General features: G+C 34.2%; 3 protein-coding genes across 6 annotated transcripts in view; 2 read left to right on the plus strand and 1 right to left on the minus strand.

Moving 5' to 3' along the window:
• The window catches only part of LOC124357673 (ER membrane protein complex subunit 10-like), a 14,884-nt gene extending 4,803 nt beyond the window's left edge, over nucleotides 1-10,081 (plus strand). For all 3 annotated transcript variants that reach the window (XM_046809656.1, XM_046809655.1, XM_046809657.1), the window contains 4 exons: nucleotides 3,305-3,397; nucleotides 6,043-6,224; nucleotides 8,152-8,248; nucleotides 9,884-10,081. In XM_046809656.1, coding sequence (XP_046665612.1) covers nucleotides 3,305-3,397; nucleotides 6,043-6,224; nucleotides 8,152-8,248; nucleotides 9,884-9,961 — 450 coding nt within the window. In that variant the 3' untranslated portion in view covers nucleotides 9,962-10,081. The remainder of the gene's footprint in view (nucleotides 1-3,304; nucleotides 3,398-6,042; nucleotides 6,225-8,151; nucleotides 8,249-9,883) is intronic.
• An 18,220-nt stretch (nucleotides 10,082-28,301) lies between these two features.
• Nucleotides 28,302-80,766, plus strand: LOC124357674 (N-acetylgalactosaminyltransferase 6-like). 2 transcript variants are annotated; one of them, XM_046809658.1, is made up of 10 exons: nucleotides 28,302-28,945; nucleotides 31,701-31,848; nucleotides 33,772-33,938; nucleotides 42,900-43,088; nucleotides 53,454-53,631; nucleotides 56,283-56,511; nucleotides 57,797-58,018; nucleotides 63,793-63,906; nucleotides 65,566-65,709; nucleotides 76,781-80,766. In XM_046809658.1, exons 1-10 carry the CDS (start codon nucleotides 28,669-28,671, stop codon nucleotides 76,949-76,951), a joined length of 1,839 nt encoding a protein of 612 aa, XP_046665614.1. In that variant the 5' UTR covers nucleotides 28,302-28,668; the 3' UTR covers nucleotides 76,952-80,766. The 2 variants fall into 2 exon arrangements, with proteins under 2 accessions (XP_046665614.1, XP_046665615.1); XM_046809659.1 differs by lacking the exons at nucleotides 65,566-65,709; nucleotides 76,781-80,766 and adding an exon at nucleotides 59,352-59,502.
• A 24,086-nt stretch (nucleotides 80,767-104,852) lies between these two features.
• LOC124358757 lies at nucleotides 104,853-109,586 on the minus strand. Its single transcript, XM_046811054.1, has 4 exons — nucleotides 109,413-109,586; nucleotides 108,564-108,719; nucleotides 106,112-106,273; nucleotides 104,853-105,048 (listed from the first exon to the last, which is right to left on the minus strand). The coding sequence occupies exons 1-4, from the start codon at nucleotides 109,476-109,478 to the stop codon at nucleotides 104,890-104,892; spliced, it is 543 nt and encodes a 180-aa protein (XP_046667010.1). The 5' UTR covers nucleotides 109,479-109,586; the 3' UTR covers nucleotides 104,853-104,889.
• Nucleotides 109,587-112,576: the final 2,990 nt, after the last annotated feature.

Raw genomic sequence — 112,576 nt, forward strand, 5'->3', positions numbered from 1 at the left:
AGCGATTCGTAAAGACGAGTATGGAGTTTTGCAATTTTATGTAAACCACGGGGCTTACAACCGGACTAGGCGTTGTGGTAATAGGAAGTGTGGCAACGAACTCGTTGTTAACGAATTTGAGGACTTCTTTTTTTGGTGTGGAAAGTACTACACGCCTGCACCGAAACGAAAGAAAATTAAGTGCCGGTTTACTGCCAGTGCGAAAAAGGGGACTTTCTTTGCAAACGCCCATTTACCATTGGCGGACATTTTTTATGTTGTTGCGTCAATATTGTGTCTAGTGCCGCCGCGACAAGATTACCTCGAAAAGAACTTTAATATTAGTTCTAAAACAGCTGTTGACTGGTATTTGTTTTGTCGCGAAGTATTTGTTGACCATGTGGCCAATAATGATGTAACTTTAGGTGGAGTTGGCCACATTGTGGAAATTGACGAGGCCAAATTTGGTAAACGGAAATATAATAGAGGAAGACTTATTGAAGGGCTGTGGGTGTTTGGTGGTATAGACCGTACCACACATGAAACATTTTTAGTGCCGTTAGAGAAAAGGGACAAGGAAACTCTCTTAAAGATCATAAAAGAAAAAATTGTACCGGGAAGTACAATTATTAGTGATTGTTGGCGTGCGTACGACTGCTTAGAGGACGAGGGGTTTGTGCATGAGACAGTCAACCACTCAAAGGAGTTTGTGGACCCACGCACTCACGCCCACACAAATACCATCGAGCGGACGTGGAGAAGTGTAAAAAATAAAATTCCGCGTTACGGCAGGAAAAAACTCATTTTGTGGGGTATTTGGGTGAATACCTTTTTAAGGCGAAATACCCAAACCTCAATGAGCGGATCCACCATTTCTGGGTTGCGGCTGCAAAACTGTACCCACCTGAACATTAAGGTAAGTGATAAGTTACTTAAATGATAGTGACTAGTATGTTAATCCTGTCAACGATGCCTGCCCGCTGCGCAGTGCTGCGCACTGCTTGCTCTTTTAGATAAAAAATTAACTCGAGCTTGCAAAAGTCGAATCCCAGATCACGTGATGCCCCTGCTCCTTAACGCAATAATGCCCGAAAGGCATCAATATAATACAATAATATTCTTTCCCCCCAGTTTATATGCACCTGTGATAATAATACTAGGCTATAAATGCCCAACCCATGAAAAAAAAGTCCATTTTCCATGGTCACGGTATTGTAAATAAATACCTCTGATTGTTCTTTAAGACCAAAGAGAACCATAATTGTTTTGTCATTATTTTAAACCGAATCATTCGCAGACAGTTTGAATAAACTTTTGAGTCAATTTAGAATTCTCTAAAGCCATACTGCAGTTGTTTTGCCTGTTGATGATAGTAATGTTGTCAGCATACAGAACAACCTCAGTTGAAACACTTTTTACAATCTCATTTGCCATAATCTAAAAGAGTAGGGATCCCAAAAACGATCCATGCAGTACACATCATATAACTTCCAAACTACTACATTGGCTATTGTTCCATACTGATAAACTGTAACATACTCATATATATATATATATATATATATATATATATATATATATATATATATATATAATTCACTTATAATATATATATACATTTACAAACTTTGAAATTCTGACAAGACAACACCTCAAATCTTATAGAATTTGAGTTTCTCACAAACATTTATTGCAGCTAAGTCCTTGCCCTTGTACCAGTGTAGAATCTCCTCAACTAGCAAATCAAAGTTTGAATTATTGAGAGTCCTTTTCAAAAGCCATACTGAGAACTTGTTATTAAATGTTGGATTAAAGAAAACATTAATATTTACCTAAGAATTGCTAGTATGCTCTTTGTAGCTTGTTTGGTGTTTCGTCTTGGTGACCAATAGAGAGGCCAAGTAGACAGAAGGATCATTGTTTTGTGCTAATTGATATTTTGGTGGCTTCACAAAGGAGTTTTAGGCAGTGGTCTTCCACCACTGACCATTAAAACTCAGAATCAAACACAGCAAGTCACCTCCAACAAAACCTATCCCTCCAAATTGAATTTCTCTTAAATCTATATATATAAAAATGAATGTTTGTATGTTTGTCCTTTATGGAATCGTGAACTATTGGACCGATCATGATGAAAATTTGTACGTATATGTATTTTTCCACGGAGAAGGTTTATAAGCTATGCCCATCCCCTTTCCCGATTCAGGATTCCGCCCCACTGGTTACAGAAATACCCATAAGAAATGCATTGCAGCAAACATATGTTAACGTCTTTTCAAATTTTTAATCAGCTGTTCTTTGTAAACATATATTACACTTATAGTTTTAAAGCATAGAGTAAGCTTAAGAGAAACGACAAATTTTGTTTAAACTGTTTTTGCAATCACTGTTAAACATAGACTTTACTATCCAGATAATACAATTCAAATTTGACGTAAAAATTCACCTTTAACTGCAATATTTATTTAATATAAACCATGCTCATGCTTGATCAGAAAGAGTAATGCAGATATCATAATTACTATCTTACGTTGGCTACAAATATAAAGCATGTTATAAAATCAACCTTAGTTGTTTTTTTTTGACAGAAGTATGGTTCTCAAAACTCCGTGTGTACATATTCTCTCGATCGAGACAACAAAGCAAGCTCAATCGTGGCATCGGAGATATAACTAATTTAATCTAAAATTTATTATAGTAAAAAAAAAATTTACTAAGTAATATAAGGACTTCGGTTCTTAAGATTTGCGTGCGAAGCCGTGGGTAACAGCTAGATAGATGCAGGAATATGGTACATACCTTCATAATACGCCCAAGAGGCTCACGATGGAACGACTATCAATTATCTCAGCAATGTTTAGAATGTGATAGAAAAAGAATAAGTGAATATAGTGTACTGTTTTCAACGGGAAATTGCGTGCGAAGCCGCGGGCAACTTTTGCAAAAAATTATTGAAATGCGCAGCAAAGCGCGCCGGGCCCGCTAGTAATCAATAAAAATAATAAATAATAATAAACAACATGTTAGAACACACCAAATCTATAAATATGTACAGAACCATGTATACACTAGGTTGCAACACTTAACAAATAATATAAGCACTTTGTAGATATTGCAAGTGTGTCAGTTTCTGTTATAAACTATTGTATTGTAATCATTAAAAAGTGAATAATCTCACGCTGTTTAGAGGCCCTCCTATTTAGAGTTTGTTGTAATGTAGAGTTTTAAGATCTGAAATGTTTTTCATCACAATAATTGTTTACCATGTCAATTCAGTAAACATATTTGGTTACAATAGTTTATAATTAAAAAAATTGCTTTTCAGTCGCTTTCGAAGAAGGATGGGATCTACAGAATAAAATCTGTTGTAAGAACTAAAACTGGGAAAGAGATATCATTTCTCTCGTTTGTTAAAGCTGTAAGTATTATTTTTAGTAAGAATTTCTTATAATTATTACTAGTATTGTAAAGTGAAGTTATAATTTAGTGGTTTGGAAGTGGTAATGCATAAGTGCATGACTATAACAAATTAATCAATATTTTACTTAGTTTGTAAAACAGTACACACTGTATAAGTATAAAAAAAAAAACAAATATACATACTTCCTTAACCCTTTGGATACCACCCAAAAATAAAACTTACTAGCTCAAATAACCAGGCTTGTTTTAGGCATTTTGCATAGTTTTCACTACTATGATTGTAAACCTGTAATGCTTATAGCTAGAATGATAATTTTGTTGTTGATTTATTGCTCATGATATCCTCTTTCATGCCATTTAAGTACATAATTGTTGTAAACTTTTATACAATTTTGATTTTAACTGTAGGATATAAAACTAAAATGTATACAAAATAAATATTTTTAGTTGACTATGAGAAAACATGTTTTTAATTATTTAACATCATATGTGATTTTGTTATTTGCCTATATTATTTTCAAAATTGGGTGCAAAATCTGAATTTTTGGAGGATATATATGTAAATATGTAATATATGTTAAGGAAAAAAGAAGAAACTTTTTATACTTACTTTGTATGTTTTTATATAAAACTACAATATTTGAAAATTATAAAAATTACCTACTTACCAACATTAATACTTCTTTTTAATTTTTACCTGTTAGTATGTAAGCTTTAAATTTTGTTTTCATAAAAAGGTTGTGTTTCTATTATTGTTTGCTACAGAATAATTAGGCTTATGTAGAAAAACGTTTCAGGCTTTCATTCAAATTTTGCACACAATAGACAATAGACAATAGACAATATACTTTAATGACATATTCTTTGAGAACAGTACATCGAGTCAGTGGTCATTAGATTCATAAAAATAAACATGTTTAAATTGTCACAAAATTCCTTTTCTGTATAGTAGGGGTTGTCTTGTAGCCATAGATTTAGCTTTCTCTTGAGTGTCTTGACTGGTTCTTCTTTGAGATGGTCTGGTAGGCGGTTGAAATATGCTGCTCCCTTGTATGAGGGTTTCCTTCCAAACAGGCTGAGATGGTGAGTTGGTAGTGTGAAGTCTGCAGCATGACGAGTATTGTGCTGGTGCATGTCTCTATGCCTGAGCTGTGCTGTATTAACAGCATGTAGAATCACTTCTTGAATGTGAAGTGATACTACTGTGAGGATCTTTAGCTCTTTAAAAGCGTCTCGACAGCTTTCTCGTGGGGCGATATTTGCAAGGCATCTGATTGCTCTTTTTTGTTGTACCAGAATCCTCTCTAGATTGGTGTTACTTGTGCCTCCCCAGGTTGCAATACCATACCTCATATGTGATTCAAATAAGGCAAAGTATGCTGTTTTTGCTGCTTCCAAGCCACTTATTTGTTTTAGTCTCCTAATGACATAAGTGCATGATGAGAGCTTTTTGCAGAGGCCGCCTATGTGCGCTGTCCAGGACAGGGAAGAATCTATTGTTATTCCAAGGTACTTTGTGCTGTTTTTTGACTCTATATCTGGTAGTGTTATGTTAGTGTTGTTTTTGTTTCTGGTAGTAAAGGTTAGCTAGACTGTTTTCTTTTCATTAAGAACCAGTTCGTTTGTTGTGCAGTACTGTTTGGTAATGTTGAGGGCGGTGTTGGTGTTTTCTGGTGAGTGTTTCAAGTGATCTATGTGCCAGTGTGATGGCTGTATCGTCGGCGTACATTACTGTATGGCAGGAGTCTTGTAGCCAGCTTGGGAGGTCATTTGTCAATAGAAGGTACAGTATGGGGCCCAGGACAGAGCCTTGCGGAACTCCTCTATGTTACACTGATGAGTTCTGATTTCATCTTCTGTTTGATGTTGTTATTTGTGTACTGTATCTCGACAAGCTGCCTCCTGTCATGTAAGTAGCTGTGAAACCATTTTTCCGTTGTCCCTGTCACACCTAGAGCTCTTAATTTGGAAAGTAGTCTGTTATGATTGAGACAGTCAAAAGCCTTGCTAAAGTCTAGGAATAGGCTTGTTACTTTGTTTCCCTCTTCTAGTTCGTCAATTATATGTTCTGTGAATTGTATCAGGGCAGTGGTTGTTGACCTTCCTTTTAGGAATGCACACATCATAAAATACACAATTGTATCACCACTTGAACATAACCGAACAAACAAACATGTTACTAGACATAAACAAGTGTCATGATTAACTAGAACAGATCAAGTAATGGGTAATTACAGAACAGAAACGGAACAAGTTACATGCAGTCAAAACGTTGTCAGAAATATGATAAGTTAGGTTATTTATACCTTCTTTTCGTACTGAGCATATATTAGTTAAAGAGATTGTTATATTTAGGTACAATGTTTAATAAGTAACAAAAATGTACTATATTGTATTAAAAAATATTTTATTGGTTTTATCCATCGGTCAGTACTGATACTACCATTAATAGAAACTGGTGTCTGTTGTCCTGTTGACTGATTTTATTTACTGTTCAATGAGATGTTTGTGTATCAATAATCATGTTTTGATTTGCTTGTTTACTCTACAACCTCAGTTAAATAAATAAAAACAATAAAATAACATAAAATATTTTATGTATGATATTATTTTTGCACTCTCTACATCTGTTTACATGACCAGTGCCTCCTAGTGGAATCGTATTTGTCAGACTCTGTGACGGTGAGTGTAGACTACGCAGGCACAGTGATAGCTGTTACTCTCTCCCCAACCATCTCAGTCTGTGAGGGCCATCCAGTCAACACTGCTGACCTACGCAACTTCAACACAGTCCTTCAGTTCCGACACATGGAGCAGGGACCGATGTCAGTACACAACTTTTAATCACTTATAATTTTCTTAAGGCATTTGTATAGTTATTGTACTTCAAAAAGTATCTTCTCAATGTTGCCATAATATCATCAATAGGAATTTAGATCAATACCAGATCTCATTAGAGTGTAGAATACCACTATTACAGTATTTTACAAGATTTCAAAATGTATTGTATGCTACGTTAACATAAGTATAACAGACAAAATTCAATTTTTTTGTAGTAAAATTTCTAAACTGATATTCCAGTTTAAATTTAATTTGATATTATTAAGTGGTAATCCATTCCAACTAAACCAATGGATTTAATGCTGGTATTGTTTCCAGAATATTTATTATCTTCTAAAAGTTGGTATACATTTCTGATAATTATTGATTGTAATCTACATACCAGTACATGATTTATTGAAAGAAATTTAAAACAAAATCGGACCCAAACTGAATTTATGGGTACTTCTTTTTCATTTCCCCCAGGGGCTTATAATCTCTATGAGTACATGGATGGTGACCATGGGGTTACCTGAGCTTAGTCTGTCATTACTTCAACTTACTTGCAACATGTTTCTTCTATGGGATATACATTTTACTTCCTTTCCAAAAGTAATCCCACTCTTCTTTCTATCTATAGCCAAACTTGGCTACTGTCTTGTATTTCCGACTCTGGAACTCTCCAGTAGTTTTTTCCTCCCTTTCCCTGTTTTTTAGCCTGTTCCAGTAAATGACACGCTAGGAGTCCTATCTAGTGCCGGTGAGAACTGATGTGAGCTTGTCTCTGCCTTGGTAAACAATGAAAACCGGGTCCTGGGAACTGAGGTAAGCCCACCTCACAAGCTAGGGTTTGGGAGACACTCTAGGGCATGATTCGTTCCTGGTTAATCAGCTCTTAACACGATGGGCTGGTAAAACTTCTATGGTAAATCACCCCCACATTATTAGGACAAGTGAACTAATTAATTTTAGCCAGGAATCAGAGAAATATCAATAAAAAAAACACCAACTCTATGACTCAAAAAAATGAAATGGAAGCTAAACAAAGAAAATTCCATAATCCGTGCATGGATTTCTCTAGACTACTCACAACAGAGAGTCCAACACTAAGACACGTATTCAACTAGGACACACGCTACTGACTCACAGCTACCTTATGAGCCAACATGTCCAGCCGATCTGCGACACTGCTGTTATAGTGTAGCATGTGCTTGTCGATTGTCCTTGGTAGTTGGAGCACAGGTGCAATGCGAATCTGCCAGCTGCGTTGAACAATATTCTGTATGAGAATGAATCTGTGAAAGGGGTTCTCCTCTTGTTTCTTAACGAGACCTCACTAGTAAATATTCTTTAATCTATAACCTTGTTATTATTGAATTTAAATTAATTAATTTGTTGTTAATCGTTATCTAGTTTTTAGTTTTCTATTATTGATTTAATTTTTCGAGTTAGCCCCTTTACAGTCAATTCAATATAGAAAAATAATAATGAAAAAAATTGTAGCTTCAATTTTTTGTTGTAAAGTTTAGTTTACATGCTTGGTAGTTTACATTTATACAGGAATCTAACACATTTGTATAGGAATCTAACACTAACAAAAAACACATATAGACGTCAGTTGACTAAGGGCGTTGATAACCCAAGTTTTTTTTGTCAACAAATCTTTTTTCGTGTAATTGTTCCAAATTTTTTTTTATGTTGTTATTGGGAAGATTAGTTTTTTTATTTCTCTCTGGTACGAATTAAACCAGTTTAACTTTACAGATGAAATTGTCCTTCTTGATTGATGGTATAAATATTGTTAATGACTGCTTTTGTGAAACATATCACTCCTTTCAAAACAATCTTTTTCATTAAAAAATATTTTAAGTATGGCAGCTCAAATGTATTGTTAGATATAAACTTATTTAAAATTATTATTTTTTCTTATAGGCCTGACACAGCCGCATACATCCAGAAACTGGAGAGGGAACGAGAAGCAAGAGAACGAGGAGATGTCAAAGACAATCGCTCATTTCTGGCAAAATATGTAAGCTCAGCAATTTATTTTATTATTACTACCAAGTAACAAATATTCTGTACCCAGCAGAGATCACTTTTGGCTGGTTTATACTTTCCAGTTGAACCCACCTCAGGGTCCCCCCGACCGTGAAACCGGGAATAAGCCATGAATTTCGTTGACCGTGGATAAACCCTAAATAAGCGAATTAATGTACAAACTGAAAATCTCTACAACGCGATTAAATGAATTGACATGCATCATGCCGTGACTCTTTCGTAAGGCCTGGTTCATATGTTAGCGAGAATCACGCCAGTCTAATCGTGAGGACTGGCGGCGATCAGTCTTGGGGCTATTTATTAATGTACCAGATAAAATAGAGCAGTTTCTCAAAGCGAGCGCGAGCTGGCCGACTGCTGCGTGCAGGAGCGACGATCTTAAACAACTGCCACTACTAATAGATCGCAGTTGACAGCGGTGTTTTGCACTCCCGGAGATGTAGTAGTATTTGGGAGAGCATTGAACGGTTTACACTGGCTACTAGTTGTCACAGTCGATCAGCTAACCTCATGCTAATTTTTCTCGAATATGGATCTCAGTGGATTCGGTTTCCATAGATACTCAATTACGTATAAACATTCATCTACTTTTTGTACACTATAATGTAGATATTTTACCATTTTTTATTTGCAATTTTACACATGATATCTGTGGACTAACCACTAAATCAAAACTTCTATTTATTTTTATTTGATTGCTTTCGTCACTTATAATAAGATTGATCACCTTAGAAAAATATACCCATACTTATGAGTAATTGTTTTACTTGATAATTTATTATTGTTATTTATTTAACAATTATAGTACTTTATAAGTAGTTTTTCTCACCAGTGTTAGTACTTTTACCAACATGAGTTCCAGGCCACTGCACGCACTCGTAGCACGTTTTGGCACTAGATACTGAAATCGGTCACTCCGTGTAAAAATCACAATCTTTTTCTATTTTTATTTGTAATGTTTATAAAAACTATTGGCCCTGAAATTATTATTTTTATACCGTAAAAACTGTGAAAGAGCCATGAATTTGATGATTAAAATCGGGTAGGAATCTTGTACCACTGGGCACAGCAAAAACCGATGTGTCGCTTAAATCTGGGCGACCTTACGGATGTCCAGGAGTGGCTTATCACCAACAACAAATGTCGAAATTCTGGGGTGCAAGGGCAAGGGTAGTTAAAAGTCTAGTCTACTGTGGGAGATAACTGTTGGAGTTTGGTGGGGTCTGTTCCCTAACTATCAGAGGTTCAACAAGGGTATGCCAACCCCTGCCTACTTTGACTAGAGAGGCAGGTTCAGAGCTGACATCCCCTTCTTTCGGGGAGACATGACTTTCAGATTAGTGCCCTAATTCTTCCTCATAGATCTCAAAAGGAGGCGGCCCCTATACCCTAACCTTACCCATCCTGAATATCCTGTCACTCCGGAAGCAGCGCTAAGGTTCTTATAGGTCTAAGTGCAATTTGTAAGCTTCTTGTCCTAAGAGAACAAACAAAAAACAAATATTCTGAAAACGTGTATACTCTTGTGTTGATGGTTTTATAATGTGTTTACACTAATTAAGAATATGATATTGTAGTATTTGAGACATGACGTATTGTGTTCCAGTGGATATACATTGTGCCAGTGGTGATATTCGCAGTACTATCTGGAGCCAGTACTCCAGAGGCAGGAGGGGGCCGATAGCCACAGTCACAACATTACTGCTCTAGTCAGGTCATCCGAATATACTTTTGCACTGTTTTAAGTGGATTTATGTAAGACTTTCAATGTAAGTTACTTGTTATTAAAATGTAATGTATCAAATATTGTGTTATGCTATATTTGTAAATACCAAATTACACTTTCCTCACTTCTTGGACAAAAATTCGTATAAACTAAAACATTTGAGGACGATATATATTTTCAGATTTTTCATGCCAAAGAGACTGTCAAGTTTTCACTAATACTACAATGGTTATTTAGAAAATTGTACCTTCTAAACTAATAAAAATATTCAATCAAATTTTCAAAAATTATTTGGATGAATCCTGGAAGAATAAAAAGAATAAATATTTTGCTTTGTGCTGAATGCAAATTTTATTGACCTACAAAACTTTTTATTCATTAACTTATTTCACACATTAGAAAAATATATAAATATAATAGAAAAATTTAAACAGCCCTAATTGCATGATATATATATATAATATATTATATATATATATATATATTATATATATATATATAATTTTTTACAATAAATATTGAATCACAAAAAGTACTTGCTCCGCCGGGACTCGAACCAGGATCTCTCTAAAAAAAAACACACTATTCACACAGTACATTTTTAGGAAAGTATGTGCTCTCTCACTTGCCAGGTGAATGTGCTACCATTACACCACAGAGCCCTTACTTTTTACGATTCAATTATTTTGTATTTGGCCATATCTGTCACATATGCGTTTAAATTACCAAACTAACATATGATCAGAAGACCAAATACCTGTCAAATGACTTTTATTTACATTAATTAAATTTGTATAAATGGCAATAGCTGAATTTAATTTTTTCAATAAACATTGAATCACAAAAAGTACTTGCTCCGTCGGGACTAGTAACTAGTTAAACTAGTTGTTACTATAATAATTATTTCAATAATTTATATGAAGTTACTGTATGTGCATAACTTTTATAAAAAATTGGCTTAAATATAAGAAGTAATAATCATGAAAAAAGTTTTAAATTTAAAATCGATAACAAAAATATCAACATAGGCATCAATTAGCTGTGTGTCTTTGTTCAAATGTATTTAAGCCATTTTGAATCATATCATGATTAAACATAAAAAACAAATAAAAAAAAACATAATCGGAATAAAAAAATGAAGTGAAAATCTTTATTTTGTTTAGGCATATAGCAATCGACTTGGTCATCATTTTGTGTTTGTTGTGATTCTGGATCTGGCCTTCCGGCTTGTGCTCCCTCTACCCTTTCGGTGGTTGCTCTCCATTATGGCATCCTCTTCAGATGTGTCAACTTGGACTGAGTCAGGGGATCTAAGGACTTCTGCTAGGAAATCTACCTGTCTCGTTTGTATTGATTGTTCAGGATAGCTAGGGTCTACACCCATTTCTAATCCCTCTGTTTTTATAGACTTTCATCCACTTTCTGAGAGCTGCTAGAGTTCTCTGGTTTGGTTTGGTTTTGTTTTTCATTTGTACTCATTGTGTACCCACGAGTAGATCTAAAGGTCACCCCAAGCTGTGGCCCGCTGTTTTTGGGGAAGGCTATATTTAAACTTGAGGTCGCCAGGTATCCAGAGTTCGCATATTAGAAATCAAGCTCTCCCTTGACCATGCAGCCCTTGGCATATGCTGTTCCGCCGTAGTTTGTCCTCGCAACTCGTATGGCCAGTAAAGATGGCCACGCTACTTTCCCTGACAGCTCGGCGGTCATATTTGTTGTAAGTCTCTCCAGATAGAATTATTTTTCAATTTCCTCTGCGTTATTCGCATAGTAATTTTAAATTTTTAAAGAAGAAATGATAAATAATTTAAACTATTAATTTATTATTTTGAATGAATCTTCTAATACCAAGATAAATATACACTTGGGAAATGTAACTGCTATCAGTATATTGTTAACAAATATATGTAATAAAATATTATAAAGTAGGTTTTACAGTTATGTTATACTCAGACATGAACTATTTTACATTTTTCTCAGTCTTTCCATTTTCTTACGGAATAAAACTTTTAAAAATACATACCTCTGTATAGTCAAGAATAGCTAACACACGTCTTCTAGTAAAATTTTCTAGGTTTCCTTCACTTCAGTACATAGGCCCACTAGGTGTCATTCTTCTTATTTGCACAGTCAATGTTTAGAGAAGAATTGTAAGCTAATTTAAAAATTACTGCTTTACTTAAAAATTACTTTAAAATTAAGCTGCTTGATAGGTTTCTGGACTCACCATTCATTATAAAAACAAAGAGAATATTAGAAAATAACTGCTATGTTTAGTGGCCGGTGGTGCTGGCCTTACAATCTATGAACATATTATATTTTGGTCAGTACAGCTGTACATACAAGCTGAGATAACATTACGGCAAAAATTACGGCTGTTTGTTGGAGTTTTCAATTACAATATGTTCTGTGTGATTGGTCCTAAGCTACCTTTAGTATGCCCTTGTTGTCTGAAACAGGGGTAACACAGATCTAGCAATCAAGGCTGTGAGATCAAGTTTCTATCATGAGATGTTCTGAAAATTTCTAGAGCTGATAGTCAGCTTGCATTGTGTGGGATTTGCTGTATTTCTTGTTGTCTGAAACAGGGTTACACAGATCTAGCAATCAAGGCTGTGAGATCAAGTTTCTATCATATGAGATGTTCTGAAAATTTCTAGAGCTGATTGTCAGCTTGCTGCACTGTGTGGGATTTGCTGTATTTCTTGTTGTCTGAAACAGGGTTACACAGATCTAGCAATCAAGGTTGTGAGATCAAGTTTCTATCATGAGATGTTCTGAAAATTTCCAGAGCTGATTGTCAGCTTGCTGCACTGTGTGGGATTTGCTGTATTTCTTGTTGAAATAGGGTTACACAGATCTAGCAATCAAGGCTGTGAGATCAAGTTTCTATCATGAGATGTTCTGAAAATTTCCAGAGCTGATTGTCAGCTTGCTGCACTGTGTGGGATTTGCTGTATTTCTTGTTTGAAATAGGGTTACACAGATCTAGCAATCAAGGCTGTGAGATCAAGTTTCTATCATGAGATGTTCTGAAAATTTCCAGAGCTGATTGTCAGCTTGCTGCACTGTGTGGGAATTGCTGTATTTCTTGTTTGAAACAGGGTTACACAGATCTAGCAATCAAGGCTGTGAGATCAAGTTTCTATCATGAGATGTTCTGAAAATTTCCAGAGCTGATTGTCAGGCTTGCTGCACTGTGTGGGATTTGCTGTATTTCTTGTTTGAAATAGGGTTACACAGATCTAGCAAATCAAGGCTGTGAGATCAAGTTTCTATCATGAGATGTTCTGAAAATTTCCAGAGCTGATTGTCAGCTTGCTGCACTGTGTGGGAATTGCTGTATTTCTTGTTTGAAACAGGGGTTACACAGATCTAGCAATCAAGGCTGTGAGATCAAGTTTCTATCATGAGATGTTCTGAAAATTTCCAGAGCTGATTGTGAGCTTGCTGCACTGTGTGGGATTTGCTGTATTTCTTGTTGAGTTATCATGGTTATAACTGTTACAATATACCAGCAGAGAATACCTGATCTAAAAGTTCCTGGGTGTACCTTGTTGTAGGGTCTATATAAAGGTGTTGATACTTATTGATAGCTCAAGTTGGTGACACCTTTTGATGTAGGTAAAGATTCAAAAAAGGTTTTAAATGCAGTACTTATTGTTGATCACATGAGCTAACTACAAATGTAATTGTTCCAATTTATGGTAGTAGTTAATAATAAATCAATAATTAAGCCCAAAGCCACTCTTAGATAGGCAAGGATAAATAAATATTATGTCAAGTTTCAAAATTGTTAAAAATATTTCAATTTGAAACCAAATTTTTAGTATTCAAATTAAGTCACTTCAGAAGTATAAACAAATTCTCTCACTGTAAGCTACATAAGTTTTTACAATTAGAATTTTATTTAAAAGTTTCAAATAAAATTTAAAACGACATGACAAATGTTATTATGTTCTCATAAAATATCAAATAATTATTGAAAATAAATATTGTGTGAGAAGCTGCTTACTTATGACAACAACATGGCGTCTTAGCATGATGTCTTTGACTTGTTCTACTAGTTTTTAAAAATACGTAGGAGCACTCCCGCACTATCTCAAATTTGACAATTTAGCCTATATAAACTCACTTAGGATACAAATTTTATACATTTTATTTGATTTTAAAAACCAATTACAACATGGGGTGTGGCCCAAGCAAGCAGGTAGAAGACGATATATATTTTCTCTCACCCCTCTAATAAAAATGGAATTAATCTTCTACTTCAAGACTGCTAGTGCATGCACACAGCATTTCTTAAACATTTTATTACTCTCTGGACCAATTAAAGTTGATAATGCCTTTTATGTAAGATGTTCCAATCAAAACTATTCCTAACATCGTAGCATCTTGTGACATGTTTCACAAAATAATATTTTTCTAAATACTTTCATTTTGACTTAGTTAATTTTTAATGTCATCAATTGATTTAATTTATTATTACTTTTATTTTAAATCAGAACTGTTAAAACATTTTATGGACTATTTGTCTAATAAGCCCTTCCCTCATCAACACTCAGGCTTCTTGCAAGGACATGAACATTGACAGTGGTCAGCTGTACAAAAATTAGCTCATTATTTCTCTCTCAGTTACCTTAGCCACCCTAGACTGGACATTGGCATGTTTCATATGATTTGAAGATTAATAACAAATACTATTTTGAAAGCACTGGTTGTTTTTATATGTATGTTTGTGCAACATATTCTCAGGTGGACAAGAAATTCAAACAGATCGGTATTGTTCATACTTATTTAATACAAGTAATTGTACAACGATACAATGTAAAAAGTAAAGAGACTAATTTATGCTAAGTAATACTTGCAACAAAACAAATTGTACTAAAAACATAATAAATTGGTGAGCAATAATATATTAAAATAAAGTGGTAATATATCATTAAAGTAAGTTATTTATAAAAAATATAACTTGAGATTCATTCTATTAGGAAGACAACAATAAGCTACGTATTTACCAAAATAGCTACCAAAGTATTTTATAAAAAAGGTTATTTATTAAACTTATAAATAATATTCTAAGTTTCAAATGAGAACTATTTAAACCCTAACCAAGTATAGTAATTAACACTGGAACATAGTATAAACTAAAAACATAAGTTGAAATTGATAACCCATTTTATAAATTATATATATAAATGCCCTAAAAGGAAACTTATAATCAATATACAGGAAGTAAAATTCAAATATAAAATAAATTAATGTCCTTTTAATAAAGTTGTAAGGCCCGCTTAATTATAGATTAGCACAGTCAGGAAAACTGATTTTAATCTTTGGCATAATATTACTCAGCCTTTTTGTTTCCTTCAAATAAAGAAAAACTCACAACCTTTATAGCTTAAATATAAAAAAACTAGCACTACAAACAGTTGAGCTGCTGAAACCAACGTATCTGTGCTCATTGTAGGAATATTTGTGTAATGAGTAAATATTTTAAATTAGATGTAAGTTGTTAATGGTGTGAGATGGTACGTCAAATTATAGATTTAATTAATTTGAAGTATTCCTTTTTTTATACAGGTCTCAGTAGCTCAAATAAAAATAAATAGGACTAAACTAGAAACAGTTTATGTACACCCCCCCCCCCCACCCCCCCCCCCCCCCACCCCCCCCCCCCCCCACCCCCCCCCCCCCCCACCCCCCCCCCCCCCCACCCCCCCCCCCCCCCACCCCCCCACTCCTGAGACTAAACCAAACAAGTGCCCGCAATGAAACTTTTGTACACAGATGCTCTGTAAGCTGAACTTTAATATACCACCAACGTCAAATAGGTGGTGTCGGCCGTCAGAGGGTCCTATCGTCAAAATTAAATGCACGGTAGACGGGCGTTCTCGTATAAAAGTCACTCCTGAGACTTAACCAAACAAGTGCCCGCAATGAAACTTTGTACACAGATGCTCTGTAAGCTGAACTTTAATATACCAACGTCAAAAAGGTGGTGTCGGCCTGTCAGAGGTCCTATCGTCGAAATTAAATGCACCGTTAGACGGGGCGTTCTCGAATAAAAGTCACTCCTGAGACTTAACCAAACAAGTGCCCGCAATGAAACTTTGTACACAGATGCTCTGTAAGCTGAAACTTTAATATACCAACGAAATTGAAGTTGTTTGAGTTTTGTACTTATTAGTTATATAAGTAATAACATTACCTTTTTTATTAGACAATACTCGTACTTCTTTTCCATGTAGTCAGGAAATTTTAAAAAAATGAGAGCTATAACAAAAAGTAAAATTAATATGACACAAACCATGTTTTTTTTTTTTTTTTAAGTGGTGAAAAAAATGCATTGCTGCACGAACGCTTGGTCTTACCGTAACCAAGCGAACAAGTGTGGGGCTCTCCTCCACCAGATAGTATTCTGATGGCATACCCCACTAAAAAAACAAACCACTTTCTTCTTTTTTCTTCTTCCTTCTCTAGACTCTGGAACTCAACGGGTACAAACTTAAAAGATAATACCAACAAATATGTTATTACAATTTCTTAAAGCATATGCCTATGTACGAGTTTTTTAAATTTATATTACAAATACCCAACACCAACAAAAATTTACTCTGCCATGCAACTATGGACCTATTTTACCGGACATCAATAGCAGAAAACTGTTACTGAAATGTCTATATACATGTATTATATATTATGGGAATGAATTTACAGGCCATGATTTAAGCAAAACAATTAAATTTATTCGTTGATGGAAATATTTACGCTAACACATGTATGGGATAAGAAGGACCGTATGTATGTATTCACTGCGCTCTGTCAGTTATGACACAATTCCCATACAATAATAATGAAGAAAAATACGGCTGTAAAACATTTACAATTTCTAAAAATTACTTTTTGTTATTAATGTTTTACTTCACCTGTAAAGAGTATTCTTATAAACAATCTAAATATACGTTTAATCTAAATATCAATCTGAGGGACAATTGTATCCCTTTACCACTTCAGTAAATCATCTTGTCAGGAAGAGGAGAACATGTTTGCTCACGACAGCGACACGTCCTTCGTGTGGTCATTACCATCGTCTAAGCAGGTTCTGGTTGTAGAAGGATTCTTTTCGAAAGAGATGAGGTGGTGGAAGTAGAGTATAGTATATTTCGGGGTTAAGTATGGCGTATGAGGTAGTTAGTTGTAGGGTTAGGGTTCTTGATAATAATTACAATTAATATAAAACTAATGGTAGCTACTAGTTTCACTACCAACAACTTCAGGAAAACATCTCATTATTTTTGTGTGGGACCTAATAACTTTTTCAAACAGTGGTTGTTGCAAGTTCTATTTGGATCTCTTCAATTCATTGGCTTCTGTCTATCAATATACTGGGCATAACGATATTGGCAGCTAATCAATCCTCCACCAAACCGTTAAGCACTTTTCTTTGCGTTGGGCGGGACCTAATATTTTTGCTATACCGTGGTTGATGCTAATTCTATATACAAATTAATAAAATTGCTTTCTTTCCTTGGCTTCTGTCTATCAATATACTGTGGCATAACGATATTGGCAGCTACTCAATCCACCACCAAACCGTTAAGCACTTTTCTTTGCGTTGGGCGGGACCTAATATTTTTGCTATACCGTGGTTGATGCTAAATTCTATATACAAATTAATAAAATTGCTTTCTTTCTTTCCTTGGCTTCTGTCTATCAATATACTGTGCATAACGATATTGGCAGCTACTCAATCCACCACCAAACCGTTAAGCAGCACTTTTCTTTGCGTTGGGCGGGACCTAATATTTTTGCTATACCGTGGTTGATGCTAATTCTATATACAAATTAATAAAATTGCTTTCTTTCCTTGGCTTCTGTCTATCAATATACTGTGCATAACGATATTGGCAGCTACTCAATCCACCACCAAACCGTTAAGCACTTTTCTTTGCGTTGGGCGGGACCTAATATTTTTCCTTAAAAACAGGTGTTGTTGTTAATTGTTTCATTCCCATGGGTTTCCTGTTGTATTTCGATTTAAATTGTTGGCAAAGTTTGCAAATAAATATGAAATCATTTACCTCAACCTCATGTTGGGTTTTACTTAAATACTTAAGACATGGTTTGTATATTAAATATTTTAAATATTAAGCAATAACATGTGTTTGTTACTGCAGTCCCCAAATATCAACAAAGCACCTCTTTGAATAATGCGTGTCTTTCCTTACTACGTTTTTTTTAATTTTTGGTTACAGCATCCTTTCTTGTTTAAAAACGCAATCAATTTCTCTAACACATCAGGATATGTTGAACTAGTCATCGATTTCTCTTTCAATTGCAGACTCTGTAATGGGGTTTTTTCTACATTTTTAGGTTGATCAGACGAAATGTAACTGTTTTCTTTCTGCGATGCCACTTTTATGAATGGTAGTATCATGTCTGGTGTTAGATTTGTGGGGTTCATCGGAGACTTCCAACTCAAATAAATCTCTTTTTATTAGTAGATCATAATGGCCTTCTGACTCGTGACCTTTTTCTATTCCTTGAAATACAAAATCATATGTTGTATACACTTGATTGATATTAAAATTAGCAACCTTAAAGATAGTATCTTTCCCACAAATCCTTTGTTTAACATCTCTTTCTCTGTAATACAGTTGCATTTCTCTTGTAAACCTCGCAAAAAACTGTAATTTCAAATTCCGATCCATATATTCGCTTCTGTACATTTCCCATTAGGTTTGCATATTTTAGAGGAGAGTTAAATTCTTCTCCGAGCGTATATTGTATTCTCTCATAGTAATGCTGCCAGTTTGTTACTACACGTGGTGGTTCACTATGCTCGTCCTAACTTCCGCGTGCCGATGTTGTGTACCCCACAACGCCATACTCATTGCCCGAAATAAACAATGACCGTCCCCTATAACCTTAACTCTTTCAAACACCTCCTAAAATAAATATTACTTATTTTATTATTATTATAACATAATACGCATTATTGATTACATATTACAATGGTCGCATCATATAACTTGTTTTGAAAATAAGCAAAAACTGCTCATTTAGAAGATTAGGATAAGTTTATAACAGAAATATGAAAAAGTATATATTTTTACTTATATCGCCTCCTTCATTTGGTCTTAGTGATTTATCTATTGTCCAGGACTATTCAGGCCAGTCTTCAAACCTCTTTTTATCTCAATAGCATCATTTAAAAGTCATTTTTAAATACTACACATTATACAAAATTTACACAACTATGAAACCTTTGTTAAAGTTAATGCAGGCCTACCTTGTCTCTGCTATTATATTCCATAATGGTAGTAGCGACACCACGCAACAAAGCCATGACAAAGTAGCAGATTTATCAACCAACAGGATTTAGTATAACTGACAAATCCTGAAAAAATATCGAAACATGTATCTTCGGCCAGTAAGGAGGATAATGTGTTTAAGTTGTAAGCGTAAATACATGTGCATTGATTATTTTTAAACGATTACTTAATAAATGTTTTAAATTCAATAGTTTCCATTTTACTAAATTATTTTAATTCCATAATAATACTTAAATAAATTTCAAATTGAATCACAGTTAAGTCACCGTAACTTATAATAAACTACTTTTATTTTGGATATGATAGATGGTGGTTAGCACTATAAGGTCAGATATTAATGCACAGCAAATAAATAAATTTGTTTGTAAAAGACTGGCCTCTGTATTCACTGTTCTTAAATCCGCGCATGTATTTATGTTTTAATTGTCATATTTATAAAAACACGTGCACAAAAAAATAATATAATACCGTAATGCTCAGTTTAAATATGACTTTGAAAATATTTTAAATGCATCAATAAATCCTACTTTAATAATAGGCGATATGAATGTCTGTACAATGAAAGAAATTGGATCGGGTCCAGAATATCTTAATTTAATATCTTCCTTGCTGTGTACAGATAGGCATGGTAAGAACCAATATCGTCGTGTAATAATTTAATTTATGTTCATTACAGGTAATGTTTTGTCTAGAAAATCGTATTACAAAATTAAACCATGTTTTGTAACTGGTATGAACAAAATAATTTTTCTGTAGAAAGGTTTAAACTAAAAAAAGTTGTGTTAGATTACGTGTAACCACTGAGTTTTGAAATTAACTGTTAAGTATAAATCTCTTATTATATTTTCCGTTATTTGTAAAGTACGGAATGTTTATGTTAAAATTCAAACTTGTTGCTATTTGATAAATAAAATAATCAATTGAAGCCTACATCTGTTGTTTTCAGATGGATGATATACATAATTTCGATTTCACTATTAGTACGAAATGATAGACTTTATCTATTACGTCATAATTATGTATCATTAAAAATTTAATCGCGAGTGATAAGTATAAAATATTAATACCAATTTATCCATACCAGGTAAAGTTTATAATATGTTTTAAAATTTTAAAATTAATTACCTCAGATAACAGGATACAGAAGATCAAGTAGCACTCCGTGTGTTGAACTTTGCACTAATGCAAACAACGTTCACAGATCACAGCCAATCCAAGAATGGTGCCAAACATCCCTCAGGCATCGTTTTTATATTTATTTGACATATTGGAGATTTACAACGGGGAACAGAAGGAAGATGGTCCTAGACTACTGTAGGGTTTTCAGCAAAGTGTGAGGTCCAACTTTCTCCGGGGTTCAAAGGGCGCCGCCCGTGTGCCGCCCTTGTGCCAGCAATTTTGAATAGAATTTATGATTCTATTGGCAAATCCCAATATTCACTTTGCCTAGTAGAAGCAAGGACATCGCTACCTACCATACAAAAGCAAGGAATGCAAAATCAGAACTAGGCATTTTCCTCTCAATGTCTTCCAGGACGTTACTTAAACTACAAGTTTAAAAAAAGATCTACAGGGTGATTCAAAACTAAACGGCAATCTCTCGGGAGCTTATTCTATAGCTAAAAACAAGTAAAAAAGTTCATATAACCATATGCCCGGAAACGCTTCGTTAGCGAGTTACGCCTAGCTAAAGATTTCGCCCGGATTTCAGAACCCTTGGTGAAGTCAGGCCGTATAAAAATGGTAAAGGTAGTTACAAAGATACAAATACGATTGTTTTTTATGTTTTTATATCTGACAAATTTATTAAAATTCGTCCCAGAGCTGTAAATGCAATACTTTCAGAGATATCTTACGTAAAACACAAGAATTGGTGCAAAGAAATAACACATTTTTGTGTTTAACGTAAGATTACTTCCATAAATGTTAAATAAAGGTCATTTTTTTTCTTAAACAGATTTGTAGAACATTTAATTCTGAAAAGATTCATGTGAATTACTTAGGAAAAAAATTAATAATAGGTATTGAAATTTAGCTTTATTTAAAAATAAAACAGACGCACAAAAATGCATATTCTTATCTGCATAGAATATTAACTAATGTTTAGGTTGTGAGTAACAGCTGATCATTTATTCTAGACTGAACATTAACATAAAATGTATTTACCTTTATAAAACTGTAATAATCACCTATAATAGTTGCTCAAAGTGTCCTCCGTTGTTAGCAATGCACGTTTTTCGCACGACGAATCCACTCTTTTCTAGCGCGTTTCATAACGTTTGGAGCATTCTTGATAGTTTCTGCCGCCCTCTGTAATGCGATTACGTAACTCCTCTATGGTGTTAATCCGTTTTGAATAAACAATTGACTTCATCCAACCCCATAAGAAAATGTCTGCTGGCGCGAGGTCAGGAGAACGTGGTGGCCATTTAACTGGTCCATTTCGACCAATCCATTGTCTACCGTATGTATCATTTAAATAGTTTTTCACATCATTAGAAAAATGTGGAGGTGCTCCGTCGTGCATAAACCATGCATTTATTCTGTTTTGAACAGGAATATCTTCCAAGAGGGTAGGCAGGTTTGTTCTTAAAAAATTTAAGTACGCTACTCCATTAAGTCGATTAGGGAGGAAAAATGGACCAATCAAATTATCACCCAGAACACCAAGCCATACATTGACTGAAAATTTATGTTGAAAATGCCTCGTCGCAGTTTCATGTGGGTTGTCGTACGCCCAAGTATGGGTATTACGAAAATTTACAATTCCATTTCTAGTAAAACAGGATTCATCAGTAACGAGAATACGCCGAAGAAAATACTGATGTCGTAAAACAATTTTTTCTTAACCAGCGGCAGCAGAACATCTTCCGTTTATTAAGATCTTGCGGTAATAAGTCTTGAACACGTGTTATATGGAATGGGTACAACTGTGCTTCATGAAGTGTCCGCCATACGCTTGACTGGCAAATATTTAACTGACGTGATAATCGTCTGGTGCTTGTGGTTGGTGATAATTCTACAGCATTTATTATTGCTTGTTCATTATTATAGTTCCTTGCGCTACGTTGACGACCAATATCTATTCGCTTCGGTTTAAAGCTACCAGTTTCTCTAAGTCGTCTCTCCACAGCTTCAAATGTTTTGCGATCAGGATCAGGTGTTCTTCAATGTGGAAAAGTATCACGATATTCCTGAACTGCAGCTAAACCATTCTTGTTAACTTTGCCGTAAATCAGTATCATGTCCGTATACTCTTCAAACGAATACATACCATTTACATTATCTGCCATTATTTACTAAGATAATTACATACACTTTTATAAAAATATTTAATAAAATATTTTAAAAATAAATATTTAATAAAATATTTTATACACTTGTATAAAATATTTCCAAATAATCACAGGATCTCACAAAATACAATCTTCACACGCCACAATACAAAAACCTCCATAAAGGTTATTCAAATATTACTTCATGAACTTAATTGTTGATCAGCTGATATTGCCAACCTTTGCAAAGAAAATATGACGATAAAAAGTGTTGAATAAATGATCAGCTGTTACTCACAACCTAAACATTAGTTAATATTCTATGCAGATAAGAATATGCATTTTTGTGCGTCTGTTTTATTTTTAAATAAAGCTAAATTTCAATACCTATTATTAATTTTTTTCCTAAGTAATTCACATGAATCTTTTCAGAATTAAATGTTCTACAAATCTGTTTAAGAAAAAATGACCTTTATTTAACATTTATGGAAGTAATCTTACGTTAAACACAAAAATGTGTTATTTCTTTGCACCAATTCTTGTGTTTTACGTAAGATATCTCTGAAAGTATTGCATTTACAGCTCTGGGACGAATTTTAATAAATTTGTCAGATATAAAAACATAAAAAACAATCGTATTTGTATCTTTGTAACTACCTTTACCATTTTTGGCATATGGTTATATGAACTTTTTTACTTGTTTTTAGCTATAGAATAAGCTCCCGAGAGATTGCCGTTTAGTTTTTGAATCACCCTGTATACTGTGATTTTACAAAAAGAGCGCTATTCAAATAATTAACAAATACATTTTGTACATTAAAATTCAGGATCTATGTACAAAGTTTCATTGCGGGCATTTGTTTGGTTTAGTCTCAGAAGGATCTTTTATTTGGGGGGCAGCTCTTTTACTCTACGAATCGTTATCTCAACGACCCAATTTTTATATTTGCAATATCAGTGTTGGGTCTTTTACACTACTAAACGTTTAGAATCGTATAGAAACTAAAACACGTTTAAATTGGCATTAACATTAAATTTATGAGTAAAAAATAAACCTTTCCTCTACTCTTTGATGCCCCAGTGGGAAACTGCCCTCAGTGTAGTTAAGATATCTGGAGTTGTTATATAATCTCCAGTAAATTACAGTAAGAACGTACGCGTGTTACGTTTTGTATACAGAAACAGATTTGTAGTTTTCCATTCGATTTTTAAGGAGATTCTAAATATACATTCTTATGCCAATAACGTGTATTTTGATATTTCCGCACTAAAATATTAAGTTCAACGATACAGTATGTTATCAAACGTATCTGACGCATATTATAATATAAAGCCAATATTGAGGTCATACTTTGTATTTTAAGCAGCAAACAATTTCCGAGGTTTGTGCGTTAAAACCACATGTTTTAGGTTTGCAATTTATGACTTATTAAACATAGTCAATATGAAATGAATGCTTCAATGGTATTACTATTTCTATGAGTTGATGTAATGGTACCGCCATTTAATTATATTATCAATTCTAAAAATATAGAACTTCTAGAAGGATTTTTTCTCTTAAGTCAATGCATCATTATCATGTTATTCATTCTATGTGTCTATTTTGAAAATTATAATGGTCATTTGTTAGTATTAAATTGATGTTTACCTCTGTTTAATGCATACGAGCTTTAATATTAAAAACTTATAATACGTTTTCTTTCTCCAATAAGCGAGTCCCTGGCGTCATATATGGTATATTGTTACGTAGAATGTTTGGCGTGATTAGCCTACTATTCCATGTAATCGATTTGTTAATTTCATGTGTAAGTTGTACAAAGATGTTTGTTAGCATTGCATGATTTTTACAGTTCAAATTAATCAACGTTCAAATAATGGAATGGAACAAATATTTTAACTACAACAGAATTAACAGTGAGGTAGTCTCAGGTAAAGGCTCGGGTGAGGTGGTTCCTTCCTCGAAATGGTGTCATTACCAGACAATAGGTTTATGGCAACCGGTCTCGAGTTTGCGTGTCCCTTCTGAATGTGTCTAATGAAATTACGTGTAAGGGTTATAAAACTATTCTCAGAAATTCCGTGAGGGGTATTGGGTAAAGAGATAAGTCTACACAATAGCTTTTCTTCCATATTATAACATCTGCTCATACCTACCAGGTGTCAGCAATAACATAAATTTCTCAAGCCTCAACCACATCTGACTCTGAAAAATTAGAAAAAAATCAGGGAAACCCTAATGTCCTAAATTACACGACATTTAAATACAATACAACCATGCGATATAATAACTCTAAATAAGATTCACATACCCTGAATAAATTCAGTGATTACAAAAAACAATAGTTTCAAAACTTTACAATAGTAAAATAATTGGTGACACATTTAAAAATAAATTGTTGCAGATAAAAACAGAAGTAAACAGAATAAAAATAATAAATGAAATATAAAATAAATTGTTTTTTGAAATATATGTGAGGTTAGAAAAAATATATTGTTAATTAGCCTACAAATATTACTTATTATTTTCATGGATATAAAAGGACAACGTCATTTAAAAAAGTGCGCAAAATAGAAGCAGTAATATTTATGTTATAACTTCTAAAATACTTCCGCATGCTAGAATTTCAAGCTATCACTTTTTATAATGCTTTTAATTTTTCATGTTTTAAAAATAATGAAACTTTGGAGTACCAAATTCCATACGACGTTTGAACATTTTGCAGTATATATACTAATCTAGTTTATATAACCTTAATACTTGAAAATCTAATACTTTTATACGAGAACATCTGTCTAACGGTGCATTTAATTTAGACGATAGACCTCTGACGGCCGACACCACCTTTTTGACGTTGGTATATTAAAGTTCAGCTTACAGAGCATCTGTGTACAAAGTTTCATTGCGGGCACTTGTTTGGTTAAGTCTCAGGAGTGACTTTTATACGAGAACGCCCGTCTAACCGTGCATTTAATTTTGACGATAGGACCTCTGACGGCCGACACCACCTATTTAACGTTGGTATATTAAAGTTCAGCTTACAGAGCATCTGTGTACAAAGTTTCATTGCGGGCACTTGTTTGGTTTAGTCTCAGGAGCGACTTTTATACGAGAACGCCCCGTCTAACGATGCATTTAATTTCGACGATAGGACCTCTGACGGCCGACACCACCTTTTTGACGTTGGTATATTAAAGTTCAGCTTACAGAGCATCTGTGTACAAAGTTTCATTGCGGGCACTTGTTTGGTTTAGTCTCAGGAGCGACTTTTATACGAGAACGCCCCGTCTAACGGTGCATTTAATTTCGACGATAGGACCTCTGACGGCCGACACCACCTTTTTGACGTTGGTATATTAAAGTTCAGCTTACAGAGCATCTGTGTACAAAGTTTCATTGCGGGCACTTGTTTGGTTAAGTCTCAGGAGTGACTTTTATACGAGAACGCCCGTCTAACCGTGCATTTAATTTTGACGATAGGACCTCTGACGGCCGACACCACCTATTTGACGTTGGTATATTAAAGTTCAGCTTACAGAGCATCTGTGTACAAAGTTTCATTGCGGGCACTTGTTTGGTTTAGTCTCAGGAGCGACTTTTATACGAGAACGCCCCGTCTAACGGTGCATTTAATTTCGACGATAGGACCTCTGACGGCCGACACCACCTTTTTGACGTTGGTATATTAAAGTTCAGCTTACAGAGCATCTGTGTACAAAGTTTCATTGCGGGCACTTGTTTGGTTAAGTCTCAGGAGTGACTTTTATACGAGAACGCCCGTCTAACCGTGCATTTAATTTTGACGATAGGACCTCTGACGGCCGACACCACCTATTTAACGTTGGTATATTAAAGTTCAGCTTACAGAGCATCTGTGTACAAAGTTTCATTGCGGGCACTTGTTTGGTTTAGTCTCAGGAGCGACTTTTATACGAGAACGCCCCGTCTAACGGTGCATTTAATTTAGACGATAGGACCTCTGACGGCCGACACTACCTTTTTGACGTTGGTATATTAAAGTTCAGCTTACAGAGCATCTGTGTACAAAGTTTCATTGCGGGCACTTGTTTGGTTAAGTCTCAGGAGTGACTTTTATACGAGAACGCCCGTCTAACCGTGCATTTAATTTTGACGATAGGACCTCTGACGGCCGACACCACCTATTTGACGTTGGTATATTAAAGTTCAGCTTACAGAGCATCTGTGTACAAAGTTTCATTGCGGGCACTTGTTTGGTTTAGTCTCAGGAGCGACTTTTATACGAGAACGCCCCGTCTAACCGTGCATTTAATTTAGACGATAGGACCTCTGACGGCCGACACCACCTTTTTGACGTTGGTATATTAAAGTTCAGCTTACAGAGCATCTGTGTACAAAGTTTCATTGCGGGCACTTGTTTGGTTAAGTCTCAGGAGTGACTTTTATACGAGAACGCCCGTCTAACCGTGCATTTAATTTTGACGATAGGACCTCTGACGGCCGACACCACCTATTTGACGTTGGTATATTAAAGTTCAGCTTACAGAGCATCTGTGTACAAAGTTTCATTGCGGGCACTTGTTTGGTTTAGTCTCAGGAGCGACTTTTATACGAGAACGCCCCGTCTAACGGTGCATTTAATTTAGACGATAGGACCTCTGACGGCCGACACCACCTTTTTGACGTTGGTATATTAAAGTTCAGCTTACAGAGCATCTGTGTACAAAGTTTCATTGCGGGCACTTGTTTGGTTAAGTCTCAGGAGTGACTTTTATACGAGAACGCCCGTCTAACCGTGCATTTAATTTTGACGATAGGACCTCTGACGGCCGACACCACCTATTTGACGTTGGTATATTAAAGTTCAGCTTACAGAGCATCTGTGTACAAAGTTTCATTGCGGGCACTTGTTTGGTTTAGTCTCAGGAGCGACTTTTATACGAGAACGCCCCGTCTAACGGTGCATTTAATTTCGACGATAGGACCTCTGACGGCCGACACCACCTTTTTGACGTTGGTATATTAAAGTTCAGCTTACAGAGCATCTGTGTACAAAGTTTCATTGCGGGCACTTGTTTGGTTAAGTCTCAGGAGTGACTTTTATACGAGAACGCCCGTCTAACCGTGCATTTAATTTTGACGATAGGACCTCTGACGGCCGACACCACCTATTTGACGTTGGTATATTATAGTTCAGCTTACAGAGCATCTGTGTACAAAGTTTCATTGCGGGCACTTGTTTGGTTTAGTCTCAGGAGCGACTTTTATACGAGAACGCCCCCGTCTAACGGTGCATTTAATGTAGGCGATAGGACCTCTAACGGCCGACACCACCTTTTTGACGTTGGTATATTAAAGTTCAGCTTACAGAGCATCTGTGTACAAAGTTCCATTGCGGGCACTTGTTTGGTTAAGTCTCAGGAGTGGCATTTAGTAGAGGACTTCCATTTTACGATACATTCCTACGGTTTACTTAGGTATTATATTTGGGATTTTTATTCATGACACATTTAATGGGAAACCTTTGTGGAAAGTAATAAATAGAAAAAACTGTGTTGATTTTGTGAAAGATCGTTTTTATAATTAGTATTATACAATTTATCTCAGTTTTTGAATTTTTGTTAACGCCTTCAGATTGATGACTGCAACATTGATGCACTAGACGGTCTGGACGATAAAGTGACGCTAACTTCACGGTGGTGTCATGTCGGCCTGTCTCAGTTTTCTGATAGTGTCACTGTCAGTTAGTGATTAGTGTTGTATCGTTAAGTGTGTTTGGTAAATGACTGGGTTTAGTTCGTAGTTCTGTGTGTTCACGAAGTATCTGGGGTTGTTTTCTTAGTTCAGTTCCTCAATAACGTTTCTCGAATTTCATTTATTGCTGTCTTATATCAATTGTCATTATGGTGCAAAATTATATGTTTGATTACTTAATTTGTATCCTTTTGGATTGAAAGCTAACAACTAATAAAATGATTTTTTGGCCAATAAATAGAACCCAGAGAAATTCATAACTCAGATATAATCATGAGATTATATATTTTATTTTAATTTAATCGATTCAAACACTTTTAAATTATGATGAGGCGGAGTTTGAAAGGGTTCTTTAAGTTTGTTGGACTTGGAATTTTAACAATAATTACTACAGTTGTTATCTTTCGGCAAGTACGGCCTCCAAAAGACATAACAGGTAACTCCAACAAGGGAGTTAACCCTATTCCACCTCCAGAAAAATTCGTCACAAATGTAAATATAAAGGAAGATTTTTACTACTATACAAATGCAGTCCGTCCAAAGAGTACTAAGATAGATTGGCATAATTACAAACAAATAGAAGAAGACAAAGCTAGAAGTGGTAAGTTTAATTTGGTTCTTTAAGTATTAAAGTCAAAACAAAACTACCATTAGCCTAGCATGACAGTTATACACCCTGTGGTGGATTTCCATATTTGCATACAAAGGGGCAAGGATTAACTCTTTCAGTGTCATACATATTTGCAATGCTAGTTAAATGTGCCTAATAATGTGTCTATAGAAGGCAGCAATATAGTAAGCGGAAACGGGTAGAGTTCAATAAGCGGACCCGGTTTTTTATATCAATTAGTATAATCATTGATGATAACTAATATTCGTATCTTGAATACTAGACTATCAATCGATATAAAAGTATCTATAGTCCTAAATAACAATCATATGTTTGAAATTAAAATATGAATTTAATAGTTACAGTGATGATATCATAAATAATAAATTAACCAGAACTATCAAACAAATTATTATTCAAACAAAAATAGGAAACTCATAAATAATTAAGAAATTATAACAAACATTGAATACAAAAATAAATGATATAATAACAATAATTAAAATAGAAAAGTTAAACTTGTTGAACTATCTATATGTTTTTCTCCTGGGTAGCAATTTTTAACTGCTTTTAGGAAATGTTTGAATGCGTCCTCTCCAGAAAATCGTACCTCTCTTGTATAATATATTCACAGATATGATCTGCAAGAAGGTCGGCTGGTATACCACTTTTCAAACTGCGTTTTACGGCACTCCTTGAGCTTTTAACTGTCTGATTGTTGACACCAGTTACTGGGTATAAAAAGTTTTTAATATGATTGACGGTAAAATGAACAAAACCACAGTCACTCAATCCAAAATACACTTTCCACATTTCTGTGATTATGGTTGTTCTAGGCTTTACATGTATTAATATGAGAGGAATGAGGGTTTATGGATCTCAGTTGTTTTCAGGACAAATCTAAATTCTATACCTACCACCACGTTTTTGTCCTTCTAGTATGGTATCAATTTAACCTAAAATCTAGGTTTCTTCTACCAACCTCCCTTTGTTATATTTTCATTTTCCAATTTTGCACTCATCAATTTCCACCGCCACTCCAGGACATCAAGCTTTTCTTCCCTATTAAACTATTCATCAATCCATATAAAACAAACTTCCCTACAAAACGACAGCCAGTCAGATATTGTACTTCTTGATGGGCGGTGTAAATCCAAACTACACTCAAGAATTAAAAAATCATAGTTTGTCTGATTTCTGGAAAAAAAGAAGTACATTAACTTACAATTTTGCATAGTACAACCTTAGATCTTTCCAAGAAACTATTCTTCAGTGCATTTTTACTAAAATTTATCTCCACTATTACCTTCTTTTTTGCATCAAAAGACGACCATATTTGCTCCTCTCACAGTTATATTTGTTTCTTTCCCTCAAATTTTAGATAATGGGTTTTTCGGTTCTAGTCCAACATGTTGAAGCCACGAAAACATGTATTATCATCTTTTAAAACAATGTCGTATAGTTTTCTAAAGTTGACTGCCATTTTAATAATCAAAAGTCACTTATATAAAATTGAAATATTACGTCTATTATCTGAAAGTGTTTACAGCTGTTGATATAGATTATTTGAGCTAATTGTTCCAAAAAAAAATCAGTATTGATTGATTATGTTGATGGTTATAATTAAGTAATATCGTTTGCCAATTTTGATATAAAAAACCGGGTCTGCTTATCATACCCTACCCCACATTTGAATCAGGGAACCAAATTATCGATTATAAATACCTAAACTATGGAGTACAGAAAACATTCTAATTGTAGTTATTTAAAATTAATTATTGCCAACTCTTTTTAATAACAATATTCTTAATAATTAGTTCAAACAAAGTAAAATCATTTGTATGGTATTTGAGTAATGGCTGCAAGTACAATGATGATGGACATGCATTATTTGTGTCACAAGTTGTCAGACATTTTTTATCTTTAATAGTTAGCAAAAAGTAACTAAATGTTACACTGCTTTGTTTGTTACATTTAATAAATACATGTAGCCTAGATAGTTTTTATATAAGTTTATTTTTTGTATTAAAACAGCTGAACAGAGTCTATACTGTTACCTGAAATACTTGTAACGTAATTTGGGTTTGGTAGTTTAGATAATCATAAATAATGATGGTTCGATTGTGGTGATAGCCCCTCATTATACTGCAGCCATTTAGAAGTATTATCGAAAAATACCATGCCATTATTAGTATATTGCATAGTCATAAAAAGGTTTATGTGATTTTGAGCAATTAACTAAAATCTATTTTATATTTTAGTTTGACGATCACGTGCAGTAGTCTTTAGTCAAGTAAGAAACATGAAAATTAAGTATCAAAATACCTAATTAGATACTAGACATAGATATATTAATCACTGCCTGCATTCCCAGACGCCTATCTAAGCTTAGGTCTGAGATATGATACCATATAATGCAGATGCCAGACATAGGTATTTTAATCTCTAACTGTCTTCTCAGTCTGTTTTAGAGTCTAAATTAATATATTAGCAATTGAAACTCCCAATAGCCCTAAGTTTACAATTTTAAACCACTAATATAATATAATATATAGAATATAAAGATGATTTTTGATGACTCTATGTACTGATATAGGAGAAAAGAGTGTCATTAAGTGAATTGTTCTGGGTACAAGCCAATATTACCACAATTAATAGTCGTTGGAAAAGCCACACAAATGGCTTTGTTGTGGTACCTTTGTGTAAGTCCTTATTCTGAGCAGTACTAATTAAATTGTTTTCCTAGGTAATGGAGAGCAAGGAAAGGCTGCAACACTCCCTCCCCACATCACTGCAGAGGAGAAGGAAAATCTGTACAAAACTAATGGTTTTAATGCTTTACTGAGTGATAATATATCATTAAATAGATCGCTGCCTGATATTAGGAAAAAGGGGTAATTTAAAGATTTATTAATGTTCTAGTATGTAGTAGTAATTGTACAAAATAACACACACACCAGTTAAATGGGACCTAAAACTATGCATTTGTTCACTATTAATTGAAAAATTAAGTATAAGATTTAGTTTGACTTCGAAGTAGATATATTTAGTGAGTCATGCACTAACACCCAGAAAATAAAAAGAATCTATATAACCAATCTAATTGTTTCAAACACAGCAGTCATAATAGTTTACTTGTATTTCGTGTATTCAATGTAGGACCTGAGGACTGATTGAAATCATGTTGTTCATCTGTCTGTACAATAACTCTTGATAGAAATGTCATAGAGACTTTAAACTTTGTAATGGGTTCTTCTCTGTCCAACGAATGGATTTTGGGATCAAAGGGCAGTCCGTCAGTTTGTTTGTCCGTCTATGTTATACTCATCAATCAGATTCGTCCCACCTATAGCCAAGACTCAGTTACACCACTGGCATTACTCATTATCATACAAACATTTACTTAAATATAACATACTCCATTGTAATGCAATTATGCTATTTTCATTTGTGGATGAAAATTACTGTTCCTTAAATAATCTTCGATATGTATACTAACATAGCTAATCAATGAAATCAATTAAGTTTAGAAAACAGTGAAGGATACATTCTTCTTATATTTTCTTACCTATTGTAAACATAAAAAACTGAGTATAAAATTCATTTATTGACTTCCACTTTCTCCTATCGTAATTTCAGTTTTTAAATAGGATAATCTTTCAAATATGGATAAAAAGATTTTAAAAAGCTCATCATTGTCTTTCCACACTATTAGTAGTTTATGTTGTTTGTTTTTTAACACATTCACTCCAACATTGACATTGAGCTCAATAAGAAATTTAGTGTTTTTAAGCTGGTGTAGGTAGAGTGGTTTTATTTTTTGGAACTGGTGACATTAGTGAAATCTGGTGATATTGGAAGGTTTGATTCCATGACATCATGAATCAAACCTTCTACGGGATGGGCTATAGTTACCAACTTTAGGTGTTCACATATCTCTTATCAGCAATTACAAACAGTCACAATATAAATGATTTTAGATATAGAAATATGCTCACTCCACAAGTTCACATGTAATACTGAATATATATCCATTTTTTGGAATTGGGATCCATCTGAATGCACACGTCAGATTCTCAAGTGGAAATTGGATCTTAATCCTAAATCTGGTCAAGTGTATCTAAATTCATGTAGCCTATAATCCACACTTCATTTGATTAAGGCTTAATCTGTTTTTATTATATAGTGTTTATTACAATAGTGAATTATGACAGGTGATGATGACAACATATTGCACTTAAAATACAGATTCAAAATCACAATAGAGTAAATTTTAAATATAAAAATACACACACACACACACACACACACACACACATATATATATTTTTTTAATAGAGTAATTTTTTTTTCTTTTTTTTGTATTTATCCAGAAAGCATTTATTTCCAGTGAGATTGGGTTTAGGTTTAACCTTTTCAGGTTACCCTGGATACAATCAATAGTGGCAATCAAACGGGCTATGCACACTGGCTGTACAGGATGACATGTATAAACTGCATAAGAGGAACAGTGGGATAATTGCATTGATGTAACATCTTCAAGCTTCCTGGTGGAATTGTCTTTCTATGAATGACTGGTGGTGCCACTACAACCTGTTAGTATATTCCTAGTAGACATATACCATTCCCACCTCATATTGTTATATTGTCTGAAACTCTCTGCCTCAGGTACCAAATGTTGGCTATACACTGTCCTATTTTGCTTTTATTCTCATCAGACTATGCTGGATCCCTAATCCTTTCTTTACAATCTGATATTTATATGTGTAAACGTTACTTCTCACATTCACTATCAGATTTTTGTGATTCTTGTGTAGATGCCAAAAGAAGAAGTACTTAGCCGAGTTGCCTTCCGTGAGTGTCATTGTTCCATTCCACAACGAGCACTGGAGCACTCTCCTGCGCACTGCGTGGAGTGTGATCAACCGTTCACCAGCTCATCTGCTCAAAGAAATTATTCTAGTCGATGACTTCAGTTCTAAAGGTTAGTTAGGTAAATTATGCAAACTTATTGCACAACATTTGTTGCAGGTTATATTTTATTTCAGTTTTATTTCCTAAAAATACGTGTAGTATTTAAATAAAATTTTTTTAAATTTTAAAACATTTTGAAAACACTTTTACATTGTTATTTAAAGATGTACAATTTATAATGGGTAAAAAGTCTTGTTGTAATTTAATCAAAGTGGTTTTAAATTGTTTTAGTTATAATTTAACATAAGATTTATTAGAAGAAACATTGTATGTGTTTAGTTTTTTAATCTTTAAAGGTACTTTGGTATTATCTGAAGGACACAATTTTTAGAACAGTTTTTATTACCAGAGCCCTAAAAATCTACACTATCAGAAAGAACCAACTTGACTATTTGACAAACTATTTGAGTATTGTGAAAATGAAATGCCATTATGACAATCGAATCTTGTTTTCTGCCTCCTAAAAGAAAGTGACGTCAGCAAGAAGGAGGCCACTCTGTTCCTATCTAATATTTGTTCTTAGACTAAGTAAGTAGATAAATATATGCGTATGTATTTTAAGTATAAAAATTAATCGAGCACGTACGTGATCTGAGCTTTAATTTAGGTACTGTCTCAAGGGATGTCTATCTTTTTTCACTAGAAGTGCCACTTAAGCTTGTATTCATGGCTATGGGTATTTCCAACCAGTACTTTCCTGACCTCATATAAAGTGCCAGATCAGCCAACATTATCTGACATTGAAAAAGTTGGATGATGAGGGATGTGATCTGACGTCAGGAAAGTACTGATCGGAAATGCCCCTGGTCTTCGACGTCACACTGCACTTCTAATGTAAAAAGGACAATATCCTTTCTTCGAGATAGTACCCAAATTAAAGACCAGATAACGTGACGGCTTGTAAAGGTTATATTTAACTTTGGTACAGTTAGTTACATATTTATGATAACCTAATCTAAAACCTACTTATATAGCCTATAACAAATAGTAGTAGGGACAGAGTGGCTTCCTTCTCGCCGACAGCTTCCTTTTCGGAGGTAGAAAACAGAAAACGATCATCAAAATGAGTTGTAATTTTCACAGTAATTCTAATAAACTGTCCTTTTTAGCAATATAGTTTTTTTAGGTTTTCGTGAAGAAAAAGTGTTCTAAAAATAGTAGCCTCCAGATAATACCAAAGTACCTCTTAAAATATTACAAAATGTAAAATAGTTGAAAAATATTAAAAAATGTAGTGGTTCATTACCTACATACATGCAAAAATTGAGGAAAATTTACCTATTGGTTTAGTTTATTAGACTGATTACACTATGTAAGCCAGTTAAAAATTAATATTACAGTAAAAAAATATTTTATGGTTTCATTGTATACCTTTTTGTTTGCATTGATAACACTACTGGTTATGAAGAAAGATAGGCTTTGTTTTCACCAACATGTTTGGTGTACAAAGATCTTAAATGATTTATAATATTACATATGGGTACCTTTGAAAAGTTCAAGAATCAATCCCCAGACGTACAAATTTTGACAGATTGTGCACTTAAAAATGAATGAAAATATTTTTAAATTGTTACAATATTTTGTGGGGAAACTGTTTACTTTACTATTCTATCAGTTTGAGATAATATATATGTATATATTCTTTTTAACAAATAAGTAACATATAGTGTGCATTTTACAGTTATTCAACTCGCCTTCGGCTCGCTGGGGGCTACGCCCCCAGGCCCCCATGATGTACGCTTGCAAATTCGGGGATGAGCGGTTAAATTCACGCTTGCAAATTCGGGGATAAGAAAGATTTGGTGATTGTTAAAATTCGGACATGAGGTCATGCCAGGAAATTCCCTGGGGGGGGGGTTTAATGTTACTGGGGAGTTAAGACATCAGGGGGTTATCTGGTTATACCAGGAACTTCCCAAGGGGGGTTAAGAGATATGGTGATTGTTAGAATTCGGACATGAGATCATGCCAGGAAATTCCCTAGGGGGGGGTTAATGTTACCAGGGTGGTTAACACATCGGGGGGTTTAATTTACTCAGGAGATTATATGGTCATACAAGGAAATTCCAAGGGTGTTTAATGTAACCTTCGCTAACGCTCAGCCAATTCACGATGTGCTTCAGTAGACGTATACTAGTCAGTCGTTTTACTAATTTTAACCAAAGTTTTGATTTAAAGAGCATTTTACGGCTTAACCGTTAGAGATACGACAAAAAGTGACTGGACCTTTCTTGTCGGAAATTTAATTTTCTCTTTCGATTATGCCATCAGATTTAAGCTACGACCTATAATTTAGGCAGTACAGAGCTTAGGACAAAAGGCTGCACTGGGCAGTTTAAAAATATCACGTAAAACTTAAAAAATCAATACTTTAAAAACGCGTTATGCAGCCAAACCGTTGAGGATAGGGCAAAATGTTACTGAACATTTTTTGTAGATCACGACAATTTCTTAAATCCTTTTAAAAGTTTGTTTTGAGCTAACGACCAACCGTTTAGCCGCTATCGAGCCCGAAAGGTAAATTTTTAGGCGAAAAAATTTCCAAATATTTTCACTTAATCACGTTTTGCGGCCAAACCAATGGAGATAGAGTAAAGAGTTACTGGCACATTTTTGTAAATTACTCATTTCCTAACTCCAACGTCTGTCTTATTTCGACCTCCGTCCAATGGTTTCGCCGCTATCGAGCCCGAAAACAAAAGTTTCACGTAAAAATTACAAAACAATTTGCACATAATCACGTTTTTCGGCCGAACCACTGGAGATAGAGCAAAAAGTTACTAGACCTTTTCTGTAGATCGCGCAATTTGCTAATTTGATGGGTCAATCAGATTTGAGCTACGACCTACCGTTCGGCCACTATCAGGCTCGAAACTTTATTTTTAAGCAGAAAAATCTCTGGAATGTCAAACATTCCCGCGTTTTGTCGCTTAAGGGCAGTCCGACCTCCATAAGAACATAATGTTAACTTGGGAAACCTATATCTCTGTAATGGTTATAGATAGAGTCCTGATTTTTATTTTACTTATATTAAATAGCTTATAATCTAGGTCTTATCATGAGGTTTTTAAATTTGAAAAAAAAATTAAAAAGTTATAATTTTTTTTATAATTTATTGTTTTTAACTAACATTTTTATAAGTAAAAATGTTTTACTGTGCCTCATTGACAAGAGATATTTATAAATTCCCATGAGGGGAACTAGGCAATAGTAAGTAGAAATACTGTATAAAAATTTGACTGGGGTAGGCCTAGTAGTTTTTGAGTTATAGGGCCCCAAAGTTAAAAAATAACAAGTTTCGGCAAATCAAGAAAAAGCAAGAAGGTAGCATATTTTGGACTCATACCTTGGTTTAATGATGGCCTGCACTGTAGGAAGGGTTGTCTGGATCCTCTGCTTCTTGATACCAGATCCTCCAGCTTCCTTTTGGCTAAAGTCCTTGATTGCCTGATTTTTTTTTCAATGTCGGTAGCCGCTTTATCTGCTTTGCGAATCCGCTGGGTGTCGAGACGTTTTAAAGCTAACCGCATATTCATTCCTGGTTCTAGCCCAATGTGCTCTCTAAAACTTTCACTTTGGAGCTGTACCCATCATTGAATGATAGGACTGCCTCATAGACACCTAGCCTAAGAGCACCTAGTGTAACAAAGGTGCGTTTAGGGAGCCGAGCCCAAATGACATTATTCATAGACTCATTAGGATTTTGAGATTTTCCTTTGAGACATTTTCTGAGTAGTTCTAGGCTGCACAAAGATTTAAAAATAGGTTTGATTGCTTTCATTAGAACAGGTGAGAGGTGAAAATGCTGGCTGTGGTCATATTTAGTTTTTTCTTTGGCGGCTTTGTTATACTTACACCATGTGTCTTTCGGTGTGTCGGGGCATAAAATATGTAAAGGCGTATCGTTAGTAGACTGAACATGACAGTACAACGCCCAAACTGCTCGCCTCATGGCTTCCACGCTGTGTGTTATTCCTACGGATGGCTAGTCCATAGTATATTTGGATTTGTTGGATCGCCTTCCCTGTTAGCCTACCTTTTCCCAGAAAGAGATTTTCCCGTCAGAAAGCTTCAAGCCTTTATTTTTCATGATAAAGTCCCTTATTCTTGTCCCCATCCTCTTCTGGACGTGTCCTACACATTCCAACTTCTGAATGGACACATCTGGGCCATATGGTGCTTCTGCCACAACTGCTGCATAGCCATTGGAGGAGTCACCATCTCCAAGGTACTCCACATAGCGAACACCGTATTTAGTCTCGGATCTTTTGAACATTGCAGTCGCACCTTCAGCTTCCATACCTCCACTGCTACCTACATAATTTGCCTTGCATATTTCTAAGTGTTGGTTGCTTGTTCTCTGAGGGCAGTTACAGTATTTTGACATTGAATAAATATCTATTACTTTACCCGTATCTGCTGAAGTAATTGTGACAACGCCATTTAGCGAGGTGTGGCCTCGCTTTTGCCAGCTTCCGTCAACCGCAACACATAAGTCATTAGAATTTCCATTTTCAATAACTGCTTCTGTCACTGCTCTCTTCATAGAGTTTTTCACACACACTTTCTACATTGGCTGGACAAAAAACTGTTCATGTTGATTGAAACTTGCTGGGCGGAGCGGGTAAATTCATCATGCCGCAAAGAGTTTGGGCAGCAGTATAGCCCTTTCCTATTACACGCAAGCCGTATACTAACCTTAGGTTCAAGTCATAGTAGCATTGTGAACTTTTGCTTGGTGCCTCAATAGGCCTAGGCCTAATATCTGTTGCATTTGGGACAGTTGTCAAAAGCTTTTGTCATGCCACAGCTTACAGGAGACGGAAATTTGTACTGCGAGCCCTGCTTAATGGTTTTCGACTAAATGATAGGTTGCCATGACAAACCCTACACACTGCAACATCTTTCAAAACTGATTCTAGCTGTACAATGTTTACTATGTCATACTGTAAGGTATCAGTTGAATTTCATAGCAGGCTAGGTTAGGGCTCAATTTCTCATTGGATGTGGAAACAACTTTGGGTGTTCTAGGCTATCCTCTTCATTACCTGAAGTTACTACTGTTTTCTTGCTACGAACAAACAGTCTTCTTCTTGTAACATAGTTTCTTAGTTCCTACTCTCTTCTTATTACCCATTTTAATCTACATTCAATTACAATAAACTCCTTTACAAATAAAAAACAACAGGGAAACTTGCAAATCACAAAACACAGTATTTCAAAACTTCACAATAACCTCCAACATAAAATAAATAAACAACAGATGACATCTGTCATATTGCTGACAGTGTGTGATATCAGCTAAAACCAGACTAAAAGCAAAACAGTACCAACATAACAAAACCAATTAATATCTATTTTATAGATTGTTGTTTACTATAAGGAGTGGTGCTCAACGCCAAACAACAGTTGCAAGCCTTTATATATATATTTTTTATATAAGGTTAATATTATAGTAATAAGGTATATTATATACCATTTTAAAGAGAAAATTCTAAAGAATATTAATAAATAAAAAACCAAAATTCCCCAAAAAAAATTTTTTTTTAATGTCCAGACTGCCCTTAACCACACGAGATAGGACAAAAAGTCACTGGACCTTTTTTGTAGTTCACTTCATTCCTGACTAACGATTTTTCGTCAGATCGAAGCTAGCTCTAACGGTTCACCCGCTATCAGGCTTACAAGAAATGCCTGCAGGGGTAAAGAATGCGCGATTTTTTAGGAATTTTTTTGAGGGGTTTAAAAGTAAAAAAGTCCGGTTTTCAGACTTTTCCTCCGGGTCATATTGTGAAGGGTACCTGCGTGCCAAATTTCACGTTTCCAGCACTTCTAGAAGTATGTCAGAATTTGTATCTATATATCAGTGAGTCAGTTTCACATGCGGCTGTATAAGTATTTAGATACACTATCACACAGATAAATGTATTAGTATTTTTGAATTCCTTAAAAATAATTTTTATAAATAGTTGAAATTCATCCCAGTAAAATGACATTTATATTATATGTTTTAGACATATAAGATTTTTTATAAAAGCTTCAATTACCCTATTGTTTTGGTATGTCTCTTTTGCATTGAGATGTATTAACATTATGTGTTAGTTTTCAATAACATAATTTAAAAAAAAAAAAATATATATTCTTAAATTATTGCTGAATAATGAATGAGCTTCTCCACATAAAACTACTTAATTATAGCATACAAGATTAATCAAGCCACTGTATTTACAAATTAAACGCTTATGTTATACAAAAAACAATACTATACATTTTAAAGTAAACTTTTCTTGATTTCAGTAAAGATTTCATATTTATAAGGGGTTAATAGTTTGTTACCCAAGGTTTATTAAAGTAGGTCATTGAGAGAGATTGTTGGGAAAATTGTGGCGTTTTGTGTCGTGTATTTCAGTTAATTTGCTAGATAATGTGTTCATGACTGAAGTGCCAGAGAAAGTGGGCAATCATAGTGAACAGTAGTTACCAAGATAGATTGTCTGATTACTCCTCTCACAAGATCAGCAGTTATAATGTTGCTGCTTGTTTGTCTTTACATTTACTTCTATTTACATTTTTATTTTCTATTATTTTGAACAATAAACAAGCATGTGTTATTTGAAAAACATTTTGTTTATGTTGGCTAGTCTCATATTTTCAGCCATAAAAATTATTTGCATAGCCTACATAAATTTGTAATTACTTAAAAGTAAATAGGTGAGTTTTAGCTTTTATTTAAATAATAAATACTTTACAGTAAGTCTCATGGTAAATAGATTTTGTTATTTAAAATATATCTTTAAAAACTAAAACCTATGTTTTATGTATAGGTTTTTTCAACAGGGATGCACTCTTAAGTTCTCTTTACCACTAAAATTTTAATCATATACTGCAATTTACAATAATAGTAGATTTGAACGGTAATGACTATGAAGTGTCAGTAATATTCATTTACAGTAAATTCTGACAGTGAAACTATTTAATTCTATTAATACAATATTTTAACATATTAATATAATAATAGACTACCTGATTCATGAGCGACAGGATATTCAGGATGGGTAATGTTGGGGGTATAGGTCTCCTCCTGTCAACATCTCAGGAGGAGGGATAACGGGCACTGTCTCAGTCAGGAAGGAAAGGAAGTTAGCTCTTTTCCAGCATCTTCCAGTCAAAGTAGGAGAGATCTTTGGGATCGAAAAGAACATTAAGGGAGCCCCACCTGCTCTAACAGAAATTCTTCACCATAAACTAAACATATTGACTAGTCTTTTTTTGCCCAAAAATTTGTGGTAAGATGCTCCTGGACATTCATAGGCATGCTCAAATTTAAGTGCCACATCGGTTTTTGCTGTACCCAGTGTAGGATAGATTGTACAGGCAGGTATAAAGCAGTCAAGTGAACATTCCTGAGTTAGGATGGCTTTATTTTGGACTTAGTTTTGTCTGTTTAAAGTAGTGATTTTCATTTTCATTCCTCAAGTTTATATTTTATGTTATTATCACATTACAGAGAAAAAAAGGAATTTATTTCCAGAGCTCAAAGGTTTAATTTTGTGATACTTGATTTTCTTTGTTGTTGCTCAGTAAAATTCAGAATTTAACATTTTCTCTATCAGAATGTTATAGTTTAGTATAGTCATTTAAATTTCTTTGAATTAGATAATTTACCAAAGTAAAAATATATAGAAATACTAGCTGTTTCCCGCGGCTTCGCACGCTTTTCGTAAGTTTTGCCCGCGTATGAGCATTTCTGGTTGAAGTAAATTATATTTCCAACCCCGATGTAGATTTTACCTTGATGTCACGATCAAGAAAATATGTCAAAAATGTATTGTACATGCATAATGTATTTTATTACAAAGTGGTCTACCACTCAACCTTTAAGTTCAACCAAAAATTTAGTTTAGACAATTATACATCATAACTTAGCGCCTTCAAATAGTGTTTCACTGTTTAATATACGTATCTATCTCGTAATTGCAGGTTATAATGTGCAGGCGCTTTGAAAACTTTTCTTCATTTTATTCGTTTATATTCACGACATAAGCGAATAATTCAGATAATAACTATCCTATCTTCTAAGTTAGACTAAATTACGGATACATGTGAAATTTGATTGAAATTGGTTCAGTCGTTTTGGAGTTTATTGGCAACATACATCGTGACTCAAGATTTTTATATATATAAGATTTTCTTGTGTAAGTTTCATAGAAATTAAATATCCTTGACCTGACTCATAAAATAATTATTATATGGAGGTGTACAGAAGCTATTCTTTATTCTCTTCTATTTCTGTTAAATGAAAAATGTATATTGCTGTTGTTGTATTTGCAGAACGCTGTAACATTCCTGTTCTATGTGTACATGAATCTGTTGTGCTCATAAAGATTGCTTTGTTTACAGTTCAAACCATAACAAATGTGTATCTTTTGTTATCACTTCTAAATTACTTACTTATTATGAAGAACAAATATTGTGTACTGTACCATGTAGTTGTTAGTTTTATACTACCTATTTTTAAACAGTTATGATCAACTTAAATAGAATTTTCCATTAATTTAGGTACCATTTAAAATTATAATTTTGTGGCAATAGCATACATATATTTGTATAATGTGGCCATTACAACGAAATGATTGTAATTATAAAAAAAGTTATGGACAAATATCTTTAGTTAATCTAAAGTAATAGAATATCATTATACCTTGAAACATGGCATTCACAATTCCAAAAATTTACCAAACAAAAATCAATTTTTAGATTATGAAAAGTTTTGCTTTTGAATTTTTTAAATAGTTATTGTTTACATACATAGTCTAGATCTTTTTATCTTATATTCCATATAAAGTGTAGAATACTGTCTGTAATGGTCAGAAAAATCAAATTTAGTTTTTCAATGTTTTTGATACATCCGGGATAGTTTAGTTATCTGTATTTTATGAAAGTTAGTTTATCTGTATCTCGAACATTGCAGAACACTGCAAGAAGCCGCTAGATGACTATGTGGCTGCTCATCTGCCGAAAGTGAAGGTGATCCACTTGCCGAAGCGGGATGGGCTGATTCGTGCCCGACTGGCGGGGGCCAGAGTGGCCACCGGGGAGGTCCTTATATTCTTGGACTCTCATACAGAGGCTAATGTCAATTGGTTGCCTCCTCTACTTGGTAATTATTTCTGTAAAACTAAGTGTCTCAATATTCTTTTGTGGAGTTTTCTTAAGTTTGGGCTATAGATGTAGGACAGTTTTAAATAAAAAAAATTATAAATTTATATATAAATGTTATAATATATAATGTGCAATATATATTTAGTACTGTAACAAACACTATTTAATGTAACCATGTTACTAAATGAATAAAGATGTTTGAATTGAATTAAATACAAACACATTAAACATTAATACAGTTATACATTTTACATTTTGAGTTTTACAAGTAGAGAAGTAGCTTAACAATCGGTAAAACGTATGTAGGTTCAAAGTAATATGCTATTATGATAAAGTAGCAAAGATAAATTTTTATCACTCACAATTTGCTGTGTGGCTTTTATTGTCATCTAAACCACTGAATCCATTCAAACATTTTTCCAGGATATGTTTAAATCATTCTAAATAAGAGTGTCTTTTTTGAGGAAAATCAATTTAATCAAATCAGTTAATTTCTAAATTTTGGTTGTGTTGTAGTGATAGAGAACTTTAGAATCGTGTAGATTTTGTTTTTGTTCTGATCACAATGCAAATTGGAGAAAAGTAAGTTTTTTACATCTGGGCTTACTTTAGTAAATGTGTAGTTGTAACAATAGAAAACAATTTCATGCACTTCCTTTTCACCTTCAGTCTGATAGTAACAATAAAACACGAATTGACAAAAATTGGTTGTGTATTTAATCCTTTGCACGCCAGCCTATTTTCCAAAAGTACTACCCAGAAACGCCAAGGGCATTTTTAGCAGTTTTGCAAGCTTTCACAAAATGTATTATAACTTTTTTTTATTTTTCAACAGATACAGATGATTTTTTTACCATTATTTTGCTTATTAAATACCCTTGTTCAGTTGGTAAATTGTAGTTGCATAAATGTAATTTAAACTTATAAAAAATTAAAAATTAAGAAAAAAAATTAACATTTTCAAAAACTAAAATCTTTTTAGCACAAATAAGTGGTTTCAAAAAAATTTATGCTGATTTCCTGTTATATCCAAGTAAACAATATCTACCCCTTAACCTTATTACAAAATTTCAAAAGCCTACCATATATATTATAGAAGTCCAGTTGTGATTTTTTTCACTAAATGTGACACGGGCACAGTTTTGTAAGTTGCATGGACGTTGTATGTAATGTTACACTATATTCACATATCAATATTTGACACTATGCTAAAATAACTCTTACAGAAACACAAAAAAAAAATCTTTCCTCAGTCTTTCACTGTTAAAAATCACAAAACTATAACTAAAAGAGACTATGTATATTATTTACATTACATGGATGGAGTCTAACATTGGTGTTTGCCAAAACAAATGGCATGAATGCCATGAATCCCGTGTCATGTAATGCATCTAACAGTGTATTTTCACTCACTGGTGACTGCTATCTCTTTCTCTTATTCATTTTACTAAATTTTCAGTACACATAAATAATAAAAAGGTACTTTGGGATTATACCGACCACACCCAGACATGAATCGTTATTTGACATTTTGCTTCTACTGATTACTAGATTAGCGTAGAACAATATTTTGTCAATATAAAACAGGAATTGTCTTATCGCAAACCCCTCCCCATCCTCAGACAGAGGTCAGAGTCGAGCGGTCTAGTAGATAACGTGATTGCCGTCTCGCCGCCCGTTCAGCTGGTGCGTCGCTTTGTGTGTACTTCCGTGTTTTACCCCTACATTTCTCCAAACACAATAATTCAACAAAAACAAACATTAACAAACAAAAACTAAACTCTTTATTGAAAAAAAGACACAAAACTTGTTTTTATTCTTGATCACACTCCACTACCCTAAATGCGAGTGCCTCCAGCCATCAGCGCGGGCTTCGGCTGCACCTTTGTTGCTGCCCCGCGCTGATGTCAACGAAAGAAAACCATCCCTCGAGATAGTACCTATCAGTAAAATATCAAATTCTAGAGGGGCTGATCAGAAATATAAATTGAATTGTAATGGAAAGGCAATTATGTACCGTGCAAAAAACTTAAATAATCATGTGATGCCGCGCATCCTGCCGTAATCGGGATTCTCGAGAAAGATAAGATAACAGCGACAACAATACCGATCACAATACCTGGAAATGCTTTCATTGAACTTCATTGAAAAAAGTTTGGAATCTGACCCCATTAACAATTGATAATCGTTGTAAGTTTGTAATTTTGTAATTAAAGAGTTGTTTTTTTCGCTCTATCATGTTTGTTTCTACTACTTTGTGGTTTCAAAGCAACTTATCGATTAGTCAAAATTTCGCTGCAATCAGATGAACTATAAGAAAATTACAGGCGAAAAACGTGATGACCTATATTACGGCCATTGGCGATTTTCAGTTGAGTAGCCGACGGCCGTAATATAGGTACGTTGGCGTGCAAAGGGTTAATTAAAAGATGTATGTAATACCATTTTTGAAGTTTCATTTAATTCTCCACGTTATTTGAGTACTAACTTGTTCATTTCCAGTAAATAAACTGTATTTTTGCACTAAACATAAAATAAATTGAACATATATATTATTTAATTAGTTTTATCAATTTCCCAGATTTAGAAGTCAGAATATTCTTTATTACAATTTCTTTAAGAAATGCAATGGTGCCAAAACAATACTGTATACAAACATGAGTATTTTCATAAAATTGTAATGCAATATAATATTTATACTTAAGTCCAGGTTGTTTGATAAAATTTGTCCATTGAGTAGATTGGATTGTCCAACAAGAAAATTTTCAGTCTGTTCTTTAGTGTTGCACCAGTTCCCTGTCTGAAGTCTTGTGGTAGGTGGTTGAGGATCTTTATACCGGCATATATAGGTTGCTTTGCAAAAAGAGAAGTTCGATGAGGTGGGAGATTGAAGCGGTTTGCATGTCTTGTATTATAGTTGTGAAGGTCGGTTCCTTGGGCTGGTTTTTTTATTGATGCGTAGTAAACCATCTCACAAATGTACATTGCATATACAGTCAAGATTTTGAGGTTCTTAAAATGTTCTCGGCAACTCTCCATAGGTTGTAGGCCTAGTATAGTTATTACAGCCCTCTTTTGCAATATTAAAATCTTGTTCATGTTGGTCTTGGTAGTTCCACCCCATGCAGCTATACCATACTTTATGTGGGTTTCACAGAAAGCATGGTAAATTATTTTTGCTATTTCTGGAGTGCCAATTTGCGTCATTCTTCGTATTAAAAATATACCAGTGTTCAATTTTTTGCATACATTGTCAATGTGGGCTGTCCAGGTAAAGGAACTGTCAATGGTAATGCCCAGGAAGCGTGCACTCTCTTCCACTTCCACCTCAGGTAATGCTGGGTCCTCCCTTCCTCGTCTGCCAAACATAATTTGCTTAGTTTTCTATGTGTTTATAACTGTCATTTTCATTGAAGTATTGAGTGGCTAGATTTGTGGCAATAAATGCACTTATCTGAAGTAATTTGGTACTCTCCTTACCCAGCACAAGGGTAGTATCATCAGCGTACATTATGGGAGTACAACTGTCGCTTAGATATGCTGGTAGGTTATTTGTTGTCAGGATAAAGAGAGCTGGTCCCAGAACAGAACCTTGGGGTACCCCTCTTGTTATTGGTAGAGGTGTTGATAGAACTTTTTTGGTGATACCCTTTTCTTGACTTAAAAGCTCCACAATCTGATGTCGATTGGCAAGATAGTTCTGAACCCATTCTTCTGCTTTTTCCACTATACCAAGGGATTGTAACTTGGTGAGGATAAGGTCATGGCCAAGGCAATCGAAGGCCTTGCTAAAGTCCAGCCTAATACCTGCTGCTATTCTGCCAGCTTCTATATGGTCAATAGTTTCCTCAAGTAAACTTATTAAGGCTGTTGTTGTGGATTTATATTTCCTGAAGCCATGTTGGTTTGGTGTCATCAACTCATTTTCATAGCAGTGATCCAATAATCTTTTGAGGGCTATCTTCTCAAACAGTTTGGATACTGTTGAGATGACTGATATTGGTATGTAATTGTTTACTTCCAATTGGTTTCCTCCCTTATGTTTTGGATAAACTTTGGATGTTTTAAGCTGTTGGGGGAAAATTCCTTTTAATGGAAAAGACATTTTTTGTATACTTCCACATTTAATTTATTAAAATAGCGCTTTCGCCGGTTAAGGCATCATCAGTTTCTATAACCAAAATAACCGGCGAAAGCGCTATTTTAATAAATTAAATGTGGAAGTATAAAAAAAATGTCTTTTCCATTAAAACCACCTTACTTCCACCAAGGATACAAAGCAGAAAAGGAAAATTCCTTGACAAAAAGATCTGTTAATTAGGTATGAGAGGGGTTCAGACAGCTCCTCACAAAAGAATTTCAAGATCCCTGGAGATATTTCATCCAGACCAGCTGCGTTGATTTCAGAGATTTTATTACATTTTGCACCTCTTCTACTGATGTGGGATGTAGTTCATCAAGTTTGCTGTTCGTGATGAGTGTTAATGTACGTAATCCTGGTGTTGTAAAGTTATTTTGTTGTTTTCTTAAAGTATTGTCTGCAATGTTTGTAAAGTATTCGTTCAGGAAATCTGCAATTTCCTGAGGGTCTTCAAATTTTTTTCCATCAGCAAGTAGTTCTAACTTTGGTTTATTGTCATTCTTTCCTGTCTTTTCATTATTTATGACCTTCAATGTTGCTTTGGACTTGTCATGAGCTTGATTGATGTATGTCACTATGTGCTGTCTCTTTATGTCTCTTAGAGAAAAAAGAAAATGGCGCCTGCTAGTAAGAACCCGGTTTGTGGTGGATGTCCAAGAAAAGTGACTAATAGCTCTGGAGGAGTTATGTGTACCGGTAATTGTAAAAATTGGTTTCATTTTGATTGTGCGGGTAAATCTAAGAAGGATTACTCTTTCTCCAAAGGTGAAAAGTCGAACTTTCAATGCAGTGAGTGTACGCAGCAGCAGTTGGAGAAACGTGTATCAGTGAGTAAGCCGATCGATGCAGTGGATGATTTAATGAGTTCTAATAGCAGCTCGTGTGAGTGTTCGGTGCATATTAGAATTCTAACAGACCAGATTTTTGATATAAACTCAGAATCAAAAGGATCTTCGTAAACAGGTTACCGATCTGTTGGCCGAGAACGCTAGACTAACCTCAATTCTGACCGATCATTTCAGGAGTGATTAGCAATATCTTAACTAGTATAGTAGTCGGACCTCTTATTCTAGTGCTTTAAAATCATCTCCTAAAAATACAAGCTCATTATATTCGGTAAATAATTCGAATAGGACTGATGGTGAAACTAACATTAGTGAGGTTATTGATGATGACTTTGATTTGACTCCAGTGGTTAACTCTGACAACTCTTCATGCATAAGCAGAAAGACGAAATTCTGTACCGTCAAACAGCTTTTTGAGGGAAATAACTATTCCAAAGAGGAAGGAAAAAGTTTCTAAGCCTGCAGAAGATCCAATTGGTCGTGTTAATGGGCAAACAACTGTAAGGCTTCATGACAATACTCAGTCTCCCAACTCTAAGCAAGGCAGTTCTGTTCCAGTCGCCAATTCCTATTCCACTGTTGTTTGGGGTAAACGTTCACTATCAGAACCAGGGACAGTTACGAAGATGAGTAAAGTTGAATCCGATCGTACAGATTTCAAAGTAGTTCAAGCCAAAAGAAAGCGTGGTGTAAATATTGGTTTCAATAAACTGCAAAACCGAAATCGCGCTGATTTTATTACGGGACGTGCAACAAGTAATGACCAACTCAAAGTTGTCGAGAAGAGTAGGTTTCTGTTTGTATCCAGGTTTGATGAGGATGTTGACTGTATGGCCGTGAAAAGATATATTAATGAAGGTGCTAACGGTAACTATGGAGTTACGAAACTTAAGAACAGGTACCCTGGTTATAGTTCTTTTTAAGGTTAGTGTTTCCCGTTACCCTCTGGGAAAAAAGTGTATGATGCAGATTTCTGGCCAGTTGGGACTTATGTGGCTCGTTTTCGATATAATCAGAAGAATAATTCTCATAATGTCCTAGTGGAGTCTTTTTTGGAATCAAACCATGGTGTGAGTTTGGTAACTTAGGCCTACCAAAGTTTGCAAGTTAGGGTGAGTGATCCAATTCCTTCTCAATCTATATCTGGTTTCGAAATTGGATGTAAATTTTGTGCACATAAACACTCAGTCAATTAAAAATAAAGTTAACGAGTTGGATGTTTTCCTTGAGGATGTCAATTGTGACATACTTTGCATTAACGAACACTGGTGTGTGGACGATGAAATATTGCTTTATCAACCAGCAGGTTTTCTACTAGCTGCTCGTTATTGTAGGCCTACTTCATTTGGCGGGAGTGGCAATCTTTGTGAAAAACACTTTTTTACATGCGTTTGAAGTTGTTGACATCCATTGCCTGTGTGAAATTAAGCAATTTGAAGTCGCTGTGATAGTTTTTCCTACTTTGCGCTTACTGACTGTGTCTGTATATCGTACAACCTGATTCGTCAGTCGACATCTTTACAGAGAAGCTGGCTAATCTTATTGACTTTGTAAATAAATACAGAAATTTCAAGATGATAATTGCGCGGCGATATAAACATGGATCCAAAAAGTGACGACCCTAAAGTGCAAAACTTTGTAAATATTCTACGATCTCTTGATTTTGTCTGTTTAAATTTCCAGCCCACCCGCCTTGCCTCCTGTCTTGATAATTTTATCACTAACCTACACCCCTCAATGCTTACCTGTGAAATTATCCAACCTCATCTTTCTGACCATTGTGCATTACTTTTAAATTATAATATGCAACACCTAACCTCATCTTCTGAATATTTTCAAAATAGTCACGGTACATTTGAAACACATAGGCCGTTGAGCAAACCTTGTCTAGATAGACTTAAGCATAGGTTAAGATCTGTAACCTGGGATAGCATCTTTTTAACAGTAACTAATGTTGAGTTAGCTTTTCAAACTTTTCTGCAAGTTTTATCTGATTGTTTGAATGAATCATGCCCTCTAAAAAAGAAAAGTCTTGTCAACCATAGTAGGCCTAGATATAAGTCAAAAAGCTTAAAGTTGAACTGGTACACTCCTCTGCTAAGGGAAATAAGGCTATTGCTAGACTTAAGTCATGAAAAAGGAAGGACTGATCCTCAGTGCATGGCAATTCATGGTAGGCTTAAGAAAATGTATAGGCAGGAAATTATTTTGGCTAAAAAAAGAGCAAATGAAAAGTTTATTTTTGAGTCACACAATAAATGTAAGGCTGCATGGAAAGTTATAAACACTGAAACAGGTCGTGTGCCTAACAAAGCCAAAGAAAAAAATCCCAATAACAGCTGATGATTTTAATAGCTTTTTTATTAATGTTGTTAATGTGGTTAAAAAATAGCTGTGATATTTTAGATGTAGCAAGTTCTGTTGATATGTTGAAATCGTCAGGTATTAAAACCCCCTGGCCTGTGTAGTTTTAAGTGGACAGTGTAAATAGTAGAGATGTATATAGTTCTGTGTATAGGTTAAGTAATTCCAGATCAGAAGATGTCTATGGACTTTCCAACTTTGTATTAAAGGAAATATTAGATGTTATAATCTATCCTTTAACACAGCTGATAAACTGGGTGCTTACTGATGGAATATATCCACAGTGCCTTAAAATAACAATAACGGTACCTTTGCATAAGAAGGGTGACAAAATGAATTTAAACAATTATCGGCCTATTGCCCTAGTACCCGTTATATCAAAGTTAATAGAGACTATTGTGAAAAACCAATTGGAATATTATTTTGAGTACAATAATTTGATTTCTTCATCTCAGTATGGGTTTAGGAAAAATCTGTCAACTGTTTAAAGCTGTAGATAATATTGTCTCTTATGTATTGAATAACTTTGAAAATAAGGAAGAAACAGCTGCTGTGTTATTGGACTTAAGTAAGGCATTTGACGTTGTACCTCATGATGAACTCATTCAAAAATTGAAATATTATGGTCTGGAGAACAATGCTTTGTCTTTGATTATGTCTTATTTGAGCAATAGACTTCAGCTTGTCAAAGTAGGTGACCAGAGATCAGGACTTAGGAGGGTAGCAAGCGGGGTTCCCCAGGGCTCAGTCTTGGGCCCCTTCTTGTTTTACTGTCTTCATTAATGATCTCCCTAAATTTGTCCCTGGTAAGGTTGTTTTGTATGCTGATGATACTACTCTGTTTATCATCAGACAGAGACTCAAAATTAAATGATGTCATTATGGGCTATATGAGGGAAAGGTCCTATCTCTGGTTCTCTGCTAATAAATTAACTGTTAATAATAACAAGACCGAGGAAATTGTCTTTAGTTTACGTAATGCTGAAAATAAGTCTGTAAAACTACTTGGTATCAATTTAGACTCAAAGCTTAACTGGGGAATCCATACAAACCATTTATGTATTAGATTAGCAAGAGTGATATTTCTACTAAAAAAACTAAAAATTGTATACAAGTCTTAATCTAGTCATTAGTGCATATTACGCTTTTTTTTAATGTACACCTTCTGTATGGGGTTTTACTGTGGGGCAACTCTAGTGGAGCCAAGACTGTGTTTAAGTGGCAAAAGAAAGCCCATACGCTGTATAGTAGGAATTAGCGACAATGAGTCCTGTAGGCCATTTTTTGAAGAACTGGGTATACTTACGCTTCCATGTATATATATATTACCACAGTTTAGTTTTTGTTAAGGAAAATCTTGACTCTTTCAATCTTAGAAGCTTTAACCATGAATACAACACTAGAATTAAAAATACAATTGATGTACAATATGCTAGGTTAAGTAAAAAACTCAACAGAACTATGCAATAACCGGAGCTAGGCTATTCAATAAGTTACCATTAAGTGCTAGATCAATTTCTGTTGGTAGGTTTAAGAATGTTGTTTTGCAGAGTGGCTCAAGAGAAAAACGTTTTATTCTGTAGATGAGATTTTTTAATGATAATTTTAGTGACTTACAATTTTAAACTTTTAACGTAGATATAGATTGTATTTATTTTAGGCTCTGTAGGCCTACTTAGTGATATTTTTAATATCCACACTTGACTTTGTCAATACATTTTGTAATTGTTGGACGACAATAAAATGATTCTGATTCTGATTCTGATTCTGATTCTGATTCTGAGTTTCAAATCGTATGCTCTTTTCCAGGTTGTCATTTGGGTTTTGTCTGTTGTAGAGCCAGTCAGTTCAAATCTGCGCTGAGCCACCAGAAAGTCCCTTTTTAATCTTTGTGCTTCATCATTTAAGAAGTATTTTGGCTTGGCTTGTTTTCAAGGTCTAGTTTTCTTTTTGGGGCATGCAATATCCAATATAACATTAAGGGTCGTAGAAAAAGCGTCATATGCATCTTGTAGGTGGTGTACATTTTTTGCATTGCCCCAATTTTGTGTTTGTAAGAGAGATTTTAGCATCACCATATCGTCATCGTTGAGACTGCGTCTTGTAACAGAAACTGTAGTTTTTTCTTTTGTAGGGATGTTAAGGGTACACAGCTGGGCTCTGTGATCACTGAGTCCAGTTTGTAGTACGTCCACTTGTACAACAAGTTCCAAGCTGTTTGTACATACCCAGTCAATAGACGACTGTGTGGTGCTGGTAATCCTTGTAGCTTGAAGGGACAGTCTTGTGGTATTGAAACTGTATAGCATTTCATTGATTATATTGTTTTTTGAGGTTTCCTTAAGCATATCTACATTTACATCGCCCATTATTATGAGTAACTTACTGTAGGCTTTGGTGTCCTCTAAAAGTCGTGACATAATATTTTGAAAAACTTCAAGTTGTCCATTTGGGGACCTATATGTGCCTAAGATGTATAAATGTAGATTGTAAGATGTTCCCATTTCTTTTTTCATTAAAAGGTTATAAATGTTTGAAAACTTGCTCAAATTTATATTTTAATTTTCCATAGTAGTAATGGTGCTTTTAATGTTAAGACACATTTTGTTGTTGTGTATTCATTTACCTGTTTTGCCAATTTGTAAGGAACAATAACAAATTTTAAGTTAGATTTTTTAGTAAATGAGAGTTAAATAAAAAAAATGCTAGACAATTTTGGAAAATCTACATTGGAGAACTTTTTATAGTGACTTCAAGCATAGAATTTGGAACAGTAGTTGCAGATACCTCAAGTGTTAAAAAAGCATGCATGTTTTCATTAAATTTGAATAAAGGCAAAACAATAATAATTACTTAATTTGACAAAATGGATATTTTTCAAAATATACAAAATTTAAATTAGTAAGTAAGAAAATGGTAGGTATTTGCACAAAATAATTAGTAGTAAAATAGGTTTCTATATATCAATTTAAAACAACCTGAATAACAAGCTGTGCAATATTGTATGTTACAGAACCTATTGCTGAAGACTATAGGACATGTGTGTGTCCTCTAATAGATGTGATTGCATATGAAACTTTTGAGTACAGAGCTCAAGATGAGGGCGGCAGAGGTGCCTTTGACTGGGAATTCTACTACAAGAGGCTTCCACTCTTGCCAGAGGACCTGAGGAATCCAACTGAACCTTTCAAGTATGATTCTTTTGTAAAACATAATGTATTTATTTTGACTCACCAAATAATTGTTTAATATACAAAGAAAATTGTTATTCACTCCAAGTCAAGATTCAATTTGGACTAAAACAGTACATTGTAGTACATACCAGAAAATAAAACTAAACCTCTTGTAAAAGGTTGTATTTTATTAGATGTTTACTAATGGAATATAAATAAATGTAAACATACATGTAAGTAATAGATTTAGTGGTTTCTCGTATAGAATTACAGCTCATACTTGAACTTCTAAAAACAAAGTAATATAATTTATACTACAATACTACAATAAGGAACTTTAAATCTACTAACTTTAAAAACCAATTTTCTATATTGTAACTTTGTTTTGGAAACATAATATAGAAAAAGCCTATTTGCACTTCAACAAAACAACTCTAGTTTGCTCTTGCTTGCCCAAACAAAAAGTTTCCATTAACATAAAAAAAAGAATAAACTCATAAGTTAACATGTAGGAAATAAATTATAACACTTAGTTTCTAAATTATCGACAAATTTCTTCTTACTGGAAATCTTAGTGACAAAAAAATGACAAGACTGTGTATATTAAACAAGTTTAAAATAAAGCCCAAGCCATTTTAAACATCAATAATAATGAGAGATGAGAAAAAAAAAGAACTAACAATAACTTCAACTAATTAATAACTGGAAACAATAAAATTGAAAACTAGTAACCCTGTCTTTAAAGAGTTGGTGTATTAATTGAATATTTTCAAAATATCTTAACACTTTGTACCCTGAACCCTTAATACATGTTTCGGCGTGGCTCCCTGGGGGTTTTATGATGCTTTTAAAAAATTCTGTGTTATTCAGTAATTATGTTATAAACTCATACTATATATCTTTTTAAAGATAGAGATACATACTTTTTTTTAATGTATACAAATATAAAATTTATTTTCAAAATAAAATTATTATATAATATTGAATGTTATGTAAAAAATAAAAAAAAGTTTTTGTTACATAGCTTGTTAGTTCAGGTAGTTCGCCTTAGTGTGGTAATTTTTAAAGCACAATGGTCTGAATCAAATACAGAATCTCGCACATTTTCGTTTAGATCGTTCATAAAATCAATATTTGGTCCCAGGTGTGTATCAAAATCATCATCACTTTCCGACTTGAAGTCAAACAAACAAAAGATCGCGAATTGCATCACTTTTGATTTCATCACCCATATTATTTAAACTCGAAAATAATAAGTAAAGAATATAAAAGAAAGTCAACGGAAAGTCGAGAAGAAAGAACAAAGCGAGTGTAAATACGAAACAAAACACACGGATAACCTCACGTTGCTTGCATTTGCCTTTACTTCATTAAGTAAGAAACTAAAGTTCTGATTATTTACAAACAGTTAAATTCACATTTAGAATAAATTATAATAATATTTGCTTCAGTATTTGTCGGCAAGATTTGTAGAAAACTTAGTAAGACATCACTAAGACTCACGACAATACACAACGTGAAACACTACAAAGCAAGGAAACTGACAGTACCGACGATCAGCCGCGGCGCCTACGATCAGCTGTCTAGACTCGCTTGTAGTACGACGAAAAATATACGTATTTCATTACTAAAACGTGACCCAGGGATCTCAAAACAAACAAATACGAAATTAGACAACCAATGAACATAATAAAAATGTTTGAATCCAAAAATAAGATGACTGAGCTAAATAATACAATTAAATAACACGACCCCAGCTATACTCGTGCGCCAGTAGCAGGCGCTGCCGACAAGGCCCGACCTATACTCGGGCTCAGGGTACAAAGTGTTAAAATTAAATATTTTCATCTTTATTAAAAAAGTCAGTGGCAGGAGATAATTTTACAAACAAACCAAAGATGGCTAAAATGATTAAAAAAGACAAGGGTTCCAAGAGTATTTTCAACTTCAGATCCATCTCAGATTCCAACCTACTCTAAAACCTTTACAAATTAAAATTGCACAATTTAAACTCTAGGTGCATCTCAGACAAAGCTAAGTAATAACCAATAGTCTACTTGGGATATTTACTGTACTAGAAAATCAACTAGAGATAGAATTTTTATTGACATTGTTGGATACATTATTAGAAAGATTTGTGTAAGTTATTAACATTATCCCCAGTCTATATCTTGCTTGACCTAAGTAAGGCTTTTGAATGCTAGGGACAAAGTTTATTTTAACTAAACTTAAAAATCTGGAAATATAAACAAATGGTTTTAAAGCTACTTTTGAAAGAGCAAAATCTGAACCTACCAATTAGCAGGGTTCCCCAAGGTTAAGTTTTTTAATCAGTTTTGTTCGTGCTGTTCATCAATGTTTTAGGGTCCGTAGGCAAACTCAGTCTGACATCACTATCTTGGCCGTTCCGGTCCAAAGTCAGATTCAGTCCGATATCTGTTGCAACATGAATATCTAACAAACAAACCACTAACCACTAACATAAACAGGTTTAGTGTTAGAGAAGGCTGCTTAGCCCTAAATTCACCTGCTTAAATAAGACATTCTTTGACTTACTAACTTCAGTCCAGTGGCATGTTAGAATTTTGGCACTTTAGAAAACTGATAAGAACAAAAACACCTTTAACTCTCTGCATGTGTACTGTATTTAAACCCCCCAATTTGTCTAGATCACCGGTGATGGCTGGAGGACTGTTTGCGATCAGTACCAAGTTCTTCTGGGAGTTAGGAGGCTATGACCCTGGCCTGAACATCTGGGGTGGGGAGCAGTATGAACTCAGCTTCAAGATCTGGCAGTGTGGCGGCCGCATGTTTGATGCTCCCTGCTCACGTGTGGGCCACATCTACAGAAAGTTTGCTCCCTTCCCCAACCCCGGCATTGGAGATTTTGTTGGGAAGGTTGGTACAACTTTTTAGCTTCATTTAGACAGATTTTTGTTTAAAATGCATGTGGTTAGTTATCTTAAAATTAAATAATATTGATTTGTGGTTAAACCACATTATATAGATCTACAATTTAAGAGTTCCTCCAATAAAAATTTCCAATCTTCCCTTGAGCTTTGCAGGTTGAGAGTTGTCAGGCACTCAAGAGAGTTGTTGGTTTTTTGGCAGAGGATAATGCATTTTCAATAATCCTGAATCTAGAAAAAAATGAGGATTGTAAATAATAGCATGTAATTTAAAACAATTGATTCCAATATATATTCATACAAAGCTGATGCTTTGTAGAAACAATCACTGTAGATTAACAGATTAATGTGTACTAAGTGTTTCAAAATCCTTAACCTTCCCACATTAATTATTGTTGAGCAGTTGAAGATTTAAAATCTCTTTTGGGGTGTAGAGTATTGTTATAAATTTAAAAATTATCTCCTTCTTCCCAAAATATGAGGAAATTAAAACTGTTGTATGGGATGATCAATTGGAAGAAGTACCTAAAATTAAAATTCTTATCCAGACAAAACTAAAAAAACAAATCTCTGACCACTCTACCCAAAAAATGGGTATTGATTAAGCAATGTTAAAATTCAAACTATAATTTGACACTAGTTCCATGCCACGCCATATTAATATTCATTATTATTCTTCTTTTATTGTGAACTTTTAATTGTCACACAATGGGTTTACTGTTAAAAAATCATTTACGTGCACCCTGCAAATTCCTAGTTTTTTGGAGGCAGTAAAACAATTTAACATAAATCCCATTGCTTGACACCTGAATTTCAAACACTTTATGAAAGAAGAACTATGTTTGGCGAGCCATCTAAGTGGAATCCATCTAACATAAAACGTCAAATTGAAGTTAGAATTTTACCTTTGTTCAGTTGTACTCGTTTTGAACAAAGTGGTTAGAAATTGGTTTTCTTTGTGTTAGTAGTTCTTCTTTTGTTGGGAATTGGTAAACCTTATGTGTGTATACATACATACCCACTAAAAAAATTAATAATGCATAAAAATGGTAGAATAGTTTGCTAGTTTTATGGCATTATTGATTTTTAATTTATGATAAATGCTTAAAATGTTGATACATTTTATTTATCATGATAAATTTAGCATGATAAAAAATAAAAGTATAACTAAGCTCTAATCCGCAGTTTGTAAAGAAAACTAGCAGTATAGTTATCTTGAATAGATAAATTTTAGATTGGACATATAGCTTAGTTATTATTATGTGTTGTGATAGAACTATAGGAGAGTGGCAGAGGTGTGGATGGACGAGTACGCCGAGTATCTGTACAAGCGGCGACCGCAGTATCGTTCCATAGACCCAGGTGACCTGACAGAACAAAAGGCCATACGTGAACGACTGCATTGCCGACCCTTCCGTTGGTTCATGGAGGAGGTGGCCTTTGACCTGGTCAAGAAATACCCACCTGTTGAGCCTCCAGACTTTGGCTATGGAGAGGTAAGTGGACAGTACTTATCAAAAGATGATGAGGATTTGAATCCTTTTACTAGCTATATCTTCTATGCAGAGGGATTTAATGGATGTACCTTTTCACAATAATTGTCTCATGTAGGAATTTTCCTTCAGAATTTCATCCGAATTGATCAATGTTCTACCCTCTCCCCCTATTAAAATTAAAGCTTTATTGTTGACAGGGTCTATTACTTAAGTATAAAAAGTAATGAAACATATTTAAAATGACCATTTTAAGGTTATATTTAATCAAACAATGTTTAGCCTAGCACCTTAGATTTTTCATGTGTAGATCTGCATCTGCAGCTATCATTGAAATTAGTATCTTGAACATGTCTCCCTGTTTTGGATGTTAATGAAAGCTAATGATGAAATAATTCTATTAGTCACTTAATGAATGCTGCCAAAGTCAAAGAAGTAAATGAGATTGCCCATGGCTTACCCATGGTTTGCCCACAAAGTGAAAAAGGTTGCCCTTAAAAGACTGCTCCTTTTTTGGTGCTAATAAAGACAGTCAATAGTCAATAGTCAAAGAGAACACAATACATTTTTTCTTGTTTAGAAATGGAGTTAAAGTAGTATTTACTCTCCTGCATTGACTTGTACCTTCTAACTGTCACTAAAAGAACTTAAGTTTTGTGTGGAAGGACGAACATGGTCATTAGGCTTTAGTGATAAATAGGTAAAGTATATATAAGTTTTAACTACCTAACTCCATTGAACTTAATTAAAAATTAAATACCCTACATGATATTAATAATTTCCACTTTCATAAAATTGACGATGAGTAAAATATTACTATTCAATTATATATTTTAAGAAATTATGTGTTAGTGTGCACATGTTTGAGTTGTACATCGAGTTACAGACAAACGTACTCACTAGTATGTAGAAAAAGTATTTCAGCCTTTAAAAAATAATCAGGAACACAAATTACACCCCTGTTTTTGAAACATTTTTACCCTTTTAAGTTTTTCATATACCCCAAAGTGTTGGCAAGTCAAAAGCAACTTTAAATTAACTTTTATAACTTGATAAAATAGTTTATTGTGAATGGTTTTTGACCTGTCTCTCCTACTTACTAAATTAGACAATTTACATGAAATATTACAAGTATTTTTAAATTAAAACTTTCTAATACAGTGTTTTATTTTACTGTATGAGAATTAATTATTTTAAATTCCAATATAAAATACTCTGTTATTATTTAATAGCCATAAACGGTCATAAAAAATGACAAGCTATCAGTTTATCACCGTGAAAGTTGGCTATTGAATTTAAATGTTTCAAGCATTGATCATTCAATTTGGTGTTGCAGGTACCAATTTTATTTCATATTGCTATTACTTTGTTAGCAATCATGTTACTCCTCCTGCTCACCTTTTCATTGAGAAAAAGGCGGCTTCATTCAAGAAAAAGAAAGAATTTTAATTACTGAAATATAAAAATTACCTGTTTTAAAATCATTGGTAAGCATTCTGAAGTCGGCATCCATTTTATGTAGACTTACTTGCTTGCTACTTTGGACCTTAATCTCCACATTGTGTTCCCGTTCTTGTTCATTATGGAATGTTGCATTTCTATCTTGCTTTATTCTTGCTTGTGTTTGACCGCATATTAACTCTTTATCATTTTCTTTCATTTTGTTTGATATACTGAAATATTATTCCACTGATCATTCAATTTCCACTTTTAATTTCTGTTATAAATGATTTATTTATCAGGATAATAACAATATCAGCGAATAATGTTTCCTGTATTAATAATTTATTCCATTGTTTCAAAGTGCTTTGCCTCGTGGTATGCAAGAATGTGAGAGTTTAATTCTGTTTAATCGGTTTGTATGCATTATTTTGTTTTACAAAACATTTTGTACGCTTTTTGGTAGTTAAACTATCTACCTTAAAGTGATTTAGTGCAATGTGATTGGAATATTCTAACCTGCAATTTTATTGTTTTATTCCAAATCAGTTTATTCCTCAAATTTTATTCATATTCAAACATGAATAATTTATCCATAATGAAGTATAATTAACCTATATGGTGGCAATTTTTGTTTGTAAGCTAATTACATACCAATTATTTGTAGCGGTTGATGGTTAACTATTTTTTCCTCTTGTTGTGACTATTTAATTTATTGTATGAAAGTGATTCAGGCACTGTTTTAAACATCAGACTATACTCTGTCTACATACAATATACAATATGCAATTGTGGATCAGTGTTTCAACCAATTATTTATGAAGTGTCTTTAATTTTCAACTCGCTGTTTCACTCCAGTTCAGTTGTTATGATTCTTATTTATTACTGTTTGTTGCACATATGCTGTAATTTTTTTATTTCTTTACTGTGTGAAGTGTTTAATGTTGATTGTGTAACACATAAAAGGTATGGGATTAGATTTGGTGTAGCCACAGAACAAATACAATTTTTTATAACATCCTCAAGAAAACATCATGAGTGATGAATTGTGTTTTTTTTTTTTTTACTTCCAACCCTAAAATAAAGCATTAATCAATGCTTTTAAAATCTCCTGATTCTTCACAGTATAAAAAAGCAAAAATGACAAAATCAAAATTCAGGGCAATGATAATGGTTTTTTTTATATCAAAGGGATTGTGCACATTGGTTGGGTACCAAAGGAGCAAACAGTGAATCACCATGATAGTGATTACTATATTAGCATCCTGACTACCCCACGTGAACACCTACAATAAAAATGGAATGATTTGCCCCAGCTCACAATACTTTATTAGAGAAAATGTTTTTAGGCAAAAACATTCACTTTCCTCTTAGTGCAGGGTCTGGAATCTTGACAGTCACATGATGTCCACTTGACTCCTGGAATCTGGAGTCATGTTCATCTGAAGAGATCCATAAAAAGTCAGGAATGAAGAAATTCATAATGAATTTATATCTACAATTGTTATGAACATGAATCCAAATTTCAGGAGTCAAGACTGTGGACAGCATCAGATTTCAGATGCTGCACTAAGGAGAAAGGTGAATTGGAGCTAAACAACATTGACATAGAATCAACCCTTCTCACCACAGCTTTGTTATGTGACAACATCCCCCGTCTTAGGTCATCCACTCTATTCATCTGATTTGGTCACTGTGATTTTTTTATTCCCTAAAGTCAAGTCAGCTGTGAAATGAATGATATTTGAGAATGTTGAAGTAGTAAAAGAAATATTGACAGGAATCATTAAAAGACTTATGAAAAATGATGAAAAGCATTTCTTCATACAGTAGAGAATTTGCATGAAGCAGTGCAGAGACTGAATAGGGTAAAGTACATTGAAAGGGATAACATGAATATATTTGTAGGTACACCAGAAATCCTTGAACAAGTAAGAGAATCGTACGTTTACTACGGCAATGTGTTCTCAGCCATGGAGGACATATCAAACATCTAATTTAGAATCTAATTATTAATAAATTAAATAAAATTTGATTATTTTTACATTTATTAGATGTTATAAGTTCAATAGTCACTTTTATTGTTACATTTTAATTGAAGTAAAATTTAATAACAGTTCTTCAAATAATGTCAAATTATGGGCCACTTAGTTTGCATGTGTAATACGAATCCATCCATAAAATGGTTATTTCTTAACCGAGGTTTATAAATGAGGTGTCTTTGGAAACTTATTATGGTGTCTTTTTTGTGTTGTATAACATTTTAATAAAAACAGTGGTTTATTCAATATTTTATCAAACAAAAATTAAATTTCCGCCATTTTGAAAACATTAAAACTTATTTTAAAGTATTTTTTTCTGATAATAATACCTTCTGACGTAGACCTATTTACCAAGTTTTGTAACAATCGTAAAGATAAAATTGTTTTAATACAAAAAAATGACGTATACATGCTAAACAAAGTGGATATTGAAAAAAAGTTCATCATTTTTAGCTTAAATCTGAAAATGCATAGCCAGCCCAAATTTTTTGTTACACTCTGTATATGTTTTGTTTAGAATATACTGACAACTGTTCTAGACGATTGCTTGGATGTGCCCACTGACAATACAAAGTAACTCATTTGAAAGTTAACAAGCTTTTCTTGAGCATTTTGAATAAAGAGTGAATGATTTTGTGGCTTTTGTGGTTGAAACATGTAACACTGATTTTCCATCAAGCAATAATTATTAAATTGTTCATCAAACTAGAAAGTAATTCTCACATTATAACAAAGTGAAAGAGTTTTGTAATTTGTTAGCTATTTGTGATACAATTTATTTAATGTTGAAATTCAAAACCTGTCTCCAGAAACAAAAAATGTATTGATTTTAGAGATTGTACAAAAAATAGGTAATATCTTAAAATTAATGTTCTATATTCTTTTAGCAATAATTAAAATTATAAATGTTAACCAAACCTCCTTTATTTATGCTCATAATTGGTCTTTTAGAGAAGAACCTTTTACTCTCAGAAAAACCATATCAGATATAGAGTGTTAGCCACTTTCTCAATGTCCATGTCATTCAACTATGTATGTTATATGTTACATTCGAACATTGTTTACAGTTGTAGGTTAAGTTTAATTATTAAGATTTCAATTTAGTTTCTTAACAATTTTTTTTTCTTTCCTGTGAATTGACAAATTCCATGTTAAACTTTTTTATACTTATTTATCTTAAAAAAAAAAAAAAAAACAATGTGAAAGCCTCATGAAAATCAGTTTTAATTTGTTACATCCTATAATAATTTTAATTCAAATAAAACTATAAAAAAATTAAAATTAAATTTTTAAAATTGATGTATGCTAGGAAGAAATAAAGCAATTTATATCCAGCACTCTTAAGGGTTAATATATGACTTTATAATAAATATTTACCTAAAAGGTTATTTGTTTGATTTTCAATTACTTGCTTAATTCATCCACCCATAATTTTTGGAACCTCACACACCTTAATAATAGTACAGATAAAACGTGAAAACTATACGTCTCTCAAGCTTACAGAAACAAAGCCATAGCTAAAAAAATAAAAGAGTACAGTATTGTTTTTATTAGTTTTTTTTTCACCACAATTATAATTTGATGTGAACTGAATTTTAAAAAGTGAATGAATTGTTTGTAAAGCCCAATCATGCCAATTGAAACTCATTAAAAGTAATGCACTTGTTAAAACTCCAAATAAGTTACTTTGCAATAATTCAATGTTACTTTGCAAATAAATTATTGGATGTTCTTGAAAATAATTGATTTTTTTTTCATTTAAAAATTACATAACATGTATGTACTATATTGCAAAATTTACATATTTTAAGATAATTAAAGTTTAGCTTTCATAAAACCATTGAAATTTTTACATTTAATATCTCTCATTCATTTAAATTGATTGGTTAGAATGGTCACTCCAATCTACCTCAGCTGAGTTTTATTTATGTGCCAAGCCAAGAACTTACTGACACTGTAAAACACTTGAGAAACCAAAAACTTTTTGGGCGAGACTTGGATGCTAAAGGCACTGGAGCACTTGTCAAAGATATCTAAAGAGAATTTATAAATCGGACACCTGCCTGAGAAGGTAAATTTCCGTATACTAATACTACCGTCCTGTGTTAGCCAGTACAATAATTGTCCCAGTGTCAATGACTCGTATATTTGTTATAAAATATTAGCAAAGGTTTTATTGGTAGTCGTGGTCACCATTTTATAGCAAATACAGACAATTGATTTTTCCACACATCTTAATTAATACAAAAAATTATATTTATTGTTGAAATGTTTCAAACAAATGTGATGTCTCAGATAAGGAACGGGGTGGCAAACGAACTGTGTGTGGACACCAAACATAAAGGGGCAGACGACCCGTTTGGTCTGGAAGACTGTGTGTCAGACTCTCCTGGCCGTAAGGGCGAACAGGTCCGTCAACATTCTCAGATTACTAATGTAAAACTAATAAGTAATATGAAATAGACTTATCTATACTTAGTTTTTAGCCAGAAAACTATGTAATTATAAACAATTTATTTAATTTCTTTTAAGCGTTGTACATGGTAAGTAAGGTATATATTACCGATCATAATTTCCCCATAAGCGCTAGATAGGATAATTCACATATCTTGTAACGGCATATTGTATTCACTTAAGTTCTTCAAAATTCTGTCAGAATATTGGATAGTGCTTAGTTTGTCTTCTATTGAGTTGTTGATGGAGTATGACACATCAGAACAGTAATCACTAGTCACAACATTATATTTTGTTGACTGACCGCCTGTACGTATATTCAGCCTGCTACAGTCGTGCTCGAAGTGGGTAAACTCGCTTGTGAAAGACAGCTGTTGAGCATGCATTGTTTGTTTACTAACCTGTTTTTAAACATAAAATGTGTTTTATATATTATTTGACCAATATATTCCATAAAGTATGAAACTAAATAAAATGTTATTTAAAAAAAATAATTAAAATTAAGCACAATAGTAGGTTTGTAAACTTTATTCTTTAACATACTAAGGTTTAAATCACGCATTGTTTTCAGTAATAAGCAAAGTACATAGAAGTATATCCTGTGGTTTAGCTTGATTTGTGTATATTTTGAGAATCTGAATAACACATTAGTAATGGTTTTAACCTTTACAATGCCACAGGCTGATTTTATCTGTTTTGTACTTTTACGGGATAGTCAGCTCTGGAATTGTGAGGGTTATAAGATGTTAAGAACATGCACAGTCCTGGTGGTGCTATAAGTTAACTATACTGCCAGTCCTGTGGTTATATAAGTTAGCTACACTGTAAGTCCTGGTGGTTATATAAGTTAGCTACACTGCCAGTCCTGGTGGTTATATAAGTTAGCTATGCTTTCAGTCCTAGTAGTGATAAAAGGTAACAGTCCTGGTGGTTATATAAGTTAGGTATGCTTTCAGTCCTAGTAGTGATATAAGGTAACTATACTGCCAGTCCTGTGGTTATATAAGCTAGCTGCACTGCCAGTCCTGGTAGTGATAAAGGTATACTGATAAGCTAGGTACACTACCAGTACTGATAACGCCATGGTGTAGTCACATTCATGTATTTTTTTGTGCAACTGATTTTTTACTATTGAAAACTATATCTTACTCAGTGCTACTAAACATGTTTATTTCGGCTTCTAAAAATACCAATCTGACATATAAAGTTGATGTGGCATTTATACATCCTGATAATACAGAATGGTAAAGCTTATTCACGAAAAATGGTATGATTTGATCATCATAGATACTTTTAGTACCTTTGACGCCATAGTGGCATCATAAGACTTTCTATATACAATCAATTTATTTATAAATTATGCTATTATAGTAGTTTTATTACGTAGTAATATTAGGTGAGAATAAGGCATGACATAATATGACAACATTGTTGTGCCGTCGTACTACTTTTGTAAAAAGTAGTCGTACTACGTCGTAAAAAATTAATTTTGTATTTAAAATTGATTACATGTAGTAGTTATGTGACTAAATAAACACAATTTAATAAAGAGATATTTTGGGCTATGGATTGGACCATGCTTCAAATGTTATTTACCAACTAACTGTTCAACAGGAGTTCCAGTTGACTTGGCACAAAGACATACGCACCAAGGGGCGTGGCATGTGCTGGGACGTCAGTTCACCCAATGACAAAGCTCCTGTCCAATTATACACTTGTCATGGCGGACAGGGCAACCAGCTCTGGAAGTATGATGTGGTAAGTACCCCTAGACCATTGAGCTAACAGTGTAGTCAGATATTTTTAGCTCGTATATGACTTTTAAAGATTTAATTAAACTTATGACCAAACAATTTCTTCTCTTACTACCTCTTGAGCTGAGTGTAAAGAGTGCAAATTGAAGTTCAACCCACAAGCTGACAGTTCAATTGACTTTTCTCTAACTAATGATTTTCTCTGTTTAATAATAATAATATCCTTTATTGCGTGAAACAATTACAATATTGCATGGCATGCGTCAACGTAACTATATAAAGTAGATAAGTACATCAGATAAATGATATTGGTCAAGGTAAATACATACAATGCAATACGATTCTTGTATGTACCAGAACCGGGGATTTCGTGGTTGTTAATTTCAAAAATTTTCATCCCAGCGGCCCATCATGAACTCATCAGTTGAGTAAAATGCCTTTGACATAAGAAAAATGTTTTAATCGAGTTTTGAATGTTTTTGTTTCATTGAGTTGTTTGATGCCTTCAGGGAGCCTATTGATTAGTCCGACTCCAACTTGAGAGATGGTAAGTGTTCGAAAGCTGCCGTTCTGTGCTGTTCGACTCGAAAGTTATTCCTGCCTCTAAGTCCCATATTGGTGGACATCCCTACCCTGCACCAACTCCGCATTAAATCGGCAGTACAAGGCCACCTCGAGAATATAGAGACAGGGAAGGGTCAGCAATCCAAGCTCCCTAAAGGCATATTTGCACGACTCTCTGGGGTTTAAATTTTGAAAGAATTCTTACGGCTTTCTTTTGAGATCTGAAAACTCTTTCAAATCTGTATTTGGAACAGCTTCCCCACAATCTCAAGCCCATATGTCAAATGTGGATGTATCAGACCGAAATAGGCCATTTTTAATAACATCCAACGAACAAAAATTTTGCTAGATTGCGCAGGACATAAATTCCCGAAGCGACCTTAGAGCAAACGTTTTCAATGTGATCGTCCCATGTCAGCCCCCGATCAAGGTACATTCCCAAGGAACTTAATGGAGTCTGTTTCTTCCAGAAGGAAATCGTCCACCATCATCGCGGGTCGAAGCTCTTGCTCTTGGTTGTTGCCCGAAGGCAAAAATGTATGACGTTTTGATTTTGAACTGTTTTGTTTTCAGATTGATTCTGGAGAAATATTCGATGCATGAATTCAACTCAATGAATGACTCCATTTCATGTTCGTTTTTTGATTTTGATCTGATGCAGAGAGTCGTGTCGTCAGCATATTGAATCAATTTTCCATTCTGGATTGCAGAATTCAATCTGTTGACGTAAATTAGAAAAGGACTGGCCCTAATATTGAATCCCTGTGGGACACCGGTAGGGCATTTTAAACTTTGCCTGACAAGACACTCGCAATCTGCACGCACTGCTCTCTATCTTTTAAATAAGACGAGATCCAATCGTGCGGCAGTCCCCGAATACCACTTGACCACAACTGGTGCAACAGTGTTGCATGATGCACACAGTCAAAAGCTTTAGAGAGGTCAAGGAATATGCTTAGCACGTGCTATCGCCTCTCCAGGCCCTCGACAACATTGTAAATGAGATTCGTTACAGCATCGATTGTCGACTTGTTTTTTTTTCTGAACCCAAATTGTTCGGGACATAGAACCTCGTAACGATCAAGAAATTGTTCAAATTGTTTGAGAAAAGCTTTTTCAAAAATTTTGCTGAAAACTGGAGTATAGAAATTGGACGATAGTTTTGCTTGGAATGCAAGCATCGTCCTTTTTTGAAAATTGGTATAACTTTGGCAATCTTCAATGCTGACGGGAATACGCCTTGAGCAAAATGAAAGATTGATCAGTCGGGTGATTGGAGTCAAGAGGTATTTGAAGCAACCCCTGAGCAACCACACAGACATGCCATTGGTGTCACTGGATTTTTTTTCGATCTCAAATCCCGCACGATACGGGCCACCTCCACCTCACTCACAGGAAAAAGAACCATAGATGAGATCGGTCCTCGTCAATGGATCATCGCGAGGGCTATCCGAAAATGAGTCGTCTGGTTCAGCCACAGTTTGAAAAAAATTTGTTAAATTCACTTGCCACTTCAAACGGATCATCAATTATTTTTTATTTGTTGTTTTAAGTGTTGGAATTGAAAATTTTGAAAAACTTTGTTGTTTTTGTGCTGTTTTTTATAATGTTCCAAGCGCTTTTTGAAAAATTGTCTGATTGTCTCAGTTTGGTTTCGACATCTCGTGACTTGGCCATCCTTATTTCTTTTCGATAATTTTGCTTGAAATTTCGAAAAAAAGTTTTGAATTGTTCGTTTTCTGTCCCTACATATATCGAATGATAAAACTTGAGCCTTTCTCTTGATTTGAGAATATCCTGGGTAATCCAGGTATCTCTTTTCCTTTGAAAACGCTCTTTGAAATTTTTGAATGGGCAGGTGACATTTAAATGAAAAATTACTCGCTTTAAAAATGCATTGAAGGCTTCCTCCACTTGATCGAAAGAATCCAAGAATGACCACGACATCCTTCCTGAGACAATTGTTGAAAAGATCAACATTTTGCAGACTTTAAATCTCGTTTTATTTTTCACGGAGGGAGGTTCAAATTTTGGTTTGGTGTGGGTAATTATGGCTTCCTGGCGAAGTGATCCGAGATGGCCGCGTTCAGAACAGAGACCGAAACGTCCTGGGATGTTTGTGATGACGTTGTCGATGGCCGTACTCGACGCGGCAGAAACTCGTGTTGGTGAGTTCACGGACCATGTTAAACCGAAAGAAGATAAGATATCGCGAAGCCGCTGGGCCAGGGGTTAGCGCAGTTTCAGAACGTCGATGTTGAAGTCACCTATGATGATAAACTTCAAATAATTTTGAATGAAAGAAATTTAGGAGTGATTCAAAGTTGTTCAAAAAATGTGGTGCTGCACCCATTTGGAGATCTATATAGGCCAATTACTGTGATTTTTTCCAATGGATTTTTGATCAAGTTTTACCCCAGCCACTTCAAAGTTTAGATCACTACTATAATCCACACTTTTAATGGCTGGTAACTTAGGCGATATTTGACAAAGATTGCCACGCCACCCCCCTTTGTAGTTAGTTCGGTTATAAACGCTAGCCAATTCGTAGTTATTGATTCTGAACATCGCAACAGTATCAGCCGTAAAGCCATGCTCAGAAACAACAAATATATCAGGACGCAGCTCTTCTGCCATGAGCATCAGCTCGTCGACTTTATTTGTGGCAGACTGTGCGTTCTGGTGCACAATAGAAAATGCTTGAATTGAATTTTGAATTTTTGTTAATTTGATTTGGGTTTTCTTGAGACTTTTTGGTTACGTAATTCCCCGATTCTGATATTTTTTATGTCAGATTCACACAATTGAAAGGCAGACAGTTTTTTTTGCTGATTCATGGCATTAATAAAGGGTAGTGAATCAGGTCTTTTTACCGATGATCCGCTTTTTACTGCCTCTGCGAATGAGTCACAAGGAAGCACGTGGGATGAGCAGCGACTGGCAGTTCCAAGGTAGTTGGCAGTGGGGTAGTGGAAGACCTCTGTGGCCGTGTCGGCAGTGGCTTGACAGCGGTAAACAGGAATCCGGGACGAAGTTCGAGGATTGGAGCGATTCAACTTCTGCACACAATCAATCAGCAGGTCCGCCAGAAGGTGCTTGCTGCTCTGCTTCAAGAGCATCCCATGAGACGTGAAGGCACTTCTGCTGATTTGGTTGAAGTCCCAACACCACCCGCCCCACGGGTTCTTGCGCATAGTTCCTCAATATATGCGTTTAATAGTTCGACCTCTTGATTAATTTGATGACACGGTGGCAAGTCGTGTCTGTGAGGCAGGGTGGAAACGACAACGCTGGAGGTCAGTAGCCTAGTCACAATGCGCTGTTCAAGGTGTCGGTAAGACATTGCACTGCTGACCGGAGGCGACATCATTGGTCCCCGGCGACGATAAACACAACAGCACCAGGTGGAGGCACATCGGCACGTCGCATCCAGCAACTTCGCTCCAGGGTTACAGAAGCCATCCACCCCTCGTCCTCCGGGCCACCCTCCGCCGCACATGGCCAACCAAACCACGGACGTGGCTGTCCCCTTCAATAAAGATTGAAGAAAGAGGCAGATTGGTTTTATGTTTGTTCTTATTTTTCTTCTTCTCGTTCTTTTCCGATCTTCTTTGGGAGTTCTGTGAATTCCAGGGGATTTCGATGGAGGTGATGCATGCCGTAGGCTTGAAAGAACTTGATATTTATTATCAGTTTTTAGTCGGATGATGTCTTCTTTTTTCCGCTCACCACAAACCACTCAGAAGGCTGCTCACGCGTACATCCGCTACTTACTCCCCTTCCCCCTCAAGCTATTCAGCTCTGCTTCCAGAACCTCAATGTAGTCTTGAGGCTAGCCACGAGGTCCCTAGTATCCGCACAACGCCGATCCCTGCAGTCAGTAGGCAGCTCACACTGCATAGCGCAGTCTGCCACGGAAGCGCGAGGTGGTGGGTCGCACTGCACGGCGCAGTCAGCCACGGAAGCGCGCACGGGCGACTCAACCAACGATGTGGCCGCCACGAACACTTGGTTGGTATAGTGCAGAAGACGAGTGTCCGACTCAATAGAGTGGTCAAGGACGTGCTTGTATTGTTCTTCAAGCTGCAGCAAACGATGTTTAAGTTGCTGATTTTCAGCAACCAGGTCGGCCACCTCCATTGCCGACAAACACCGCGCAGAGCCAGTAGAGGCAACCGGGGTCACGGCATCCTGCTCCAACGGGCAACAGGGACCGAAACGCAGGCGGCAGGCGCGGAAAGCTCAGTGCTGCTGGACGCAACGGACGTCACGGCAGACTGCACCAACGAGGAAACAGGCGTCGAGGCGCAAACGAGTGCCGCGGAAGACACATAGACCGGCAATGTTTTTGGACAATTTGCAAACTTTTAATAAAAAATGTAAAACAGTATTTCTTACTGCAAACATAATTTGATCATTTTGTTAATAATGAACTAGAGAATACTATGATATTATCCATAATATAAGTACCAGGGCTGTACTGATAATACATAATATATACTATTATATAAAAATGTAATGGTGTCTGTATGTGTGTTTGTGTATTAATGTGTCACGTAAAAACTACTGGACCGATTGTACTAAAACTGTACATGGTCATTGTTAGGGTTCTGGTTAACATATAGCCCTATTCCTATTTCGAAAATCCCTCTAGGCTACGACCTACCGGTCTTAAAAACTGCCATAACACTCTATTATCAATTATATTTCAATATATAGTAAACATGTTTTTAATCATCTATCAAAGTCAAACATAATAAGTATAATAATTAACCCTTTGAGTGCCAACGTCCGATTTTACCGGACGACAAAAGTTGGCCGAAAAGTGCCGACGTCCGATTTTACCGGACGTTCGGGAAAAAGTCACTAAAAATTGTAACCTTTAATATTTTTTAAATAATATCATATTGAAATGTTTGTGAAGAATCGTTCTTTTCAAAATATATTGTTATAGTACACTTCCGATCAAACTTTAAATTGTGAAACTAACATATAAACATTTTTGGTTGCCATAGCTACCGGAAAAAATGTGACAATAGTTTCTTAATAGTTGTATAACTTACTCATTATTGAAGATAATAATATAAATTTTTCAAGATTTACAGACAATTGCATACACTTTCCAGTGATATGGACTAAGAAAAGGATATGAATTTTTTTGGTCATAATAATTTGGTTGAAAAATTAAATTAAAAAAAAATGTTGAATTTTTTTAGGTAAGTCCATTTTTGATATTCCTAAATTTAGTTTTATGGTAACTTTGTCATTGTATGTTAATTAATCAGGGTTTTCAGAGAAAAATAAAAAAAGAATCTTGTTGATAGCTTATTAAATAATCGAACTGTGAATTCTTTACTAAAACCTTGCAAAATGCCTGCAAAAGGGCTGGCACTTTTAGGTACACCCACTAGAAAAATACCTAGCACTTTTCAGTATACCCACTCAATAAATACTTGGCACTCAAAGGGTTAATACACATTTAAACAGGTGATATTATTATCACCTAAAAAAAGTAACTTTTATAAGTTTGTTGTTATTCATCTGTTAAAGTTAGTTACATTACAAGTGTCATGTTATAAGCAGAAGCTTTTTGTTTTCTGGATTTGTTTTTATGGGAATTTTAATCAACTACAGTAAATGCCACCATTTAGTACATCATAAGTATGTTAAATAAAAAGCTAAGTATTTTGACATTAGTCTTTCTTTAGACAGGATTTCTCCACACTGGCTCAAAATAGGTTACTTGTTACTAAATCGGAGCTGTTCATTAAAATATAAAATATTAGAGAAACTTCAGAAGTACTTGTTTCACTCTCCGACTTCATGTCCACATCTTTAACCCTCTAAGTGGCGGTAATATGTTGCTGGAATGGCGGGCTATTTTTCAGAGTCAAGCAGGACTATCTTATAATTTAAAAATAAAATGCAAATTCTAATATGAGCAATGCTTGTTATATATCAAGTTTTTCGTAATAAACTACAGAATAACATAGTATAGTTATTTTTACATACCTTAACCTTTTTTTATGATGTCCACACAAATGTTCGAAAAAACGTTTTTTTCTCCACCAAACTTTTTATTTTTACGTTCTGTAACTTTAAAAAATGTCATTCCTAGGAGATTATGTTAAATGCAACCTTTATTCACAATTTAATTCTAAACAAAAAACCTTCAATAATATTTTTTACTATTTACAACACTGAAAAAGTTATATTGGAAAAACTGAATCTAGAAAAAACACTTTTTCTAGTCAGAATCGCTAGAAGTCGCCTGTTGTGTAAGGCCTATAAAAGTGCAGGAGTTTAGGGTAACAAAGAGGGTGAATACCGCAGTTACACCCTGGACACCAATAAACGCTTCTTTTTCTTTTCACATTAGGGTCTTTCGCACAAATGATGCACACTCTTTGATTTTTCCTATCTAAATGGGCAATTTCATGGGCGCTTTGACTTTCATGAGCCACAGTAGGTGAAGGAGTTGTATCATTGGAAACCAGTCCTTGTACTATACTATCAACAAAATCATCCCTTACCATGGGTTTATCTGAATTTTTGGAGTATAGGATGTAAGCATTGAATACTGCAGTGTCAATTAGGTTGTACACTATTTTCTTCTCAGCTACTCAGCTAGTTTTACCACAAACCGCCGGAGAAAACTTAGGATTATTTCAGTTAGTACCATTGATTATTTCATCGTGATGTTGATGATACTATATGAAATGTATTTGAATTTTAGTGGTGAACGCAACTGTGCAAACTAGGCGTAAAAATAATTATCGGTTGCCTAGCAATAAGCGGCAATGTGAAGCGACTTCTAAGACGTCGCTTGCCACGTCACGGCGGCGTAAATAGAACGTCTCAGACGTCGCTTGCCACTTAGAGGGTTAAACTTAATCTAAAATGGTTTCAGAGATTGTAATATCTTTCAGTGACTATCACTTTTCTCAGGATTGTTTGAAATGTCATTTAAAAAGAACATGGTCTTGATGTCCCTGTTTTTCATAATGAAATTGCGGTTAACTGGTATTAGTACATAAAACGTGTAATTCTAACCATGGATATAATTATGTATGGACTATAATTTTATCATATAATGTTAGAGATTACAGTAGAGTCCCGGTAATCCGAGGTGAATGGGACCGAATGTACCTCGAATTGTGAAGAACTCGAATTATACGGAACACTTTGAGAAAAATTGGGTTATAATTAGAACTGAAGGCAAACAAAAGAAATATGCTTTTATTACAAATACCAGCATTAAGAAATTACTTACAGAGGTCCAAAGATGCAATGTTTACTTAAAAAAACTGTCTAGAGTTTTTTGTTTCACCACACTGCAGCGTTTGTGGGCAGCCATGTCTCTCCACCGCCGAAGCAATAACGTGTCTGCCGCTGTCGCCTCTGCTTGCTGCTCTACGTAGCGCAGGGCCGCATCCAGTGCCGCGTAGCCGTCGCTGTGAGTCATTGCCGGGTCTGTCTCCTGCACACTTTCTTCTTCCTCACTCCCGTCAGCTGTCATGTCTGTGACCATCTCAACTATGGTGTTGTCTGTTGTCTCTAACTGTTCGTCCCTACTCATCCACTCTCCAATATCAGTTTGATTTGTCCCATTGCAACCAGGAAGTCTGTTTATTAAATTTATTAACGGTAGATCGTCATCTTCATCATCATTTTCAATTTTACACACTCTGATTTTCTTCCATGATTTCTGGATTGTTTCTGGTTTAATTTCGCTCCAAGCTTCAGCGATCCAATAAATTACATCCTTGATTGTGACTCTTTTCAGGAAATCTTTTATGGTTGCCTCTCCTTCAATTGTTTGAAACATTGATTGCAACAAACGGCGTCTGTACTTTTTTTTCAAAGTTTCAAGAACGCCTTGGTCCATAGGCTGAATGAGGCTGGTCACGTTTGGTGGCAAAAACATTGTGCGTATGCCATCGCATTGCAGTTCCCCTTCATCTGGGTGTGATCCTGCGTTATCAAGTGTTAAGATGGCTTTAGAGGGTAGGTTGCTTTTCTTCAAAAACTTTTTGGTTTCAGGAACAAATTCACTAAAAAACCAGTTTTTAAAAATTTGTTTTTCCATCCATGCGTTTTTTTGATTTGTATAAGTTGCTGGAAGCGTTGAAATAGACATGTTTTTAAACGCACGAGGCTTAGCAGACTTGCCAATGACAGTTAGTTTTAATTTATGGCTTCCCGACGCGTTTGAAGCGGCTAGCACAGTCAGTCTCTCTTTGCTTTTTTTGTGACCCGGAGCAGCTTTTTCCTCCCGTGAAGCTAGAGATTTTGATGGCAAAGTTTTAAAATTCAAACCAGTTTCATCACAGTTGTAAATCTGATCAGGTGTTAAATTTTCACTTTTAATAAGATTTTTTAACTTTTCACAGAACTGAACAACTGCCTCGGAATCCGCCGAGAGTTTCTCCCCACAAATTTCTAACTGCCTCATGCCATAACGTTTTTTCCAACGGTCAAGCCATCCTACACTTGCCGTAAAATCTTCCTCACCTTCATTGATTTCATTGCGAAAGTACAATGCCTTTTCGTGTAAAATAGGTCCGGAAATAGGACAACCTTTGTTTCTTTGTTGACAAAACCATAAAAATAGGGCCTCGCTAGTTTTTTCATACTCTGCTTTCTTCATAGACTTCCGCTCATTAGTACACTTTTCCGAGCACTTTTCTGATGCAAACTTTTCAATTTTATCGCGATTCCTTCGCCAGTCACCAACTGTCACTTCACCAACTCCGTACTCGGCAGCTAATTTTTTTAACGTTTCACCTTTATCAAGTCTTTTAAGAGCTACTAGTTTTGTTTTTATCGGTACAAACTTTCTTTTACTTTTTGAACTCATAGTTCACTGTACAATGAACTCATAAACACTTCAGAAAATACTTTTTTACTAAAACTTAATATTTAGACAAGTACTGTACGTTGTAAATAACAGAAATTGTAAATAAGCACACTGCGATCGTAATCTAAAACAACCGTACCGCAGTCGAACGTGATGAGCAACGGACTGATTTATTTTTAGACAATACGGGGCGCGATGTTCCGTGGCCTTGACAATAGGGTGGGGGTGGGGCGGTGCAAATGAAGTGGCACTGATGAGTCAGGCTGCTGGCTTCTCCAAGTAGCCTAGCAGTCAGTTTACAGACATGCGCTCGGGTGTGTTGTACAAATATGTCAATATCACATTTTACTTTTTTACATGTGTTGGCTCGGATTTAACGGAACCTCGGACTATCGGGACTCTACTGTATATGATAGAGATATATAATACATCACTTGTAGTATATAATACATCACTTGTATTATATACTCTCTATACAACATACTGTTGAATCCTATTATAAGTGTAGCTATATAGATAAATCACTAAAGGGGTTACAGAATAAAAACAATCTTGGTCGTCACACTATCTTCTAAAATTGTTGTCTTATAGTTTTACAAGTGATGATTTACTTTACTCGCTAGGTGGGCTAAGAGGCCTGGGGTTCGAAACAGTGGCTATAAGTGATTAAACAAATTTAAAATCTATTTTACCATACATGAGCAATAAGGCTAAACTACAACAAACTCTAGTTCTCTTAATATTGAATAAGACATTATTTTAAATTTATCAAAAGCAACTTAATACTTTGGAGGCCAGCAAGAATTTCAGCATTATTCACAATTTCAACAGAGAGAAACTCTATTTTGACATAATTTAAGGTGCTATTAGAGCTAAACAATATTTATTATAGCTACAAGGGTTGGTCCGGAAGTAATTTGCTGAGCTACTGAATGCATGGTGGTAGCGACAGAATGCTTTCTATTTATGTTCATTGTGCTTTTGACATTGTCACAGTGAAGGTTCTTTCACCATTCACTAGTGCTCTACACTATTGTTCAAAATGACCCACCACAATTGATTCTCCCACTGAATGCGAAGCATCATAAGATTTCTTGCCGTAAAGAAAATGCAGCAGCAGTAATTCATTGAGCATTGTGTTCTGAGAATGGAGAAGTAATGCTCACAACTAAATCGAAATGGCCAACCACTGCCGGTTGCTTTTGGTTACCAATGACATTGTCAAACAAATCAATCATAAGGTTAGGCAAAATCAAAGGTTCACAATCCCAAAACTTTTGCAGATATGAAGCGCTCTAGTGAATGAAACTGTGACTGATAAATTTGGGTATCATAAATTTTGACCCCAATGGATAGATGAACTCAAAACAAATGAAATGGGAGTCACTCTGATATTTATTACCCAGTATAGTGAATAAGTAAAAAATGTAAATGGTGACTATGTTTAAAATAGTTTAAAGGTTTTTTTCAAGTATGTATAGATAAAAAGCTGTAAAAGTTACATGTAATTTTTTATTTACAAATGCAAATAACTTTTTGAATGACCCCAGTAGTTTGTAACATATTACTATCTCTTTAGAAATCATAGAAAATTTCACAATGTTGTTAAAAAAAATTGACACTCTCACATGTAGGTGGTTTTTCTTTACAGGATAAGAAGTGGCTCGTGCACGGGGGCAACCCACGATGTCTGGATGCGGACTTGACTAGAAGAACCATCTTTGTGACTACTTGTGACGAGAACTCTGAGACTCAACGTTGGGACATTTCTAACCTCAACTACTTGGCTCTGCGGCACTGGGACGAGACAGGCCCACACTAACATTACAGTAGCTTTAGTATCATACAGCAGTGAGTACGTTCGCACAAAAAAGTTAAATCTAGGTAAACATTGGCTGCTGCAAGGAGTTATACTGTCTGTTGAGATTTTGGTGAATTTTGAAATTTGCGTAGTGACCTTTCTTCATGTCTCAAATAATTTTATACATTGTTTTTTATTATATTTTTTATCTAGAGGCAGCCGTTTAGCTCTAGTTTCTAGCTCAACAGCTTTATAACACTTGCAACTTCCAGCCCAGTGTTCCAATCCGGAATTGGGACATTAGGCTGAAACATTTAAAGACCTACTAATTGTTGCTCATTGTATGTTACCAGTTCCATATTTCTTGTTTTAAATTTGTAAAGTATATATATATGTGTTGTTAATTATTCATGTTATTGAAATAATTTTAAAATTATAGTTAAGTCTATAGTGAGATTCTAAAACATTGCAATGCCTTAGTTTAGTTCACTATTAAAATAGCAAGAAGTAATAAAATCTTTGTATTACTGTACAATTAAAGACTGTGGTGTAACTGAAAAAGATAAATATTGTTATTCTTTACTTGTACACACTTGTACATACTTGTCAATTAGTTTTATTTGTATTATTAAGAAATTAATAATAAGTGGTATATTAAAGTTGATTTAAACTAGGATTGGGATGATTCCATGCAGTTTCTGATTTAAATTTAATTTAACTTGGAACGAGTCAATATTAAAAATAATCCAATTCAGATAGTTTTAGATTTTCATTTGAAACATATTCTAATTGCAGATTTTGGATTTGATTCCAATACTTGGATACATGTGGCATGACTATACTACAATATCTTCATTTATCACAATTTTGGTATTCTCATTCATACAAACACTCGAAAACCATCTAAAATGATTGAACTGAGAAATATTGAAGTTCCACAACTTTTTGTTATTTTCTATTTCATTTGTAGTTGGGTAAGATTTAGCAAAGTCTATGGTTCGAGAGGTTAGATAAATTTTTTTCTATTTATCTGTCTGTCTGCTCGTTCTCTCGAAAATGAAATGATCTAAGACTTGTAAAAAGCTTTGTTTTTAAGTGAGCAGAACTGAGTTTGCTACTTAGAGATTACTTCCATGTGATTTGGCTGAGTGTTAGCAAATACTTTTTTATTGGTTTTATGGTTAACCATGATGCCAACGAGAAAATAGCAGAATAAATAAATTTTTAAACAAACTGTGTATGACCATGTGTGTTTTGGACATGTGACATTTTTATTCATACAGTAAATAAAAAAAAGTAATAAAGTGGAAAGCTACTGTTAAAAGTCGGTGAAAAGATTTGTTTTCAGTGCACTATTGTGCTCTAGTACCCTCCCCACCTCATCGGGGCTTTTATTATTGAAAATTGATGATACCTTAAGAATTAAGTGGTTCCTGAGTTACGAATTGGAATTGGCTCATTCCTAATTCAAATCTAATTCAGATTTATCAGCTTATGTCACTATTACACAAAGACAAAATGTCTTATTTTAGTTTAATATTTATTATGTAGTATACCCGAGTTAAAATTGCATAGTCACTGTTGTGACACTAATGCATAAATAGATTTAGGGTTTCTAAAAGCCAAAAGTTTGTTGCGCAAATCAGGCCGTATGAAACACAAAGCCCTTTCACATACTGTATTGTGTTAAGATATTATACTAAAAATTATTATACTAATTGAGTATTTTTTGTGAATAAGTGAGTAAATCCATATGACATAATATTTATCTATTCAACTTTTCATGTACAGTAGATCTCCCTAATCCAATAAAGGGGTGGTTACCATATATTGATAAAACACATTTTATTTTCTCTGTTATACATTTTTGCTATGGTGCACGGCCTCACTTTAGTTGTCACGGGCTTGTGACACCTAAAGCGTAGTAACTCCTTTCTGTCATAATGAATTATTGTAATTTTAAATCATTTGAATGAGACCTGATGTTTCTATTGTATTTTCTTTTCTAGTATTTATTTTTGTTTTGTTTTTTTTTTCAGTTATCCTGATAGCATTATTATATGAATAGTAGTTCTATGTATATAATGTTGATATCTATCAGTTTTGTTTAGATCTTTTTTGGTGTTGGTGCGATTTACTAGTGTACCAGATTAAATAGAGTGGATTACTTGAGCGCAAGCTGGCCGACCGCCAGCTGGTACCGTAAAAACCATGAAAAAGCCGTGAATTTGATGATTAAGATTGAGTGGGAACCCTGTGTCCAATATATTTAATATCTATGTTTTCATCTTTGAACTGTGATTATTTGTTCCATATCAAGTTCTATTTTTGCTTGAGCTATAAACTCTTTGTGATGCATCACATGGTGGATGTTTACATGCAGTGTATGAGCGTTTGTATGTGGCTTGTGAATGTTGACATACAGCATTATCACCTGTGCCACATTAAGTTGTTGTACCACATTCATTCGTTCGAGCTCTAGATGCAGTGAGCTCCGGATATGACTTTTCATGATGCATGTAGATGTATATTTGATGTGGTTTGATCATTCAAGTGACACATTAATTTTTTGAGAGATCAAAACTGTTTGGTTAATTGTTTCTTTTTGTAAAGTACAAAAGTTTTAAATGATAGTTAAAATTGAGGACTGTTTTTGATGCTTTAATATTTGGAACATAACCAACAAAGGAAATTCATTCAGTACATTTACAATTATAATAAGTCTGTTGGTGACATGTATGTAATAGGCTACTTCTCCCACCAATTGGAAGTGTCCAACTGAATGTCTTGGATTGTGGAGAGTATACTGTACAATGCATTTATATCAAACAACCATAACGATTAACTACTTAAACTACTTGTTAATGTAAATGTTAAATCATTTCCAAATGTTAAGTAAATATGTAAAATTAACTAAAGCAAGTAAGTGTACATATTTTGTTAAGTGAATTGAGTTAGTTATTTTCACAAAAAATGGTGCAATTAATTTTAATCTTATGGTTATTGTACATTCTCTGTGCACAAATATTCTCATTGTGTGTTTTTATCATCACCACCTTCCTTTAGCACTGCTTTCCTCTTCCTCATTATCCAAAACATGTAACTCAGTCAGTCCAAGAATTACTGTATAAATTAAGTTATGCTATTTCATTAACTGCACAAAATGTATGGTTCCTTATTATAAAATGTGTTCTTAGCATACATTTTACATACAACTGTGGTTAAATTTTAACTTTTTTTGTAAAGCATTATTACATTGCACAAAGTTATTTGTTGACATTTTGTTATGGTCTTGTAAATGAAAGATACAAATGATAAGTACGTTTACTAAAAGAGAAAAGAGAATTGTTAATTTAGTTGGATTGGAAACTCATTCGTTTAATTCAATGGCAAATAATAACTAACATATTATAATATCATTCTCATGGTATTAAATGCATAATAAATTGAGGGCATACATTTTTTAGGAGTGTAAATGACAAAACCTGTACATTAAGTAATGTTTGTAAATACAGTAGATAACATTTAGTCAACTGTTGAAGTTAATGAAACTCAAATAATGTAAATGTTACATCGTGGTTCTAAAATGAGTGGTACAATGATGTACTACAACTTGTCGGATACAACTTACCCTAACTACTATCATCTTGAGAGTTGCCTTTAGAGAAACACTAGATGTCACCTATCTGAGCCTTGAATAGCTCCAACTCTTGTCCATTTATGTGCCTTATAAACATATTATTATTATACCTGCAAAGCTGAGATAACGTAAAGCAGACACCGATCACATGTTTATTTTTTCAAAGGGAACCATCTCTAAACATCAGTATAATGTTTAGTGTATTTTTAACCCTTTCTCATGATTACCTTATGTGCTCCATAGCAGCTGTGGCAGAAGCTTTAGAGATCTGCTCTTATCTGACCGTTACAGTGCAGCTGATTGTGTGCAGAGATAAGGATCACTAATAGTTAGTGTAATATAGAGGCAACCCATACTGAGTAATTGTTTGTTGCTTTTTCGTACTCGTGTTGTAGTCACAAGTACATAAATGAGAGTATATAAAAAATCCCATTTAATTAAAGCTCTAGCTACTAGCTACTATGTGTGCTCTTTAAATTTCTTAATAGTAATCATATTATTAAAAAAATGTTTAATTGCATGGATTTTTAACAATGGATTTTTGTGGTAATTTTATTATTTTTACTTCATAAAATTTTCAATTTAAACTACCTCACTAAAATTTCCAATATTGGTTTTGGTATACGAGACTGAAATGCTTTCACTGTATTACACCTGTAGTGTTAGCAAACTCTTAGTTTCAAATGTACAGAAAATATTTTGATTTAAAAAATTGTTTAGCTTTATTTTCTTGTCATCATACTATTTTTAATTTACCCTTCCTCCAATCAGTAGGTTAAGTCCAGTAGGATGTGTAGGAATAGTCCAGAGACAGTGTCTTATAAAGCCTGGCCAAAATGTTCCTAGTTGATAAAATATACTTACTTGGAACTACAAATCCTGTTGGTTCTCTTACATCTTGATTTAGTTACACGTTTTAGCTAGTTTTATCCTACTTGATATTTTCCTATATTTTTAACATATTTAGTATTGTAGGTAGGAATTCACAAATTAGATGTAAACTACAGAACATAAAATTGGTTTAGTTTATGATTTATTTTACGTACGTCTGGATTTTTAGTATTATGATAGTTTTTATGTTAACTATGATAGTATGTTATATACAATCAAATTTTAATATTTTTAGATAATGTATTGTACCGTTTTAAATTTTGTAAACTAAAGATAGATAGCAACATAAATCTTAAATTTGGATCAGATGTATCGTAAATGCACATTACTAACCAACTATTGTGGTGTAAGTCAACTCAAAGTATCTTCGTCCTTCCTATCTCTCAATAGTAGATTTGGTTTCAAACACTTTTATTAGGCTGTGCTGTTATAGGCTACCCTTGAACAAATGAGTAGAAGGCGTAAATCCAAAAGCGCTCAAACAGCAATCTGAGTTGCCTACCAAACTACCAGAAAATTGACCAATGTATGAGACTGTTTAGATGAGATTGCCAGCAATATCAAGGTTGCTTGGCGATATTGAAGTCACTCGATATTATCCAGGCAATCCACCAAACTGTCAGCAACGGCCCTGCTTCAACAAGGGCCGGAGAATCTCCTTACCCTTCTATGTGAACTATTCAGGGCGAGCCTAGCCTATGGGTACATACCACAAGTCTGGCGTCCTCAACAGGGGTGGTCTTCATCCCTAAAAAAGGGAGAGCGGACTACTCTGTCCCTAAATCTTTTCGTCCCATCAGTTTATCTTCGTTTCTACTGAAAACATTAGAAAGACTGGTGGAGAGGCACCTGAGAAAGGGAGTTCTCTCAGACACTCCCCTTCATCGCAACCAACATGGCATACCAGCAAGGCAAAATCCTGTGAATCAGCACTGCACCAACTAGTCAGTAGGATTGAGGATAGCCTGTCCGCCAAGGAATTGGCATTGTGCACCTTCATAGACAATGAAGGAGCTTTCGACAATGCCAAATTCACTGCAATGGTTAAGTGGAGCACAGCGACGTGGCCTCGAGCCAGCTCTGTGCCGGTGGCTTAGGGCCATGCTGTGCTCCAGACGGATCAGGGCCGATCTCAATGAAGTATCGCTTGTGATCGCACCCACAAGGGGATGTCCTCAAGGAGGCATCCTGTCACCTCTACTGTGGAATCTAGTAGTAGATGGTCTACTTGAGGACCTTACTAACAACGGAATCTATGTCCAAGGATATGCAGACGACATAGTCCCTTATGGTACAGGGAAAATATACAAATGTTGTTGTTGTTGATATCATGAATACCAACCTTCAACATGTACACAACTGGTGTCCCCAGGGAGAGGGACTGAAAGTAAATCCCTCTAAGACAGTAGTTGTACATTCACTACAAAAAAGAACCTAGAGTCTCTTTCTAGGCTGAAACTCGCATCCACTCAGTGGAGTGGTCAAAGACAGTCAAATATTTAGGGACTGACTCTAGACCAATAAGCTTACGTGGAATGATCATCTTAATAATATCCTGCACAAAGCAAAGTGGGCGCTCATGACGTCCAGGAGACTTGCAGGAATCTCATGGGGCGTAAAACCCCATATTAGCACTATGGCTTTACAAAGCAGTTGTAAGGCCTCAAATCACTTATGGTTCATTAGTCTGGTGGACAAAGGTGAAATCAGGTAAATGCCAAAGCCAAGCTTGAAAAGCTTACAAAGGCTTGGCACAATCTTTGTAACCGGAGCATTCAGAGCAGTCCCTCAGCGACCCTCGAGGTGGCTTTAGGACTTATCTAACCTCTTGATGTCCATATAAAAGCTGAAGCGCGTAAGTCCAGCTTATCGGCTGATGGTTGCTGGCTTGTGGAGGAATGGCGCGTCTAACGCGAGCCATGGCGCCATCACTGAAGCTGTAAACCCAAGCGCTATTCTCGAAATGGTCTCCCGACACAATGAGAACGGAGTTCGTATTCAATAAGCCATTCTCTGTTGACTTCTACTCCAGAGATGAGTGGAAATCGCAAGATAACATCCCAACAATAAGAAAGAGCTTTGTCTGGTAACACGGATGGCTCGCTTATTAAGGGTAGAAACTGGATTATGGAGTGTTTAGTCAATCCCCTAGAACTGCCCTTAGCGGCAGTTTGGGTCGGAACTGCTCCATATTTCAAGCCGAAATCTATGGTATCCTAGCCTGTGCAACCTAGGCCTCACCAGAAGGTACAGGGAATGAACATCTGTATAATGTCAGACAGTCAGGCAGCTCTTAAAGCTCTTGACTCCAACAGCATTTCATCCAGGCTTGTGTGGGAGTGCTTTAACACTCTCTGCAAGCTTGGATCACGCAACTGTGTGCGTCTTGGTTGGGTACCGGGCCACACAGGCATAGGTGGCAAACGAATGCGCCGACAGGCTTGCCAAAAGCGGAGCAAGCATGCCATACACACGGTCCAGAACCGAGTTGTGGTATAAGCAAGTCAGCCGCTTACAAAGTATAAACAAATGGACTAGGAAGACACACCCGCTTGCCGGTGGCAGAGTCACCAAGGACAAGCACTCGGCAAAAGACTGCTTGCCGATTTCTTGCTCCGGATTCACCAGATGGCTGATGGGGCTGGGCAGGGATCGGGTTAAGCAAGTGATTTGCCTTGATCACTGGACACGGCCACTTCAGGAAACACCTAAACACTCTAGGTTTACGAAATGAGGACTCGGAGTGTAGACTCTGCAATAAGTCTGAAGAGACTGCAAAACAACATAATACTGGACTGTGAGAGGACTGGGAGCAAGGAGAAGGGCTCTTTTCGGTGATAAACAACCAGGCGACGAACCAGATGCTAGTATCGGGGAAAAGCTTCTTAGCCTAATTATGGGCACGAAGATAGGCTTACCCCTCTAACATCAAAGGGGCACACAATAAGCTCAGGTTGACGTGTGAGGATCTATGAATCCACCCCAATATCCCAAAGGAAAAAAAAAAAAAACTGTCAGCAATCAATAGACTGCTTGGTGACCAGGTTGTCGATTTTGTAGCGTAATGCGTCGTTCATGAGCTATATCAGAATTCTATGCATGCGTACTATGATCTGAGAGAAGCTACACAGTGCTCTTTAGTGCTTATTTGCTACACTAGGCGAGTGACTTGCTTCTTAATAAGAGATTACACCCAACTAAGAAAGTGATGAAAATTACTTCCAGACATTCTAAGTAGTACTTGAAGTTGTCTTAATGTTCTTAAAAGTACAATGTCCGTAACTACTTCCTGTTCTCAAACAAATTTTTTTGCCAAAATCACTTTTGTCTCTCTACTTTTGTTGTCCACTACTAAACAATGAATTAGTACTACCACAACGGCAGCCGTCTCTTCATCATCCATGCTGCTTGACAAGAACCAGTAAAGTATTAAAGAGAGAATTGCTAAATGAGGAATTGTTGGTTGTTGGCTCGATAGCTTGCTTCATTGCTAGGACAAAAAGACCTTTCAACTGGCAATGTGATTGCTGACAATCAAATTGCTGGTTTACGAGCACTAGAAACTCAGATATGAAATAAACAAAAACAGAATATTTCTTTGATGTTAATGCTCCAATATAGCATTATAGTTATTACATTTATAGCGTTAATATCTTTAAATCCGTTCACAGTAGAAGGGAAGAGAAGGATAAGATAGGACGAAGGAGCTAAAACAGCACTTTTCCTTCACTACTTACAAAGTATTCATTACCATTTCTTGTCGTAACTGTTAACGGAAATAATATTTTGTTTCAGATGTAACCGTTTGCTTTATTAACTGTTTGTTATCATTGAATGCAATTTGTTTGAAGTTGAAATAACACACTTTTATCAGTGAGGTCTTCAATCTCCCAAGAGAGAACCTCTGATGACCCAAAAACACACAATCCCTCCGACCCTTAACAAAATTCTGGACATGTCAGTGATTGTGACATGGATGTGTTATTGTAACATAATTATCCTACTATGATACCTGCAATATTGAGGCCAGGCTTTTGTATTCTACATTACTTTAATCGTAGAATGTCGATGAATGTCACATGTTATGTGCAATATCAATTGATATTATTTTCTTTTATTGGTGTCTATTTTTTTACTTTTATTGTAATTTTCAGTATTCCAGCGAATGCATTTGTTAATGGTAGTATTATATTTTGCTTTGCTTAATAGTATTTAGGGTATTGTTAAATAGTATATAACTGTTTGTAATCCTATCTTATTTACGGATCTAGTATATGATATGACATAGGTTTATAACTATATATTAACAGTTATCTTCCATTTAAGTGGATGTTGGTATTCAAATTAGTCTTTATTGTGATATACTTAGGTTTTTCGTTTATAAGTTTTTGAGTTTATTTTATAAGTGAAACATGAACAAGGTGTAGGCCATATTGTATGAGACTGCGAGAACAATCATTTAGATTTAAATTCCAACTAATGTACATTTTTAGCAAATGTCACGAGATATGTTAGCTATTGCACAAATGAAATTAATTAAGTCATTATTTCATATTTCAGAGACATCTCGGTTGTTGAATACATCCAATAATTAATTATCCATTTGATACAATGGTTTGAATACCAAAAAGTAGGGTTACATTTAACTAACAAAATTTAATTCAAAGTAATAATTTAGTTTAATGATACTTTATTTATAAATTAAAAATGGACTGATTTAAAAAATATTTTAATTCATCGCTTGTTTAACTTATTTATGTTATTTAGAATTTTCAAATATTAATGTAAATACGGATACTGATAACAGAAATCAATGTGTGATAGGATATCCCCTCCTTATTATATTTAATACAGAGTATTTTAAAAACAAAGAATAGCTTCCGTCCTTAATGGGTTATGAATCGAATTTTACTGTTCTATCAATAGAAATATTACCATGAATTTTGTCACCAATCTGGAGTACATTGATTATATTATTGTTAAATCTGATGCAATTAAAAAGACAAAAAAAAATATTTGTTTGAGTTTGGCAGAGAGAAAAAACATAAGGTGTATTATTTTGTGTTACACAAGAGTGGTGGAAGTGGCAAGTTCTCATTGTTGCCAAGAAATGACAATGATATATTGTCCACTATGAAACTATTCTGTATTCCAGGAAGTGTTCAGACTTGGCTGGTTGATTCGTGTCCAATTGAATTAATCTGGGAACAGCATTATCCATAATTTGAACAACTGAAATTATTTTCATTACTTGAATCTGTGCAGCTTAATGAATCTTCAGGAATAGCCTGTATCTATTATCATGATGTGTTAAGATGCTGGTGAGATGGATCTCGGTGGGTTACATGATCAATATTGGGAGACATATTTCACAATTTATATTTATTTATATCAAGTCTGGCTCACCTCACATTGATATACATTGGTTTTAGGCCTTTGGATACAGCCCCACAATGTATTGTTGGTGATTATGTTGTTAAAAAAGAACAAACAACTGTAAGTACAATAATTAACTGCACAAAGAACATAGTAGACACTTATGTAGTCAATAATAATGCAATAATGTATGAATTAAACAATGTGTACTTCATAGAAGTCTGGTCTCCAAGTCTCCAGAAGGTTAAGTATCTTAAGCAAAAAAATAATGTGACTTGTGAGAAAATGTGCCATTTGGTACATTGAACCCTTTTGCTACCCTCCAATTTTGACATCTGTCAAAACTAGCACAACCAAGTTTTTTTCTTGATAAAGAGGTTTTCGATTTCATGAAAAACTAGATTATGTATACATTCTTTACAATGCAAATTGGGGCTTTTACTATGAAGAGAGTGTGACCCAATTCCCTTTATATTTTCATAAAGGCTGTGGCTGTAGGTGTTGGCAGCTTAAATCGGATAACACCTAGTGCAACCAGATGAGGTCAGCTATTGTCTGCTCTCCTAAGAGGAATGAGTTGAAAGCTTCTATTATACATACAAACTGTTCTCTCCCATCCTATCCTTTAAGAATCTATGGGAGTCATACAAGAATTTATGGTTACAGCCTCATATGGGATAATTCACTTTGTATTCCCTCGCATAAGAAAACTGAGGACTGTCAGGTTGCAGGTAATTTGTTGATTTTTTTAACAGAAAAGGATTACCAATACCATACTAACACGCCCTTAACATAAAGTAGCAGAGCCAGTTTGAGATTCAGTGAGATAATAACTTTGCTAAGAAAGTGGTCTACTAATTCAAACTCTGTGTGGTTAAGAAATTAACACAAAACATATTTTAAATTTGAAAGCTACATTTTTTAATTTTTACATGTTTTTAATAATATAATCAATTGTACAAATAAAACAGTGTATATTAATGTATGCCTAAAAAATTAAAATACTTAAGCTAATCCAACCCACTTTACTGTGTACTGAATAATGTTTATTTTACTTTAAACTATGTCATACACAGGTATATTGAAGATAGAAAATAATTAAATTTATATTTAGAATGAAATTGTGAAAATGCTGTTAAGTTGTAACTGTTTGTGATTGAAAAATAATATTATTTGAAAATGAATTGGTTTTTTAATGAGTCCCATTCCACTTCAATAACATGTTTTACGTATTGTGAGCTTGTATCTGCCGAGGTATAAGTCATGATCTGGATTAGAAGCCAGGCACTTCTGTCTCTGGTCAGGAAGTGTTGAGTAGACAGGGATGTTGGAGCTCCTGTTGTCGCATGTGATCCCAAGCTTTGAGCGAAATTCTAACGTGGAAAGCAATGAAAACTGGGCCTCATGGAACTGAGGTGGAGCTGCCTCACTAGCTATGGTTTGGGAGGCGTCCAAGGGCATGTTGTGTTCCCGATTAATCAGCCTGCATTACTTAATTAAGGGGATTCTGGACTCATTGGGCTATAAACAGCTAAAAACTTTTTCATTTTCTTCTTCCCTGGAATTTCTCCGTATAAACACATTAATTAATTTTTCATGCATGTGGCAGATATTTCTTAAAGATAATTAAATTTTCACTAGGTATTATGTGGACACTGGGGAGAAAAGTGAGCTATTAGGTGCCCAACAATTCACTAATATTATTCTCTATATTCACATTATAGTATTTATATTGTTTATTTTACATGTAATTGAAGTTAATATTGTATATCTGTGATAGTATAATGTCATAATTGTCAAACGGTTTGACAAATCCCTGTCTGACTTTCATTGGCCAGAAAAAAAGAAATAACAGCCTACATGAACAAATTTAAGTAAGCTGAGATGGAAGAAAAAGGAAGGCTGAAAGAAAAAGAAAGACCAGATGTATGGAGCTGGACAGTTTCTGAAGTATTTATGTGTTTATCTTCTTTTAAAGTGTTATTTTTTATTATATTAAACCTACTAATAATTTGACTTAAGCCTACATAAAGCAAATGGATATTGCAATTAATTTGTTTCAAGAGTGATTATTTTCAGTTTTTATTAGGCGTATTCACTTAACTTTATTATTCACTTAACAATACGTCAGTAATATGATGATGACGTATTGTTAAGTGAATAAAAATATGTATATTTCGTGTTTAATCTTAAGTTTGTTTCTTTCAAAACCTAACAAAACTATATATACTGTTTTCAAAAAATAACATTTTACTGTGTTTTTTACAGAATAAATTTGAATAATTCAGATAATAAACAGCCTAGGAAGTTGAAATTTTTAATACATGCTCTGGACAATAGAAAGCAACTTTTTGAATATAATTAAGAGTCTAGCATTGATGGATTCTTAAAAAATACTTTTTTATAATATATAAACATTTGTTATAATAATTTTTCAAACACGTATAGAAAACAATATGTATGATATGGGAAAAAATACCCTACAATTTAGCTAGTATCCATAGCTACAACATCACATTAATTTTAAAGTGATTGGCATATATTGATCAAGTCATATCAATATCAAAAAATTGTTACATTTTTTGTTATATAAAAATTCATAAAATGGTAAATGTGATATATATATATATATATATATATATATATATATATATATATATGTGATATATATATATCCTCCAACCATATTAAATGGGATTTGTAAACTCATTCAGTGTTTAAAAAATACCAAAAGTTTTCAAATATATAAAAAAGGTATGTCTGAGTCAAGATATCCCAATTTGCTGGTGAAAAACTCTATGGAAACCCAATCTCCGCCTATCAGCAAGTAAATGATAGTATTGTAGTCTGGAATCAGAACGATCTAGACAAAACTAAGTTCAGAGATGGTAAAATCTTGGTGAAGGCTGCACACAACCAAAAATCCTGAGGTTGAAGAGCTTTTTCGATCAGGTTGAAATTAAAATTGAAAATAATTTGTATTCAAGAGACCAAGCTAACACCCCATGCATAACCCAAACAAAAAGTTTGCAATATTTTTCATTTAGACTTTCATCATTATATAGTTACAGCAGTGTTATGATTCTGTCACACCATTTTTTGCATTCTAAAGTGTTAACATTGTCATAAATCGTCAAGCTATTGCAATAACAATCTATCTCCCCATTAATTTAACAACCTAATCAATTTATATTCCTCCCTTACATTTTTGATTTTACATTAGTTTATCTGCAAGACTTATTACATCAACTTCCGCCTCCCTTTCTAGTGGTTAGAAATTTCAATGCATACCGTCATTCTTGGGATTCCAGCAATTCTAATCAGAGGCGAAATATGATTCCATAATGGATTGCTTTGGTTATCATGGTTGGACTACACTGTCCAACTACAAAGAACCACTCCTGTAGCAAACGTTTAGAAAAAGTTGATCACAGTTTGCAACAGTTGCACAGTTTAACATTCGTTTATTATTGTGCACATATCTATTCAAATTTGTTGTTATCATTTATAAAACTGTTTGTGTATTTTTTACTGTAACCTCTCTTATGAACTACGAGTATTTTTTTATTATTGCTGACTGCTCACCATGCAAGCATCTCCATAAATAAGTTCCAGTGTCTGCTGAGTATCCTCTTTGGTAAATCACTGAAGTTAAGATGACTTCCTTAAATATCACTACTCCAAATAATCTAATTGTGTGAAACTCTTGGGAGAAAGATATCACAATTCTAGGCGTCTGTCTACTGTACATCTAAACAATATATTAGGTCTGCCTAGCATCAGTGACAACTATGAGTAAATGTAAATGCTTAATGTTTTCTATGAACACATGGAAGTTTTAAAAATTTTGATTTGTGATCACAAATGCTAACTCTCACCTCTATGCGCACGTGCTATATAAAAATGATAAAAAATTATTGTTAGAAATCAATATTATTGTTGGGATGTGTCCGCATAAACAAGGATCTGCATACCCTGCGCAGTGCGAATTATATAATTTGATTCTTAAATACTGAGTGCACTGTGTCGAGTATGCAAACCTGCATACACAATCTCTTAATTCTAGGGCAAACAACTAGTGCAAATTCTCAAGTAGCGCATATCAAAGTGCTGACATCAGTAATCTATTCACACCCTGCATCAGCATGCAAAGTGGTATGTTCAAACCCCTATAACAGAGATCCGATACTTGTGCATCACGACCAGTGATGTATCTAGGGGTTGATGGGAGTGGCCCCTGCACACTTAAACCCTCACATTTACAACAAAGAAAACTCTTCCAGCCACAGGTTGTGTTGCATGCAGTGGAAAGATTTGCAAAACCGACTAAAATAAAACTTTAGATGCTGAAATTCAAGAAAGTATTCAGAAGGAGGTAGAGAAGTGGAGGAAAATACTGAAAGTAGTCATAGCTGTAATTATATTTTGTGCTAACGTATAAGTGTCAAGTTAAAGAAAATTTTATTGACTTTATCAACACTAACGAAAAATAGGAGAAGGCATTTCAGTGGACATTCTTAAAAAACTTAAAGTAGATGGCCTAAAGTAATCATAGATGCAGAGGTCAGGGTTATGATATGATGGCAGCAATAAGGCTGGAAAATATATCGGTGTTCAAGCTCAAATACTGTAACAAAATGATAGTGCTCGGTTTGTACTATGTGCTGCACATAGTGTTTAAACCGTATCGGATTGCATGCTGTTGCTGTTTCACCTCTAATAATTACTTTTATGGAACAGTTCATAAGATATTATGTTCTTCAGTGGCTCTACAGGGAAGTGGCAGGCTGTGTAAAGTAACTTCAACATTACTTTGAAGGTTCATTGTGATACTAGGTGGTCAACCAAACGAAGAACAGTCGCTGATTTAAAAAGAACATTGAATGAACTGTATGTAAGTCTGGAGGAAATGGCTGATATTATACCAACACAAATGGAACCTGGAAACGTCAGTGGGGGCTCAAGGACTTGTCAAACAAATCAAATTCCAATGTCATGCGTCTATGGGAAAGGATTCTAGTCTCGATTGATAAAATGAACAAATCACTTCAAACAGTCGACAAGGCTAGCAAAATGATGAAGGGATTGTCAAATACAATTCAGGAGATCCGAGATGAAGGCATTGGTCCGGCAATCGACTATGCAACAAAGCAAGCACAAGAAAACAGTATGGATGATAATTTTACTGAAAAAAGATGGAAAATCATAAGCTAACGTCCTTCGGATTCAAACAAACAAATGCATGATGACTATCTCGACTCAAAACAGGAGTTTCAGAGGTTAATAAATTTGGTTTATGATCAAATCCTGACAAAACTCACAAAAAGGTTTGAGGCAATAGCTTCAATATCTTCAGAATTCTATTTTGTAATGGGAGAAGGTCTAAAAAAAGCCAATTCTCCTTAAACATGCTGCAGATTTTGTGATTAAATATTGCCATGATGTAGATGTAGTTGAGCTGTCAAATGAATTAGAAATTTTTCAAATGCAAGCTAAAAAACTCAATAACAATTATGAAAAAGCAACACCACTTCACATTCTTAAAAAGATTCAAGAGCTTTCTTTAGAAGATATATATCTGAATATCCAAACAGCTCTTAGAATTTACTTAACACTTCCTGTTACGGTGGCCTCTTGTGAGGGAAGCTTCAGTAAAATAATGCTCATCAAGAATTATTTAAGATCATCCATAGGACAGGAACATTTGTTAAATTTAACCATTTTATTGATTGAACACAAAGAGGTAGGGAATCTTAACTTAGAGGAATTAATTGATAATTTTGTAAAAATCAGAGCTAGGAAAGTAGTATTTAAGTAGATTAACCGAGCTTAATAACAGTGTTGTTATATTTTATTCCAAGCAACTCAATGTATTTTGAAAAAGACTGTAAAATATAACGGAGTTCTTGTATTTAAATGTGTGTTTGTTTCTTAATCCTTCATAACACCTTTAATTCGGGACTATAAATTATTTTTATTCTTTCTTAAATTACTGTAAATGAAACAATATTGCCTACCTATCTTTATTTATGTATATATATTTTTTTTCTAAGAAAAACACCTTTACATTTTCTTGTGACAAGGGGAAATACCAATCTCTCTGTATTGATAAGGGGGTGGGTTCTTTGCTTCCTGGGGGGTTGTTTAGCGGGTGCCATTTTAAACTCTTGCCAGAGGCGCCACGCCATATACCTAAGGTACACCACTGATCACGCACATTCCCCAACTCACTTGGCCTTTGGCCAGAACAAATCAAGTATTCCCAGATAGTGATGGTGTCCGAGTGGTGGACCTGAGGACCTAGTGTGGCACTCATTCCAGGCCGGCTGTGGAGACCTTCCCGCTATCAATCAACTGACACTGCAAGCTGACACCCTACCTATTAATTTTTTTCTTTATAATTAATTTTAAGATGTAGAGCTGCTCATCTGACTAGCTTCAAGCATTACTGACAGGTGCTGCACTTGAGTCAGAGAGAGCAAGGTATACCCGAGCAATCTTATCCACTCCTATATAAAACAATAAAGATAACCCAGTGACCCCAACGCTGGCCTGCAATAATTTGTTAAGATTAAATAACACAAATTTTTAATTAAGATAAATTCGTTTTTTGTTACTTAATTATTAACACAGTATTAACTTTTGGCCAATAAAAAAAAAATAATTAACTTTGACAGGCTGCTATTTTCTACTGGCTTGAGATAGACCCTGTGGTTTGCGACATTGTTGTTCTTTTATAAGGGCCTTTCAGATGGGGTTATACATCTAAATATTTCAACTTGCCCCTACCAATCTCCCATTTAGGGTTGGATGCTGAAATTCTAATATATAAAATAACACATGATTTTTAGTCCTTTAATGATAACCCATAGAAATTGGTAGATAGTTTTCAGTTTGTAGGAAGGGTGGGGGAACTTTCGGTATGCTCAACTGTATAGCATTAATAAATTTGAAGTTTACGAAAAACACGAAGATTCGTCAGAAACTTAATAAAATCGAACTACCTTATGGAAACGTATAGTTTTCTCATTCCTATATAGTAAATTATAGAGATAACTGTACTCCCTTCTCCCTCTCTTACAAAAACATGACACTAGGTTGTGCAACTTATTATCACCTATTACTAGGTTATACATGAAATTATTACAAAGTAGAGCTTTTTTGGATGATGAAGATAAGCAATTTTGGACCTAATTTCAGTGATTTTACCATAGCATTATTAGTGCTTTACAAACAAAAAAATCCCTATAAATCATGGCAACTTACATGTAACTAAAAAATGCAGTGCTTTGTTTTAAATGCATTAGGGTTTTGTGATAAATAAAAATTACAATTGATGCTTTGAAGATTTTGCCAGATGTGCTTGAAACATAGCACTACAGGTCTCATAATTGCTTATATATTACCATAAAGAACTAATTCAACTAAATAATGTAGATAAATTGAAAAAAAATATTTGTAATCTAATAGTTCCTGTATTAATAATGTTCTAAAGATTCATTGTTTTAATAAACATTATTGTTACATACAATTAATATACTTGGGTTTTTGCTCCATACCCAAACATAATTTTTTTTATTTTTCAAATTTCACTATAAAATAAATCTACAATGTACAGTAAACGTTATGTTTTGAATTCCCGAAATCAGAATTTAGTATTCCAGATAAAAATGTAATTTATCAAATCTGTCACAACTAATTACGTAAATTCAAAAGTCACTTTAAAAGTTTGCTAGACAGATAAAAGGTCCATTTCCGAGGCTTGAAGATTGAAAGGATCGTTCAAAACTACTCTACAATCCTTTATCTTAAATTGCTCATTGACTTGATAGATCCATCTTTATTCTTTCACCTTAACTGTAAATATAGTGATTAATGTATACCTCTTTGATATACAAGGTATTTAGATGTTTTTAATCTAAAACCTACTTTGTGGTTTATTTGTAAAATGGTTTTATAAACCAATTTTAATTTGATTTTTTTGTACTTTTTGTGTATACAATCCTTGTAGCATTGTCATCTGCATTGTCTTGTGTATTGATCATCTATAAGTAAAAGTCAAATTTCAAATAAATGGTATAGGCGCCATTAGTACATCGGTATACACACTAAAAGTAGAGTGTTCATGTTATTTCATCATTTGTGAGGTTCTACATGGATGCAATAAAATATTTAGTGTGTTTTCTGCAGGTAAGAACAATATATATATATATATTTAGAAACAAGGATGTATATAATATTCTCCAAGTTTAAGTATTGCAAAAATTCTAGATACAAGGATTTACTGTAGGTCACATTCACTATATTCTTATCTATTCTAATCTGTTGACCTAAAAGTTTTTACCTGCTCTCAAGGTAATTAAAGACATGTCAAAGTCTTTATTCTGAAAATATTTTAAGTCGACTACAACATCTTATTCCATGCCAGCTCCCACCAAACAACAGATATAACAATCGGTGTAGAACTATAAAATGGACCTTTGACCTGTGTAGCAAACTTTTAAAGTGAATTTTGAATTTACGTAATTAGTTGTGACAGATCTGATAAATTAAATTTTTATCTGGAATACTAAATTCTGATTTCGGGAATCCAAAACATAACGTTTACTGTACATAGTAGATTTATTTTATAGTAAATTTGAAAAAAAAAAATATGTTTGAGTATGGAGCAAAAACAAAAGTATATTAATTGTATGTAACAATAATGTTTATTAAAACAATCGATCTTTGGAACATTATTAAAACAGGAAGTATTATATAACAAATAAGTTTTTATTTCAATTTATCTGCATTATTTAGTAAAATGATTTTTATGGTAGGATATAAGCAATTATGAGACCTGTAGTGCTATGTTTCAGGTAGATTTGGCATAATCTTCAAAGCATCAGTTGTAATTTTTATATATCACAAAATCCTAATGCATTTGAAACAAAACACTTCATTTTTTAATTACATGTAAGTTGCCATGATGATAAAGATCTTTTAGTAAACAAAGCAATACTAGTGCTATAATAAAATCACTGAAATTTGATCTAAAATTGTCTATCTTCAACATCCAAAAAGGCTATACTTGGTAATGATATCATTTATAACCTAGTAATAGAAGATAATAAGTTGTACAACCTAGTACATGTTTTTGTAAGAGAGGGAGAAGGGAGTACAGTTATCTCTATAATTTACTATATAGGAATGAGAAAACTCTATGTTTCCATAAGGAAGTTCGATTCAATTAAGTTACTGATGAATATTTGATCATTTACTACTGTTCTTTTCAGTTTTACTTGTTTCCTCGCACTTTTATAATTTACAACTGAATTATTCTCTTTGAAAAACTTTAACAACAACATAGCGGAAAAACAATGTTAATGTAACTAACAAAACTATTGAGACATACAAAACCATGGAACAGCTGAAAGTTAACAGCAGTGTTTGTGCAAAAACAGCTACCATCGGTGTTGCAAACTGTTTTCTGTTCTTATCTGAGAGAATGCAGCCAACCTCAATCCTTTTTCATATCGATTTAAGTACTGTATATCTCGTATAGAACGTTTTAATGCACATATTTTTACACTCCAACTGGCAGGAAATGTAGTCATTTTTTAGCAGGTTTAAGCAACGATTCATCTGGTGTTTATTCACAATTTATGTGTTGTTTAAATGATCATTACATAGCTACGTTATGTATATTAGGTACATTACAATCTGCTAACAAAATACGAGAAATATTCCTTTCCATTATGGTAATAACAACTATTGCCTTTATTGTCATAAATTATTATATTATTGTTATTAACTATGCAGTTACATGTTTCACATTTGAGGTCGGGGTACAATCTAAACCCATTATATCATATCTCATGAGGCAGTGGGAATAGAGGATCCTCTTCTTTTTAGGATACTAAAAGTTTATAGGAGCAGGATTCTAACTGATGGAATTATAATTAGTAATTAATTATAATACTTCTATCAAGAAGTGATTGCGGTAGTTAAGATAACTTAAATAAAAAGTACCTAAACTTCTGTCCGCATTTTTACTAGTCATATCAATTGAACACTGAATATTCCAATGTAAAAAGGTAATTCAATAAAAGCTACTTTGAAGCACAATCTATTTACTGAATACTTGCACATTTACACATTATTTAAGTGTAAGATGTTGGGTTGGTGGGTACGAGTAAAAGAAGAATTAGTGGTTTAATGCCAATAGACTGCTTTAAATCTAAAATTGTAATATGTTTTTGTAATTCAGAATAGCTTATACCTAGTAAAATCTTCCTTAGCCTTTTTCAATTTTGTTATTAATTTGGAACGGTTGTCTTATTTTAATTTCGATACATACATAAACATACAGGATTGTTGACTCAACATGGAAACTGTTTAAGGTGTTGACATAAGCTAATATCTTGCGCATTTAGTTTGCGATCCATATATTATGACTGTTCTTTATGGCGTTGAGAACAATGGATTGATGGATATAATTAAAGATTATATTCAAAATTAGTGTTTGTGAAGACTTTACGTTTGAAAATAATTGTCTGATAATATTTTAATAAGTAGGAGATATATATTTCACTATTTCATTAAAATTTTTAATTTTAGTAAAGATAATTAAGATGTAAAAATTTCCATGAGAATATGAGAATAAGATTGAATTGGCTGTCAATCAACCAATTCAAACTAACTAGTAATTAGAGGTTTAGATAATCACTTATTTCACTGTACTGAATAGCACCTATTTGACATTTTAAAAGGCCTGCTTCGAAAATACAATATCGAGAGTAATTTTGTAACAGCCAACAAGAATTTGTGTAACAACAAAGTACATGATGTTCACGTTTTTATTGGATTTCTACCTTTTAGATATATATGGTCTTACAATTAAATATTTATAATTTAAATGTGAGTTATTGGAACGCTGAGTGACATCTTACAAAGAATACAAAACTTTGAAAATGATGTTAATGCCATGATATAAAAAAATATTAGTTTTGTATCCAAATTAATTCAGAATCTAGTTTTTAACTGGAGTAAAGTAGGTTAAAACTTTACGAGAAGCAGCGATATTCCCCGATTATGGTGGGAGTGAACCATCTGAACGAGGGCTTGAAAACTTTTAAAACGTTAACCAAGTAAATTAAGTATTTTGTTGAGTCTTTTCTGGCATAATACTCCCGCAGACTTTTAATGTTTAATACTTTATCTTTTTGCTGTTTCTGATTCGGATACGCCCGCTTACTTCAACTTAAGAACAAACAATTACACAAATAATTTAAAACATTAACCATGTTCTTGTGAACATTCGTAATCACAAGGGGACAGTCAAAAATCAGGTTCAATAGGTACGTGCATACCATCTTTAGATCTAAGCGATAAAATAAGAGAGACATTAGATGTACACAAATGCTTCTCTATTGTTTATTTTTAGCAGGGATTGAAATATCAATTAAATGTTAACTACAGATGAAAATTGCAAAACGAAGTACAGTTTATAAATTATATTTTATGCAACCTGTAAATAAGGAACACCTTGCAAATGTAAATGTATAAATACATTTTTAGAAAGAAGGCACTCATCAAGTCGAAAAACATATTGTGAAATTCAAATTGGTTTAACTAGGAAATAAAGTTAAACCCCTCCCTATTCTTGCAAAATTGCTGTTATAAAAAACTTGTCCACTTTATCTCTTTCAACAGTCCAGACTCGGTGGATAGTAAGCTGTAGTCCAAGATTAGATATGGATAAGAGATACTCTTTTATGCAGTAGTATTTCTTGAGTGCCATTGTTCATTTTATTGCACGTTCTACTGAATATGCTGTTACTATATTCGAGTAGATTATAATAGCAATGAATAAACTTTACAATGGTCATTATTGACGTTTACGATGTAAAACGTTCAATACTACCGTTTTATATCATTGCGGTTACAAGAAAAATAATTAATTTAACTGTCCAGAAATGTTACAGAAACAGGTACGACATGTAACAGTATAAAACATATGCTTTATTCTCTGTTGTTTTTCTTCGCAATAGAATCTAGATTCCGTAGTTGACGTGGTCCGTGGCCATATCCCGCATATTCCCTCCGTTCCTTCTTGCGGTTTTCAGGATTCGGCGCCATTTGAAGTGTCTTTCACACGACACGGAATTCGCGTAAACGTTATTGAACATTGTAGAACATGAGAGCTTGCATATGAAGCACATATCGGCACCTGTAATCGTTCTGGAACACTCTACTGGATGAAATCGACGTTTTTTCCGGGAAACTCCAGATGTTTGTAACCGATTAGTCATCGTAGTGCTACGGTTTGCAGTTGCATCAATCAGCTGCTTGGCCGCAGATGCTCCACTGATCAACCGTGGCACGGTGGTGGGCGTGCGGGCTGTGTAAAACACGCGGGCACGGTCTGTGGAGCGGACCGCTGTATATACCCTGGGAGAGACGAGCTACTCAACACAACCATGCTGGCTCTGACTCTAGCGGCTCTGGTGGTGGGTGCGGTGGGAGACACGGAGATGGTGGGCTCTTCGGTCCACCAAGCCAGTGTGTCAGCCCCTCACGATTTGCAGGGGGCCGCCACGGGCCCGGAAGGTTACCACCACAGTCACAGCACTCGCGGAGGCGACGGGTACGTATCGTCATTTCACAATAGACTTGGAACAATCATGTGTTAAAGGATAGCAACAAAATAACTAAATACAACATCTGATAGGTTTCATGAAGGTTGTGCTTGCAGGTACAAACATTTTGACAGTTTCCACAAGAAAGATGGAGACGCGTTCGGGTACGAGAAACACTACGCGTTCGGGAACGGTGACAAGGGAGACGACGGAGGAGCATACCACGAGTCCACCAGCTACAACTCGGGAGATAAGGGTTCGTTAGGGACTCGCCAGAACCCTAAGGTAGTATTAATGTAACAGATCTAATTAACTTTTTAAAAGTTAACAACCATTATTAATTTGGTTTCGATCGATGACAGCTATACTGAGTGTTCTGGTTTGGCTTCCTACTTCAGAAACTCATTAGTGCGTTAAAATATTCTTACAGCGTTATTGAAGTTTGTGGCGGGTTGTGATACTTATTTTTATTAGCAACCTAGGAGAAAGAACAAATAAAACTGCTTCCTGCTCATAGCAGTAAATCACCTAAAGGACATTTTTTTAGGATTCCAATAAGTATTTTTACATTTCTATAGTATAACATTTCAAGATACAGCATACTTTTTGACAGTTTAGAAAGTGATATTTAAATTTTTTACATATACTATTATTTCAGCATTGTTTTATATAATTTGGTTTTCCTGAAGTGACTTATTACAGGGACTAGGGTGCGCTGGTGTCTTGTTCTGAGAAAAATTATCAATGTAACAGACCAGTATCAGTAGATTAGTACGTTTTAAGCGAAACTAATTATTTTTAACGCAAATAAGTATTTAACATACACCGTTCAAGCCTTTCTTGAGAAACTTTAGATTTGTTGAGTCAAAGTATTTGCAAACACTGCAACAGTTCAAATGAAGTAAGGGTTACTAAACAGTTTTAATTATAACGCAAGTTAGCTTTATATTTTACCTTTGTTCTTAAATTAATTCCTTAAAAGGCCAATTTTACTAACTGTTCATGAAGGATGATTACAATATTACATGTGATAATTAGTGAAAACTTGACAGGTGACGGCGTACCACTACGAGTCGAAGAGCGGGACTCCACGAGACTACTCGAACTATGACCCGGAGACCTATGAGGGCGATTATACGGAGGTGGCGCCCCGGACAGTCCCCAAGGCACCCAGTCCACCGCGCCGCCAAGGGGATGCGAGAGTGGCGAGAGAGCACTACCAGGCCGCAGATGACGCGGGCAGGGGGAGGAGGTTGCAGCGGCAGCAGCCCGATGATACAGAGTACGACTACAGCGGAGAGCAGGAGGGGGAGGAAGACGATGGAGGGTTCGATGCAGAGTTTGAGTCCGAAGGTGGCGGGTTCTACGATGGGGAGGAGGACAGCGAGGCCGATTACTACTACTAGAGGCCAGATAAATTGTTCCTTACTGCCCCCCCCTCCCCCCGTGTGGTGAAGATGTGTTTGTTTTACCGAAACGAACATAAAGAGTTATATGAGACAACGTAGACTTTCAACAAACATATCCTGTGATATCATATAATTTGCATACAGTAATGTGAAAACCCTATTTTACTAATCGCCTAACTTGGTCTTTGACTGTTATTTATATCGATTTATAAACCAGGCAATATTCTGCCTGTAAATTGTAGTGTGTTTGATGTAATTAAAAAAAAACTGTTTAAATATTTTCCCTTTTTGTTGAAACATTCAAATAATATAATAATCGAGTGCAATTTACAAAATATGTATTTGTTGTGATTTACCCCACAAACTGTTTATGGGAAAGCACAATTATTTTTTTAAGATAATTACTGTTGTTGAGTCTGTGGATGAAACATTTTTAATGCCAATGTGTGTTATTTTATGATGTTAAATAAAATGTTTTAACAAAACCCACCAATTAGTTAATGTTTCTACCTAAGATTCCTCTCGAAAACTATTGTTATGTGAGTATTTCTTTTTGTAACTACAAGTTATTATGTAGTTAAAAAAGTGTTTCCTCAATAACCGCAGAGTAAAGCTGCTTAAACCAAAATTTGAGTATCCCATATTTAACATGTACTAATATACATTTTGTAGTTGTTAGATGTATAAGAAACGTAAATTTCTAAATGTATAGAAGTGTTCTATTTTACTGTAAAACAGCAATAATGATGATAAAACCTAATATATCAGAATTTTATCAAAAAGCACCCTTTGCACCTATGAGAAAGAACAAACGCAATAAGCAACATAAGCAAAAAAATCAGAGTCAGCACACAGAATTTTCAACAATTCTCAATTTGCATATTCTAAAATCTCACATGACGGGACATAGGAGATTAATTAATAACAACAGGAGTGCTATGAATACCACCACTTTTCTTGTATGTCTGTCCTATGTATATCCCACTTCTCATCGTTTCTAACATCTCGTTTATGTAGCTAGCAATGTGAGAAATGGCATGGTTGCTAAAAAAAATGCTAATGATTTTTGAAACAATAAAGAAATTAAATAATTTTAACGGCAAATAACTTTGTAACACAATACCATGATAGTAAAAAAACAATAAACACATTTCTGTAAGTATATAATATAAAAATATTTATTTAAAAATAAAGTTATGAATATTAGAATACACCACATACATACAAAAAAATTGGTTACACAATATTTACTCGCCGTTTTTGTTTTTGCTACAATTTTCTTTGCCCTTTTTTTTATAACGAATCACCTCTTAATTTTATAACGAATAATACAATAAGTTTTCAAAAAAGTCAACAAACTAAGCAACATAAACTATTGATAGTGTTTAACCCTTTCAGGTTGACGTACCTCCTAGAATCTGACGTCCTTAGTAGAAGTATGTCTGCTTTTATAAAGTAGTTATAGTAATTGAAATCGACTACTCGATAATTAAATAGTTGGGTTATAAGCGATAGGTGTTCTGTACATCTTGGAACAGTTGTATTTACTTACTCTACATCATACTTTTACTATGACCACGAGGATTGCATACATTCCCTGTTTTGAATCCTATATCCGCTATGGGATAGCTGCTTGGGGAGGGACAACTTCTGGCAACCTGCAACGCATACTTTTGAAACAAAAAAAGCCATAAGAATACTGGGTAATCTCCAACCACGAGAGTCTTGCAGGGATGCTTTCAAGCACCTCAAAATCTTAACAGTCATAGGCCTGTCCCCCCCCCCCCCCACCCCCCCCCCCCCCCACCCCCCCCCCCCCCCACCCCCCCCCCCCCCCACCCCCCCCCCCCCCCACCCCCCCCCCCCCCCACCCCCACCTAGAAGTAAAACATCAAATTTCCGATGTTTTTAAACTTAATAAATCATATTTTCATCCAAACATATTAGGTTTAAGTTATTGTACTTATTCCACTTATTTATAACGCTCTGACATACTAAAAAGACTGTCTAAACCAATATTCTAACCAATTACGTAGAGTTTTTATGTTAGCTTATGCAGTGAAGCTTTACTTTACGTAAAACCTACATAATTTTGTAAAAGAAGCACAATAAGTTTTGATATGACATTTAACTGTTCTAACCAGTCACCTGTCATTAAGATAGTTAGGGGATTGAAAATAACCCACGTTGGTAAATCTACAGACAACAACCGAAAGGGGTTAGCTACAACGCTGCGCTTCTAATTAGTTCCAAGTTGTCATTCAGAACATGTTAAAGTGGGTTTCGTCAGTTCACGTCACTCTACTGCAGTGCAATGAGGGATAGAAAAGCCCTGAAGTGCCGTTACACCCTCACACCAGTTTGTGTTTTGTTGCTGTTAGAACTTCTCCATATAATTAATTATAATTGTAAAGCGATTTTCGTGTTTTCCTTTCTATTTTATTTTGAGTTTAAATAGATAATGGATTCAGAAGTGAATAAATTAATCCAGAATTATGCGATACAACCAAAAATATGGATGTAACATTATATGATGTTTAACATAGGTCTTATGAGAGACTTAAGGTCGTTTCACATCACCTGGAATTGTAATAACCTGACGATAACCTCTATAGTTACTGAGTTTGTTGTGCCTGAAAGGAACCCTCATTCTTCGAAAAACTTTCCTCTATCAATATTACAGTTTTTATGTTTTTTCTAAAGGAACAACGTTTGATATCCTATTATTATACTAATGTAATAAATTATTACCTAAATGTAATCTCAATCAAATATATCTTTTCTTTGTACTTTTATTCTGTCTTTCTCCTCCAGGACAAATTCTATGACCTATAAAAGGATTTTCATATAGAGGTCTAAGGCCAGTTACTACACTTCAATTTATTTGTGCGATTTGTTTTGCACATATAAAATTATATAAATATCATAATAAGTGGACAAATATTGGTGCAAATAATTTAATTGGAGTGAGATTTGGTTGGTGGATGAAAATTTCCATCAATCATGTGGTCAGATTTTGGAACACGCCATAGAGCAATGTGAAAAGAAGGAAAGTTCAATGTGTAGTGTGCCCAAGGGAATAGGGGATTTTGCTTTCTGTGCAAAATTTAATAAACCGATTTGTATAAATCACATGGGAACTGTTACTCTAATAGATATTTAAATTTAGTTAAAAATATGTTTAATACTTAATATAAGAAGCATGGGAAAGTTAATTGTTGTACTTATTCCTATAAGGAACTTTGCACTGTTTCCAGATAGACAAAATTACACATTACATCCACTATATGGGGGGATAATGGATACTACATCAGTTATCATATCTTGAAAATAGGGGAGGCTGACTATGTTCCATCCTATTTCAGTTAAACTGAGAGGGGGACAGGCTCTCCATCAAATTTAGGCTTGCAAAAACATTTAACTTTAAGGGAACACCACTCTCCAACATCATCCTCGCAGTAGACTACAACTATTGATCAACCATTAACCTCAATATCTAAGATTTGTAGTTAATGATGAGCTATTCCTAGCATAATAATATAATGTTGCCAGATGTAACTCGTCAGTATTTCCTGTACCTGTTGTAGGTACTACTGGCAGGTAAACCAGCCAAAAGTGAAGATTTCCAAACATAGTTGAACAGGTTTCATGTAGAAGAAGTTTTCCGTTGTGTTCTTTCAGAACATAAATATGTTAAACCTAGTCAAAAATGGTCCAAGACTTGAGATAACCAGTTGATTTCTTTAAAAATGACAGTTAATAATGATAATGCTGTACATTAATTTTCATGAAAACATAGCTCATAACATAACTTACTGTCCACTAAAGTTGAAATTCTGTATGGAAGTATAGGGTACTCTTTAATGATAACATTCATGTAGGGGAACAGAAATTGCTCTAATGTTACCTATAACAGTTATGCAAGCAACATTTTTATTTTATTCTTACATAGGAGAATGGAAAGGATAATTAGTATACTTGCTAGGTCCAGCAACTAAATTTTACATCTTTAATTTAGATAAGCTATTTAATATTTTTAGGAGTGGTTTCAATCGTGGCTTCCAGACAACCTGTGGGTGTAGTTCCTTGATGGGCATGCAATTTACACTTGTAAGTTCCATATTTAATCTCTTTCACATTTGGTATTAACGTCAGCATGAACTCTTTTATTGTGTATGTTCCCTGAAACAGTAACAAAATTAACAAAGGAATTAAACATTATATTTGTATTTTACACCCAAAGTACAAATGGTAGTGGTATTTAAATTCAGTTAGAATTTGAGGCTTTATCCAAGGACAGCTTTCCAAAAAGGTTGCATATCTTCTATTTGAAATAAGAGATCGGATGCTCATGGTGTGCAAACGGTGCAACTGCAATGTTTTGTATTGAGGTCAAGAGAGGCATATTTATGACCCAATAATACCAGGTGTCTTAAAAGTCTCCCTCTCCCCCCCCCCATTAACCTTCTTATGAATATAGATGGAGTGATTTTCTTGGGAGGATGTTTATATGACCAACTGACGAGTTTCTTATGTATAAAACTTTCTGCCTCCCCCATACCCAAAATGGGGTGTTTTGGGGCTAAGTTAAAATCTTTAAATAGAAATTCCCAGCAACTGACACCTCATTTTAAAAACAGTGTAAAAGAATAAGAATGGTGCAAACTAGAGGTCTCTAATGTTTCTCTATCAAATTTGGTGGCCAATTAAAGCTTGAATTGTTTTATAAAACACCCACAGTTTTTAAGTTACATTTCAAGTTATTGTAAGAGAGGTAAAACATTTTCACTAGTTATTTTGTGAACTTACAAAAGGAAATCATACAACAAGTTATTGTAAGAATCAACAACAATGATTAACATAGCATTTATTAGGTTTGGTTTTGTCTGACCAAAGCCCAGTCCTGGGAGTACCGATAGTTGGTTTTACCATGTTATCTCTTATTGGTTACCAGTTAGTATGTGAGACACACTCAGTCCAGTTACTTTGTCAAAGTGGACTGAATGTATCTGTAATGTATCATTGTGTTTGTAATGTTTTATGTCAAAATATCGAAGGATTATAAATATCTTAAAATAGATGGTGGAAACGATTCATCACCAGAGCAATTATCACATATTCATTCATTTCTCCTAACTCGTCACTGTGATACTCAAAGGGTTAATAAATTATTCTTTAATTACAAAGTAAAATAAAAGGGCTAAATTGTGAGTAATTTAAATCTATTTGTATTATACATACTTACCGATGCTACTGGGCACTTATCCTCTATTTTTAAGTGTTTCGTCACTTGTGTAAAGGTTTCTTTTACGAATTCCTTCATGCCATTGCACATTTGATTGAAATAAAATGTATAAACTTTCTCTACCCAGACATTATTTCTCCACTCATCAACGTCAACGGATACCTGCAATAGATGAAGACATTGCATTTATTTGTTGTAATCCAGTTCATATGAAACTTAGTATAAATTCTAACATTATTTCTTCAAGATGAAATATTATTTTTTAACATATTTAAATAATATTTAATTGTATTATATTACACTACAAACCAATATTATGTTCTATAAAGTGAAATTTTTCCTATTATTAAGGATTAATAAAACCACTATTTTAAATTATTTTCCTTAGAACTCAGAAGAAATAACATACCTTTATTTGAAACTTATAAGAAATTTGAAGACTTTTACAAAAAATAATGAAGCTTTTTATTTTTATTAACATTTTAAATTTCTTTGATATAAATATTATCTGAGAAAGTATGATCAAAAAGAAGTTCTAGTTTTCAGTTTAATTATAATTTCTGTCTTATTCATAATATGTACTGTATTACTGTATACAAGACAACAAAACATTGATTAGTCAATAATTTTAATTCAGAGATTTAGCCCATCCTGAACTTTACAGTATTATGCTAATTAAGTTGCCTTGTATATTTTTATTTCAAATAAGAAAAGAGTTCTTGTAATGCATTATATATTATGCAAGAAGAAATAAAAATTCAAACATTTTTGAATGATAGCTTGCAAATTCAGTTTTTTTAAATTGTTTTTTGTGGTTTAACTTTAGAATTGTTTAGTGTCTATATAACTGTTATATCTAGTGTCATAATAATGAAGTGATTTAGAGATTTACTTCAATTTCATTCAAACTGTTTCAAGGCTATTATATTTCAAATACCCATAGTTATTCAAGAGTTCTATATGTACACGATTATAAGAAGTTATTCCATGAATACAACCTGCCTTTAATCAATGTTTTATACAACTTAAACATTTTTAAGAGTGTATCAAATTTTTGGTAAACTATTGTACACTTAATACCTGTACCCTTCAAGAGAGATGCAAGTTTTGTTATACGAGGATGAGTCAAATTGTTCATGGAGTGGCCTTTTATATATTATATTTATTGAACAAAGTTAAAAATTTACAAATCTATTTTCCCTCAAAATAATTTCTACTTGCCCCAATGTTTATACAGTTGTTTAAAACACTTTTGGAAATCATTATTTTAAAGTTCCTGAATTGTTTTCATCACAATTTTCTTGACAGCCTCAGCATCTGCAAATCGATCTCCCTTCAAAGATTTTTTAAATTGCAGGAACAGGAAGAAGTTGGCTGGCGTCAGGTCAGCAAATAGGGTAGATATTGTTCTTGACTAGATAATTACACACTAATAAAGATCGATTTAATGATTTGGTCATTGTTTGTCCCTCTGAAATTAAATCGTAGTGAATTAAACCTTTTTAGTAAAAAAACAACAACAAAAAAACACTTCCCGTATATCTTTTCCCTTGCTTTTGTCTAAGTGATAATCTGACTTTCCTTGGAGATGTTTTCGTTTTCCATTCAGAGGCTGAAATTTTGTTTAAGGATCTTAGAGAAAATAATATTTGCATATTTTTATAAAAAATTCAGATCTGCATTGGCCATATCAATAACTTACCAGCCATAACATTTGATTTTCTTTGTGGTCATCAGTTAGCATTTTTGAAACCATCCACAAAAAAATTCTGTGCATGTTCAAACGATTGATCATGAAGGATGTTGGCTACACTACCATGGAATAAATTTATCTCAAATACAATTTGTTATTCGTTAGTCTTCTGTTTGGTCATACAACTTGTACTCACTCAACATTTTCATCACTGGTTGCTGTTGAAGGTCGTCTACTACGAATGACATCTTTAATGTTTACGTGACCTCCAAAAAATGTTTGTGCCATTCATAAACTTGACTCTTCTTTATAGCATCCTCTCAGTAAGCATGAACTAATAACTTAAGAGTTATTTCACTAGGTGACTTTCAAAGCAAAACACAGAATTTAATGTTTGATTGCTGTTTACTAATTGCAATATTTGTAATTGAGAAAGTTAACTTGTGGACACATGAAAATAAACAACAGCAACTGGGCGATATCAACAATACAGATATTCTATCCCCAGAAGTACTACCAATGACTACAAAACAGTTTTATGGGTGATTTTTATAACCAGCGACATTTAAATGGGTGTTATATTTAAATCGATTATAGAAAGTTTTTGACACTACTTCATATTTAGGATTTTTTACAAAATGTCAACGCATTTCAGCAGTTTTTTCATTATAACTTAAAAATTTGCTGTGATATAGCACACGTGTTATGCAATATGTCTTGAAAGTAGTTTACATTTAATTTGTACTTGTTCCTACTTACTTGTACATCATTGCCAAAACCTTTTGGAAGCTTAACATTAGCATCGAGAATGCTGGACGAATCATTGTAACCTTGGAGTTTAACATCGAAATGCATGATGTTTGGGCCATCCTCACCACAATCCGTCACATTAAAGACTTTCACATGGAATGGTCCCTAGAAATAAGGTAATTATCAAAATATATTTTAATATTAATAAACTTAAGTGAAGGGCCGGTTCATATCTCCTTACAAGTCAACTGTAGTGAAACCACCTTGAATTTTTCCCCGTTAGTTTTGAGTTTTTTCTGAATAACCAATAAAAGTATTGTAAGAACTTAACAAAAGCGTTTGGATGCGTATTAGTTACATCTTTAAAATAAGATTTCTCATTCATATCTGATTATACAACTGAAAATATGATCATAAAAGTGCATGAGGGTTAACATTGTTCTTATGAGGATAAAATCAAGATGGCTATCTTCTTCTTCCATGGGGCAGCCTATTGCCATGCTCTTAAGCCTCAAGGGTCTTTTGCATACTCTGGAAGCACACCATGAGCCCGACCAGTCTATGGTTTCAGTAGTTCTACAAACCGCTGAAAACCGATCAGATCGTCCTAGATGGCCGAAACTACAGCTGGCTCTTAAAATATGTAATTTGAGTACATTTGAATGCTTAAACTTTTGGGGTCAAATAACACGCTGCTTGCCATTTACTTGATTTTTTAAATTCAAGAAATAGCTAATGTGCAAGATAAAAAATGTGTTTGTGGTCTTCTAACTAAATTACTACTATATCTGCTAAACACCATACATACAATCTTAATAGAATCACTTGATCCTTGCAAAATATATACTACTCACTTACAAATGTTTTAACTTTTGCAAAAGCTGATGCAATACACATGATAAAAATAACAGTAATTCTTGTCATCTTGAGGTTGGTGTGAACTCGAAATATTACCAGTTAAAATGGCTGCAATGATGGTATCTTCTCTTGTTCATGGTCATCGTTCATAATTGGTATGTGAATGGCCACATTATTACACTGCCAACATCTAAAATATTTTATCCAACAATCGTTGATGTTAATCAAGTTACACTTCCTTGTTCTCATTTATCTAGCTGAACAATACCATATTGAAGCCTTTGTTCCTGACACCAAAACAAAGAAATCCGTATTTTTTACAGCCAAAATTATTAATGAATTTTAAAATAGTTTCAACTTTGTGATTTAAATTGTTAATTAATTTAATTTATAATAAAATTATATTATGTAGCTGTATATTATCTTGGATTTATCCAAGACAATTTTTGTTATCAAGACTCACAATTACCCTCAATGGTATAGCTAAGGAGAAGATGAGTGTAACCCCCAAAAACCCTAAATATAAATATATATATACATTAAATTGTATACATGGCAATTTGCTCCCGGTGGAGCAAGTACTTTTTGTGATTCAATGTTTATTGAAATATGTAATTTTCACTTTGAAATAGGGCTATTTTTTAGAATTTAGATTTATTATATACTCAAGGTATGATGTGCTCTTCAATAAAATTCATCCTCCCCAAAGCCAAGTTGTAGTTACACCACTGCTCACTGCTTACTCTACATCAATGGTTACCCTAAATTATGATTTTCTTATTTAAATGATTCTGGAACTGTTTCTTTAATCACTTATGCAGCATGTACAAGTTTTGGTTACCTTATGGAAATATGTTGTTTTGTTAAATACAATCTCAAAACATGCTATGATAATGGGTAATTAAGTAATTCTTTGTTTTGTTTTATTTCAAAATTGTAACTCATAAATTTCTCCCTCAAGATGTTTTAATTTTACATATCTGTTTTTATCCCATTAGGTTTTACCTTTGATTACATTAGTTATACAATATATAGGTATAATGTAAATAATATAATCAAAAGTTTTACCGAATCCTTTTTTCTTCTTCATCTTTTTTTAATGGAAATTAAAATAAAAGAAATGTGTTGTCCTTTTGTAAATGGAAATGTTTAGGGGCAATATAGATTTGCTTATTTAATTTCACTTTTCTTTTTATAGTTGAAATTTTATGCCTCAGATCGAAAGTTATGTAACATGTTAGCGGTCATATATCTCGAACCATGTGTGACATGGCAACTCTGGGATTGGGTAAGTCATGGCAAGTCTCCGAGATCGGATATGGCAAGGCAAATTTTTGGTACTGGGTATTACACAGTCTCTGGGATTGGTAGTGGTACGTTATGTGAACTATATTTACCTATCCCTCTTCCTTCCTCCTTTAATTCTGCTGTGGGATTTTAACAGATGCTATAACCTATTGGAGTGCTAAGTAAAAGTGTAGTTTCATCCTGGTGGTAGTTTCAAGCTCTCCATCATAAGTCTGTGTCTTTCTTTGACTTTCTATTTCTTACAAATATTTAGTTGAATAAGTTTTTAAAAGTCAAACTAAATCAAAGATCTGTAGGTCCTAGTAGAAATCTATTGGTTTATAATTGTATCATGTTAACTTTCTACAGATTTCAAGTTATGAGACTTTGAATATATATTCAACTTTTAGTTGCACCTAATTTAAATATTATGTGCATTAATTTAGACATTCAATTTCAAATAAATAAATCTTATTGCCATGCACCTTTAAAGTAAACTTAATGAAATTTATAAGGGAAACTCAACGAAATTTATGAAGTGAACTTAATGAAATTTATAATGCACAGTTAATTCCATTTATCATGATCAAGAAAATGGTCATTTTTATAATACTACATGTCATAGAACAATTTATTTTAGAAAGAGCACACAGATATTACAGCGTTAAATTGTATATATGTTTATATTTGTTGGTTTATTTTTATAGTTTATTAGTTTTATAGTTTATTTTTGTTGTATGTATATTTAGATTAATTTTAGTTATGTGTTAGGTAAGGTGTGAATAACTTGGTTCAAAAAAATGTTTTCAAGTGTTTACTTGGTTAATTTATAGAGTTTAAAATATTAAATAAAATCGCTATTTGGAACCAGTTGGTTTATTAAATAATGTGGTAAATCGAGTGTTTTTTAAAACAATTGAAGAATTGCAAATTTAAATGGGATTCAATTTTTTAAAATATAAGACCAATTTTAGAAATACAGTGCAATCTCGCTAATCCGGCAGTATATCGGGATTGGCAGTGTCGGATTACCGAAATTGCCGGATGATTAATGGATGTATGGGTAAAAACGTACGAAAAACATACAAATGTACATTGAAATTTATTAGAAACCAGTTAAAGTATAGTTTAACATAAGTAGAACGCAAAAGTACAATTGGAAAATAACTAAATACGTAATAAACAAACAGTGACTAGTGGTGGCGCGGCGGGCCGGTGAGTCATCCGTGCTTGCAGTGACATGAACCGAAGGGCATTGACCCGACCCGTCATCGCTCGCACAGTGCCGGATTACTGGACGTGCCGTATTAGCGCACGGCCGGATTATAGAGACTGCACTGTAATAGAATCTTTTTATTTTTGTAAAAAGTTATTACATTATAATTGAGGGTATTATATATCTTAAAAATAGTGAAAGCGTGTTGAGTCCACTTTGAAAAAGCAGCAACTTGTGGGACTAATAATCCAAAAGTCTGTGAATCACAATTACAATCAAATTATGTACATTAAAATATTACTAATTGGGCAGAATAATGTTAACCCTTGGAGTGCTAAACATCAATATGGTCTGATTGGACAGGAATTCGATATTTCAAGTGGTCTGTTTATAACACACCACAATTTAACTGTTAATACATCACTAATATTGTAGTATAAGACTCCCTTATCATCCTATACAATAATAGGGTTTGATTGGACAGAAGTCCAATGCTCCAATTGGTCTGTTTATAACGCATTAAGGGTTAATTGTCAATAAATCATAATTGTAACAAGATAAGAATATGCCACACAGGATGCAGATCTGTAACAGACGTTGCTAAGGTTGCATGCAAAATTTCATGTCTATAGTTCATTTGATTCTTGAGATTTCTGCGGAC

The sequence above is a fragment of the Homalodisca vitripennis genome, chromosome 3 (genome assembly GCF_021130785.1).
Source record: "Homalodisca vitripennis isolate AUS2020 chromosome 3, UT_GWSS_2.1, whole genome shotgun sequence".
In the NCBI taxonomy this organism is placed as follows: domain Eukaryota; kingdom Metazoa; phylum Arthropoda; class Insecta; order Hemiptera; family Cicadellidae; genus Homalodisca; species Homalodisca vitripennis.

Bases quoted from the DNA above. Each gene is read 5' to 3' on its own strand.
- LOC124358757 (XM_046811054.1), bottom strand. From the start codon at position 109,478: ATGACAAGAATTACTGTTATTTTTATCATGTGTATTGCATCAGCTTTT. The intron at 106,274-108,563 runs GTAAGTAGGAAC...CATCTATTGCAG, and splicing joins GTTTTGGCAATGATGTACAA to GTATCCGTTGACGTTGATGA. The intron at 105,049-106,111 runs GTAAGTATGTAT...TTACTGTTTCAG, and splicing joins ATAAGTGCCCAGTAGCATCG to GGAACATACACAATAAAAGA.
- LOC124357674 (XM_046809658.1), top strand. From the start codon at position 28,669: ATGATGAGGCGGAGTTTGAAAGGGTTCTTTAAGTTTGTTGGACTTGGA. The intron at 43,089-53,453 runs GTAATTATTTCT...TGTATGTTACAG, and splicing joins TTGGTTGCCTCCTCTACTTG to AACCTATTGCTGAAGACTAT. The intron at 53,632-56,282 runs GTATGATTCTTT...CAATTTGTCTAG, and splicing joins AATCCAACTGAACCTTTCAA to ATCACCGGTGATGGCTGGAG.